Below are 125,627 nucleotides of genomic sequence, written 5' to 3' on the forward strand. Positions count from 1 at the left end.
AATCCTGCTGGTTAAATATGAGTTTCTTGGAAGCAATATCTTGGTATAAAACAATATTACCAAGGGGTCACATCTTAAAGACCAGATTATGAACATTCGCTGACATTCAAAACGATGAAAGGCGATGCAAATAACAAACCTCCAACTGACTACAAGGAAAACATTTTTTGGCATTCAATTAACGACGAGTGGTTGTCGGAAGACGGTCGTAGTTAGTATGCAGCTTTATCGTGTATTTCTTTGCTCTTTTTTTCTTTTAGTGTATTAAAAATATATTTCGTTTGCTTGTTCTTAAATTTCTTTATTAATGAGCACATCATCATCTGTTACATAGTTGTCTTTACGGCTTCAATAATGTGGTTTTATAATGTTGGCCCCGGATATGCCATTTAAGTATTTGAATGACTGACATTCGTTTCAGTTTTTCTCTAAAACGTTTCTCAATAAAGTATATTGCAATAACAATGTTCTAAATTTCGCCTTAGATCCTCAGACGAACGGTGGATAGGTCTCAACGACATAGAGGTTGAAGGGATCCACAAATGGATCGACAACAACGAAGTGCTGAGACAGAAGACGTTTTCCGGTGGGTTATCAGAGCTGTACTGCTACATACCAATTGTTCATGCTCTAAAAAAGCGTACTGTTTGTATACCTGATATTCATTTTTTAATGAAATTGTAATTAATTTGATATACTAAGAAACGGTCGATAAAGAGGAATTTCAAGTTGAGATTTTTATGAAATTATTGTCGACGTACGACGGTCTATGGTTGGCCATAATACGTGCTGTTCATCTTAATGCATCGTGCTTGAATTAAAAAAGGTAACAAATCTAATTTCTAGGATAATGCAGCACATACTTTTACCTTACTATATAGCTACGTATTCATCGTAAAGATTAAGACCTAAAATAAAAATAATAAAAATTGATGTTTCGCAACTGTTCCCTTCTGATTGAGAATTGTTTGACAGCGAATCATTGAACATTGTTGATGCTCCTAAAACCTTTATTTCATGGACGTTTGGGGAGCAGTTTAAACGTTTATAATTTTCTTTGTGTCACTTTGAAATGTTTGTCGTAGTGATATCCGTTGCACTCAAAAATCCCACTCAAAAGCATATGTATACGCAAGCCTTGTCTTTGAAAGGATTAAATAAGTAAAGTAATAAATTGATATCTTAACGTTTTCTTTATCACTGACATCATTGCATTTATCCGTTAGACTGGATCCCTGGCAAGCCCGACGATAGTGCTCATGGGGAAGATTTTCGCTGGAACGACACTCCGTGTAGAAACATTTGTGCATTTATTTGCAAAGTCAGGTTTGTTACAGATATTCTTAATGATTTTTTTCTATTGATATGTTAACAATATTAATGTTTTTTGACTTTCAAAAATACAATAAAAACTACAGGGACAATTATAGTTTGACATGTTGGTTTTAGGTATCTGACCAAAAATGCTTAAAGTTTGTATAAGTAGTGACATAATACTTTTGTGTCATTTAAGGGCGTTTTCTGTGCAAAAATCCGAATATATAAGACATACCGACAGTAATATAACAACAATACTTCCGATATTGCAAAATTGGTCTATTTAGTCCGATTTTAGTTCGAATATTGCACAAGTGAAAAAACACTTTAGTAATGTTCTTGCCTGCTCAGTATGAAGTTGATTTCTTGTTAATATGCCGAAAGTAAAAAGATAACGACCACTCAGATGATATTGTAAGTACAAAAACAGTGCATTGTATTTGGGTTGACTTAAGGATCTGTGTTTTTGTTCTTTTGTGAGACTTACCAGAAAACAAAAGTAGAGTTTGATCGAAATGTGCACATTCGATGTAGCCAGTCGATTGTAAGCTTGAATGGGTGTGAGTTTTTTTTATACATATTTGAAGTTTGAGTACGCATTCAAAGACAGCTTTAACTATTTAGCACTGGTAGACATATTATGACCTCAATATGAGTTTGTTTTGGCTCAACTATTCACAGTTAAACGGTTCCATGTAGAGCCTTTATATTTTAGAATAGAAGACTAACATTTATAAACTTCAAAATAATTTAGAATAGCCCTAAACCTAGTTTATGGGCCATACTTAAGAGGAGTATCATGTGTGAGTCTAAACTCAAACTCAGAAAAAGCAAGGAGCAAAATGAATCTTAATATAGTAAAACATTAAAAAAGAACTTAAATTTAGCAAAGCGCACCCTCAATGCAAAGAAAAATATTTGAGTCTTGAGTCTGAACTTGAACTTGAGACTGTTTGCAAACACTGCCCCAGAACAACCCAAAAGTCGGTTCTAATGTTTTGTCAGACGCACTTGATAACCTATAGTTTGGCAACTTGTCCTTTATCTATATAGGATATTTTTAAAAAAAGTTCAGGCCGGATGAGAGTGGACCTATCGTTGTTGGATAAAACAAGAAGATCATTGAATTATAAATGAAATGACAAAAAACACAACAAATAAAAAGCGAACTTTCCTTCTATGCATATGGTTAAAGTAGTATAAACTATATCATAGTATTTGTTATCATGTGGTCATTTCATTCATTCCATAGTGGGCAATAGCTGGACAAGTGACTATCTCTTTAAAAGGGTTAACTTGACGTGACCTTGCAAGCAATCTGAATTATGTAAAAGTAGTTTGGGTTAGCTTGAGACTAATTCTGGTCAGCAGTGGTAGGTCACTGTATTTTCCAACACCACTTGATGCTGATTTAAGACGTATCATATTTTTGTAAGCCAGTTAGCCACAGCAACTGGTCCGTTAAAAAATAACTTTAAGTTGAATTGCAGACGAAATGCAAAAGGTCAATGGAACTATGATCTACATTATTTCAGGTATGGCACATCAGAAGTCATTTGATATACCATAATGTTTGGGTAACGACAGCAATTGATTGGTCAAGCTTTCACAGGTTAATGACGCGGCATATATAGATATTGAAAACCTTTCTGAAGTTTTTCATATAAATGTCTTAAAGACTTCATTTAATGTGTATTTTTTTTCAAAATTAAATTACCTATCGAGAACATTCCAATACATTGAAGGGACATATTTGAACTGTTAAACTCTCATTTTTAAAAAAATAAAATAGTAAGTTTTTTGGTACTTTAGCATAGTGCGTCCTATAGTAAAACATAAACATGTAGCATATTTGAAACGCTCACTTTGCACTGAATCCTATCTTTTTTGCAAAGGTACCAGAGTTGAATTATTATTAATTCAGATTATCGCTTCCAATGGGACTAAGAACACGCCATAATAAATATCATTGCGTATTGTATTGGCAACATGACGGTATTAAAGAAATAAATGCGAAAATAAAATAGCTGCACTATTTCAAAAAAGATTAATGATACCTGGATACCTTTCGAAGTTTAAAAATGCAATATCATCTGTTACATTACTGACCAGTGTCGTTTTAACGTAGGTAGTGCTGAGTAATTGACTGTTAGTATGCATAGTCTTCTCCCACCTCTGCAGTAGTCCTTGAATCAAGCGTTTATAGGTGTGTTCGATTTCTTTGCCAATAATCTAAATGTAGAGTTGCACACAATAATCAACAAATGGAATGTGCATTCGAGCCATATGGTTTTGAAACGCACAACCAACTGATAAGAAGAATATTAAGTCCATGATTAACGTTAAATGATATGCATAAACACAATTATTATTACAACACGATAGAACAACAAGTATATGATTGCAAAGCTAGAAAGACAATATCATATATGAAAATGTGTGTAAAGGTCAGACGTTATAACATTGTATGTACTTAGAGAACATACATGCATATCATTCATAAGGATTTAAGGTTTTAGTATTGCGGTTAAAAACAACATAGGGCCAATGATAAAGGAACATAAAAGGACTTTAATTTTGTTCGTGCGCTGACCAAATGTATGCATGCACAGATGAACGCAAATCCAAAATATGCAATGTTTATACTCATCCATGTTTGGGACTATCCAACTACAACGATGAATAAAACACTTCTAATGTAATATATCGTACCAGTTTAAATTTAGCTGTTTAAAGAATGGCATCGTTAACCTGGTCCCCTGTGACGAGTGATAATAGAAACACAAACATATCCAAGCTATTACTACATTCCATGTTCAATTACTTAACCTCAGGTAGGTACTAGTGATAACTGCGTTCCATGCTTATGTATTTAACCTCAGGTAAGTACTAGTAGATACTACATTCCATGCTTGTTTAATTTAACTTCAGGCAGGTACTTGTGGATACTGCATTCCATGCTTGTTTTTAAACCTCAGGTAGGTACTAGTGGATACTGCCTTCCATGTTTGTATATTTAATCTCAGATAGGCACAAGAGGATACTGCATTCCATGCTTATTTGTTTAACCTCATGCTTGTATTAGTGGATACTGCATTCCATGCTTGTTTACTTAACCTCAGGTAGGTACTAGTGAAAACTGCATTCCATGCTTATGTATTAAACCGCAGCTAGGTACTAGTAGATACTACATTCCATGCTTGTTAAATTTGACATCAGCTGGGTACTAGTGGGTACTGCCTTCCATGCTTGTATATTTAACCTCAGGTAAGAAATATTAGATACTACATGCCATGCTTGTTTATTTAACCCCAGGTAGGTACTTGTGGATACTACATTCTATGCTTGTTTTTTTAGTCCCAGGTACTAATGGATACTGGGTTCCATGCTTGTTAATCTAAACTCAAGTAGCTACTAGTGGTTAGTGTGTTCCATGCTTGTTGTGGGTTCTCTATTCAATTAGTTTATGTTTACAATTTGGTAGGTACTAGTGGATATTACATTCCATGGTCGTGATTTTCACAATAGACTCCATTTCCTTTTAAAAAATTTTGATTGGATTATTGCTATAAACAAGGCTTTTCTTAAAAATTATTCTACTTATTTATTGGTTAACGATTTTAGTAAGATTAAATAAAATTTTGATAGTTAACATTGGAAAATACAATGAACCAATTAAACTATGTATTGTATTCTTTGTGTAACCGAACCGTCTTATTTAACGAGTGATGATAGCCGCAAAGGCTGTTACATGAACCCTCAGGTTCGACACAGGGCAAAGGCAGGGAGCTTGGAAGTGAAAAATGACTGAGATGTGCTCATTTTCATACAATCTATTCAAAATTCAAGTCATTCAAATGGCAATAATACTGTATCAAAGGTTACTATATAAATAGGAAACATAGCTGCTCAGGCAAGCTATAATGTAAACGTTTAGACTGTCAATTCGAAATAATCTCGCTGAGTGTCACAAATCGACAATCAACAGTACAATATCTTAATATGAAACAAAACAAATAAAGTGAAAAGTAATAAGATCTGTTTCAATAATTTTAGATAATTTTACAAAACAATAATGGTATTGTCCCTCCATCGCCTTGATAAAGCAATCAGGAAGAACTGCATTATACGCATGTTACGGTTTCGTTTTTCCTGGAAGATTGTATGGTTATATGTTATGTTAACGTACGTTAAAATGGATATTATAATAAACGATAACGACGAGTGTCTGTTCAGGATTATTAATGGTCTTGTGGCCATTAGATATATTATATATTCCGAATTATTGCTGGAGGAAATTAATGAAAACACAATTTTCAGGTGTTACCGGTGTGATTCTCTATACTTATTTCGTTCTTGAATAACAGAAGGGTATGTTAAACTTTCGCCTGTAAACATCTGTATTTAAATTTCATGAAGTAAGGCTTTCAGAAACGGTCAGAAGTTCAAAAGGATTAGACACCAGATGGTACAGCTGCAAGAAAAATATAAAATTGTGAAAAACATAAAATTGACATCGTTGTTAAGCGTTGAAAATGCATTGAATCCTACTGTATACTGATGTTTCACATCGCTTACGACACATGCTTATTTCGCAGTTTTTGTGCATTTTTCCAATTACATGTATAAATCTACATGGTTTGTCTACCACGTAATTCCTAGTAAGAATAAAAAGGGGGTTCTAGCTAGGGTGCATATTATTAAGAACTTGCAATTGAGCTTTTAACCATATCTATTATCTAATATGCTAATAAATTGATTGGAACAGAATGTAATATTCTAGAAAATGACATGCCTAACTAAATCATTACCATTACATATCTTCGATAAAACATTAAAACTGTATATTGCCTTCGAAATCTTATAGTGGATATTCGTTGCATATTCATATGTTGTTGTTTCTTTGTTCATCTTGACCTAAATTTGAAAGAAATGTTCGGTTTGTATGTTGCCCCTTGAACAAATATTGTTTGCGATTTCCACTTATACCAGCTAAAACATTCCGATTATAATTTATGTTTAGCTTATAGCCCAAAGGCTACAAATACCCCAATATCGGCGAATATATATATACATCAGTTTATCATAATCATGTTTGGTTTTGTTGGTGTAAATTAGCCAAACTAGATTTTTGTGGAACGTATTCAGTTTCTGTCGTCAACTTCCGATCGCTTGCAAATACTATATAACTAATTTATTTTTCATTGCCTTAAAATGCACTTAACTACAACTCTCTTCTTCCTGGTTCAATATTACGTGATTTAAACACACGTATATCTAACATTTACTAATTTCCCAGTGAAGCTTTTGGACGAGCATCTGAAGATTTTAAATGGATTTAATGTAATAAAAAACTCTAGTAGACGTACTCAATTTAAAGAATTTCAGTGAATTTTCATTTGCAAGATGATTGGAGCTATTGCATTCGGAGTTATGTTTGGACTGCTTTTTTCAGGTAAAGTGAAAACTGAGTTAAGTTAACATATCTTTAAGATGCATCGTTTGTCTGCTTTGATATTCAGATTGAGTGATAAAATATGTTTCCAGTTTGCTTGATACGTTAGGCTTGAACGTTGCATAACAATTCATCTAATATTCTTGCCAATACATCTTGAAAATAGACGTCGATGATATATAAAATTCACATCCCCTTCCCCTCTCCATTTGTTAATTGATTAAAAACTAATGATACACCATGTGATGAATCAAATAAGCAATTAAGCATTTATATCAAATATTGACACAGCATGGAACGGTTTGTACACTGATTTAAGGTTTTAATGTTAGTTTAATACTATTTCACCTGGGCGGGCGTTATACGGGTCTATGGCGACATTCGCTCTTTATCTCAAATAAGGCACTTACAAGTAGGGCATCTTTGGCTTTAAATACATCACATTTCTATTTCTTACGGCGAGTACACATATCAGGAAAACAATTAAACAAAAGTTTTGTACTGTTTTTTAATAGCCATTGTATAATTTTGTTTTATTTATTTCAGGTCAGGGCGACACATGTCAACCTGGATATTTTAAGTCATTGTTTAATGGATGTAAACCTTGTAAACCTCCTGGATGTACCTGCACGCTTACTACGTCCTGTGATGCGTGTTTAGAAGGTTATTATATGAACGATGATAGATGCTTCGGATGTCCATCAAACTGCAAGACATGTGCAAATTCAAGCAGTTGCTTATCATGCGAACCAGGTTATTATGGATCTGTGTGTCAACAGACTTGTGGTAGAGGATGTCTAGATTCTAAGTGTGTAAAAGAAACTGGAACATGTTTATGACGGAGTGGTTTGTTTAGTGAAGTATATTGCAATACTTGTGTCCTAGGCAAATTTGGAAACGACTGTGACTATAAATGTTTGGACTCGTGTTTTTCCTGTTCAGACGCGACTAACTGTGAATATTGTAAGCCTGGTTTTTTTGGACACATATGTGAACATAATTGTTCTGAAAATTGTTACAATTGCTCGCAATCAGGACAATGTTTGACTTGCTTCCCAGGACACACTCATCCGAGAGAAACCTGTGTTTGCACACAAAGTAAATGCGCCACATCTGACAACTGTGATAAATGTGTCAGCGACGAATATTTTCCAGACAATGGGTCTTGCTGTCCCTGCTCATTACTACATAATTGTAAATCATGCGAAGTGTCTTCAAATGGTACTAAGTGTGTTGCATGTAAAGAAGGATACTATCCGAATGAATATGGTGATTGTTTTAATTGTAGCGTTACGTGCGTTGAAGGACAATGCGATTCAGTTTCGGGTAAATGCAAAAAAGGTTGCACTGACGGTTACTTTGGTAAGCGTTGTAAACAGAGATGCCAAGACTCTTGTCATACATGCAATCGATATAATGGTGAGTGTTTAGAATGTGCTTCCAACCTAAAATATGGACCTAATTGTACCAAACATTGCAGTAAGAAATGCGGTGGCAAAGTGTGTGACATACGTGGAATATGTACCAAAGGATGCTCAGAAAACTACTTTGGAGAAATGTGCGAAAATGAGTGTGACAAACATTGTATCCAAAGTGGAACTGGCTCAAGTTGTTCTTCTGCAATTGGACAGTGCCTCCACGGTTGCACTGCTGGCTACATAGCAGCTGTTTGTCCTAACGTTCCACAAGGTATTGAATATGTCAATTAATCTTGCAGTATTTAAAATAGCCAATAACCGCATAATAAGTATAGATAGTATTTTGGTTTTTTTTGGTTACATTCTTCATAATGTTGATCTCAACTCAATATACAATTAAGAATAATTGTGAGTGTTAAAATACCATTGTTTCAATGTGAGTTACACTATCCCAACGCTCTTGAATAAGATCATGTCTAAGCACCCTTTTAAGTTTTTTTCACAATTACTTGATAGTTACCGGGATGTCAACGCTTTTCCTCCCGTAAACTTTTTTTTCTTTATTGTTTTTGCATTGTGAGCACAATATTTATGCAAAAAGTTGTCAAATTAGTGCGAAACAAGTTGTCTTTATAACACTTGGTTACCGCCACTTGTGTATATACCTCTGTTTTTTCGTCCCGATATATAATAAAGTACAATATATTATGATATAATTGTATTGGCTGATTTTCTTGAAGTAGTGCAAATGCATCCAAACTACACGTACTGGACACAATAACAACTTAAGTACTGGAAAGGTTTTAAGGCAATATTGTAAACAATGACTACAATATAATATTATGTATTCAGTACTGTTTTGGCCGTGTAAGAGCAACCACAATCATTTTATCCCGGCTAATTTACCGATGTTTGCATTTAGGACAAAACTAATAGAATCAATGGTTTAAAAATACCATGGCTCATATCTTCATTTGATTGATGTACTTTGATGAAGGCCCTATCTCTAAACATAACAAAATTCAACTTAATAAGTTAATATTCGGTGGTGGGATACGCTGCTCCGTCAAAATTGACGTTCAAATAAAACATTTCTTTTGATAATTTGACGGACTGATGTGTGAGTTATGTTTTATTCATTGTTGTTTAAAATAACTTACATCGGCGTCGTCGGTTTGTGCAAAAAGACGCTATCTATCACAATTATATTTTTTCTCAATGTTAATACATTCGCAGTCACTCGATTGCCGTTTTTCATCATAATATTGAGGAAATTGCTGTTAAGATGCGTTAACAACTAATTCATTTTGAAATGATGTGTCAATTATTTAATGTACGAAAGATTAGCTGCGTGTCTATAGATAACTGTGCATGTTCGTTTCTTCACGTTCACCGACTGGCATTGAACTGAAAATAAGATCTTTAAATGCCTGTCACTTTCTATATTTTCTACCATTGTTTAGTCTCATATTTAGCTTTTTATAAATAAATATGGATTTTAGGCCTAATTAAGCAACCAAGTTAAAACAATTCGTTCAAAAACGTTTATGTATACGTTGCTGACGGAAGCGGTGTGTTGATATACGGAGTCGTAATGCTGGCGTTGAATTGTGATAGTTTTAAAGAATTGAATGCAAAGAGAATGGCATGTATTCAAATAGCAAAAAAGTTAAAATAACATTACACAATGAAACGGAAAGATGAGTTTCTATAACAAAAAGTGTTTTTGATGGATTTGCATTGATGATTGATAAACTTATCGGTTTCATGTACGATGGGGAGTAAGCATACTCGTACATGTTTTCAATTTACATAATTCAGAAGGGATGAAAGATACTTTTCTGTTGTGTGCTTTTGGGTAATGCTTTGACTTTTGAATACAAACCAATAAAAATAAAGGGAGTCATAACATTGTTACTATTTGTTTTATTTGCATTTTTGAAATGGATGCATAAGAGTTATTTTAAATAACACTTAACGCAACGTGTCTTAAATATTGAAATAAGGTTTTAAATAATAATGCGTAGGTTTGTTAAACTTGCAACTTCTATTATTCACTATACATTTTAGATTCACCAGAGAAAAGCAGGAAGTCAGTGTCATTGGGGGCTATTATAGGACTTGGAATCGGAGTTCCAGTACTTGCAGTTATTGCCGTTGTCATATTCGTCTTTGTAAAGAAACGGTAAGACCAAGTCTGTGATACAACGCGAAAAGAAAACTAAGTGTGATTAGATAGTTATGTTTTTTGTTTAGTGGCTGCGAAAAGATTTGTTTGAATAAACTTTCAACGAATGTAACAATCTTATACACTGAATAACGGCGTCGAAGTTCATAATTGTATACCATCTGGTTGTATTGTATACACATGTTTGATTGTTCTTTTCTGATAGTTCGAAGGTATTCACTGGTTAGTACAGGTAATGCCTTGTAGTATGCTAGTCCATTTTGTCATCGAACTGCATGAAGATATATACTTCATTAAGATAATTCACAACTATTAAAATGGACAACATATCTCATAGATTGTAATTATGTTCTTTATAATAAGATATGAAAATAACAGTGACAATTCCAGTAGCCTAACGTTTATACGAAGACACTGTTAAAAGGCACTAGACCTTACCGACACTTAATGTTCTAAAACCTGAATGTTATATTTAAGGTCCATTGCCAAACCAACGGAAGCCTTTAACATCGAATATGTTAATCAAACTGTTGGATCTTCAAAAAGGACGAACAGAGGTAATCATGAAGTAATGTACTTGAAAAAAGCTTTTTTTACCAATGATCGCTCAGATAAATATATATATTGGACTTGCACAGATGACATTGAAGTATAAGCTTTTATACTGAATAATTCTTTCTAAAATTCGATAAATGTTTATCTAATAAGCAAACAATGGCACTCCAATGGGTGCTTTCTATGCACCTTTACTTGCAGACCTCTTTTTATACTGCTATGAAAGTGGATATATGTTGGAAATAACTAAGTCTGGAGATCTTGTCCTTGTTGATAAATTCAATAACACTTTTATATATATTGAATATATTCTAATATTGGATAATTCGGTATTTACCGATAATATTAAATCGATATACCCTTCCCAATTTCATCCTAATGAATTTAATACATACAATTTAAAAGCATCCTATTTATATCTGCAACTCGAAGTAAGGGAAGATAAATTGAATAACAATCTTTATGATAAACGTGATGAGTTTAATTTCAAAATATTTAATAACCCTTCTTCGCTAGACTATGTACAGATGTCAACAATTATCAGCTCTCACAGTAAACTTATGACGGGAAAAAACGTGTCAAACAGGGTCTCGGATATCATAAATTAAGGAAAACTTTCTCAAATTTTGTTAATGGTCATTATTATATTATATCAAAGTACAATAGTAGTCTAAAATCGCTTATTGCAAATAGTGTTGCTCATGACGATTTTTACGGTGATGTTTTAAATACATTTCGTAAAATTGAAATGTTTTCAGCAGCTAGCTGGGCAGATAGACTCAATGAATTGCTTGGATTTTATTTAAAACGCGGATATAACGGCACTACTTAGAAGAGTACTTGCCTTCTTGTTTTTGATGATGAATGCAAACTATAAGGTTAAATATAGCGTGCTTACATAACTAAACTTTAAGTACTTTGATTTTATGAAGATTTTGCAGATTCGTGTAATCTTTAAAGCCGTTTTTGGATTGGCAGGAATATTCCTGCCTGTAACGTCTCTTTCTTTTAAAATTTTACTTACTAGGTAATCATTTTGAAAAAAAGTTTTGCAAATACATGTCGTGTTTTCTTTAATAGTAATACATGAAAGTCTATGATCACTCAGTTTTAAACCTTTTATTAACTAAGGCAGACTGTGTGTGATGTTCAATGTTTCAAACAATAACTGCATCATATTTTTAAAAAGGTTTTGCATTAGGTACTTTGAATTGTATTCCTTCGTCTGCAGATAAAGTTGGGATCCCCAATCATTGAAGTACTTGGGGTTCACCGATTAGTTTATTATTATTTGTTTTATTATTAAGATTCCTCAAGTTAATGCGTACTTTGACAAGATTTACCTTTCAGGTTTTTATTTTATTATTGATTGTTGGGAGCTTGTGCACGCAAACTGGTTTAAAACCCCAGTTAATTTGCATTTTACTGACCGATTGTTTTGTTTTTATGTTCTATGTCTTTGGCGTTAATCCTGTGCCATTAATTGGGGTTTATGTTTAAACCTTTGGCTTCTGAGCTTGTTTCTGTAGTTATCATATAAATATTGAAGTAGATTCATTTTAATATATCCGTATTACAAGATCACTACAGGGACAAGCCTTATCTTATAACATTGCCTCCGATTGTTTAAGCTCCCTTAAAACGATAAAAACTATCAGCGTCACTTCGTCCTTTCGTCATTCTGTCCGACGTTTTTTGTTCGTGTTTCCTCTTTGATTACAGTCTTTAATATACAAAAGGTTCAACTAGTGTGCCCTTCTTGTTTTAAAGTTATTCGCAGCAACTAATCAAAACAACTGCAAGATCAACTATTCAAAGCAATTTACTTGTTAAATGTCTTATACGAACGCTACCATTTAATATGTTTGTTAACAATACGCTTAAGTAACATTGAAAGTGAAAAGGTGTAAAGTACAAATGTTGTTTTTTTTTCAACTATTTATCGCTCTTATTTTATTTTATTACGAATGGTCGGAACATTGTATAAGCATTCAAATGTAGCGATTCAACCTTCTTTCGATTGTTACAGAAAGTAAGTTTTTGCCCAAAAAGGTTTGATTCTCATTTCAAAGTGTTCTTCAGACTTAACTTTTTTGTCAAATTGTAGACGGGTGTTTTGAATGTTTATATCTGCATACTATGGAAATTTGAACCAAAATAATGTTGACTTCCTGTTGTTTTTTTGCCCAAAATACACAAAATATAGCTTCTTGTACAGACACTTATACACACCAATTCACTACAATGATTCTGAAGATTTCATTTAATAGTAAACGGTACATTAATCTAGGAAGACGGGGTTTTAATTTTTATAATATTGCCTTGCTTTGACGAAATTATTAATGAAATATTTGCTCAGTATAATATACTAAGGTCTTTCACCTCGATTGTGACGACCGTTGTTATAGAATCGCTCTTGCAACCGTCCTGAAGTATTTCCTAGTATAAGATATTGTATATGGCTTCATCATCTTCCAACATGTAATTTACTCATCGCACAAGTTAAAGGATCAGCGATCTTCTCTGTAATATTATACCATAACGCTTAAGCTACGCTTGTATTTATAACTTTACGTATCAACGTGGTACGTGAAATCCCTAATCTCATTGTATAACTGCTATTGTTCAGTAGGTATGTATATTTATTATAGGTTTTCTGATTAATGTTATAATGCATATCTAATTTTAGACATTGAACGCAACATTGAGAATTCATACGAAACGCTTGATGCCAGAACGACAGCAGATGCTAAGGATGACTATGAGCAATTGCCAGCGGGACAACAATTAACAAGTAACTCTGCAGAATACGGGAATGTTGAAGATGATCTCGTACATTATCAGAACATTTAAACTTCGAAAACTGACAAGCAAACAAAATAAATTCTAAGAAATATTTCAACTTGTCCGAAGGGACATAAATGCCTTCAAAACTGCGTAGGGAATGGGTTCCTTACTTTCCTCGCTCAGTGTAGTGAACTTATTTTAAACGGCGTGAATAAACTGGTCAGAAGATACACCTGTGAATCTTACTATGATAGATTTTAACCTGCCCGATATACTAGATCTACGATTCACAGTATGTTAAAACAGTGAACATTATTATGCCTCAAGACTTGTCACTAAGTTAAGAATTTATCTTGACCTGCCCTTTAAGAAATCGTTGATATAATAGGCAGGACATTTCAAGACATCGGCGTCAAACAAAATGTTTAAAATTGAACAATATGTTTAGAATTATGTAGACATGACTTTTAGTAACTCCTGGATATAAAATGCAATAGTTAAGATAACCATGTCACTTAATTTCGTTGTATTGTTTTATTTTTCTTTAGAAATGAACACTTTGTTTACACTTTCGTCGACTTACTAATAGTCTCTTTCTCTCTCTCTCTCTCTCTCTCTCTCTCTCTCTCTCTCTCTCTCTCTCTCTCTCTCTCTCTCTCTCTCTCTCTCTCTCTCTCTCTCTCTATATATATATATATATATATATATATATATATATATATATATATATATATATATATATATATAATGCACTGTAGCTCAAATTGTGTTCTGCTCTTGAACGCTATGTTAAAAAGTATGTACATTTGGTATTTAGCAATGACTTAATACAATAGACGGTAAATCTAATATTCGGTGTTACATATTCATGTTGTATTGTGTCATTCTTTTGGAATGTCTACACTATGTTTAGAATTATGTATCTTGATATAATACAGTATTGAAGATATAAGCGTAAAAAAATCATGTAGTAATGATTTATTCTCTTGATATAACTCAGTATTTAAGGTATTGGTGTCAAACATCAATGTTATATTGTTTCATTCTCTTGATATAAAATGCATTTCATATACGGCATTGCCGTAAAACATTTATGTTTTGGCGTCACACTTTAATGTTGTTATGTTTTATTCTCTTTACATAAATTGCAGTATATTTAAGGTATCGGCATCTCACATTCATGTTGTATTGTCCTAAGATTGTGTTATCTCTGCGATAACAATGTTGACATTTACTCCTTAATGTTTTGTATTGCTATTTACTCACATACATACACGCATACATGTACATATGTATGAGAATATGTGATATGGTACAAATAAATGCTTATGTATGATATTTTATAAAGTATGAAATAATTAAATTAATTATCTCTATTTGTTAGAAATTTAATAAACATATTTTAAACAGGAAACAATACTTCACTTAGCTACGGCACATAGAAATTAAATAATAAACATGGCTCTTACCTTGAACAAGTGACCTATTATTGCATACCTATTTCAATCAACGTATTTTCACATATTAGCATTTTGCCATTTATATTTACAGTAAGAACCACCTTGTGTTTCTATCTACAAAAAATGGAAGTTAAGACTCCCAATTGTTTTATATTAGATAATAAAATTGGGTTCCACTTCAGCTCTGTGTAGCCTATCACTTAGTTATGGCTTTACACTCATTTTGAATAAAGCTTTACTTATAGCTAGAAAAATCTTATTGCATATCTCGCCAAACCTACTGGTGACATAATCAATTTATTTAATGAGGTCAGAATGCATTAAATAATATCATTTCGTTTTTTTCCCCTGTCGAGGCATTATGAAACTTGCATAAATGCCCAAGTTGTACTCTTAAAACCATTAACCATATGTTAACATCCTCATTTATAAAATCAAAAAACATACAATAACAGCCAAGACTTTTCTTCATTAAATTGGTAGTAGAAATGAAGTTTATCATAATGTACCTAATTACTACACAAGGGTGTTCTCTAACATATTCGATTATCTTCTAGTCATAAAAGTGATAATTCTTGAAAATTAATCGTGGATCTGACGCAGTTGTATCTAATGTCACTGTTTTAGATTGCACACAAGTGGAACGCCGATGGAATACGCGAGTTTAGGTTACAACTGACAGGTTACAAAAAGTTACATTTGTTCTAGTCGAAGAAGACTGAATCATTCAAATTATTATCAACATTATATTGACATAACAACATTATTTCCCCCAACTTAATTCACTACCAGCAGCTGTTATACTGTGGAAATCTTGAACTGCTGTTTTCTCCAACTTCTGTGATCTCCAACTTCCGTAATCTCCAATTGGTGTCTATTATCTGTATAAATTGACTGTAAATTCTCCATTAGAGAATTCTCGATTGGAGAGCCAAAAATAAAATAAAAATATTAGATGTGTTCTTAGAATTTAATAATATGAAAACATCTAGTATCGAAAACAGAAATATACAATGTCGTATTAATTTCTTTTCCAATTTCAAATATGTTCCAAATATTGAAATCTCCCCTAATCTTGGCTCATATGGAAATTTCTAAAAGCCACCGGAAGAAAGCATTTTTTGAAATAATGTTCATACTTCTAAAAACATTTTTTTTTTATTTTTACTGATCAGAATATATATTTATTATTTACCGTGCAAAGTTACTTTGTGCCAATTTTTTGATGTTTCAAATAATAATTAAAAAAGGTTTGGAAATAAACCGTAAGTGCAAACTTATAATGAATGTTGTTGTATGTAAACATGTATAGCGAACAGAAAATAATGATTGTTTGTAATGATACAGATTGAAAACTTTGAAAACTTATATTCAAAGAATAGTTTTGTCTTTGTTCAACATCAATAACAATGCAGAAATGATATCTCAAATGTATACATGACATTCATGATTCTTATCTGATCAAATTTATTTGGAAATAAACAGAATATGCAAAAATAGCTTAATACATTATTGATATAAATTCTACCTTTTTTATTTAAGCCATCCAATTCTTTATTCTTTATTCATTATTTTGTCAGTTTATGTTTATTTTCAGTTCATTTATTCATTTTGTTGTCAGTTTATCTGAATGTATAGTACATTTACTCATTATTTTGTCAGTTTATCTTTAAGTAAAATACATTTACTCATTATTTTGTCAGTTTATCTGAATGTTTATTACATTTACTCAATTTTGTCAGTTAATCTGATTGTACAGTACATGTATTCATTATTTTGCCGGTTTATCCGAATGAACAGAACATTTACTCATTATTTTGTCAGTTTATCTGATTGTATTTTGCATTTATTCACATTTTGTCAGTTTATCTTTATGAACAGTACATTTACTAATTATTTTGTAAGTTTGTCTGAATGTACAGAACATTTACTCATTATTTTGTCCATTTATCTAATTGTATAGTTCGTTTAAGCATTATTTTGTCAGTTTATCAGAATGTACAGAACATTTACTCATTTTTTTTTTCAGTTTATCTGAATGTTCAGTACATTTACTCATTATTTTGTATCTTTATCTGATTGTATAGTACGTTTACTCAATATTTTGTCAGTTTTTTTCTGAATGTACAGAACATTTACTCATTACTTTGTCAGTTGATCTGATTGTATAGTACGATTACTCATTATGTTGTCAGTTGATCTGCATGTACAGTACATGTATTTATATTTTTGTCAGTTTACCTTAATGTACAGTACATTTCCTCATTATTTTGTCAGTTGATCTGAATGTTAAGTACATTAGCTCATTATTGTGTCAGTTTATCTGCATGTACAGTACATTTATTCATTATTTTGTCAGTTTACCTGAATGAACAGTACATTTATTCATAATTTTGAAAGTTTATCTAAATAAAAAAGTACATTCACTCATTATTTTGCCAGTTTTATCTGAGTGTACAGAACATTTACTCATTATTTTGTCAGTTACTTGAATATACAGTACATTTATTCATAATCTTGTCAGTTAATCTGAATGAAAAGTATTCAATCATTATTTTGCCAGTTTATCTGAGTGTACAGAACATTTACTTATTATTTTGTCAGTTTATCTGAATGTACAGTACATTTATTCATTATTATGTCAGTCTATCTGATTATACAGTACATTTATTCATTAATTTACATGTAATCTTAATATACAGTTCATTTCTTCATTGATTTATCAAATAATCTTAATAAAATGTCCGCTACTCAGTTTTTTGTCAATTTGTAAATGTACAGTACATTTACTCAATTTTTTTTCAATTCATCTAAATATCAAGTAGATTTACTAAATTATTGTCATCTCGTTTAAATTGTATAGTACATTTACACTGTTTTTGTCAATTAATATTAAAGGCGCACTCATGTTTAACTGAATTGACTATTGATAAAAACAAAGAAACATTAATTGTGTACAGAAACAAAACTATAAGCGATATTTTGGCCTTTTTACAACTATGGAAGTTGTGGCCACGTAGGTTTTATATTTATGAAGCCAAATATATTCTCATATGTACACAAATCATATTTTCCTTTTTGTGTTGATCATTTAAGTAAATGTGTTAAACATGATAATGCATTAAAATTACATAAACAAACTTGCATCAACTTAGTTTATTTTGCACCTTTATTGTATACCTTATAGACAATAGTCACGGCACATTTGTTTGAATGATTCCATATTTAAACAATAAGGTAATTTATATAATAAACTTATTAATATATAGCTGTCGCCTTTTGTATGATGTTTGGCCTCGTTGGTCTTAAACTGTCTGGTTCGTGAATATTCTGTTTTGTTTAGCTATTGAGGTGAACTGATAAATACACATGGAGTTATATTTTTATCCAGAATTTGGTTGACCTCGGTATATTTACTTCTTCTGGTGAATAAACCGGGTTATATTTCCAATCCAGATTTAACACGGATCGAATGTGTGATGTTGGGTCATATTCCAATAAATAGTTCATGTCGAACTCTATGGAGTTGATTTATTCCCTTATTTCTGTTCTCACTAAATTGAGTAAGGTCATTCTGAAATAAACAGTTTACACCGAACTGTTTAAGGTTTGGCCATTCTAAAATAAATATATTATACCGAACTTTATTAGGTAGGGTCATTCTCCAACCTTCAAGGCATTTCCTTATTCAGCGCTCCCATTCCTTTGATTACCGTCAGCATAGGACAGAGTCAAATCCTGAAAGTAAAGCTCACAAACTACTGTACATAATTTGTCAGTACAAGCAACATAAAAGAAGATCAAGTAAATAGCGGTGATCAATTTCCCCGTGATTTTATGGGCTGATAACCCTATCCTCAAAATGATTAGCCTGTTCAGATAAACATTTATGCAATTGTAGTTACTTATCAAACACTTGAAACACCATCCTAGTTATACTGAACAGTAGGAGAGACACAAGATATGATGCGATATGATCAACTGGGAGTACAGTTAATAGCCAAGTAGGATGGCCTTCCAAGTGTTGATTAATTGTATGGTTTAATTTCCTGATGATTTCATGAACTGATACGCCCTATTCTCTCACGAAACATATAATGGGCAATTTCCTTACACTCATCACTTCAAAAGATAACAATATGTTTATATATTTATAGCAATAACTAGATTAATCCCATTGTAAATTTATCAACATGATATCAATTAATGTGTTTGCAATGTTCATTCAGATTGGGCTTCAAATCTAATCCACATCGATCGAACTCTTAGTGCACTCAGGTTTCCTTTTATATTGTTATTGAATTAGCATTTGTTTAAATAAACTGATAATATAACCCTTTTATGTGTCGGCCGGGACACAAGTTTTTTTAACTTGAACACAATTATCATGCAAAGTGAAAAGGGAGAACATTCTGTTTCGTGCCAACTACCTTAGAAAATGCATTGATTAAAGTCAGATCAGAATGATTTCTTAATTTGATAAATTTGTTCGGTTTTGCGAAGGAATAGGTATCAAAATATGTTCTTTTTTTTGTTTTTTCAGCATACTTTGTGACATTTTAACAAACTTCATGGTTTTTATTTTTCTGTACGCAAAAACATTTCTACCGAAAAGTTATACCCTAACTCCATTATGATTCAAGTGCAAATATTTCTCCGACCTGTATCAGCTGCAAGGGTAAGTGTTTATCAGTAATTTAAAACCTATTTTTACCAAAATGCCTGACGGATTTTAAATTAGGTGCCTCATAGTGTTTTCGTGAAAGTTCATTCGAAAACTTTCACTAGTTCTCAAGTTATTTCAAGAAAAATCTTCCATTAAAAAAATATTGACGTTAAAAACAATTACTTCAGACCAATAATACGTACAGTACTACGTGTCTATCATGAGTGATGAATTTGTCGAACAGCTTCTTTAAAATGTAAAAAAAAATATTGATGGACAAAGAGTAAGGTTTTTCGAAAATCGTACAATATTTTAAACATGGGTTTTCATTAAAAAGTGTATACAATGTCTTAAAGAGACAGTCGTGCGAGATGATCTTGGATATATTCTCACCATACCAATAGTCCTTTTTTCAATTCCCAGTACAACTATCCGGAATTGAAAGTCTTTATAACGATGTTTGTGCACAGTTCGGCAACAAATGGTTTTACGAAAAAATGGATTAACGCCAAAGATTTTGAACAACAATCTCCTCTCTCTGCAATAGAGAGTTTCGTCAATGCCCTTTCTCTCGAACTGATACCGAGTTTTAAGAACTGTTCAATAATATATAAAGGTTTTTAAATCCTGTGAATATATATGTTATCCTTAATTTTAAGTTTTGAAGCTTGACAGCCCTCTGTGTAAAATTTACTCTTTCTTTTGTTCTACCCAAAATCTGCGAAAATACAAAAAATATTTATTCATTTGTGAGACAGCATAATTGATAATGCCAAGCTTTGCAGCTTACTGCGTACCAGCATCTTGGGTTCGGAGCACTTTTTTAACGGGCCACTGACTAGTACTTACAAAAAGGGGGCGTTATGCCTCTGTAATGGATTTAAAAGAAGTATCAATTTTGATTATATATATGACAGACAGTGCCTTGAAACTTAAAACTATTAAAATATTGTTTTGCACAGACTGTCAAGTTTGTTAAATGTACTTAGCTTGCAGGATTGAATACAAATATATTGGCATTCGTTACTTGACGGTTACAGTTGAGGTAGTTGGCGTATATCAACTCGTCTAGGAGGTGCGATGATTCTTGAATTCACAATCAATACCTATGCTTTAAAACAAACGTGGATGTTATCGGGATTTTTATAATACATGGCGAAAATGTTAAACATGATGTCATGAAATATCAAGGTCGTGTCAACAGTCAAAGGCCAACAATTTGTATAAAGCACGTTGTCTGTATAAGCGGATGTTGATTAAAAACCATACACGCCTCAAGATACAAAATGAGCACTTCTTATTTTGATTAAGTTCTTCGATCTTAGATATTGTTTCCGATATATTTGAAAAACACTGGAAATCAAACTTAAGGTAATATGTTATGTACTTCTCTGTTCAAGTTGTGCTGTGCATTTATAGGCACAATAGGGCAATACCAAACTGAATAATGTTCTGATGTGAGCACACATACATCAGATTGTAATCCATTTATATTGGGGGTCCGGTCAACGCAAAGACCGTTAAATTGTTTGGGGTTTAAACTAGTTTTCCAGTTCATCAACCCGTCAATTATTATTGTTAACTGTTGACGGCGCAATTGACGATTGTGAAAACAGTTATGCTTATAATATTCATTATTTAGTCCTAAATTCACCTTATCAAGTTTTAATGCATTTGCATTGATCAATCTCTAATTGCTCTTTTTTTGTTATGACTTGAAATGACGTATACAATATGGGAGACAAGTCGAACATTTTTTTAACCTTATGGAAAAGATCATTGGTATTCTAAAATTTAGATTTGTTCATAATAAATATTCACTTTGTAACATCTAAAGTTAGGTCTTCCCTTATGGGTTTGAACTTGTTTGTACAGATGGTAACTAATCAATGCTGAGTCAACTGTATGCTGATTTTTATTCTAATCCAGGTGCATTACTATCAAGATTGTTTTTTTTCTGTGAAAGTAAAACATTTTTTACTAATAAGTATAGATAATTATACTGGCATACACATACAAAAATAAACATAAACTTTTAAATATTTCTCAACTTTACTTTGATAACAATGCAGATACGTAAACAATTATAATGTTTATTAAAACCTTGCGCCTGATGAAATATATCATCATTAGCAACAGCAGCTGCACTGCCACCACTTAATAATTGAATACATTAATGCAGGCTGCTGGAATTTGTGATAACCTGTTGTTGACTTAGAAATGGTCAGTCATTTTCATGCCTGAAGGAAATTACAGACGAGTGTCTCCCAGCAAAAACATTTTACAATTTTTAACCAAGGGGGCAGAGTAGACATAGCTATATAGTTTTAAAATACCGTTGTTTTCAGGCAGTCTAGGGTTTTAAAGGTATTGGCGAGACAAACCTCAAACAGTGTCCTTGCGTCGTCGGTTCGAGCTCAAAAAACAGGCACAACTTTTCCTCACAGGTTAACTTCTGGTTAAAATCTGCATTTCCTAAAATCCCCTACGGTGTGATATGATATGTTAGAAATACTATTTATATGAAAAATTACAGAAACAAGCTCAGTAGCCAAACGTTTAAACATTAACCCTATTGAATGGCACAGGGTAAACGCCAAAGACATAAGTCGTGTACCAAAACACATTAACAAGTTTCAAACAATTATATTGAGTTTCATATTTTTCTTATTAAAATATAATCAAGTAACAATATACATAGTCGTTTACATAAGTACATATCAAAGTTTACATGCTGTTTTAACATTTAGTAAATAAAATATTATTTCTGTATTCCAAAGATAAATTAAAACACGAACGATTTTAATCCCATAAACGTACCAACTTGCTCAAGATCTACTTTCATTTATAAACATTTTAACACAAATAACTGTCTATTTCAGTATCAGTTAGATTGTTGTTTTCTTTAGACAGAAAATCTTGTCCAACGCGTATATTTTACTTATAATCAATGTTATTTTCGGTAATAGTTAAAATTTATACATGAATCGTTATCGACTATAAGCGTGTCTTTTAGTTTTGTTTTTTTCTAAACGGATATTCGTGAGAAAACACCTTCGAGTTTCCAAATACTACTAATTGGAAATTCCATTATTGACCTATGAATAGCGGGGAAATACTTTCCATTACTAAAAATAGCAACATCCCGTACAAGCCGAATACTTGCGATGCTCGTCACGATCTGTAATGGTGAGTGGCTATATATGTCGATGTTGCCCGATATAACTCGAATTTTATTTCATGGCTAATACCTTTATCATAAGATTTGAAAAGTTCTTTTAATGCATTAAACCAATCCTTTATTAATAAATAAAAAATAAGTTAATAATAAAACAAGTTTTCAAGTACATCCATCCATCAAAATGCAATTGATAATAAAATTAAACTTATTCCAAAATGTATAGTATATAACTGGGGAATAATCTGTTTTGCAGGAAGTAATATATTTCAGTAGGGAATTATTTCGAAAGTATTTAAATATTGATTTGTGTTTCAATTAAAGAAAAATGCAATAAACCATCAATGTGATTGATTAATGATGTCAATACTTATGTGAAAAACTACAGAAACAAGCTCATTAGCAAAATGTTTAAACATAAAGCCCGTTTAATGGCACAGGGTAAATGCCAATGACATAAAACACACAAAAAAGGCACAAACAAGAAACATGGAACAACAGAACAAAACTCCACAAACAGCACAAACGTCCTGAATTGAAATTTCGGGAAGATTAAATTGAGTTCAGTTAACGTTGAAGTGCAGCATTGTTAGTTTAAAACAGAAGGCAGTGTGTTTAAACATAGGATTTATCAAACGAGATATATAGTTAATGGAAAATTACAATAGGACGCTTTCCGGATGAAGTGTTCGGTGTATTGACATGCATCCGCATCGACCGTTTCGCAGCCTCGACACATACACGTTTACACACTTATCTCGACGTTATACAGGACGTCAGAAAAGCGACCTTTCATAATATTCCGTATTTATTATACATCTCTTTTTTCGCCGCTGTCGTATAACTTAAAAAAATACACATGCTACTATAAATAGTAACATTTTACTATAGAAATTCATTCCCGCAATAATGATTATCGTCTCCGCCTGTGAGATTATCACGGCACGTCAGGGCGATTATGGCATACTTGCCTGACAAAGACGAAAACGTGCACACTGAAGTCATTTTCACGAAAATAAAAATGGCCGCCGCATACTTGGTAGGCAAACATTTCACCATTATTAAAAGCTTTAAACAGATTAAAATGGAACTATCGGTGCAATAATAGTGAAATTAGTTTACCAATAATGACACATTCCGTGTTTCGGTAACGAGTACTACCTGAAACCGTACCGGATGTTTACATTCGATAAAGGTCATAAAGCAGTGAGACAAGGAAGTGTTTTGTTGAAACGTTTTCTTTTACTTTATTCGCTGAGAAATGTTCATTATTCCAGCGACATGGCTCGGGTCAATCAAGCCGAGATTCTAATAAAAATGCTCCTATGCTTGATCGACCTTAGCTGTGCTCACCTATTGAAATGAACATCACAATTAGCCGATGTAAAACAGGAAATATTTGAAGAATGGAAAAATTGCAGGCTTCTTCTAAAAACACGTACGAAAAGGTTTGCTATTTTGATTTCAAGTCACTCGTTATTTTTCGCAGCTATTGTCATTCAAAACCATTTTGTTATATTTCATTTTAACGACTTTCAGACTACATGCTAATTATATGACATATCACTCATTATTCGAAAAAATCACGTTTTTAAATCCATTTGAAATCATTGACAATTGACAAAGCATATGTATTATACAGGATAATACATGGTTGACCATGGCTTTTGGTTAATAATTGCCCCAGTGAAAATAATTGCCCTCGGGCTAAAGCCCTCGGGGCAATTATTCCTGCCACTGGGGAAATTATCAACCGAAAGCCATGGTCAACCATGTATTATTCTATAAGTCATCGGCTAATGCCTCGGCCGACATTATTTGCCGTGTTGCAATTGTTCACTATTACCAGCACTAAGATGAAGCATAAATAAACGGATATTATTCACGATTATCATAATTATACTCAGACAATTAAAATATTGATAATAAACACAGGATACTGATTGGCATCTTGCAGTAGTTATAGTAGTTTTAACGTGTAAAAATATGATAGTTAATTTCCACCTTTATAATTGATATTATTATAAAAAGTTTTTTCGACAATTACCCCATCACCTCTATAAACTAAATATGATAACAAACTGTAAATATTTCGGTATAGACCGGAACGTTGCTTTCCCAGGGAACCTCAAAGTGTTTTTGGCATATATTACCGACTCCGTGTTTACAGCTATAAATAAAAGGAAAACATCGCAATTTAAGGGTTTGCTTCAAGACAACAGTGGATTCCAACATACAAATTTCGAAAAAAAATCAAAGGGTCTTAGGAATATGTGTCAATTAATCGACGCTATCCGACCAGCAATCATCTTTGTCATTTTAAGTAATGATGCGATGGGATTTCAATCGAAACCGTCAATGCATCTTCATCGTCCATAAAGTTTGATCAGTCGCTTGTTGTCAAACAATCGACCAGTAGTATGATTCGGTGTTATGAATAAACAAAAGTTGCATCTACCAATGAATTTACTTAAAATACATTTGCCAAAAAAATTCGACAGGATGCAACATTTACTTTGGCGATTGGTAAAAACGAGCAACCTAATTATGGTGATTTTTCAATGTGTTTTACATTTCGAAATGAGCCTTTTTGTTGTTTGCACATTTTTGATCCACTACCTCCGCCCTTTCGTCTTAGTCGCTTCCTAGATTGGAATGCTTTGGCGTAAAACTTTATTAAATGTTTGACAATAATGTCGTAAAGTCGCGGATTTATATGAAAGACTGATGAATAATGGGTTCATATTGATAAATACAAATATTACGAAAAACAAGAAGACAAAAATAAGAACCTAAGCGTTATTGACATGTGGATTTTTCAAGCTATTAAGGTATGTCTGTATATTAAATAGCATTTATGTTGTGGTTGTTTTCCCTAAGATAAACATATATTTACAATATTCTTACTTCAGGCTTTACTTCTTTATTGTGTGTGTATAATTATTCCACAGATTTGATAGTACATTAATGTAAACTTAAGCATATTACATAAGAATAAACAATCAAGTCACTATATTATATAATACTTTGACATACACTATTTTTTCATAATGACTATTCAAGTAACCGTAATGTTACATAATATGTTCCTATTGAAATAATATTAACATCTTATACAAAACAGATGAAAACACTTTTCGTATCACATTTCAGATATAAACTCCTCCACTGTAAGCCAAACTGCCTATAGAACATCACTGACAGACTCTGACTTTCACAATCAATGGAGCGTTTAAACCAGCTGAAATATTCAAATACAACTGGTGCTAAAAAATTCAGTGATAGTACAATTTAATCATGCAGGGTTTAATCACCATTTTAACTTTTAGACATACCTCAACTATAAAATGCAAAACTTACTTAAATACAACTGCTCAAATGTAGTTATAACAATTACACATTTAGGAAACTTATTATCATACTAAAAATACTAGAAATAATAGATTAAAGAACTAACTTACTAACCTTCAAATAATTTTCTCGCCAATTCCAAAATCACAAATCTCTCATATATGATGTTTTCACCTTGAAACCAAAAATATAAATTAAGGAAATATATCAAAGATGATCACACAGAAAATATATTATAAATATACCAAGAAAGACAACTCCGTCAATTAAGTCAAAGCTGATTTGCTTGTGTTCTCCCTTACATTAAACATAGAACTTAATTAAACGTAACATAAAATGTAATAATCGTGAAACTCTGACTTTGTTACATAAGCAAAATCAAACCTGGTAAACCGATCGAAATTTAAGCGATGTATCCTGTAAAGATTAGGCTGCGATATACACTTAAATCATCTCTTAGCCAAGAACGTGCATACATAAATTACATGATTAGTCGGATGTATAGTTTTAACATATACCTCACAAGTAACGATAATATAACAAGGAAAGACAGGAAACTATAAACTTTTGTTATGGCCCAGTTAGAAAATTGGCCAGTAATGTGTGCATATTACAATCGATTTTGTAAAAATATTCCTAAATTCTTGCGATTGACCGTCGTATTTGAAAGTTCATGTATTCATCAACATCGCGGAAATAAATGATAATATATCTCTGTCGCCTTGATATATCAACCAGGAAGGACTGCATAATACGCATGTAACGGTTCAGTTGTTTCTGGCAGATTGTATAGTTATATGTTAATATGTAAACGTACTTTAAAATGTATATAGTAATAATAAACAATATATATATATATATATATATATATATATATATATATATATATATATATATATATATATATATATATATATATATGTTTTAATTGCTCATTAATAAAACTTTTGTTTAAGTAATAGGCTTGTAAAACAAATACTTTGAACAATTTGCAATCAACTCTGCAATTTACTCGCTCAATAATGAAACTTTTCTTTAAGTACGATTCTTATAGAATGAATCACCTTGAAAATCTGCAGTGAACTTTCCAATCGACTCGCTCAATGATGAAACTTTTGTTTAAGTAATATTCTTGTAGAAGGAATCACCTTGAACAATCTGCAGTGAACTTTCCAATCGACTCGCTCAATGATGAAACTTTTGTTTAAGTAATACTCTTGTAGAAGGAATCACCTTGAACAATCTGCAGTGAACTTTCCAATCGACTCGCTCAATGATGAAACTTTTGTTTAAGTAATACTCTTGAAGAAGGAATCACCTTAAACAATCTGAAGAGAAAATTCCAAACGACTCGCTCAATAATGAAACTTTTGTTTAAGTAATACTCTTGTAGAAGGAATCACCTTGAACAATCTGCAGTGAACTTTCCAATCGACTCGCTCAATGATGAAACTTTTGTTTAAGTAATATTCTTGTAGAAGGAATCACCTTGAACAATCTGCAGTGAACTTTCCAATCGACTCGCTCAATGATGAAACTTTTGTTTAAGTAATATTCTTGTAGAAGGAATCACCTTGAACAATCTGCAGTGAACTTTCCAATCGACTCGCTCAATGATGAAACTTTTGTTTAAGTAATACTCTGCAGTGAACTTTCCAATCAACTCGCTCAATGATGAAACTTTTGTTTAAGTAATACTCTTGTAGAAGGAATCACCTTTAACAATCTGCAGTGAACTTTCCAATCGACTCGCTCAATGATGAAACTTTTGTTTAAGTAATATTCTTGTAGAAGGAAACACCTTGAACAATCTGCAGTGAACTTTCCAGTCGACTCGCTCAATGATAGAACTTTTGTTTAACTAATACTTTTGAAGAAGGAATCACCTTGAACAATCTGCAGTGAACTTACCAAACGACTCGCTCAATGATGGAACTTTTGTTTAAGTAATAGTCTTTTAGAAGGAATCACTTTTAACAATCTGCAATGAACTTTCCAAACGACTCGCTCAATGATGGAACTTTTGTTTAAGTAATACTCTTAAAGAAGGAATCACTTTGAACAATCTGAAGTGAACTTTCCAAACGACTCGCTCATTGATGGAACTTTTGTTTATGTAATACTATTGTAGAAGGAATCACCTTGAACAATCTGAAGTGAACTTTCCAATCGACGCGCTCAATGATGGAACTTTTGTTTAAGTAATAGTCTTGTAGAAGGAATCACCCTGAACAATCTACAGTGAACTTTCCAAACGACTCGCTTAATGATGGAACTTTTGTTTACGTAATATTCTTGTAGAAGGAATCAACTTGAACAATCTACAGTGAACTTTCCAATCGACTTATTCAATGATGAAACTTTTGTTTATGTAATACTCTTGCAGAATGAATCATCTTGAACAATCTGCAGTGAACTTTCCAATCGACTCGCTCAATGATGAAACTTTTGTTTAAGTAATATTCTTGTAGAAGGAATCACCTTGAACAATCTGCAGTGAACTTTCCAAACGACTCTCTCAATGATGAAACTTTTGTTTAAGTAATATTCTTGTAGAAGGAATCACCTTGAACAATCTGCAGTGAACTTTCCAATCGACTCGCTCAATGATGGAACTTTTGTTTAAGTAATACTCTTGTAGAAGGAATCACCTTGAACAATCTGCAGTGAACTTTCCAACCGACTCGCTCAATGATGAAACTTTTGTTTAAGTAATATTCTTGTAGAAGGAATCACCTTTAACAATCTGCAGTGAACTTTCCAATCGACTCGCTCAATGATGGAACTTTTGTTTAAGTTATAGTCTTTTAGAAGGAATCACTTTGAACAATCTGAAGTGAATTTTCCAAACGACTCGCTCAATGATGGAACTTTTGTTTAAGTAATACTCTTGTAGAAGGAATCACTTTGAACAATCTGCAGTGAACTTTCCAATCAACTCGCTCAATGATGGAACTTTTGTTTAAGTAATACTCTTGTAGAATGAATCACTTTGAACAATCTGAAGTGAACTTTCCAAACGACTCGCTCAATGATGGAACTTTTGTTTAAGTTATAGTCTTTTAAAAGGAATAACTTTGACCAATCTGAAGTGAATTTTCCAAACGACTCGCTCAATGATGGAACTTTTTTTAAGTAATACTCTTGTAGAAGGAATCACTTTGAACAATCTGAAGTGAACTTTCCAATCGACTCGCTCAATGATGGAACTTTTGTTTAAGTAATATTCTTGTAGAAGGAATCACCTTGAACAATCTGCAGTGAACTTTCCAACCGACTCGCTCAATGATGAAACTTTTGTTTAAGTAATATTCTTGTAGAAGGAATCACCTTGAACAATCTGCAGTGAACTTTCCAATCGACTCGCTCAATAATTAATCTTTTGTTTAAGTAATACTCTCGAAGAAGGAATCACTTTGCACAATCTGCAGTGAACATTCCAATCGACTCGCTCAATGATGAAACTTTTGTTTAAGTAATACTTTTGTAGAAGGAATCACCCTGAACAATCTGCAGTGAACTTTCCAAACGACTCGCTCAATGATGAAACTTTTGTTTAAGTAATACTCTTGTAGAAGGAATCACCTTGAACAATCTGCAGTGAACTTTCCAATCGACTCGCTCAATGATGAAACTTTTGTTTAAGTAATACTCTTGTAGAAGGAATCACCTTGAACAATCTGCAGTGAACTTTCCAATCGACTCGCTCAATGATGAAACTTTTGTTTAAGTAATATTCTTGTAGAAGGAATCACCTTGAACAATCTGCAGTGAACTTTCCAACCGACTCGCTCAATGATGAAACTTTTGTTTAAGTAATATTCTTGTAGAAGGAATCACCTTGAACAATCTGCAGTGAACTTTCCAATCGACTCGCTCAATGATGGAACTTTTGTTTAAGTTATAATCTTTCAGAAGGAATCACTTTGAACAATCTGCAGTGAACTTTCCAAACGACTCGCTCAATGATGAAACTTTTGTTTAAGTAATACTCTTGTAGAAGTATCTCATTGAACAATCTGCAGTGAACTTTCCAATCGACTCGCTCAATGATAGAACTTTTGTTTAAGTAATGCTCTTGTAGAAGGAATCACTTTGAACAATCTGCATTAAACTTTCCAATCGACTCGCTCAATGATGGAACTTTTGTTTAAGTAATACTTTTGAAGAAGGTATCATCTTGAACAATCTGCAGTGAACTTACCAAACGACTCGCTCAATGATGGAACTTTTGTTTAAGTAATAGTCTTTTAGAAGGAATCACTTTGAACAATCTGAAGTGAACTTTCCAAACGACCCGCTCAATGATGGAACTTTTGTTTAAGTAATACTCTTGAAGAAGGAATCACTTTGAACAATCTGCAGTGAACTTTTCAAACGACTCGCTCAATGATGGAAATTTTGTTTAAGTAATACTCTTGAAGAAGGAATCACTTTGAACAATCTGAAGTGAACTTTCCAAACGACTCGCTTATTGATGGAACTTTTGTTTAAGTAATACTCTTGTAAAAGGAATCATCTTGAACAATCTGAAGTGAACTTTCCAATCGACTCGCTCAATGATGGAACTTTTGTTTAAGTAATAGTCTTGTAGAAGGATTCACCTTGAACAATCTGCAGTGAACTTTCCAATCGACTCGTTCAATGATGGAACTTTTGTCGAAGTAATACTCTTGTAGATGGAATCACTTTGAACAATCTGCAGTGAACTTTCCAATCGAATCTCTCAATGATGAAACTTTTGTTTAAGTAATATTCTTGTAGAAGTATCACCTTTAACAATTTGCAGTAAACTTTCCAAACGACTCGCTAAATGATGGAACTTTTGTTTAAGTTATAGTCTTTCAGAAGGAATCACTTTGAACAATCTGAAGTGAACTTTCCAAACGACTCGCTCAATGATGAAACTTTTGTTTAAGTAATACTCTTGTAAAAGGAATCACCTTGAACAATCTGCAGTTAACTTTCCAATCGACTCGCTCAATGATGAAACTTTTGTTTAAGTAATATTCTTGTAGAAGGATTCACCTTGAACAATCTGCAGTGAACTTTCCAATCGACTCGTTCAATGATGGAACTTTTGTTGAAGTAATACTCTTGTAGATGGAATCACTTTGAACAATCTGAAGTGAACTTTCCAATCGACTCGCTCAATGATGAAACTTTTGTTTAAGTAATAGTCTTGTAGAAGGAATCACCTTTAACAATCTGCAGTGAACTTTCCAATCGACTCGCTCAGTGATGGAACTTTTTTTTAAGTAAAACTCTTGAAAAAGGAATCACCTTGAACAATTTGCAGTAAACTTTCCAAACGACTCGCTCAATGATGAAACTTTTGTTTAAGTAATACTCTTGTAGAAGGAATCACCTTGAACAATCTGCAGTGAACTTTCCAATCGACTCGCTCAATGATGAAACTTTTGTTTAAGTAATATTCTTGTAGAAGGAATCACCTTGAACAATCTGCAGTGAACTTTCCAATCGACTCGCTCAATGATGAAACTTTTGTTTAAGTAATACTCTTGTAGAAGGAATCACCTTGAACAATCTGCAGTGAACTTTCCAAACGACTCTCTCAATGATGAAACTTTTGTTTAAGTAATATTATTGTAGAAGGAATCACCTTGAACAATCTGCAGTGAACTTTCCAATCGACTCGCTCAATGATGAAACTTTTGTTTAAGTTATAGTCTTTCAGAAGGAATCACTTTGAACAATCTGCAGTGAACTTTCCAAACGACTCGCTCAATGATGAAACTTTTGTTTAAGTAATATTCTTGTAGAAGTATCTCATTGAACAATCTGCAGTGAACTTTCCAATCGACTCGCTCAATGATGAAACTTTTGTTTAAGTAATATTCTTGTAGAAGTATCTCTTTGAACAATCTGCAGTGAACTTTCCAATCGACTCGCTCAATGATGGAACTTTTGTTAAGTAATATTCTTGTAGAAGGAATCACCTTTAACAATCTGCAGTGAACTTTCCAATCGACTCGCTCAGTGATGGAACTTTTGTTTAAGTAAAACTCTTGAAGAAGGAATCACCCTGAACAATCTGCAGTGAACTTTCCAACCGACTCGCTCAATGATGAAACTTTTGTTTAAGTAATACTCTTGTAGAAGTAATCTCATTGAACAATCTGCAGTGAACTTTCCAAACGACTCGCTCATTGATGGAACTTTTGTTTAAGTAATACTCTTGTAGAAGGAATCACTTTGAACAATCTGCAGTGAACTTTCCAAGCGACTCGTTCTATGATGGAACTTTTGTTTAAGTAAAAGTCTTTTAGAAGGAATCACTTTGAACAATCTGCAGTGAACTTTCCAAACGACTCGCTCAATGATGGAACTTTTGTTTAAGTAATATTCTTGTAGAAGGAATCACCTTGAACAATCTGCAGTGAACTTTCCAATCGACTCGCTCAATGATGAAACTTTTGTTTAAGTAATACTCTTGTAGAAGTATCTCATTGAACAATCTGCAGTGAACTTTCCAATCGACTCGCTCAATGATGAAACTTTTGTTTAAGTAATATTCTTGTAGAAGTATCACCTTTAACAATTTGCAGTAAACTTTCCAAACGACTCGCTAAATGATGGAACTTTTGTTTAAGTTATAGTCTTTCAGAAGGAATCACTTTGAACAATCTGCAGTGAACTTTCCAAACGACTCGCTCAATGATGGAACTTTTGTTTAAGTAATACTCTTGTAGAATGAATCACTTTGAACAATCTGCAGTGAACTTTCCAAACGACTCGCTCAATGATGAAACTTTTGTTTAAGTAATATTCTTGTAGAAGGAATCACCTTTAACAATCTGCAGTGAACTTTCCAATCGACTCGCTCAATGATGAAACTTTTGTTTAAGTAATACTCTTGTAGAAGTATTCACCTTGAACAATCTGCAGTGAAATTTCCAATCGACTCGCTCAGTGATGGAACTTTTGTTTAAGTAAAACTCTTGAAAAAGGAATCACCCTGAACAATCTGCAGTGAACTTTCCAACCGACTCGCTCAATGATGAAACTTTTGTTTAAGTAATACTCTTGTAGAAGGAATCACCTTGAACAATCTGCAGTGAACTTTCCAAACGACTCGCTCGTTGATGGAACTTTTGTTTAAGTAATACTCTTGTAGAAGGAATCACCTTGAACAATCTGCAGTGAACTTTCCAATCGACTCGCTCAATGATGAAACTTTTGTTTAAGTAATATTCTTGTAGAAGGAATCACCTTGAACAATCTGCAGTGAACTTTCCAATCGACTCGCTCAATGATGGAACTTTTGTTTAAGTAATACTCTTGTAGAAGGAATCACCTTGAACAATCTGCAGTGAACTTTCCAATCGACTCGCTCAATTATGGAACTTTTGTTTAAGTAATAGTCTTGTAGAAGGAATCACCTTGAACAATCTGCAGTGAACTTTCCAATCGACTAGCTCAATGATGAAACTTTTGTTTAAGTAATACTCTTGTAGAAGGAATCACTTTGAACAATCTGCAGTGAACTTTCCAATCGACTCGCTCAATGATGGAACTTTTGTTTAAGTAATATTCTTGTAGAAGGAAACACCTTGAACAATCTGCAGTGAACTTTCCAATCGACTCGCTCAATGATGAAACTTTTGTTTAAATAATATTCTTGTAGAAGGAATCACCTTTAACAATCTGCAGTGAACTTTCCAATCGACTCGCTCAGTGATGGAACTTTTGTTTAAGTAAAACTCTTGAAGAAGGAATCACCCTGAACAATCTGCAGTGAACTTTCCAACCGACTCGCTCAATGATGAAACTTTTGTTTAAGTAATACTCTTGTAGAAGTATCTCATTGAACAATCTGCAGTGAACTTTCCAATCGACTCGCTCAATGATGAAACTTTTGTTTAAGTAATATTCTTGTAGAAGGAATCACTTTGAACAATCTGAAATGAACTTTCCAATCGACTCGCTCAATGATGGAACTTTTGTTGAAGTAATACTCTTGTAGAAGGAATCACTTTGAACAATCTGCAGTGAACTTTCCAAACGACTCGCTCAATGATGGAACTTTTGTTGTAGTAATAATCTTGAAGAAGGAATCACTTTGAACAATCTGCAGTGAACTTTCCAAACGACTCGCTCAATGATGGAACTTTTGATTAAATAATAGTCTTGTAGAAGGAATCACTTTGAACAATCTGCAGTGAACTTTCCAACCGACTCGCTCAATGATGAAACTTTTGTTTAAGTAATAGTCTTGTAGAAGGAATCACCTTGAACAATCTGCAGTGAACTTTCCAAACGACTCGCTCAATGATTAAACTTTTGTTTAAGTAATAGTCTTTAAGAAGGAATCACTTTGAACAATCTGAAGTGAACTTTCCAAACGACTCGCTCAATGATTAAACTTTTGATTAAATAATACTCTTGTAGAAGAATCACCTTGAACAATCTGCAGTGAACTTTTTAAACGACTCGCTCAATAATAATAATAATGTAACTTTTAAAATGTTACACCCTCATCACTTAGTCACAGTCACTGGTGTATTTCTGGTGCTAAGGTCTAGTCAATATTAAATGAATAATAATATAACAATTAAGAATGTTTTTTTTTTAATCCAACCGTTATGCGTGAAGGTATTAATAACATATTTAATGTCAAGGCCATAATTTTTATCACAACAACAAAACTTGGGGGAGCATTATTTGAGAATAGATAACACTGTAATATTAACGTTGACTGAATTACTTACCCCTTACTTGGATATTAGTTGAGCTATTAAAAGCTGCATCCTTACAGTTGGACCTCTTTTGACAACCAACAGTTTTTGTCCTTTAATGAGCCATTTTTTGCGTAAATGTCTGGAAACCAGTGATATTTCATCTTTATTTGAAAGAAATGTTCCGTGTGTATGTCACCCTTGGACGAAATAGAAGTTAATGCGTTGTATCCTGTTGTCAAGAGTGTTTGCCGATAATAAAAATTACTTTCCATAGCCTTAAAATGATTCATTAAATGCAAATATCTTTTTCCTTGTTTAAACTTGCGTGACTTAAACACACTTTTATTTAACATTTACTTCTTTTCCCATGAAGCTTCCGGACGAGCATTTGAAGAGTTTAAACGTATTTGATGTTATTAAAAAATTAAACTCTAGATGATGCACTCAATTTAAGGAATTTCAGTGTGTTTTTTTTTTCATTTGCAAGATGATCGGAGCTATAGGATTCGGAGTTCTGTTTGGATTACTTCTTTCAGGTAAAGTGTAAAATGACTTAAGTAAATATACCATCAGGATAAATTGTTTGTCTGCTTTAATATTCAGATCGAGAGAAAGTATTATATATTTCCAAGTTGTTTAATGCGTAAGGCTTACAGCAATTATAAAACATGAACGTCAAGAACGTTGCTTAATATTACTTCTAGAATTCTTAGCAATACTCTTTGAAAACAGACGTCGATGATATATTACAAATTCACATCCCTCTCCGCCTCCCCCATCCCTTAATGAAACATCATGGTACTAAGCTTACATTTATTAATTATTGACACATGTTGGAACGGTTTGTATACTGATTTAATGAGTTAATGTTTAAGTTAGTATTATACTTTTTCACCTGGGCGGGCGGTATACGGCTCTAGGACGACATTCGCTCTCTACCTCAAACACGGCACTTTATAGTAATAAAACATGGGCATTAATTACATCACATTTCTATTATTTCATTGTGAGTACATGTTATGTTTAGTATTGCCTTTTAACTGCATTGTATATTTTTGTTTTTGATATTTCAGTTCAAGGCGACGAATGTCAACCTGGATACTTTTTTTGGTTTGGATGTGAAAAGTGTAAACATCCTGGATGTACCTGCACGCTTTCAACAGATTGTGATGCATGTCTAGAAGGCTTCTATATGAACGGTGATATATGCTCAAGATGTCCATTAAACTGCAAGACATGTGCGAGCTCGAGCAGTTGCTCATCATGCGATCCAGGTTATTATGGATATATATGTCAACAGGATTGTGGTAGAGGATGTCTAGATTCTAAGTGTGCAAAAATAAATGGAACATGTTTATGTCGGAGTGGTTTGTTTAGTGACGTTTATTGCAATACTTGTGTTCTAGGCAAATTTGGACATAACTGTGACCATGAATGTTTGGACTCGTGTAATTCTTGTTCAAAATCGTCTAACTGTGAATCATGCAAGCCTGGTTTGTTTGGACATATATGTGAACATAATTGTTCTGAAAATTGTTACAATTGCTTGCAATCAGGACAATGTTTGACTTGCAACACAGGACACACTCACCCAAGCCAATCATGTGTTTGCGAACAAAGCAAGTGCGCCTCATCTGACAACTGTAATAAATGTGTCAGCGACGAATATTTTCCAGACAATGGGTCTTGCTGTCCCTGCTCATTACTACATCATTGTATATCATGCACAGTGTCATTAAATGGTACTAAGTGTGTTGCATGTGAAGAAGGATACTATCCGAACGAACATGGTTATTGTTTTAATTGTAGCGTTACGTGTATTGAAGGAGAATGCGATTCAGTTTCGGGTAAATGCAAAAAAGGATGCACTGACGGCTACTTCGGTAAGCTTTGCAAACAGAGATGCCAAGACTCATGTTACAAGTGCAATCGATATAGTGGAGAGTGTTTAGAGTGTGTTTCAAATCTAAACTATGGACCGAACTGTAACAAACATTGCAGTGAGACTTGCGTTGACAAGGTGTGTGACATACTTGGAGTATGTACCAAAGGATGTTCAGAAAACTACTTTGGAGTAATGTGCGAAAATGAATGTGACAAACATTGTATCCAAATTACAATAGGCACAATGTGTTCATCTGAAAATGGAGAGTGTCTCCACGGTTGCACTGCTGGCTACATAGCAGCTGTTTGTCCTAAAGCTCCACAAGGTAATGAGTATGTCAATTAGTCTTGCAGCATTGAAAATAGAAAATAGCAGATAATTGCAAAATAAATATAAACAGCATTCTAAAAACATATTGTTTGGTTTTGTTTTTGTAACTTTCTTACATACTTTTAATTTCAACTGAATAAATACATTTAAAAATAATTGTTAGTGTTTAAAGAGCTGTGTTACAATGTGAACTACATTTTAATAAGATCATATTTTCAGCATCCTTCTTAGGTCCTTCACATCGCAATGACTTAAAAATTGAGACAATGCTTACCCCCTAGTATGTATACCTTTCATGAAAATACCATTTTTTATTGTTTCTGCATTTAAGGCAGAAGTTGTCTATATAACACTTTAAGATTGCCGCTACTTGTGTATATACCTCGGTGTCTGGTCACATTGTCCTGCCGATATATGATCAAGTGCAATGCATAACAATATAATAATATTAGCTTCTTTTCTTGAACTATAGCAAATGCATCCAAACTGAACAGTACTGGACAAAATAAACACTTAAGTTCAGAAAAGGTTTTAAAGTTATATTGTAAACATTGACTAGAATATATTTGCTTGCAAACAGTACTAAATAGGCGATGTAAGAGCCACCATAATCATTTTCTCCCAGCTACTTTTCAATTTTACCGATTTTTGCATTTAGACTAAACTAAAAGAATCAATGGTTTAACGTCATCACTAATATCTTCATTGACTTATAAACATTGATTAAAGCTCTTCCTCTTAACAAACCACAATTCAACTTCATAAATTAATTTTCGTAGGTGATTACGTTGCTCCGTCAAAATTGAACTACAAAATAAAAATAAATCGAATTCTTTCAAAACTGGCCACAATGATATGTCAGGTTTCAGCGTAGTCAGTTAGTGCAAAAAACCGCTTTCGAACACTGTTAATGTTAACGTTGCTGCTGTTTTGATGTTAGTAGCCGTTATGTTGGCGTTAAGTTGTGATATTTTGAAGAATTGAATGCAAAGAGAACGGCGTTAAGCAAATGAAACGGAAAGATGTGTTTCTATAACGAAATGTGTTTAGATGTATTTTGATAAATGATTTATAAACTTATCGGATCCGTGTACAATTGCGTTTATGCGTATTCTCTTTCATGCGTATAAGAACAAGTAAGATTTGTTTACGTCGCGATGATAATCTATACCTACACATGTTACATAACAGTTTTAAGAAAGGTTATAAACATTTACTTAAGAACCATATATCATTCCTAGATGCACAACTAATTGAATGTTTTAATGTTCCGGTGCCAACTGAAAAGAAAGCATATATATTAACATGTTTACACTGATTGTTCACATACATGAATCTTTTCAGTATGCATCTGCCGCTTTTACAATTGATGTAGAGTGTGGTGTAAACATTGTTTCAGCGGTCAATGCAAGATTTCGGTGTAGCTTGGAAACACTGCCAGGCCATCCCTTGAGACTCACTCAAAAACATGTGAGCACATACTCGCACATCTCGCGCGCCGACATGCACGCAAGAAATACGAACATTCCCTCGACTTATTTATGCTTTGAAAGTGAATATAAGAGTTAGTTGTAAAGGGGCTTTATATATAAAATGGTGCATGGTTTTGCATGAAATATAATAAACTGATGTTCCGGAAACATTTTACTTTTCAAGTTTAAAGTGACACTCTTATTCAAAATCAATACATATACATGTATAACAAACATTCAATTAGAGTGAATAACCTTTAACTAAATCCTAAATAATACATTTATGGAAAATAATAATTACTGATAACAAGATTGTAGCTGCGTATTGAATAGCTGAATACGCAAAAATATTAAATGATTGGTGAGTGCTAAAATATTTACTGGGATCTACTATCGTCTCATAAGGTAGAAATACAGTGTTTTCTGCACCCTTCTTTCAAATTAAACTCAGTACTCTTCCTAAAAACCATTGATTACGACATGTAGTCATCATTTATTTTGTGTATTAAAACAATTGTATTAATTATGATAAATCAATTCGGGAGTAAGAGTGCATCTTTAAATATAGCCATCACGAACTATTTGTCTATGTTGTAATAAGATGGCATTACGTAAATTCATAATGATAACGACTGGTCGGAGCGAGCGTTAGCGTTGAGCCATTCTCAATAATTTAGATTTTACTTCATGTTATTAATCTGACTTAGAATTTAACAGCATTCGCTTACGCATATTCAAAATACAATCTTAATTAGCATGTCAGCAAGTTTCGGTTTTGTCGAAACCGTGCACGTGCTTAATAAAACCCGAAACAGCTTCATATAAATTACAAATGCATAAGTCCGATGCAATGAAGCATACAACATGAATTTTCTCATGAAAAATCGAAAGTTCACCGAAGAAAGCAGCAAGAAATGGATGCAGAACTTGTACCGATTAAAATGAAAAGTGAGTGTGACCTCCTGAAAGAAACACTTGTCATAGAGTTAATGATACTGATAGACAAAAATGCTGCAAGTGCAACAGTTGTCGCTTAGTAATATAACATCAGAAACAAAATACGGTCTTGGGAGTATTCTCTTTATAGAATGCGCGTCATGTCTTGCTGACAACTTAATGCCGAATGGAAATCGATACAAGGCTTATCTTTCACAGATTTTGTCTCGTGTCGCGTAATGCTACTGTTCACTTAACTTGTTGGAAGTCTTTAAGTTATTAAACAACAACCGTTCGAATGTCATTTCTTTGTTGTTCAACGTTCTTTCTAAGTATAATAATCAGTATATAATACAGCATGACATTTAAGGTAATCCCACATCCTAACTGCCGTCCATTAAGGACCCAAGGCCGCGTTCCTTGCCTTGCCTAACCCAACTGTCTCTAACATTATAATCATGCGTTCATATATACCACTTTTTTGTCTAGCTCGTGACAGTTGTGCATATTTAATTTCTTGTTAAATACAAAAAGAACGTATTATACAGTCATGAACTGTCAAGCTAATTGGACTAATAGCCAGCAGCTATCACGACTGTCACCAGCTAAGTACATCTACATTTAATAATTATGATGAAGTATTTGCTTTTTGTTATAAATAAACTTTGAATTCTACTATTGATTTTTGTTACTACTTTAAAGTGTTTCATACATAACTTTTATGTTACGTGACACTTTAAAGTGTTTATACGTAACTACGTTCGCGACACTCAGTGCACATCTTTTTCCATGTGATATAATTATCAAATTGATTTGCACTTGTTTTATATTGTGGGTGCTGGACATAAACTGGAATACAAGGACCAATGAACGAAATGATAGTATTATGTTTTTATGACAAGATGTTATGTATGATTTTTAGTTTCAATATTGATATGAAAAACTATAGAAAAAAGCACAGTAGTCGAAATATCAAATATAATCTCCGTTTAATAGCACAGGGTCAACGCCAAAGACATAGAACACGAAAACAAACAATCACAAACCAGAAACGTGGAACAACAACACAAAACTTCACAAACAACACAGTACATATATACTGCATAAAAAATAGAGTTGTTTATCAAGGATTGTCAGGTACCGTCTTGGAACGGTCTGTAAACTGCAAATTTACGGGGGGTTTAAACTAGTCTGTGTGCACAACCTCACTCCTGACAGTACAATCTTGCGACAATACGTTGTCTTCGCTGACATTCAAAATAAATGTATCGCTTTTTAGTCAATTATTGAGTTACATCAATATCTATTGAAGTTATTTTGAGTATTATCAACTTTGCATATCTTCAAGACTAGCATTTTTGACAATTTGAATTCAAACCCGAGACAAAATTTGTCACCGGATTTTTATTTTCTTGTTTGTCATCACCATATCCATGCAGTACCAAAAAAATGTTTGCTGTTCCCATCATGACAGTTCTCTTTTTCCTGAATTGAATAACAGTAAGGTCCTATCAATATGAAAAGTAAATGAATACGCTTTAACTATTCACATATTTCGACACATGTGCGGAACATGTATCAAACAGCAACATTAGACACAGTGTGTCATCTGATGGGCAAATTGTGCCCCAATAGAAGGACCCATTTATTTATGCTAAATGTAAGAATTCCCGCTTGGCTCGTAGTTTCTGTGACTCGAGGTATTTTCGCCGATCCATGGGAGTTGAACCCAACGCGGTTCGACTGTTTATGTATTTTGTACACACTGTCATGAATTAAGCTAGTTATGTCCCTGTAACTCCCATGGTCGTTATCCATAAAAGGGTACCACATAGCTATGTACATATTCAAAAGAGAAATGATTTATATTTCTTTTTGTTACTAGATGAAAAACAGATTACCAGTAGCTCGAGAGTAGTCGCTCTTGGTGGAGGTGTTGGTGGTGGTGTGTTAGCAATGCTAGCAACCTTTGCCGTAATCGCATTCATTTTTAAAAGGAAAAGGTACATTTCAAGCCTAAATCTATAATATTATCATGCTTGTAATTTTTTATTGTATTTTCAATAAAGAATGTAAAAACTATTTAAAGAAATGTTCTTATCACTTTCGTTGGCCTGATGCTAGAAATAAACAACCAAGAGAAAATACAAGCGATGACGTAATCGCTAATCGCATTTACATGCGGCCGATTTGGGCAGCTTGGTACGAAGCAAAACATGTCTGTTACCTTCTTAATTTAAAATGGTACATGTATAACACTTTTCAGGCGTGCTCAAAATAGTAACGATGAAACAAAAGCGTTTACTACTGATCAAAATGACGAACAGCAGGTGGATTCATCATCGGTCTATACGACTGTGAATAAAACCAGTAAGCACAATAAGAGACTTTTCGTTTACTAACCTAAATTTATTGCGATATATGAAAGACATATTTATGCTTTTACATAGTTTTCGTAATAGATCAGTATATGTCTATAGACAAAATGAATGTTTTGTTTATTGTACGTGTAACGTATTCATATATTTTAGCAGTTGTTCAACCCGATGTTATTTATGTGAATACTGCTGAGGGTCTCCCACATGTTACCGTTATTTCCAATCAAACTCCGCCAGAGAAGAAAATTAGCGCCGAAAGTATTATCACTGACGACAATCTTGAAATGGGTAAGGTTTATTGCATGTTTAGTATTATGCTCATGAGTTATATACTGAGGAAAATCTTAAACTATGTAAGGTTTATTGCATGTTAAGTGTTATGTCATGAATTAAAGAGTGAGGACAATCTTAAACTGTGTTAGGTTTATTGCATGTTAAGTGTTATGCTCATAAATGATATACTGAGGACAATCTAAAACTGTGTAAGGTTTATTGCATGTTAAGTTTTATGCTCATAAATTATATACTGAGGACAATTTTGAACTGGGTAAGGCTTTTGCATGTTAAGTGTTATGCTGATATGTTATATACTGATGGCAATCTCGAACTTGGTCAGGTTTATTGCATGTGTTATGCACAAAAGTTATATTCTGGGGACTATTTTGAACTTGGTTATTTCATGTTAAGTATTATTCTTATATTCTGACAACCATCTTGAACTTGGTAAGGTTTATTGCATGTTTAGTGTTATGCTCATAAGTTTTATTCTGAGGACAATATTAAACATGCTACGGTTTGTAGCATGTTTACAGTTATGCTCATAAGTTATATTCTAAGGGCGATCTTTCTGTTGAAAAATTGCTTCGAAATATGCGTACTGTTATATCTTACGTTATACTCCTGTTAAACTAACCATGGGTCCTGTGTCATAATACGGCTGCATTCATAAGACTGCTTTGACGTTAGGCGAATTGGTATGATTTATGTTCATTCCATATAAAACGCATTCCGCTGCACGTTTTCCTACTTATTATACATTAATCGTACAACCAATCGGACTCCGGTTGACAATGACTTGTTTTACAGATCAAGATGAATGTTTGAAAATGAATATTAGATCAGCATTTGATTTAGATAGGCCATAAGACTTCCGCTAATATGAAGCATTGAGTTATTTTCAGATGACGAGGACGCTATTGCACGGGAAAATGCTATTAGGTTTGAAGAAAATGGAGGAGCGTATTACAACAATGCGAATGAGGTTAACAAAATCAAAGTTAAAGTTGAGGAGTTACCTGCGTATGTTACAGCAAAAACGAAATGCTCGTATGTGGATGAATTTGAGGTAATTTGGTAAAGACAAACGTTTTGAAAAAGAATTAAATTGAATGAGTTTTAAACATTCTTGAGGGCTATTTATTGAAACAACAACAAAAATACGGATTTACAAAGCAAAAACATGACTTCATTAGAGGGTTGACACAAATTTAAATGTTTTTTTCTGATAACTTTTAAATGCGTTGCCCGAGATAACTCATAGTTTACATGCTCAATAATACAATGATCAACTAGCGTTGAAATCATCAAGATAGGGAAAGAGATTTAACCAAATTGAACGTACACGAAATGTCTCCTATCCGAAGACAGTAATGTTGCATTATTTGTTCTTTTTTACGAAGGTTTATTATATACATGTGTTTCTTTTGTTACAGAGATTCCCATACGGTCTTACTAAACCGTTTGAAGATTCTCAAAAGGCCAGCAATATGTCACGAAACAGATATAAAGGAATTTACCCGTGTGAGTGAAATTTGTTGTTTGATGCGTATGACAAACTTTAAAAGGACATATAGTTATTATTCAGCATGGCATACTTATTGAACGCAAACATATAGATTCTGTTGTTACAATATAGTCTCATAGTTGTATTGTCAGACGTGTGATATAGGGATATTATCCTTTCAAATTTATCAGTAAGTGTTCGGTTGCGCGCTTGAAACTTTGTTTACCCCCATTCTCTATTTAGTAATTATGTACATGGTGGTTCTAATATAAATATGATCATTGTTAAATGAGTTGTCTGAACCTGTACATTTGGCTCTAATTTGAATATGCTTAATGTAAAAATGAAGTTTGGCAATGTACATGGTGATTCTTATCCAAAGAATATCATTGTCAAAAAAGGATTCTGGCATTGTACATGGTGGAACTAATCTAAAGAAGGTCATTGATAAAAAAAGTATTCTGACCTTGCACTCTATGGGTGTAATCTAAACAAGCAAATTGGAACAAACGTAGTCTAGCATTGTACACGGTGGCTCTAATCTAATCGGGGTCATTGTTAAATAAGTAGTTTGACCATACTCAAGGCACTACTCAAAACAAAGTCATTGTTCAGTAGGATCTTGGCATAGTACATGGTGGCTCTTATGTAAAGAAGGTCATTGTTGAATAAGTAGTCTGGTCTTGTACTTGTTAGATGTAATCTATCAAGGTCATTGTTGAATAAGTAGTCTGGTCTTGTACTTGTTAGATGTAATCTATCAAGGTCATTGTTGAATAAGTAGTCTGGCCTTCTTGGCTGTGGTCTACCAAGGTCATCGTTGAATAAGAAGTCTGGCCTTGTACATGGTGGCTCTAATCTAAAGAAGCTAAATGTTATATAAGTAGTCTGGCCTTGTATTCGGTGGCTCTTATCTAAAGAAGCTAATTGTGAAATAAGTAGTTTGGCTTCTGGTAATGTCTCCTTAGTTTTCATTCTTATAGTCCAAAACAGATTTTTAATACGAAACTATCATTTGAATATTTGCAGATGACGACTCACGGGTGAAGGTTTGGTACAGTGAATCTGATTACATAAACGCAAGCTTTATTGATGTATGTTTTACTTATTGATCACTTTGATTTAAATTCATATGTTTTAGTTTTCATTACTTTCAGTCGTATTTCGTTTTGTTTTATCAGTTAAGTACGTATTATTCTTATAAGTAATCGAAATTAGAGTTTTAGTTGTCCGTTTTAAACAATTGGTATATTTTATTTAAGGGTTTCAAGAAAAGAAATGAATATATTGCAACTCTAGGTAAGTGGCGTTTGGTAAAAGAGGGCCCATATTCATTTAGTTTGATACTCAGACATGTGAACCTATTAATGTGATGAAAACTATTTGATCATTTCGATTAGGATATAATATTAATAATATATGGTTAAACCTGTCATTTGGAATATGTTCACGAATTTTAACCAACACTGCTCTAAAAATAAAAAAATACGATTGAAAGAAAATTTGTACTTTAATAAGTCTTGTGTCTCTCAAGAGAAGGTGTGTTTTTCTAATTTCGATAACCGGGCTTGTTGCTATAGTTTTTTTTTGTTTTGTGTTGTCGAGTCTGAAACTCAGACGCAGGAACTTAGTGAGTATGGACCCAACGAAGTCACGTTTGGATGATATTGAAGCTGTCATATAAAAACATGACACATACAGAACAAAGAAATTGCTATTGTTCAGAGATTATATCGTTTCAATTTTATTCACTCATTGGCATGATGTTACGCTAAAGTGTGTACTTGTGTTGTGGGGTAACCGGAGTACCCGGATATTTTTTTAGTCCGACTTGTGACTACAAACCAAACTCAAATACAAGCAGGTCGGGAATTGAAACCGTCCTGGAACGCCATAATGAGAAGCAAGTGTGCTTAGCATTGCGCTTACCAGTCGACATTGAATTTCTTTCCTTTGGACGTGATGTTTGAACTGTCATGAACTCATGTGTTTCTTATAATAAAACATTCTAAATAGTATTTGTTTATTCAAAGGTCCGATGTCAAAGCAACTTGGAGACTTTGGATTGTTTTGGGAAATGATCTGGCAGCAGAAAGTTGAAAAGGTCGTCATGGTTACAAATTTAATTGAAGAAAAGGTATCCTTCGATTCATGTCTAAACATAATGAACAAAATGCGACACATGTTGTACAAGTTTTTCACGGAATTCATCAGTGTAATTGGTAAAGAAAGGTGTACATGTTTAAAGACACAAATTATCAATGTTATTGGAATGTTTCATCATACATTACAAAAATAAAAAAAGTAACCTCCATTATTAAAGGCGATGTATATCCTAAAGTGGCATAGTTAAATATGTTTGTAATTAAATTTACAGAAAGAAAAATGTGACCAATATTGGCCGAATGTTCGTTCGTCTTCTCGTTACGGAAACTTTACTGTTACTTGTCTGTCAGAGGATTCGTATGCTGAATTTACAAGACGAACATTTCAAATATCTCAGGTTTGCGGTATTAAAGGTTTTCATAAGTGTTTTTTGGTCTAGCTAGAACTTAGTATAATACTTTTTATTAACTAAAAGGATCAACTACATTAAAACAATTCAAATAATATAAGCAAGAATAAAATACAATAAATACTACAAGGCCAAGCTCTGTGATTGTCGTTATCTTTAAGCGAAAACTAGGCCAGAATTTATAAACCATCCACAATATTCAGGAAACTTTGAACCCGTGGTACGAGAGACAATACCCACATGTACAGAAAAGTCCATAATTCAGAATTACTATTTGTGGTTTTATGCCCCTCTTTGAGTGTATAAAAGCAGACAAGCGCTTGCCCTGCGGCGCTTCCTAGTTTAGCTTGTCATCAAGAGTTTTTATATACATTTAGGCCACTGATTTCCTTTAAAAATGTGAGTTATTCTTATGATTTATTAATATTTCATCACAACTTAGAAACATCTTTAACAGGTTAAGCCGGCATGAAATTAATTTATATACTTATACACTTATAAAATCTACATTGAAGATAAGATCCGGGTTTCTATCCTGCTCAGGTGAGTTGAAACGGACGCTTGTTGGGATTGTATGCGATATATTCAAATGATTTCTATATCAATATCCGTTTCAAACTTGATTTGATAATTGTGAAATACAACAGAAGTATACGTTAATCAGATCAGCAACCTTGAATCAACCGGATCCGTTTATATTGCTGCAATTTAATACAACTAACAGTTTATATTGCCTCATAATTTTGCTATCAATTTAAATTAAAGTATATCATGATGTAAAGCCACAAGCTCAATATCCCAAAACCTGCTGTTAGTTGCACACGGAGCATTGAGCAAATGCATACATATCGGTACAAACAAAAACAACTATCAACTATCCAATACCATTAAATGCCAGGTTGTCGTCATGTTAACTCAAATACACGCTAAATTTTAATCATTGTAACCAAATCGACACAGTCAGTACCTGCAAGCTCATAAACATAATCAGGGTAGCAATGCCAAAACACTGTTGCGCAAAGGCAGCCTAAAACAGCGTCAGTAATAATTGAATACTGTTGAAAACGGTCAAAAATGTCGACAAAACGAATTTTGTTTCTTGGTATTGATTATCGAAACCACCAATTATCTTTCGTTGTTTTGTTTCTTGGTATTCATGTTAGCTTCCCATGCTAACAAACATGTAAACGATTGAAGTCAGGTGCATTATTGCAAGCTTTGCATATGATGATAAAAGGATATATGTGATAATGACATTCTCATACGTTTTTCTAGAAATCCGAGGAGAGAATGCTTCACCATTTTCATTTCACGTGCTGGCCTGACAGAGGTGTCCCGGAAGATGTTACCTCTTTGATAGAGTTCCGGCAGTTGGTCCTAAACTGTTCGACAAAGCTGAGTGGTCCGACAGTGGTACACTGCAGGTACTAAAGTCTGAAGAACTAATTCATAAGCATAATGCAATGTCCTAAACTGTTCGACAAAGCTGAATGGTCCGACAGTGATCCATTGCATGTACTAGAAATTCAAGAAATAAACCATGAGTATAGTTGTATTTAATGTTTCAATTTCATTATGGGTTTTAATTATTCCAGATAATGGCTGGTGAGAGCGTTAATGTTTTTCTCTCACAAACCTAATTGGCAATTTTTCTTCAGGTTCAGGATTTTGCCGTTTATGACATGATAAAGTGTGATTGACATATGAAGAGGAACACCATTATTGAAGATTTATTTTATCAAAACATATTAACCTGACACACATATTTAACACGCCTAACTGATGACACGGTTTGTGTTGTTCAATCAATATAAAATCTGCCAACCTTTTTTAATGCTTTTTTGTCTCCAGTGCGGGCGTTGGACGAACCGGCACATATATTGCTCTCGACATTTTGACAAAGGAAGGAGAAGCGGAAGGAAGCATTGACGTCCCCGGATGTGTGCTCAACATGCGCCAAAACAGGCCAAACATGATCCAAACTCTGGTAAATATCGTAGTAGAGTGTTGACGTAACTAAGCATATGCACTGAACAGGCAACAGAACAGGTCCAACATGGTCCAGACACACATGGGCATGTGTATTCAACATGCGACATAACAGCCCCAACATGATCCAGTCACTGGTATCGATTCTAGTATATTGTGTCCAAGGCGGTACCTAACAATCCTTGATAAACATACCTAGTTTTTACATATGTAGTATGTATGCACTGTGCTGTTTGTGGAGTTTTGGGCTGTTCTTCCATGTTTCTTGTTTGCGATTTTATGTTCTATGTCTTTGGCGTTTACCCAGTGCCATTAAACCGGGTTTATGTTTATACGTTTTGCTCCTGAGGTTGTTTCTGTAGCTTTTCGCATAAAAATCAATCAGTATGTGTACTCAACATGCGTCAGAATTGACCCGTTATGATTCAAACACTGTTATTTATCGCAGTCAACGTTAATCAACATTTGTGGTGTCTATCGCAGTATAGTGTTGACGCTAATCAGCATGTGTGTTCAACACGCGCCAGAATAGACGCAGCATGACTCAAAAAAACGGTGTCTATCGTAGTATAGTGTTGACACCAATCAGCATGTCTGTTCAACACACGCCAGAATAGACGCAGCATGACTCAAAAACTGGTGTCTATCACAGTATAGTGTTGACGCTAATCAGCATGTCTGTTCAACACGCGCCAGAGTAGACGCAGCATGACTCAAAAACTGGTATCTATCGCAGTATAGTGTTGACGCTAATCAGCATGTCTGGTCACCACGCGCCAGAATAGACGCAGCATGTCTCAAAAACTGGAATATATCGCAGTATAGTTTTGGCGCAAATTAGTTTTTGTAATCTATATGCTTCAGAACAGGCACAATATTATCCAAGCTCTGGTATCAATCGCATTATATTGTTGATATGAATCAGTATATCCAGCATGATTCAAACACTGTTAGCTGTCGTAGTAAAATGTTGACGTTAATCAACATGTGTGTTTAACATGCGCCAGAATAGACTTAACAATAATTCAAAACCTGGCATCTTTCGCAGTAAAGTACTTGCGTAAAACATTTAACATGCGTCAGAACAGACCCAATAAGACTCAAACACCCGTATCTATCGTAGTAAAGTACTTGCGTAAATCAGTATGTGTATTTAACATGCGTCAGAACAGACTCAATAAGACTCAAACACTCGTATCTATCGTAGTAAAGTATTGGAGTAAATCAGTATGTGTATTTAACATGCGTCAGAACAGACCCAATAAGACTCAAACACTCGTATCTATCGTAGTAAAGTATTGGCGTAAATCAGTATGTGTATTTAACATGCATCAGAACAGACCCAACAAGACTCAAACACTCGTATCTATCGTAGTAAAGTATTGGCGTAAATCAGTATGTGAACTCTGACTTTATGTTTAAACTTTTGGCTACTGAGCTTGTAGTTTGTCCTGTAGTTTTTTTATATACATATTGACGTTATCAGTAAGTATGCTCAGCATGCACCAGAACAGGTCCAGCATAGTCCAAACACTGGAATCTATCGTCGAATACCGTAATCACCATATCATATTTTCATATGGAACAACGGAAACACTAAATTTGTCTAAAATATATTATTTTCCAGTGGTCTGCATGCGCACGTTACGAATAAAACAAAATCTCGAAACAGTATAGTTTTTGAAATAATTGACTTAATTATTGAAAAGATCATTTTTATTCGCAGGGACAGTAACAGTTTCTGCATAGAGCTCTTGTTTATTCACTGACGTTGGACTGTAACCCGGTGAAAGGGGAGCGTTATCAGCAATTCGTGGACAGTCTAAGTGACACTGTTAAGGCGAAAATGTTTCAGGTACAAGTAATGAAATGTAAAGGAACATATAGCAAGAAACCTAGTAACCAACCGAACCACTATAATAATATTGTTTATTGGCATAAAACATGTTTCAAATCGATCTCCTCTCCGCTTCCTTATTCAACTCTTTTTAGCTGACTTCTACAATATTTGTAACCGTTTTTTTATACTAAAGTTAACTCAGTCATGTGTCAATATTACCATGTTCGGCTGTTACATTTGTCCCTGAGTAATTGAGATTTTAAAAACTTATTTTTGCTGCATTACAGCAAATCCAGTTCACTGCAGGACAATATTCAGAGGAAGAATCTGAAGCAATTGAAAGAAACAAAAAAACTCAAGGGCAAAAACAGAGCAAATGCTGACATTCCAGGTAGAAGGTTTTGTGGTATATTTGATCATTATATAGAGGAAAATTGTTTGTTTCCAAAGGAATGTTTACACGTTGCTATTTACTCTTGGATTATCTTGGGGTGAACTGTTGTGCCATCTTACATTGAAACAGATATGGTTTTGGTATTTGTTCATAAAAGGACTTAAAGGGATATAAAAATAACGGCTAATTATAGTTTTCTGAGCAAATCACGAGACAATGGAAACGAGAACGTAGCGGCATTTTGGAATTGACGCCGAAGAAATGTTCCAGCGTTGTGAACGCTGGCGTAATATTCAAACGTCAAACTGGATAAAATTTAACACAGTGACAAATATCAAGCTGTTATTTTCTGCGTAAGAAACAGTGAAATATAATTGTAAGTTCACGGATGAATCTGTATACACCATCCCAAAGCATATAAAAACACTATTGACATGTTGCAAACTTAAAATCTGTGCAGAATTTTCAGTTTTATATCATAAAGGACGTCGCCATCAAGAACTTAGGTCCTTATATATATATAAATTATTTCATATAAATATTTTATTTTATTTTAATAAGCAACTAATGTAATAACATTTTACGGGATGTCATAAACAATAAGCGTTGAAATATACGCGTTGAAAGACGTTGTATGTATTAAATGTTGTTTATCATTAAAATGTATCGTCTTAAAGACATAAGTTGTAACATAGTAATCCTACACATACAAAAGCTGGAATAATATCAAAGCAAACATAATGATAGCAGTGTTGTTTAATACAATATAGGTGACGAGAACAGATCCCGGCTGAATAAATGCAGCAAAGAGGGCGGATCTGATTACATTAATGCTGTTTTTATAAACGTGAGTAACAGAAGTTTGAACGCTGGGAAAATATTTGCAAACACAGTCGTGGTAAACCAGCGACCGGTTTCACGAACAATCTAATCTAATCTATTTTATTTGTAGTCAGGTAAAAACATGTCTGTTTCCAATTGCCAATTTGTTTTGTTTTTTTGTCTTTTAGAATACAACCTCCATTTTAAGCCAATAAAATTGGCAATAATTAAGTACTAGACTTAATCATTAAGAATTTCACCTTTCGCGGGTGTTTTAAAGGTCCACATACTCCCAATCATCCGATACACACTCCCTGCGTCAGATTTGCGTTGCCAATGTATCAGCCAATAAGGTTGCATGCTAAGACAGTTAAGCTCACTCCGCGCATTCTTATTCAATAAGAATCAAAGTAAGGTAATATATGATAAGTATTCGCTGAATCATTCCGTGCACATTATCTACTCAACAGGGTCATAGGACGAAAAACCGCTTCTTAGTTGCACAAACACCTTTACCAGAGACAGTCGATGATTTCTTGACGCTTATTTATCAACAGTCTTGCTCGTGTATTGCCAGCTTTGAAACGGACATTGGAAATAATAAGGTAATGTCAACCTTATTTCCACATTAATTTTTCAATGAGGCAGAAAGTGTACGTATATGCCATCTTTAATCATACCCAAGAACAATAATTCTTGGATTGAGGGTTAGTTTGAATAATGTGGGCTAATGGCAGTTGGTGAAGACTCACAAATGTATTTCAGAGCGTGGGCTCATATTTTACTGCTGACAAACAAGTGTTAAAGAAGGGAGCGTTCAGCGTAAAATGTTTACTGCAACACGCGCATGTCTGTTACTTTGTTAGAACGCTGATGTTTGGATACACGGGCCAAAATAAGGTAGGGACTTCTCATGTATAACATAGTAATCAATTCTTAATTCGGGAATCATTTAATCCTTTTATAATATTTTACATTTTTATCCATTTTATATTGTTTAACTGTTGGCCGATTCCTAATGACATAGTAAATTTCATTTAAGGAGACGATCGAAATAAGCATTCCTCTACTAGTGTTCACTGCCTGGGACAGTTCGAAAAATACTCTAAGATCCGCGTCAGAGTTTCTGGACTTCATTAACTATGTTGAGGAGGCATCACGAACATCAACAACTGGGGGACCAATTCTTATTCACTGCATGTAAATAATTCATTCATTTGCATTTTGAACATATCAAGCAAGATGTACTACTTTTTTATTGTTTTATCTAAATAAACGCTTCCAAGTTTGTTCTTTACATTCTTAAGATCTATAAGAGGCATTTTAAACTATGTATGAGAAAATGCATTTAAAATGTATTTAGAAACGTTATTAATTTGGTTAATGAGGTGCAATATCATTACCAGGGACGGAGCCAGGAAGAGCGGTTTGTTCTGTGTTATTGCCCTACTCTTGCAAACGATGGCCGTAGAACACGAGGTCAGTGTTGTAAATGCTGTCAGTAAAGGCCAGACGAAGGCTCGCTATCCCAACCCAGGTGATTACAACCATCATACGTTCAAGTATATCTCAGTAGTTCTTCAAATAGTGTCCCTGAAGTTCACAAAATAAGAATCAATGCTTCAGAAAAGTTCACTGTGAATTCAAATGATGTCCCCGTACTTCCACACGAGTGTTCCTGTAGTCTCACTCAAATTGTATACATGTAGTTGTAATGAGGCGCCCGGACCTTATAAATAGTCCCATAGTTCCAAAGAGTATCCAAGATGTTTCTTAAAATATGTTTCATGTAGTCTCAAAAAGTGTCTCTTTACTTTCGGGAAGTTTCCCTACATTTTCAAATAGTTTCCATGTAGTTACAGTTACAAACAGTACATGTGTATTTTTCAATAGTGTCATTATGGATTAAATACATGACGTGTCTTTGTGTCTTGTTGAATTTGACTATAGTAAAGATAATTGTGTTTACGTTTAACGTCTGTAGACCTCTAAGACTGACAACTGTTCTGCAATACTTGAATTGAATATACTTTAATGTTCATTTACATTTCATGTTTTAATCGTGTTTATTTTTTCAGTCACAGTTCGAGTTCTGCAAAGAGTGTGTTCTAGCGTATATACAACATGTACCCAAACTTCAGAGAAACACATACGGATACTATTAGTGTGTTCTAGCGTATATCAAATCTTTTGAATACAACATGTATTCGAACATCGTGGGAATACATTGAAATAGCATCAGTGTGTCCAACCGTACATCAAATCGCTGAAATATAAAATTCACTCACACAGTGGAGAACGATTTTAAGATATGTGTTCATATTGTCTACTCCAATATTTCGAGGGAAGACACTCAGATTATATTCTAGCGTACATCAAAACAAAATTGTTCTAAGCAATTTATATTCCATTTGTTTTTACTGGTGTGTTCATATCGTACCCACAAATATATTTATATATTCAACACAATACTTATCTTGTATAAATAGTGTATACACATTTAAATGTACAGCATTAACATTATACACTGATCAACTTTGCTGCAAAGAATATAAATATTCACAACATTGAGAATTAAGTACAGCTGTTATCGAAATATCACTTTTGCATCTGATAAATATTTCGTTCTGTGACAAGGACCAATACATTTACTATTCATCTACGGTTTGAACATTTATATCTTTAGACCATTATAATATTTATTTTATAATATTAGGGATAATAAATCTTTATATTACAATTCAAACCACATAGACAAAATTTCAAGTTTTCTTCGAATGTAAAAGATATAAAGAGTCAAGAAAGTGCTTGTATCCTTACAACTTTGAATGTGATATGTGCAATGCTAAACTGTCTGCTTATAGTAACATTGAACGAATCATCGCATTTAAGCACAAACTCCTACTTAGTAAAAAAGGCTGTTCGTAAAACCCCATATTTGTCATGATATGTATATATAGTATAAAATAAAAGACCAGTCTTACAATTGTTCTTGTTTCCCCTCCCTATACCGCTATATTTATATAAATAATCGTTTAAAAATTGTCTTAATTGTTATTGACCATACATAGTAAGGCCTAACTCGTGACCTGGTTTACCCAGTCCCTGGGGAACAAATTCTTAATAACTGCATGTCAGTCATTCAGTTATTTGTATATTGAATATATCAATTAAATTTTAGATGTCAAATGAATTATTGTATCGCAACAGCAACCTTTGCCTTTTGCCCTTTAACAGGGTTTATTTTTAAAACTCGACTACTGGGCTAGTCCTGTAAGTTTTCATTTTAATAAATAGACAAAAGTCCCTGCATGTTTCGGCAAATGTCAATAGTCCAACAGTGATCTACTGTAAGTACTGATAATTTAAATACAATAGAATACACTGATATCACTGTGAATAAAAAATGAAAAACTAAATACGAAGGCACTATGTATAATCGATTATTTGTTATTTAACATAATCATTTTTACGAACGTTAATTATTCAACGGTTTAAGAACACAAAGCTTTAATTTGGAGCGCTAGCTTAGAAAAAAACATATAACACATCACAGCATTTCTTTCTTAAACATGTAGTAAAATAATCTAAATAATCTGCACTAGTTTAAATTACAAGCTTCCTTGTCCCATCTTAAGAAGTAATAAGAGGCGTATGGGATAATCGACGCCCCCAGATGTGTGCTTAATGTACGTGTAAACAGGCCCAAAATGACATAGACGCTGGTACATACTGCATGTTAGTTTGGTGTTATATCGAAACTTGACCATGTGTGTTCGAATATTGATGACTATGCATGACGGTAATAGCAATCAAGTACACACTTAATATCGTACCAATGATTTTGACCTTGACCTTGGACCTACATACATTGTTCTTACATGTGACACGTCGATTTCTCATTGTGAACATATGAGCTTCTAGTTTTAAATATCATAAAACAAGGCAATGTTAAATTCCTGACATGCCAAACGAAATTTACCTTTTTACATGGGACACGCCGACGACTCAATAGGAATTTAGGACCCGTTATTATATTCACTCAATTTTATAGCCTTATATTTATTTGAGTAAATTATTTACCGAGTTATTAGTTAGGTTATGAAACGTCAGGTAATTACAAGTGACGCATAAAATTTATCGGAGAATGGCCTAGCTCCATACCGTTCGGTATAGATGATGTATGGGAGAAACATTCCGTTCCATACATTTAGGCATAAGGATTTTATTTGAGAATGATCCAAGCTCTTTCATTTTGAGATTAGTTATTAGTTCGAGAATGATCTGACCCCGTACAGTTCGGTATAAACTATCATTGTAGAATGATCAAACTCCATCCAGTTCTTATGCACTATTTATTGAGGATAACCCGACCCCCATACAGTTTGGTAAAAACTATGTATTGGAAAATGATCCGACCCCATCCAGTTTGGTATCAAGCATTTATTGGAAAATGTTCCGACCCTTTCCAGTTTGGTATATTGTGTCTAATTTGGAAAATACGCTTATTTTACACGGTTGTACTGGAGTCAAACATATATTCCTCAAATCTGTGTAAAATGTAATTTTTATTGTCACACATGATGTGGTTAAATATCTGGGGAAAAAGATACCGTATGTATTCCCAAGAAAGTCAATGACCTATGACACAAAATGTTTGGATAAAACAAATATGTATATCTAATCACAAGATAAGAGACTTTGTATATATTGTCTGAATCAAAATTTGACAGTTATTGATTGTGAATATCATGCATTTTTTCAATGTCCTAAATTCGATATTATTCGTAGACAATATCTTTTTAATGGTATTTATCTGGGAATAGTTTAAATGATTTCTACTCTTTAATGTCTACTGAAAATGATAATACAATATTGAAGTTAACAATCCATTTATACCATCTGTTAGACATGATAAATGTGTAAATCGTATGTTACAACTACTATACTATGTTTGTTTTTTGTACATTTTGTATATTTTAGGCCGGTGGCTTTTGTTTATTTGAATTGAAGTGAATTGAATTGAAGTACAAACGTATTTACTTTAAAGAATAACAGGATTATTACAATCTGACTAACATAAAAGTTTGCAACATTCATTAAAGACACAGTGTTTAGTTACATGAAAAAATCATGTCGAAAATAATGAAAAATAATAACCTGCTTAAGTATCACCTGTTGGCAATACAATATTAGACATTTTTGCACAGGTTATGCTTTCTGGTTACATGTAAGTATTGTAAATTTCATTTAAATTGACACTTGTATCAGTCTAGATTTTCTTAATGTTAAAGAAACATACAGTCGAAACCCGTTGGCTCAATATCACAGGGGCCGGACAGAATACTTAAAGCCTCGCAAATATCGAGCCAAGCGGTGGTGCTTACATAGAGTAAAATAAATCGGTCCTTTGCCACACATTACGAGCTTACAAGAAAATCGAGCCAAGCGATATCGAGCCAAAGAGTTTCGACTGTTTACTGTGACAAAATCAATACAAAACTATCTTAACCATTCACATAAATTTGAATATTTACAAATTTGAATGTCATATGGTACGGTAATTAATCTGAAATATTCATATATTTATTTATTTCCTCCAATTATGAAGAGCAAAACGTATTTACAATTGATAAACATATACAGTGATATCACATAATATATATGTAAAGTACATGTTTCATCTGTTCACATTTACAAAATGTGGTTGATAATCAAGCAATTCATAACAATAAATAATACAAAATACAGTAATGCATAATTAATATCGGATATAGTACATCACATACTAGTTTACATGTACACGAGCAGTACATTTAGATAAGGTGCTATAGTTTAAGCATAACACCTAACACATGCAACCATTACATCATAATAAGTTAAGCAATCGTTACTACTTGCCGAAGCAACACTTAACAAATACTGGCACTGATCAGCATCGGGCATTGACATAAACAAGCTAAACTTGCGAATACCATACGCTTTAATGATAGAGTTCCATACTTCGTTCTGCCATTTGTCTCTTATATGACAAAAACCAAGAACATGTTCAGTCATGTTTTCAGTCAATAAACTGCACAAGTTACATCGCTGTGGATATGGGCGTGAAACAACGTTTCCGATAGCATTTAGAATTTTTACACATAGTGGACGATCTTTTGGACTGTTTCTGGCGATTCTCCAAAGAGGGGAGCATTTATTTTCTTGCACAACATTTTCAAGTGCTAGGTTACCCCCTACGCTCGTTATATCCACAAACAATTTATGTTTTACCGGTCGAGTTACGTTAATGTCAAGTAGCTTCTTCCATGCAAATTTCGATGGAAATATGGCATCATTTACATATGTATTTAAATAGTACAACAGGTTATATTTTGTTAATAGTCTGTAAACGTCGGGTATAAATCCAAACTGTTTATCTAATTTCAGAAATCGCACAAGCCTATTCACAAATAACTCCTTGGCTAAAAACTTGCATGGGAGCCGACATAACTGGCCAAATAGTTGAAGTTTCCGATAGTCTATCATTGTTTCGATATCTGTCATATTCAATGTACACAGTGAAAAGTTTGATGACATACTTTTGCGGAAACCTTGCATGTGCTTAATACAATGACGATGAGCAACTTCTAACTTTCTCATGTCATTTGCCGAGTACTGATTCCACATTTCACATCCATATAATGCCTTTGGAAGGATTTCACACTGGTAAATTGTCCTCAATGTTATAGCACTGATCTTTTCAGGACATATGCCACTACTACAAATGCTAAAGTAAGCCCCTCTTAGTTTAATACACGCTTCGCGCATTGATTCGGTGGCAGATAAATGTTCATCACATACAACACCCAGGTGCATGTATTTACCAACGGTGGCAACTAAATTCTGACCAAGTGAAAATGTTTGCTGTGGTCTGGTAATGCTACTTGAAAAATTACACACAACGACTGAGCATTTACCTGGGTTGTAAAAATACCGCCACCGTCTAGAATAATCCCAACAGATGTCTAGCATGTTATCTAGTCCCGTTTTAGAAAAAGACACCAATACCATGTCGTCCGCCACTGTCGGGGAGCACATCCTCAGGTCATGGATACAAAGACCATTGCCACTATTTTCCAGTTCTTTGATTAATCCGTCTATGAAAAGGAGGTACATTAACGGTGAACTTTTCCCGCCCTGTCTGGTGCCTTGTAAAACTGGAAATTCCTTCGAGTGATGTCTTACACGGCTAGTCACATTTAAATACATATTTTGAAACGCAACCAAGGTATTACTGTCAATAACTGTGGATGAGGTTTCTTTGTCACGCTCCTTGTTTAGCTGAATAAGCTTGAATAAAAGACCGTCGGTCCAGACACGGTCAAAGGCCTGTCTACTGTCCAAAAAACAAAGGTACACTGTTGACATGTTTTCTTTAGCAAAGTGCAGACATTCCCGGAGTGAAAATGACGTCATGATACAACCAAGATGATCCTGAAATCCACCTTGCTGTCTGTTCAGCTTATGAGTAATAGAGTCCTTACATCGACTTAGCAGTACTAATTCGTAAAGTTTGAGCAGTGTAGAAGACAACGTGATAGCGCGAAAGTTATTGGGGTCGTCTTTTGACTTTTTCCCGCCCTTATGGAGTGTAATTATTTCACCACGCTTCATCAAATCAGGAATATATCCTAGACGCAACATACTAGTGTACAAGTTTGCAAGAGTATTGGACAAACCGTTTCGCCCATAAATCAAATGTTCATACCTAACACTATCTGGCCCACACGCCTTTCCCTTTGGTAATGTCTTTATCGCGTTTTTCACAACTTCAGGTGACACGACAACTTTTGGATCAAGGGTAATTTCCGCAAATGACTGCTCCACCGCCTCTGTTATATGTTCTCTCCAATTCTCGTCGAACTCGGGTGATTCTGATGGGGAATAAAGTGACTGAAAATACAAGCCCCACTGCTCTGTAATTTTCTCCCGGCCTCTGCACATCTCCCCGTTAAACTTAATTCCATCACCAATCTTATTCACAGAGCTATTCTTTCGCGCTTTCACTGATTTCCAGAAATAATCGGAATCTGTTTCAGCCGCCCTTTCAATCGTATGGTCCAGATTTTGCAGAAATTCTTTAACTGTTCTTCTGTGTTTACGTCTAAATGCACACTTCGCTTTTTTGTACTCAACATATTCAGAATAATTTTCGCCTCTTGGCCTACCAGCCCGGCACCAGCTATCACGTAGCACTTTCATATTAATCTGTAGAATAGAGAGCTCTTCCGACCAATATGGTTTAAGGTGTCTCTTGAAGATCCGTTCTGGAAATGATTTACTCGAATATTCTAACAGTTTATCACATACACTTTCATACAGTTTGTCAATGCCCCTTTCGTCACATGGGTCTATAGTAAACTGGTTAAACTCATAATGCAATAAAGATTCATAGCAATGAATGTGATTTACCTTGACTTTTTTCCAGTTAGTACAATTAGGAATATTATTGGCATTAAATTCATTTTCAATACAGTCAACAATTTTAATCGCTAAGCAACAAATAATAGGTCTATGTCGAGAAACGTTTAAACAACAGTCATCCGCAACTTCACAATGTGTCACAAAGTCAATATTCTCCTGTGGTATACATATATAGTCTATAAGTGACGTATAACAACCGTCATATGATACGTAAGTATTTTGTCAGAACGTACACACGATGACAATGTATTTATAGAACACATGTTACGATCATTTAAAAATTCTATCAAACACTTATCTCGGCTGTTTAACGACGGCGCACGCACCTTGACGTTAAAGTCACCCATGAAAATCGTTAGACCCATTTCACTGTAGGTATGATGAAAATCATACAATATGGAAATATAATCATAATATATCTCAAGAGAGTGGTTTACACAAGGCAGGTTTACTTGAAAAATATACATATATTGTCCAGGTACAATTTGGAATTGAATACGTACAATACGATCATCATTTATATTCAATGGTGAAATAAAATGGTCAAACCGTTGTTGCCACAATATAGAGACACCGCCCTTTCCTACCCCACATTGCTTCAGAGTTTTATCACAACATGTATAATGATTGTAATCACTTGATATCGAGTTCATGAAATGCGAGTTGGATGGCAGCAACCAATGTTCTGATATACCACAAATGTCTATATTTCCCTGAGTTAATACATCACAAAGATAAGATGCACTAGACATAATTCCCGTAACATTCCATGTAAATAGATTAAGATTGCACAGACTCATAAATATAGTTAAAAAGATAAGTATGGTTCGCATAATCATAATTACAATCACAATGCTAACTATAAATGACTTATGAACGTCCGTTTTATTAGTCCACTAACTCAGCCAATGTACTGAATGGGTTTTTCCACTCGCACTCTCTCCACTGTGTGACTCCATTCGCTCGCCGTCCCTCCGCCATCTGTTGCATTGCTGCTCTAAACCTTGGAGGAATATCACGATGAGTCCCCGACGGCCGACTCGTTTGGCGCTCGCTTGGTTCCCTGAGGGTTCCGTAGAGCCCTTTCGCTCTAGATGAGGTAATCCGATTGCCCCACTCCCGGCGGACGCCGGTACGCCCATCCGGTCTTGAAGTTGCCGACCAATTCCTTGGTTCCAGGAGCGACCCTTGTGACCGCCACGGCTCACATGTAACGTAGCTCGGCCAGAAGTCATCCTCCAGCACATAAAAAGTTTGTTCATCTGACGCGAGAGTTAGCTTTACCAGTACCCGCTTTGCGTTTTTCCTTAAAGGGAAAACACGGATGCCTTTTACAGAAGGCCCCTTCGTCGATATGACAGTTGATAAAAGTTCCGTATTTACCTCACTACTAAGTCCAAGTACACAGAAATGTTTATTACCGCGCTTGCGTTGCACAACATGAAAGTCTTCACGCTCGGTGACCCTAACCGGAATAGGGTGCGATTCCGTTTCAATGTACGTGGTGTTGTTGTTGCCGCCGCTCACAGGGGGGTCTGGCCCCGCCTCCCATACACGTCTATCACGTTGTTCGCCGTCATCATGTGGTAACGTTTCAGATGCTGCCATCTGAAACCCCACAGTAGAGTCTCCATTTTCAAAGGTCCCAAAACTGTCAGACGGCACCGCCGCTAAAGTAACAATATGCTCCGTGTCAAGAAAACTCTCAAGGCTCCGTACCCTGTCTTCCATCTCTGTTATTCTTGCTACACATGAGCTAGTAAGTTCAGTCATTTTATCTACAGACGAGCTTGCAGAAGTTTTTATTGCACTTTTACACTCTAGTATATCCAATCTTATACTTTGCAAAACGTTTCTGGTGAGACTCAATTGTTCAGATCTAAGTTTGTCATTTATGTTTAACGACTGTTTAAGCAATATAAAACCTGCCTGTAACGATGAAACAGTGTCCTTTAGCATGCTTAACTCAATAGCACAGATACATTTCTCTGGCTGTTGCCCTGTATTTTGAATTTTCAATGCCTTTTGGTAAACGACTGAGCTTTTACGGCCCTTGCCGGTGCTTATCATGTTTTTCAGTACACTAGGATCACCGCCCTTTGTTACCTCTATAATGTTGTAAATGTCCCTTGCTAACCGAATTGGTAACGGTTCTCCACTCCTAGTAAACACCCGCCGCTTCAGTTCAGCAGTTTGGCCGAATGGAAATGTTTCATCAATGTGTTTAAGATGCTTAAAATAATGGCAACGCAGTCTTTCAAGATCACTTTCGCTCGACGCATAATCACGCATGATCTGTTGTACACACATTTCCTTCGGGAGTTCTCTGTAATGCTTAACTAGAGTCCGATATTCTTCAATTACCCGGAAGTCCTCGTCGTCCACGTCACTCAAATCATCTTCGGTTCCATGGCAACTGTCCTCATCACATGACAAGTCACATGCTATATCACCTGGCCGATCACCTGACAAATCATCTGACCGAGTTCTTTGCGTCACTGATTCTTGATTGTACACGCCGTTGCTAGGCAACATAATGTCTCTTAAGCGTCCTACATCTTGACATTCGGCAACAGGTACTTTAACATCCGTGTTGTCATTCCCCATGCATGGCTCGTATTCTATACGGTATTTCACACCGCCCTCGGTCATCGTCAGTAGTCACTCAGTGCATATGGTTCAGAGTTCACGAATTCTGAAGAGCTCCCTGTACATTGCTGTCACGCTGGTAAAAGCTTCTTATTGCGCAAAGTTTAAATGTTATGATACGCTACGGTATTTTATTTGTAACATTCACTAATTCTGTCGAGCTGCTTGATACTTGATGTCACGCAGCAAACATAGTCTTTCTCAGCTGCTGCTGTAGTATCAAATTCTCAATTTCTCAAAAGTTGCTTTCGAATCCTAAAATTCGATGTGAATTTTTCCACCAATTAGAAAACATGTAATAATATTTAGAAGTTATCTTCTTAATGTAAGCTTATAAATAAAATCATTTAATCAACCACCAAAGTAAACACCTTTCGTATACTAACAGCTATAGTTTAATCGTCATAGTAGAGTGATCGAGTATAGATCGTTGATCTTTTCAATTTTGATATACGTAAATTACAACATATATGAAAACCATTGAACTAAACAAGTTCATAATCGATAATGTTTCATTCAACCATACAATTATTAGAATAATAAAACAATAACAAATACGTGGACTAGCCACAAATTCAAACATAATTCAATAAACAAAAACAAAATGTCTGGTTTTTCAATCTGTTAACAAATGTATATACGAGTAAACAAAAGGGATGAAACCTAAAATAATATAATGTTTTAGGTAAAATGATTTCCTCCTCACCCTAAGATTCGCCCCTACGTCTGTCTAATGAAGGGCAGACACATCTTACCGATAATTAAGTCGTGTTTATTAAAGAGTGATGTCTTCTTGACCAGTTGAATATGATATTTGAACAGCACATGTCCTGTCAGTCTTGCACTGGTGATTATTGCATTATATAAATCAACGTGTGGTCGACATAGTAGTTAGGCTTTACTGACTGTTCCCGGGCGGCACCTAACAATCCTTGATAAACATACCTACTTTTTATATATAGTATGTATGCACTGTGCTGCTTGTGAAGTTTTGTGCTGTTCTTCCATGTTTCTTGTTTGTGATTTTATGTTCTATGTATTTGTCTTTTACCCAGTGCCATTAAACCGGGTTTTGCTACTAAGCTTGTTTCTGTAATTTTTCGCATAAATATGGATGAGGGTAGGAATCACTCTGTGATGTTTTGCACCTTAACCAGTTTTTGTATTGGAAGGGCCCTTGGGAAGGACAAGACTCATTTTGTAAAATGTGTTGGTCCTTTGCGGGATATATGTAAAATCATTTTAATGGTATGATTGTTTGTAAGTTAAATAAATGAAAATTGCCGTATAACGATATTGTTCTTTTTAGTATAAGGTAAACAACTATTACATTACACGATGTGGAATACGGAGAAGCGTTATTCTTCTGAACCATGGTCGCTGGGTTGCGAGAGTACTTTAATTCGAATTTAAACATGAGTCGATTGTTCTTTATATAAATGTATAGTGCTCATAATTAAATTAAAATCGAAGGTATGTGTTTACCTATTATGTATTGCATAACCTATTGTCTTAACTCGTATTGAAATAACGTTTCTTCTAGTGCACTTGTTCAAATTAACGATAAATGTGTACAATTGCATTTAACATGTTTCAGGTGGCAACCTTGGATCAAACCAGAAGTAAACATAAATTTGCCTCCAATTTCCGCATATTGCAAACCTAAATAAACCATACTACCATTCTACCTCTGTAAAAGACAGAACCATCTTTTGACAATTTTTTGACACTGAAATGAGAAACAGACGTTTTGGGGAAAACTGTTTTTACTACACAAACCATCGAAAAAGGTCTAAATGGAACTGCATACACAATGTGTTGACTATACGTAATGTTTTGATGTACTTTTGTATTAATAGACCCACTAGAAGTTAAATAAATTGTTTGGATGTCCTTTATACAATTTCACTTACAATGTCATTTCAGCGTATCGTTGATGTTTTTTGCACAACAAGGTGGCGTTCGAGCTAGTTGCTGCTTTAAAATACCATTTACAAATGGTCTTACATACTTGAGAGTCAATGGGCCAAACAAAAAAGGTACATTTTTTATTGTTGATTTGTTGCAAGTGGTTGTTGAACCATGTGAGATTTAAGACTGCTATAATAGAAGAAGATACAGAAAAAGTCGAACAGACAGAAGAATAATAGAACAAAGACTACAGTAAAAAAATTCATGGACCTTAAAAACCTTCAATAATTGCCATATATCCGTAGTGACATTTCACCATAGACAATAGTTAGGTCGTATACTAAATGTGTTTCATAACAATATGCGTTGCATATTTGGCATAACTGGAAATTGATCAGTTTGATTAACATATTCGATATTTTAATTCTTCCCCTGGCTTGACGATGGAGCTTAAGTTAAACACAAACGTTTCATAACATTAAATATCTGTTGGACCTTAGCGTTGTACCTTTATACAGGGTCGTTCTTTAAATAATAGGCTACTGGGATTATCCCCGTAATTCGTTTTGTATTATATATACTTTTACCTCATAACTACGACTGTACACATTTACATATAACTCTGCGGGGTACACGTTTACAAAGTAAATATATTCATTTAGTCCAAAGACAAAATACAGTTCCTTTCAAAATAGACTTATAACATTACCTTTCCTGTGTGTGCATTAAAAACGTCAGTCAGAGATGAACAAGCAAACATGGCTTTTCCTTACAACCAAGTAATAGTTCTGACACGATGTAAGATTTTAATAACTAGGAAAGGGCGGAGTGAGCCTCATTGGCTGAAAACTGTAAACGCAAAATCTGACGCAGGTATCGGATGAGTGGAAGTATGCGGACCTTTAAACACCAGCGAGAGTTGGAATTCTGCATGATCAAGCCTAGTACTTAATGAAAGCCTATCTGCATAACAATAAGCCAAAAATGTAAGTTGTATTCTAAATGGCATTTAATCATAACTCAAATGTCATATTCGGTGTACAAACGTGATAAAAGTACTATGGTTACATTCGATTGACGGCTTTTCAAATACTTCGATCACCTTACTTCACAACAATAATGACACGTCTTTCACACAATTTCAAATCAACCTTGTTTGCGCGATTATTCTCAAACTATTTTTTTCTGACAAAGAGAAATATGACAATGGCAAGGAGTGCGAGTACTACAACCCCAAATCCGAGTCAACCTCCTATACAGGCCCCTGGTGACTCTGATTGCTTTCCATCCTGTTATGAATATGAGAGTACAAAATATTGTCACCAGACTGTTAATTAATGTTAAACTGACGTAAACATGTATGCAGGTGAAACATTGTCCTGACAGTGAGCAAATAAAACAATTATTCTCTTGACACTTGTGCTCATTTATAACCCAAGCGAAGCCAATTGTCATAATGAACAGTGGCTGCTGAACACGAGTAGCAATTCAAGGACACATATTGCAATTCTCTTGTACACATCTTCCTGTATCACAAGAGTCACATTGTTTTCCTTCGTACAGATTGCTTCGGCAGCGACACTGTTCATAGGATTTGTCGCACTCGTTATCACCACAACCTTTACCACAGCCATACTGACAATTTGACCCATTTATACCCAAAACATATGACTGACAACAAGTATAGCAGTCAGAAGTTGTACATTTTGAACTGCTGTTTGACATAGGCATCGGGTGCACATTTGTTACATCTACCACAAATCCAACCAGTTATGCAAGAACATGTTCCATTTGCTCTTTCACATTTTCTCTCTTCGCTAGGATACGAACGTTCTTATTGACACTTTGGACCATTTCTTCCAATGACACAAACTTCACATTGAGTACTTTCATAGCATGTTACAGTCTCAAGCAGCTCCATCAAAGTCGCATATGCAATTTATACAGTCAGTTCCACATTGTTACTATCAGTAAGATCCATTATAACCTTGATCGCATGATTAGCCACTGCTTGAGCTGGTGCATTTAACGCAGTTTGTTGGACGTTTATGGCGGCATTCACGACAAGCATCATAATTACCCTGTAATTTCCCAAAGCAACTATAATTAGAGGAACAGATACAGCTAGAATAACGGCATTTATCGCACTCACTAATATATTATACATACGAGTTTACATTCCTAACAAGGGTTGCCACGATATCTTCCAAATGTGCACGCGCAATCTCATTAAAAGCAAATTCCCAATACGCGTTTCACGACGTTACGCTATGTAACAGTATGTGAACGTCACGATATGAGTTCTTGAGATTGGTGCTAGTTTGTCGCATTTACTACCCGTTTTTAAATCCCATTACGCACGTTTCATCAGCATTAGTGTATCCATTGTTCGTACAGCAACGTAATTACTTCCATTACACTGTGTTGTAATTGCTAACCAGATAAAAACAATAAATATGAATATACTGTCCTAAATAAAAAAGTCCCTTTAATTGTTTTACCTGTTACAGTAAAATATTAAATGTAACTGATGCCCATGTTTCAAATGCATACCGTTCGAGGGCGACCAACATCACAGAATCACCTCACTCCGCCTTACTCAGCTGTCTATTCAATGTACTAAACGCAAGCATTTGAAACTGAATATATCTTTTAATAATTTTTTATAATGGGTTTGAGTTTAAATATTTTGCATTTCGAAATATCGTGATAAAAATGCGAATAGTTTTTTTCTCAATTACCTGGCAGTAACAGATAAACAGAAGTATATTATGAATATAATAACGACGTCTAATTTATAATTAAAAAAAGCTATTTCTTCTAAAACTATTTTAACATTTTTCCAACAAAATAAATATATAGTCATATATAGCCACACATTGCATACACTATGATTATCGCAGTTTTCTCTATACATGAAAGGAGTAAGCGAAATATGATTTAGATAGCTCTATTAATCTCACAAAGTAAATGATCCCTCAATGCTATTCTATTAGTTTTAGCAAAAACAATATGTCTAAATTGATTGCTTCGAGAATGAGAATGACATTAATACGGAAACGACTCAGAGATTTCAGGTCTTTACACATAATAACGATAATCTTATTTACCGCAGGGACTCTGAAAATTGCTTCACGCTGTTGGGTACTCGTGTAAAATGACATAATTCTCGTGTAAAATGACATAGAACCGTTTAGATGTAACACGGTCTACACTTTTGTTATAAATTAACACCGCTATGTGAGGAAACTAAGCTAACCCCTTTCCAATATTTTAGCTATCACCTAAACAAGGATTATTCCGATATGTTTAAGGCATAACATGTATTATGTTCTTGTGTATTGTATAGGATGTTTAAATTAAACTAATTCATTGCAACTCAAGCCATGGTTCAAGCTAGGTTTCACTTTATTCCAAATAATTAGTCACCATTCGCGTAAATTCACAAGTTTTATTGTCAAAACCTTACTAATTTAGGTCAGAAGAACGCTACTGGACAGTATTAGACTCGTTTAACATCAGGTTATCCTATATAATGATTCGACAACGTTTTCAACAGTTTATTCAACAAGATATAGCTTTTATATTTTTGGTCACTTCGAACGCCAAATTTTTGAAGCAGTCAACACTTTCTTTTGGGGCTATAGAAACGGGTTTAAGAATAATTAGGAAGTGCTGTGTTATAGTTTAATCTATGCTGCATGATTTATATTATCTTTAATGGAACCATTTTGCATAAACAGCAATAAACAGTTAAACATAAAAAGTGTGTGTTAAGACGTCTACATTTACCGGGTTTGAGTTATGTTTAAACGGTACGAGCTGCACTGGCAATGAGAATACATGCTAAGAAAGTAATTAAGGGGATGACAGGGTATAACCTTTAACAGCGCTAGAATTCCAGGTGTTGCTTCGTGATACACCATTTGCCAAGAAGAGCGCAGAATCCCGGGTGCTGCTTCGTGATACACCATTTTCCAAGGGAGATCATGGGTGACCAGAGGCGCTCCTCTTCATTGAAACCAGGGAGATCCTGAGTAACAATGAATTCTCAATCAACACATACACTAGAAAACAGAAGTCGAAGGCAGGCCGTCCCTGGACGCAAGCGAGCGCATAACATTTATGGTGGCAGCGATGACTTTCTGGTATTTTGAACATTTAATTAAAAAATTTACGTCATTATTCCTTTTTTCTAAACATCTTGAATACTCATTCCAAAGTCATTGATTTTAGCGATTGTTTTACCCTATGTTTAACTTAAGTAATTGTTTCGAAAATATCTTCAAGAATGCAGTATCAAAAAACATCCCAACGTCAACAGATTCGAATCACGAGGACGTAATATCAAGCTATTTTTGTCTAAAATATTGGTTTACTGCTACCGTAATAGCTGCCGCGAAAGTGCTTTCCAGATACGAAGGGTACCCTCATTTGGTTTACGTTACTCTTTAGTGTAGCAGTCGCAGGGTACCAGTAATTAGTGGTTCCCTTTAAAATATATCTATTCAGTTGCGTTCGTCTAGCTGCCTTTGTCGAGATGCTGATTGCTAATGCATAATGTTAATTATATATAAATAAGTAAACTTTCAATTGTCTTATTATTTTTATGAATATTATTATAACTAGAAGAATAAGTTGTAGTTGATTTTGATGATTCAAAGTTAACTCTTGACATATGACACTTATTATCAAGACATTATACTAAGCAATGAATTGAAGGTAACTAAAAGTTGTAAACATAGATAAATGCGGTAGTCAACCACAAATAGGACCAAAGCAATTGAATGTGGTGTCTTATCTTTAAGACGAATGCACATGCAAACAAAGATAAAATGTCATAAAGAAGCATCCATTAACTGGCAGATAACCCCTTTGATTTATCCGGTGTTTGAACAAAAGCGTGTGAAAATGATTATGCCATGCGTTTCTCAATGGTAATAATATTTTGGTAAAAGTCTATAATACATTACATTACACAAATTAAAATATAAGTAGTTTGAAAATAATATCGACCTTTGAACCTGTTGATTTGGAGTTTTATCGTGCAATACAATGCCAAAAAACGGCTTTTTTCACGAGGTCGTGCTCTGGATATTGTCTAATTTTTAAATCACTGTAAATTGTGTACGTTGCGCTAATATAGATATTGGTTGAGGATGAATTTTCTACAAAGCGTAGTCAAAGTTCAAAAGAAATAATACAATATATACAAATGGAAAAGGCATGTAGCCATAAAATTAACACAGACCTTGTTTAAGGTTTAACAGACAAACTAGACACATACATCTTAAAAGACACGTATGTCACACTTACATCGACAAGATAAAAAACGTTTATTGTGTATCATAACTAAGTGCTGAAATAAGTTTATGTTGCATAGCAATCTTTAGAAAAATGTAGAGCACTTAACCGATTATATTCCGAGCGAATCAGGAAGAACAAAACGTATATGCAATAATTTAAACCAAGATCTTCTTCCTTTTATCAATTTTCACACAGATTATATTTAAGATGTTCTGGTTGGTAAAGTTTTATAATAATTATTGAACGATTTTAAATATCATTTATTTGATATCAATTGATGTAGACACGATTCTTTTAGGAGTTTATTATTTTTTCAAGCAGGATGGTTCGATCTTTTGGAATTGGAATTATCTTCGGATTGCTCTTTTCAGGTTAAGTTAAATATTTTTTTGAAAGTGTTAATATTATTACATGAGAAAGGTATGGAAGTAATGTATGGAAGAAAGGTATGGAAGTAATGTATGGAAGAAAGGTATGGAAGTAATGTATGGAAGAAAGGTATGGAAGTAATGTATGGAAGAAAGGTATGGAAGTAATGTATGGAAGAAAGGTATGGAAGTAATGTATGGAAGAAAGGTATGGAAGTAATGTATGGAAGAAAGGTATGGAAGTAATGTATGGAAGAAAGGTATGGAAGTAATGTATGGAAGTAATGTATGGCAACGTCTTAATTTCTTAAAAACATTTACTGAATATGTTGTTGTAATCAAACGATACATTTATTACAATTAGAAATTAAATTATTTTTACAAACGTTAAAATAAAAGAGAAAAAAGAGAAAACAATGTTACCAACAATTGCACTATTCTCACTCGGTACCCATGTTTCTGCAGTTAGCGATCTTATCGACAGGAGACATACTCACAACTCGGTTTTAATGGAATAGCATCATAAACATAATAAAGCATCATAAATCATAAACAAGTTCACAAAGCTATCAATTTGGCCAACAGCTGGTTTTATTAAACTTGGGTGAAAGACTCAATCTGTTTTTTATTTTTTTATTTTCCATAACTGAATAAACAAAGTATAAACACACATTACGTAGAATTTCCCTTTAATACTACAACATACTTCATGAATAATGAAATAAAAGACATACTTACTCTTAATCGAACAGTGTTTGTAATTTATCTTTCAACAAATGTAGACAAACTAGTACGAGTATATCTGATCGTGTATTAGCGTGTATTATCATACCTCATATGACTTTCCCACGTAAAGTTTTCATAACCCAATCCATTGCCAATCATTGGCTATTTCATATTATTATACCTCACGTGACCTGCCCATGTTAATTTCTCAGATACCCATCATGGGCAATTTCGTACTGTCACACACTGACAGTACCGTTTTGACCGGTTGACATGGTGCTGTCACATAGCACGCGCGTCTAGAAATAGGCATTTTTTTGGCTTCCCAAGTCTGAGGTGGTAAGCGCTTATCAAAATGTGTTGTAAATCTGGTTACCGGTGTTTGCATTATGCTAATCGACATTTGCAACAAAATGACAGCTAATGTAAACTAACAAGAATTACAGAATAAATTGATTAAACTTGAAAGTTGTGTAATGGTAAAAATAAATTATATATGCATATAAATGTAACTGTGTTCGGAATATTAAGATAAATATTGCATGGCTTCCAGTGTGACAGTACATATTGTTAACATGAGGGGAATACTGTTACCCGAGGCGAAGCCGAGGGTAACAGGATGTACCCGAATGTTGACAATATGTACTCTCACACTGGAAGCCATGCAATATTTATATACTGCCACACACACAGACAGTATAGTTTTGACCAGTTGATATGGTACTGGCACATAGCATATGCGTTAAAAACACATTTTTGGTTTCCAAAGTCTGAGGTGGAAAGAACTAATTAAAATGAGTATTTTCCGGTGTATGTAACTTCTTGTGTATCAATACTGTATTTGTAACATTTTTAGACTTAAATTAATTGTTACCGAAAACAATACAGAATAATCTGATCCAACTTGAAAATTCTATAATGATGAAAGGATTATGTGTAATCGTGTAATTGTATTCGGTATAATAAAATAAATATCGCATGTCAACCAGGATGTCAATTTGCGGGTAAATACTGTTATCTTGCTTCGCTTCGGATGACAGAATTTCCCTTATATTGACAATATGTACTATCACACTGGAAGAAATGCGATATTAATATACTATTGAACGCTTTAACACTTAAATATTATGAGATTATTTCTAATGATAACCTTTACCTAATTTCGTTTTAGATATAATCGCACAGAATGAGTGCACCAATTGCAAGTGTTGTAACCACAATAGATGCTTTTGGGATGGCTCATGCACATGGGGATGCAAAGACGGGTACTGGGGCAATAAATGCTACAAGGAGTGCCATAACAACATGTGTGTTCAATGCGACAGTAACACGGGATTGATATGTAGCAAATGTGTTGAAGGATATTACGGATCAAACTGTGAACACAGTTGTCAACCAGGACACTATGTATATAAAAACGAATGCCGTATGTGTGGATTACCTGGATGTACATGCAACTCTCACTGGGACTGTAATAGTTGCGTAGAAGGTTATTATGCCAATCAGAAATACCCTAACTGTCTAGAATGTCCAACAAACTGTAAACAGTGTACAGCATGGTGTGTGGCATGTGAAGACGGATACTATCCGAACGAAAATGGTGAGTGTATCAATTGCAGCGTTAGGTGCTTGGAAGGGCACTGCGATTCAGTTTCGGGCAAATGCAAAGAAGGTTGCACTCAGGGGTTTTGGGGTAAACTTTGCAACCAAAAATGCAACGCGTCCTGTAACAAATGCAACCGATTTAATGGTGAGTGTTTGGAATGTGCATCCAACCGGAAATATGGACCGAATTGTGACATGAATTGCAGTGAGACCTGCGTTGACAAAGAATGCTATATATCAGGAAGGTGTACCAAAGGATGTTTAGAAAATTACTTTGGAGAAATGTGTGAACATGAGTGCGATCAAAATTGTATCAAAAGTGGCCATGGAACAAGATGTTCTGCTAAAAGTGGAAAATGCCTTCACGGTTGCACTTCTGGCTACACTGCAGCTGTGTGTCTTAAAGATCCACAAGGTAATGCTCATTAGTCTCACAACATTAAACGCATAGGCACTTGCTAACTGCCGCAGGAGGAATTGATCATAGGCCACCACATTAAAACAAAGGATAGTCATGATTGATTTAGGTTTCATGTTTAAATACGGTTGATACGGGCTTTAAACCGAGCGATGCTCGGCAGAGCCCTATTACGGCTACATGTATGCGCGTATACACTTAGTACTACTTTCTTTCAAAAGTGCAATCACTATGAGCCTGAACGAAATAGGTAAAGGTGATGGAACCAGTATTTTTCTGCTCATAAACCATATTCAGCGCGTGAATGCCGACACCAAAATTTCACCAGAGCGTGACGACACTGCGTTCGGTAGATCGTTATCGCCAAATTGGCCGTTTCCGTGAATATGCAAATTGAAACTACCTGATGCAAAATAGCGCCCCAGTATTTATCAAATTAGTTCAAACTATGCTTATAAACAATTTCTATGAATGCCCTAGGTAAAAAACAAAGACGAATAAATCATATTTCTTTAGGTTGTCGGAGATATATATTTTGTATTCAACTTTTCATAAAAGATATACAAAGGCATTGTTTACCATTCTAAACGAATGTCACTATCCAGTAGTTGTTATTATCAATGATTACGGATTTTACAATACTACTTAAATGTTTGACAATTGTTGATCGAATGGAAATGACCAAGAATGTATCCCTGTTTGATTACCGATTTCATTACGACTATGGACTACACCGGTACGCATAGCAGACCTTGTGCAAGGTATTATTATTAAAAAAAAAAATAATCAGTAAATAAAAGTATCAGTTTATTAAACTTATGGCATGCAGTTTACCAGTTCAGAAATCTCTTTGGCTGAGTGAGTTATTGTCACTGAAAAGATGGATGGGTTGTCTGTGAGCAACGACCATGAGATTATGACTTAGATCAAAGGATGGGAACACCTTTCAATCATCAACACGGCTGATTGAGCGATTGAGACTAAAAAGATATACAGGAATAGTGTGTGGCAGGGGAACTCTTCTTTGTGTGACAGATTGTTATTAAATTAAGAAGTTGGACGGAGATGTTGCGGGAGGGTTACCCCCACCTGCCAAGCGAAACCGTGGCAAAGTGCGAGATTATGACTAAAAAGATAAATGGACGGTTGCGGTCCGACACCATGGCTTTGTGGGTGAATGTGACTATAAAGATGAATTTTGTTTTCATCCAAAGATTGTGTGAAACATTGTAAATAAATAGTGTTGGAGGGCTGACCCCTCGTGCCAAACAACACTATGGAGGATGAGAGATTGTGACTTAATATGTTGATAGGGAGCTAGCGCGCTGACACCATAGATGTGTGAGGGATTGTACAAAGAAGATGGATGTGAACACTATGGCTGAGTGAAAAATTGTGACTGCAAAAAGTGATAGGGTGGGTGCGGACTATCATCATGTCATTTCAGATATTCTAATTATAACGATAGACAAGAAGGTGCCAACATCTGTAAACAAACAGCAGGGTTGAGGGATTAAAATTAAAAACATTGATTGGGATGGTGTGATAGGGTTTTCCTGCCAAGCAACACCATGTCAGTGTAACAGAGAGTAACTTAATGTTTGGACGGGGTGGGTCGCGGGGGGTCTCCCTTCCTGTCAAGCAAAACCATGCTGGAGTGCGAGATTGTGATTGAAAGATGAATAGGCGGTTGCAAGACGATTGTGTTTCTGTGGGCCACTTTGTGTGAAATATTGAAACTAAAAAGTCTGTCCAGGGTGTGGGAGAGGCGATCCATCCCGCCAAACACCACCATGGCTGAGTGAGAGTTTTTCGACTAACGCCATGGATGGGAAGGACACTAGAGTTTTACCTTTTCCATGAAACAATATGGCTGGATGAGAGAATGTTACAAAACTCCGCTTAATTTACAGGTGCACCTGTATCTTATTAAGATGTGCAGCTCCATAGTCATACGTGCTGGTATAAATAAAGTCGCAACTTTCTTTTAAAACTTTAAATTGGAGCAGCACCTCTTTCATAAATACAACTGTACCTCTATATCATAAATGAAGGTGCACCTTTATTTTTAGACCGGTATGCCTTTTCTTAGACCTGCGCCTTAAAACATTATGTGCAACTCTATTTTTTCAACTTAAATCGTCGTTTAGTGACTTTTTACGAAATTGGGAAGTCAAACTGTACTGGCTTGCTCACACTCAATGTTATGGTCAAATTTGTTAAAAATAGCCATTGTTTCAAAATTCCTGCTCGTTAATATGGTAGAAAAGTCTAAATGAGACTACACCATTGCCGACTAAAAGAATGTAAATGTTATTCAAATTATGTAATCTGATGTGTCCTTTTTTCTTAAAAACGTTCACTTCGACAATTTCAGGAAGGGAGTGTGGTGGGTGAGTGGTGTTAAGGGGGTTGCGTCATTGACTGTTTAGACCCTCTGCCCCATTTATTAAAATATGCTTGCAATAAGGCACCAGTTTCTCGAAAAATCGTAAGCGTAACGGGCTTAAAAGTCTTTGTTCAAATAATAAAATTTCATTCTGAAACTTGATTTTTCAAGACAAGAAACAATTTATACTGATAGTGTTAAACATAGTTTCATTGTATAGTCTAGAAATTCATTAAACCTTAATGAAGAAAGTTACATAATTAAACCAAATTGAAACTAGTGTGCTTAGCTTGAACCTGTTATGAAATATTTCCATAAAATTGGGCATAGATATATGACATACAGTGATACTATTGCTTAGTTATATGTTTGGTCATACAGAAGTTTTTGTACTATAGGACAATTAGATTTCTGTGTAAATGACGTGTAAACGGGATATGTCAGACAAGCACAAATTACAACTTTTTGTGTGTATTTCAGAACGCATCCATGCCACCTGGTTTTTGACATAACTTTGACCGATGTTCAGCAATGCAGGTATTGCCATGTTATGTTAAACTGGAGGCAATAAGTTTGGAAAAAACTGGACATTTGTCAAGTTTTCCCTGAAATAAAATTAGAGAAGCTTCTTAGCATAGACACGTGTAAGTATGTTACTTGCTCTTTGATATTTACATATCTATAATGACATCATTTTTTTATTTCAATATTGTGCTCCGATTTGATAAGCGTAACATCATTTAACCAATGATGTACGAGGATACAAATATCATCTATTCGTTTATACCAACGTTTGTTATCTGTTACATTTCTTTGAGAACAAATACTGAATTGTGAAGATACTGCCATTTTGAAATCGTAATGAATAATTATTTAAAATTTAAATTTACGTATTGATAGCACTTATTCTTGCATTTATGCTGTATGAACGCAGTTCTTCAAGCGAGCAAACTACCAAGAATGTCTAGCGCGCTTCATGGAAATTGCCCTACTGTGTTCATACAGCATAAACTCAAGCAAAAAAGCGATCAATCCTTAAATAAATTTAGGCGTAACAAAAACTGAGAAGCCTATTTTTTTAATCTTGCAGAGACCTTAAATGATTATTCCCAACCTTACACCGATATTCAACAATTATTCTCTATATATGGCTCAAGACCACAATTATATGCCCCTCCGTTGACCAAGATCCGGATGTTAATACAGCAAAAAAGTGCTTGTGTTCAATAATGAATATTTGAGTTGAAAAAAAACAAAAACAAAAACGGGTGGTCTTTTTGCAAAGAGCTTAACATAATTTGACACTGTTTTGCAAGAAAATGATAGATTTTAGTGTAAAAATTGAAAAAAAAATCAATGTCTGTGGAACTATGTAAATTGGTTGTTTGTAGCCTTATTCCGGCTTGACCTCAGGGTCACGTTTTACTCAATTTTGTGAGACACCGCATTGGTCAACCCTATGTTTTCTTGTGATTAAACTTTGTGTTCTCGATTGTTCTACAGTAGGCAGTTACTTGTTTTTCAATTAAGACTGTTTTCAAGTGAAAAGCCAGGTCAGTGTCTATATGAAACTGTTTCTGATATAGAAGAAGCTTTTGGAGGGGTGGCCTGCAATAAATTGTTATTAATTCTTAATTTATACAGATATTTGGTTGAAATTTGACCAGTTGACAGTGCTTAACCATAGAATATTGGTGTTTGAGTATGAACTTTGAAAATATAATATTACATAACATAAATCAATAAAATTTCATTTTTCTCTCCCTTTTTTCACTATCAAATTAATGTCTCGAAGAAGTTCCAACGGTTTTTACCTAATAAAAGAAGCCTCACTTTCAATTCGAAAGTATAAATGGAATGATTTTTAAAATATCAACAACATAAATTTGCTCAATGAAAAAGCACGGCCAAATGCATGCAGGCAAATGGCCGCGGCATATGGTAAGGTACTTTCACGCACAGTCCAATAAGGTATGGCGTTGTCAATTCCAGGTTTCCTGATAGCAAGTCACATGGCGTGAGACCACAGTTATTTTTACTATATGTTTCATATAGACACTAACCTGGCTTTTGACTTTATACACACCCCAATTGAAAAACAAGGACATGGCACCTCTAGAACAATTCAAGATACAAAATATAATCACAAGAAAACACCATGTTGACCATTGACCCGACTGTCAAAATTGAGTTCAAATACATAACCCTTCCGCCAGGGAGTCAATCGGCTACAAACAACTAATTTTCAGACTTCCACAAGCTATAATTTTTGCAATATTTACATTGAAAACTATCAATTTCTGCAATAGAGTGTCAATTTCAGTCAAGTTCTCTGCAAAAAGAACATTTTTTGCTTCTTTTTCATTCAATTTTAATAAAATATTGATACTTGAACACAAGCACTCTTTGTTTCTGTATTCACATCCGGATCTTGGTCAACGGGGGGCAGATAACTGTGGTCTTGAGCCACATAGGCAACATGTTCACAGGTTGCGATACCGGGTTTATCGCCAAGTGTTGTCTTAATCGCACCTGTCTTGGGCCACTTCTGGTCGCGGTGAAGCACTTAAGGTGGAACGCGACTATGAATATTTTTTCGAGTTACTGTCTGAAAATTGGTATTACGAATAGAAGAGCATATGCCCAGTTAGGGACTGTTTTTACTTTTTCAATATTCGGAACAGTTTTGAATCTACGAGTCTTCAAAATATACCACTGACGTCAATTTTGAGACGTCTGTCATATTTTTGCGTTCCAGCTACAATAACCGATATTTTCATCAATTCTTCGTTTACAGCTATGAAATTTCAACATCAAGTGCGTCTTATGAAAACGTGCACGCACATATATTTTTCGTTCTCTTGTTTTACGTTATTTATTTAAAATTCGTCTTTAACGTCATTTTTCGCGGGAAAAACCGCGTCGTGTTTCGCTGAAAAAAGTGCGCCTTTCTTTAATTCTTGAAAAAACTGCTCGTTTAATTTTTGATTTTTTTAAATACATGTATTCAATGTTTAATTACAAATCGCCTGATATCAAGAAAAGGGTACCTCACCGACTTCGTTTTTGCGCAATATCAAATAATCTAACCTCTATACCTGTTTCTTTTTCAATACGTAGTGTATTTAAACGTTTAGCATGACGTGAATCGAATTGGGGCTATTTTAATGAGAGGCTTTCTTAATTATTAAGCAATCTCATTTGCCAAATTATAATATTTTGATAATACACATCAATAATCGTTCCAGTCACTATGCTATGAGCTGTGACTATGCTGATTAGTGCTTTGTTTTTTTTATATAATTATACATCTACAGTAATAACACAACAATAAACGGTTCTACTACTTTATTAGTTACCAATTTCTTTAATAAGTATCAGTAGAGATCTGCAGTTATAATGCTCTAAACTAAGCAAAAGTATAGTAAATCCAGTGTGTGACACTCATTTCATACACAAAATATAACTAACAAACCAAAAAAATGGTAATCGACAGAAATCTGTATTGTAATAAGCACAAACGGATCCCGGCAGTAGAGGGGGTGCAGCCCCCCCCCCCCCCTTAAAATCATCCAAGTTTTCTTCTGTATGTCACTATCGGAGAAAAATGTAATAGTATACAGATCTATAAAATACGCAAATATAGAGTTCAGTGTCTTGAATCTAAGTTTGATGTAGTCAATCGGTTATCGCTGAATAAAAACATATACAATTAATAAATTCCACTTATATTGGTAACCATATTATTGACTAAGTTTGGTAGTGAATATAACTCTTGAACATTTTTAACGAGGGTCATTTGTTACGCAACGGTTTGGGGAGGGGTGGGGGATGGTCAGTTCTTGACGTTAAAAAATGATCGGTCATTCTTTGAACAGAAAGAACATGACTCATGTGGTCAATATATAACGGGGTCAATCGGCGTTATTTTAAAACACATTAAAGTTTTAAAGTGAAACTCTTATTCAAATCAATTTCCACATGTATAACATACATTTATTTTGACTGATAAACCCTTACTTCTTACTTAATAATAAACTCATACAAAATATTATTCACTGATTACAAGATTGTAACTGTTTATTTAATAGTAGAAAGCGCAAAAATGAATCATTTTTTTGGTGAATGCTAAAGAATTTACTATGGTCTCATATTTCTTTCAAATTAAACTCGGTATTCTTCATAAGAACCATCGTTTTCGATATGTATTTATTTTAAAAGGCATATTAAAACAATAGTATAAGTTGTGGTAAATCGTATTTGTGTTTAATACTTGTGTTTGCACTGATTGTAAATGATCACATTGAATTGTTTCTATTATCTCATCTTATTAAGGGTTGTTATAGTTCACACAAATGCACTCACATGAACGCACGTATACGCCCACATACTCGTACATGCACGCACGCCCATACACACGAACACGCACACACACACACACACACACACACACACCCACACACGCACACACACACACACACACACGCACACACACACACACACACACACACACACACACACACACACTATGATAAAATATATGTTCCAAATGGCTCAAATGATGATCTTAAAGTTAATGTTTTAGTGCAGTAAAATGTTTAATTTTGTTAATCAATGCATTGTTTGTTTTAATCCATAACGAGTTATTTTGTTTTCCTGACTTTACCACGCAATCAAAGATTCTCGTGCGTTCAAGCAAATTCATGAGACAACTTTCAGCGATGCATTCAATGCCCATGATACAGAAGCCAACATAGCTACCTTATCCCGCACTCAATGTCCCTGCCGTGCGTATTGTACACGCGTGCGTGCGGGCGTGCGTGTGTGTGTGCGCGCGCGCGCGAGCGTGTGTACATACATGCCTGCGTGTGAGAGCGTACATGTGTGTGACAGCGTGTGTGTGTGTGTGTGCGTGCGTGTGTGCGTGCGTGCGTGCGTGTGCGGGAGCGCGAGCGCGTGCTCGTGCGCATATATGTATGCGTGTGCACGCGTGCTTGAGTGTGGTATGGTGTGTGGGGTGCGTTTTTACGCGTGCGTACGTGTACGTTTTGTGCGTGTGTATGTAAGCTATAACAACCCTTAACAAAATGAGCTTATAGTAACTATTTAAAGATGCACACTTACTCTCCCATCTCAACTCAACTCAATATCTTAATTTTCCCCATGGCTTGACATATTCATAATATATCCAAACATTGATAGACATAGAACATAAATAATATTATATACAATAATAGTACAGTTTAAAATTATAGCATATTGTTGTCAAAATATTTATATAGGTAGGATATAGCTATATATATAAGTATAAATAAAAAGCTTACATTCTACATGCAAATAAAATAAGTCTATTTGACTTCCATGATAGTAAGGTCGTGTGTGATCTGACGCTTGGATGCAGAAATCTTGTCGAAAACTAAGGTTCTTATGAGAAATACCGAGTTGATTTGAAAGAAATGAGCATAAAACATGGTATTTTTACATTAGGCCAAATAAAAAAATAGGTGTGTTTCAGGTAACACTGCTAAAAAAATAGGGTGGGTAGGTCGGAATATTTTTTATATTTTTTTATTATTTTTTTGGATATATTATTGATTTCAGTAACTGTTGACTCAGAAAGTAAACAAAAATAAAAGTCATCAATTTTCAGGTTTATAAGTAGTTTTTAAACATGTTACATGCTTCAAATGAAACATTCTTTATTTGTCTGGTTAAATACTTTTGACAATGATTGTTGGATTTCAACTAAGTTATGGTACACCACTCTGCTATTATTTGAGACTTTCCAGGAACAGTTTTACTTTTCTTTATGCACCCGTTTGCTTTCAATCACCCTCTGTAGAATACTAACCTCCCTGAAACATAATTACATGAAGAGTAGGACAGCAAATTTACCATATAAGCCATCAGCCAAGGAAACCTCAATGCTGTCAAGAGGACCTGGGGGTTCAGGTTTGAAGAACAAGTAACATGCAGGTCTTATTGCCAAAATTGCACACTTAAGTCTGACATATCAATCCGAAAGTCAGTATCTGACACATTTGTATCTGACAAGAAAATATAGTTCAAGAATTGAAATATACCTGCCACAAAAGCACAAACGTAATTCACCTTAAGAGTTCGGACATTCTATAAATTCGGACATCCATTATTATTTTCAAAAATAATTTATTTTAGGTACCTAATTTTCGGACACCCAAAGGACATCGACTGAACTTTTACAGTTACTAAGTCTCACAGACAAAAAATTATTGATCTTTATCGTTACAATGCCTGGCTAGATTACCTAACCGTATACATCACTGTGATAAGTTAGTTGGTTACTACCCATCCTAAACGATTTATTGCCTGGTGAAAAGGATGTGTGATATATTCAATGGAGGATTAAAGAAACAACAAGGGCAATGCAGAGATTAAGAAAACACAGACATGACATGTTTGTAAAACGATCCGCCAATTAACTTTGAAACTTGTATCACACTTTAAATATAGACTTTATGAAGCAATAATCGTACAGTAATACTCATTGAAACATCAATCATGCCAAGAAATACCAGCCAATTTTTCCACTTTTCATTTCTACACAAGAGCCAATTTCAGCTACACATTAACCCCTAATTGACCGAGAATCTGACCATGTGTTTAATCATGTTTTCATATCTAGGGAGTTGTTGTAGTTTGGGTCAAGATTTGGAAGAATGTATTTAATTTTGCCCAGAAAGACGTGAAGAAGTATCAAGTGTTAACTACAATTAATTAAAATTACAGAGTACTTAATTTAGTAAAACTTATTATTTACTTATTCTTAAACAAAAATATGATGTTTTTAATGAGTAAAATTATCGTTTTAGACATATGACAGAAGTTAATGAAAATGGTATGCTTAACCAACCGTTTTATTTGGAATGAAAATGTAACCTATATTACATTATATATGAATCTGGCCGTCTCGTAGGTCGAATTATATTTAAGGGTATGCTTTATAAGCGTATGGATATTGATTTTAAAATGTCAGATTTATTGGGTTCACATTTTTTAACAAAAACACACACTCTTATTGTTCATTTTTAAAGCTTTGTTGTTGTTTTTTCACTGTAAAAAATATTGAGTTCGTAAGTATATACGTATACACCATGGAAAATGGGAAATACAAACGAAACTTGAAATATATCACATTGGCGAAACTGAATCTCCGAATGTTAAATTTACTTCAATTTTGTTCATATTATCATGAACACATGAGGCGGTTAAAATGCATTTTCGTATAACTGATTGGGATTTGTTTTTGCAATGTTTCAATCTAAAAAAATGCTTAGTTTTGTGTTCATCTGGCATTGTCTTCAAACCGTGACCTGTGAAAGAACATGTTTTGACCGACATAAACTCACAACAATGGTCGCTGTCCTTGAGTGACTCCTTTTCTGTAAAATATTGACCCACCCCCACCCCAAATAATAACATGACTCAGAACGATCGTTACTGTAAATAGGTATTTAACCCCACCGAACAGAACCGACTATGTTGGTCATTTAATATGTGTGCTCTTAAGTCTTAGTAATACAGGTGGTAATGCTGCAGCTAATGTTGTTGATACTACCACTACTGCTTCTGCCAATGTCAACACCACCGCCACAACACCACCGTCAGCACCACCACAACCACCACCACCACCACCGATGATGATGATGATGATGATGATGATGATGATGATGATGAGGATAATGATGATGATGATGATGATGATGATGATGATGATGATGATGATGATACCCCTAAAACTACTGCCGCTCCTGCTGAATTGTTGTTGTTGCCACTTCTACAACAACAGCTACTACTATTCCTTCTACTAACTATCATATAACTTCTACTGATGCTGCTAATCTTGCGTTAATCAATTATATGTTGCTGTGAATGAAGGAACTAAGCTTTTTGTATCAATGCGAAGACCCTTCATTTATCTATTTATAATGAGCGCAAAGTACAATGAACCCTTAAAGGGACTGTACACCAGATTCGCACCAAAAAAGTTTTCTTCTGTAACGAATCTCAGGACAATTATCTAATGGACTGTGTTACGCGTTATCATAATTGTAAAAAAAAGTAACAAAATGTAAAAAAAAAACTGTGTCGGAGACCGGGTTCTTCAGTTAGTAAGTTTCAATGCATTGTACACATCGATGCCAAGTTTATGTCAGTTTTCGAAAATTTTCTCTTTTTTCCCGCTATTTTATCATACGGAGTATAGCCTCTTTAAGCAGATTTTCAACATCCACAGATAAACAACTCCCCGGTATCATTTTATTAAATATACATGAGTCATAACATTTTGAGCCGGAAGTTGATAAGTTCGACTGGGGTTTGTGATTCTATTTGTTTCCAAAAACTTCCTCACGCCGGCCAAATCCTAAGAGCCTCTTATAGAACAATACCGTACTCAAGTTGTTAAATTAAACGACTTGATTACGGTATTGTTTTATAAGAGGCTATTAGGATTTGGCCGGCGTGAGGAAAATATTTAGCTGTCGGGGAACTAAGAAATACAGTTAGTACATTTGTACTTGATGTTTCCAATCTTTAAACATAATTAAACATAATAACAAGAGTGTGGTTTAGATAGTTAAATATTGTTATCAAGGAGATTGTTCATAAACAATATCAAAGATGTAATGCTTAGCTTAGTTAATTAATAATTATACTTTTTATAGTTAAGAAAATCATGTCAATACTTAATAATAAACTATTATTGAATTTTTATTTTTATTTTTGACAAGTGTCGTAATAAACACAATGAGAAGAAGCGTTCAATCTAAGAACCATGCACTATAGAAAGATTTTTCCGAAAAATGACCAAAATTATTGCTCCCCTGAATTTCATGCTGGTCGTAATGGCCATTAAATGAAATGAATAAGCTGTAATAGCAGATAACTGATAAAAATTTCATGGAGAACCAAGTCAGTCCTTTAGCCCTTAGCACAAAACCACTGAATGGAACATAATGCATATGCTGCTAAAATCCAGGTATATGCTGGCATACAGGGGTTTCCTTCTTAATCGAAAATTGGATAGGATTTCTTGGCATGAAAACAATAAAGTCAACACATTCAACGATACAGGTAACTATTAAATGTGATGAATTAAAGTTATAAATGCAATACTCAAGTTACAATAAAAAAACACCAGACACATTAATCCTGAATAACAATATCCATGCTCTCCATGAGATCCTCGTGGGTATAACTGAGTTATGTGACGTCACACAATGGGACTGTTTGATCTGAAGCCGATAAAAGGTGTTTATTCATTTCAATGCATGTATAAAATGGTGTTGAATGGGATTTTAACTATCTTGATAAAGGAGCTACAGTGACTTATAGGCGTAATAACCATTGATAACTACGGATAAATTAATAAGTGGTAAAATGCAGACATGAAGAAAAAAGGCAGGTTTACCATACATGTAAATAAAATGTAAAAATGGTTATTTTCTATGAATTCGTAGAGCGAAAAATTAATTATTTTAAGGTGTCCGAACTCTAAGGTGAAGTACGGTAAATACATTCAAAAAATCCAACTCTAATATTGTCAACTTTACGTACATACATTTCGTAACAAATGCTTTTCGTACCCAAATCACATTCTTTTCAGGGAAAAAAAGGTTAGGGTCGGCGGGAAAAAATAGGGTCGGTCGGGTAACCTGAAACAGACCTATTTTTTTATTTGGCCTTATGAGATTAGAGTAGACCACAGTAAATATTTTAGCATTCACCAATAATTTATTGTTTTTGTGCATTATGATATTAAACACGCGGTTAAAATCTTGTAACCAGTATTTAATATTTGCCATAAATGCATAATTGAGTAATAAGTTAAAGTTTTATTAGACAAAATTGATCTTGTTATAAATGTTTATGCATGGATTTTGGATAAATGGATATATGTTATTGATCAGTGGTTTATTCAAAACTAAGCTTTTATTAGCGTAAATAATAGTACGATTTACGTCATGCTAAACGTTTTATAACAATACGTAATGAAAAAGAAACAGGTATAGGGGTTAGATTATTTGATACTGCGCAAAAACGAAGTCGGTGAGGTACCCTTTTTTTATATCAGGCGATTTGTAATAAATCATTGAATACATGTATTTAAAAAAATCAAAAATTAAACGAGCAGTTTCTTCAGGAATTAAAGAAAGGCGCACTTTTTTCAGCGAAACACGACGCCGTTTTTCCCGCGAAAAATGACGTTAAAGACGAATTTTAAATAAATAACGTAAAACAAGAGAACGAAAAATATATGTGCGTGTACGTTTTCATAAGACGCACTTGATGTTGAAATTTCATAGCTGTAAACGAAGAATTGATGAAAATATCGGTTATTGTAGCTGGAACGCAAAAATATGACAGAAGTCTCAAAATTGACGTCAGTGGCATATTTTGAAGACTCGTAGATTCAAAATTGTTCCGAATATTGAAAATGTAAAAACAGTTCCTAACTGGGCATATGCTCTTCTATTCGTATACCAATTTTCAGACAGTAACTCGAAAAAAAATTCATAGTCGCGTTCCACCTTAAATGTTGAACCCGTCAATTCAAACTGGTATGCCAAAGATGTGTTAATCAAGTCGAATAAGTTATAAATGCATCAATGATTGTATGTTTGGGTAGGTGTAGTGCATTTATTTGTTTTCCTTTCTTATTATTTTTAACAGGCCCGGGAGGAAATGATGAAGAACCAGCCAGCCAAGCTCCCCACCCGGCTGAGCTGTACTTGGTGTACGCCAACATGCGGTAATTTGTTAGTACTTCGAGATCATGTGATGGAAAATTGTATCCAAACTGAAGCATAACGTGAGCTTGGTCATATAAACTCATTGATTCTGTTTGTTTCATTCCTAAATAAATGTCTTGCTGTTTGTCAAACGTTTCTAGTGCGGCCTTGAGATAATATCATTTTCTAATGAAACTGCTGACTTGTATTGGTCTTTGGTCTGTATTGTGCATCTATTCGCACATTTTGTTTGCTCTTTTTAGCAAACATTACATTAATTGCAAATTCTGGCTTGGAAACACTAGGTAGTATCATATTACCGCAGCGAATATACTACAAAAACAATGTTTTTAACTTTTAAATCTGCGTTAGTTATTCGCACATATTTAGTTCTTTTGGTATTGTACAGCGTAATTTAACGTATCACTTAGTTAGTATTTTAACAACATCTAACAATGGCATGCGTTTCCCACCCGTGATTACAGTAACAGTGTCTTCAGTCAAGTGTGATCTTATCGCCTATTGATAAATCTAATTCACGTGACGCTTTGTTTACATACTGTTTGGTTCTCGCAATAAATTTATATTCTATATATATATTACAGTCCTTCCCGGTGATAGAACCCGTAACGCCCATCTTGAGACATTTGGCGCCCCACATTTTGGAATCAACGGAGAAGGCAAGGAGCTGAAGAATGTTAGATTGGACCAGCTTATACGCAGTGCCGTTGTAGAACCCACTATATGGTATCGGTAGTGGACCAGTACTTTCTGCTGGAATTCATAGTGAGCTAGCTGGAAATATATATAAGTGCACCTGTGAGGCCTTTTACTGCCCGGGAACATATTTTTGGCCAGTAAGTACTCCTCGCCGTCTGTGGACTCCACAACCAGGATCGTCGCTCAGGATTGCGTAGGAGGATGACCCGCTACTCAGATTTTACATGTATTTGTACATGTGTTGCCTTTTTGTAAGGACCCATTCTCTGATCAGTGTTTACTAATGAATAGTTACTCTTTGTGTGTGTGTTGTTTGTGTTAATTGGCTATTATTCTGTCGACGGATTCGATAGTATTTGTTTAATACTATTGTAAGGGTATACATTGTCCGCTAGATTGGATAATTGCTGGCTGCATTAGTAAAGGGGAGGAAGGATTAAGGGATCAAAATTGATTTGATGCAGTTATATAGGACAGGTGTATATTTTTCGCTGATTGTAATAATTATGTTCACATTATTGTATTTTTTTATGTAATAAAAACTCTAATATTAGCGTACATAAATATCATTTGTTCAACTATTATATGTATGCTCTTTTTGTGGACCCGAACATACATATACATTATACATCACTACAGAATGTTCTAATGACATGCATGCCTGGTGCTGGGTATATCTACTTAACATCTTATAGCTTGTATCTGTAAAGGAGATTTACGAATCATTAGTTTAATTATACAAGAAGCCAATTATATACCATGCCAATAACATTTTCAGATATGCTAATACATATTTATATTTGGTTAAATCACCAGAACAAAAGGATCCTTTCGCACCGAATAAAAATCCCGCGAATCGCTTATATAAGGCGTCGCATATAACGCTTTAGTACGCACGGGAAAATGTTATGATGTGAAATTCATTATGAGTTTAGTTAAGTTGTAATGGAAATAGTTATTTGAAAAGTAGAGTGGAGTTTGTTTATCTAGTGTCAGTAAGCAGGTTTCTGACTGGTTAAATAAGTGGAGATTGTATACATAGGGGAAACAACTGATTGTATTGTTTAATTCATATTGGGTTGAATTAGCGACACTCGTGTAACAAAGAGAAGTAATAAGAGTAGGAGCTGTTGGTATGCTGGTGAAGTCTCAACAATATTGTGATGGCTGTAGACATTAATATTAGGAACAAGATTGAAAATTGTTTGCTTGTGACTGTGAATTGTGATATTTTGATTTGATACTGCTGTTGTTGTTTTATGGATTTATGGTGAATGTTATTATAAAAAGTGTAATCATTTTTGATTAACTGTGTTTTATGTTGATGAAGAACAGCCAAAGTATGAACCAGTTGTGTTTACGTTCCATTTTGACGGTGGTAGATAAGATAAAATAAAGACAATTGACATCTCTTATGAAACTCAGCTTTTAGAGGGATAACTTCAAGAATTAAGAAATAGTACTAGATTAGGCCAGGATGATATTGATGAGACGGAAAGAAAGTCAACATATTTTGAGAAGTTGCGAAGTGATTTGGAGAGATTGGAAAAAGAAGTGATTCCAAAGGTGTCTGAATATGACCTAGTTATAGAAGCCCTGACATTAAGAAGGAGACAGAAATTGATAGCGGTCAACGTAACAAGTTAACTTTGATTATCGCATCCAGATACTTGAACAGGGACTTAAAGAAAAGAATTTACAGATTAGAAGGTTGCATGAGTTACTGAGAGAAAAGGATGTTGAAACAGAAAGAGTAGTGAATAAAATAGAAAGTTCGAGAGGGGGAGAGAAAAGTACTTGGTTGAGATGGAGGAGAAAATGACTACATATTTAGATATGACTTAAGGGGGATTGAATGAACGGAACGGAGGACTTTCGCTATGAAAGAAAGAATGAATAGTGGTTAAGATAGAAAGATAAAGCAGATTGAACAAAAGATAAAAGAGCTTGAAATTTAAATTTGAATTTGAATGAAGACAGTCAGGCCTGTGGTATTACTGCAAAGTATGATCCTAACACAGCGATCATGTTCAACTGTACCCCATTCTCTGGTACTGAACCTGTTCCGAAGAATGAAGCTTCTTTTGACGGGTACAAGCTTGAAAGTGAAAGTATAATGTCGTTATATTCTTATCAGGTATTAGTTCAAGAGTAAGGAAATAATTAAAAGGTAATGGCATAAGAACTATGCTGCAAATAGAACCAAACGCCACCCTTGACGGCAGCTTAAGGAAATTAGATATCTCTTTTGCAAATATTGCTAGCAAGGATTCCATTCTTTCTAGATTGTTCATGGCAGAGCATAAAAGTGATGAAAACTTTGTAGAATTCGTCTGGAAGAAATGCTATGACAGATAGCGAAACTACACAATGACGACTTGCGGAATGCTACAAGATTACCATATGAAAGTGGCATGTCCTATGAAGAACAAGGCCAGGGAGGAGGAATATGAAATGCAGTTGACAAGAGAAAGATCGGGCCAGAGAAGAGTGAAGGTACAGAAACAAATTGCGGAAACTGATGAATCGAGGCTGATGCTAGATAAACTGATGACGAAGCTGACAGATCTTGATCACAAGTTTGAAGAGTTAAAGAAAGACAATGAGAAGATAAAAGCAGCATAGAGTGGCCAAAGTGAGCATAAATATGATAATAACCCACACACCTATATGGGCGGATACTTTTCAAGAGGAGGTCGAGGAAGAGGCAATAACTCCGGAATCAAGAAGCAGGTGGAGTCAGAGAAAACACAGAAAGAAGCTTTAAACCAGTAGATGTCTGGGTTGCTACTTAAACACAAGACAATGATTCTTAAAGCCCTAAAAGGAAAGTATCTCTCTTTGATAGGCTGGTAGGGTCGTAGCAATGAATCTGAGATCTTGATTGATGGCAAAGCTACTAATGCATTGATATACTCTGGTTCTATGGTAACAACTGTAAGTGAGCAATTTTATTTGGATATTGGGCCATATTGAGTAACCCAAACTTGCATAAAATATTTATGGAGCTTGAGGTACCAATGTGCCTTATTGCAGTTACATAGACGTTTCAATACCGCGGATTTCGAATGAAATTTACACAGTCCCGGTACTTGTTGTCACAACAACGAAATATACGAGGGTTGTCCGGAAAGTTTTGAGACTGTGTGTATATTTCAAAACTTTTTTAATATTAATAAAAAAAACAATAAACAGCTGTGTATGTAGACTATTCACTAGTTTCATTTTGAAAAATATAATTAAATAATCTTATAATAAGGAAGGAAAAGGTTGTCAAGACAACCCATCTAGCGCTTCACGGAGCACCTTGAAATTGACGTTTTCTGAAAATTGTTCACAATTCATATATACTAATCTGTCTCAATGACTTCAGTTGCATCACTGCGCAAATTATTGACGCAATCTAACTGTAGCCATGGTTGTAACAATCAGCGGAAGTAGAGAGGTATCTCGAAGATGTCGGAAAAAAATCCAACGTTGACGTCACGCACGGAGCAGTGCGCTATGATCAAACACTTGTGTTCGCAGCAGGGAAACTCCTACAAATACTTATACATTTCTAACACGGGATAAATCAAAGCCAACATGTTCAATGGCTTTAGTATTGCGCTGGCATGGACGTATAATGACTGGCATGGAAATGTGTGTGATTTAAAGCGGAGCGGCAGGGCGTCAGTCGTGAGTGAAAGTGACGTATATTCAATGCGGGACATGTTACAAGAAGACCGGCGGAGGACAGTGGGGGGAAATTGGCGAATCCGTTCAGATAAAAAGGACAGTTGTTCATAATGTCATTAAAGAGTGGTATGGACAGATATTCAAGTATTCAACGTAAGTGTGCACGTGCAGAAAGAGCGTATTTTGAAAAACTGTAAATGACGTGACGCAATGAGACAACGAAGTGCTCCGTGGCTTGTAACCTGTACTTTTTGTAATGTTTATTGTATATGTTCACTTCGTAGTATATTGTTGAAACTTTCAGGATTTGTTTATATTAGATACAATTGACAGCTGATAAAATTTTAAAAGCATCCTATGAGTGGTAAGGTTATTATGAATGCAGTCTCAAAACTTTACGGACAACCCTCGTAATCTAAAAGTACCAGCTATATAAGAAACAAATATTCTGCGAGTCCTTTCTAAAGGTGACTCCAATGATCTTCTGGACGAATGGAGAAATGTTGTTATAGCAATACACTATGGTCGAGTTGGTGTGGTGTAGTCCACTAATCCTAGGCCAGTTGAATTACAGCCATATGAGACAAAAATATTGTCTGGATTAGTCAGGAAAACTTGCCACGTTACCTCTGCAGTTACTGAAGGTACTAGTGGAGCTTCTAGTTGATTAGGTTTTTGTCCGAGGGTGGTAGGTTTAGACAAACAAGATGTCACTAGATTACCGGTGAGAGTATTTAACATGTCAGCAAAGCCAATGTTAATTCAACCAAAGAGCGTAATGTGCGCATTACAGGATGTTAAAGTTTTGAGATCATTGCATTCAACTCAGAAACAGTATCGCGATGGAGGAGCATGGATTCGACTCGGGTTTAAAAAAAACAAAAGTTCATTGAAAATATCAAAGTCAATTTGAGCCATCTTAACGTTAAAAACAGAGCACACTGGAAGAGTTCTTCTGGAAATGGAAACATGTTTCATCTCAAGGGCCACTAGATATAGGTAATACTGACCTCGTCAAACACAAGATTGTTCTTGACAACCCAGATCCTTATAAAGAACCATACAGACGGGTTCCCCCTGGTCATATTAACGAAGTAAGAGAACACCTGCGTGCAATGATTGACATGGAAGCTATAAACAATCCCATAGCCCTTTTAGCTCGAGCGTCGTTATAGTCAGGAAGAAGGATGGGTCAATACGTTTCTGTATTGACTAAAGAAAAGTCAACTCACGCACACACAAGAATGCTTACCCTCAACCACGTATTGATGATACTCACAATCTCATTGCAGGCGCCAAGTTCTTTAGTAAACTTGATCTAGAGAGTGGCTACTGGCAAGTTGAGATGAGTGAATCAGACAAGGAAAAGACGGCGTTCCAGGTTGGTTCTCTCGGGTTGTTTGAGGCGAATCGTTTGCCATTTGGGCTCTATAACGTCTCAACTACCTTTAAGAGATTGATGAAAAGCATGGTTAAATAGATCAATCATTGCATGGGATAGTTGAATTTGAAAGAATGTTTGATATATCTTGACGATATAATCATATTTTCTTTAAGTTTTCATGAACATCTCGAAAGGTTGGGATCCGTTTTTGAAAGATTAGAAAGGAATTATCTAAATTTTAAATCAACAAAATGTGAATTTCTGTTAGATAAGGTTACTTACCTTAGTCATGTTGTGTCGAAGTCTGAAATAATACTGATCCCGCGAAGATGGAGGCAATCAAGAAGTGGCCGATTCCTAAGAAAGTGAAGGAGGTGAGAAGTTTCCTCGGTTTTGGCGGCTATTACCGGAAGCTTATCCAGAATTTTGCCAGTATTGCTCGACCACTGAATGACCTCTTGATTGGGTAATCGGATGACAAGTCTTTAAAGACCAAAAACAAGACCTACTACCGATTGCCTGGGGCGAGAAACAGCAGCGTGCCATACTCGAAGCCATTTCGCTTGCACACTGATGCATCTTCTAGTGGTCTTGGAGCTGTGCTCTACCAAAAGCTGGACGGCTGTGATCGAGTTGTTGCCTATGCATCACGAAGTTTACGTCCCCTGGAGAAGAACAACCATGCAAGTAAACTGGAATTTCTCGCTCTAAAATGGGCAATAACTGAGAAGTTCCATGATTACTTGTATGGAGTTCAATTCAAGGTCCACACAGACAACAATCCGCTCACGTATATCCACTCCACGGCAAAGCTCGACGCATGTGGACAACGTTGGGTCGCTGCTCTGGCTAGTTTCGACTTTGCTATTAATTACAGGCCAGCCAGGAAAGCTGAATACCGATGCCGACAGCCTATTACGACAGATGCTCACCGCACGAAATGAACAATAAGATGGACATGCATGTCCGGTGGCTAAAGTCGACTCAGAGGTTGTTCAAGCTGTTCTTTGTCAGCATTCATTGACGCCTGCTAGTTCTTTCGATTGTGGCGACACGATACCACAGGTGACAACAGTACTGAAGACCGGTGTAAGGGTCAGGAATCGGACCCTATGCTCTTTGAAGCTCGACATATACTTACCATAGCACCACACACCACTGATGTTAAGGCAAGACTTGAACCGGAGGTACGCAAGATCTTTAACAGTAAAGACAAATTAATCCTTATTGATGGTGTTTTATATCAGCAGGCATCAACTCGAGGCAAAAGTGTCGATTAGATTGTTCCTCCCAAATCTGTCCGTGAACAGGTTTTTAGGACACTGCATGATGACTCTGCCACCAGGGTCGGTACAGGACCGTTTCCTTAAACAAAGAACGTTTCTATTGGCCAGGTAGGGACTCTGACATTGACAATTTGATTCGACAATATGATCGGTGCCTACGGCGTAAGACTATTGCCACTACTGCAACTGGATTAGTCACCATCAACTCTTCGGCGCCTATGGAATTGGTGTGCATGGACTACCTGTCGCTGAAAATGTCGATGGGCGGTTTTGAACATGTTCTGTCCATAACCGACCTCTTCACGTGTTACGCACAAGCCATACCAACGAAATACCAAACTGCCAACACTACAGCGAGGGTTTTATTTGAAAGGCTTTTCGTCCACTACGGGTTTCCAAAAAAACTTCAAAGTGACCGTTGCCAAAACTTCCTATCTTAAGTCATTTCTCGCTTGTGTCGCATTACAGGAGTTCGAAATACTGGGACCACTCCATACCATCCGCAAGGAAATTGTCAGTGTGAACGCTTCAACCAAACGCTTTTCAAATGTTTGGAACACTACCCATGGAGAGAAAGGCGAACCGGAAAGAAGCCGTTCCAAGCCTAGTTCACGCATACAACACCACTTTACATGTGTCAACGGGATACTCGCCGTACCAACTTATGTTCGGTCGCCGTCCAAGATTAGCCATCGACGCAATTCTAGGGCTAGAGCGCCAACACATTACAGGTGCATATCCATCTGAGTATCTTTGAAAACTGGAGAATAATAATAAGAAGTTTTCTATAAAATAGCAGACAACACGGCTGCTCGAAGTGCAGCAAAAGCGAATAAGTATTATGATCGGCGAGTTAACGAACACAAATTATATGCAACCGACCGTGTACTTTTTAAAAATGTTAGTCTGAAGCGCAAACATAAGCTGGCTAACCTATGGATTGAACAGGTCTACGTAGTTTAAGATCAGCCAGGTTCTAACATTCCTGTGTTCCGGGTTCGAAGAGAGGACGACGTATCACTTAGTTAGTATTTTAACAACTTCTAACAATGGCATGCGTTTCCCATCCGTGATCACAGTAACAGTGTTTTTAGTCAAGTGTGATCTTATGGCCTATTGATTAATCTTATTCACTTCAACTTTGCTAACACACTGTTTGGTTCTCGCAATAAATTATATATACATTACAGGTATATTATTCACACAAAGGTTTTGTCATTGCTAATTTTCTAACCATTCTTCATTTGTTTTGCATCTGTCAATTATTTTGCTATTCATACTTACTTAGTTGCTTAATGTACATGTTAATTCCGTCGACAGATGCTTGCTAATTCACTTGACGCTTTGCTTACATACTGTTTGGTTCTCGCAATAAATTTATATTCTATATATGTATTAAAGTCCTTCCCGTTGATAGAACCCGTAACGCCCATCCGGTGACACAATAACCCTGTTAGATTAAAACATTTTAAAAACAATGTCCACATGAATATGATTTGGCAAAGTCAGCAAATTTATATCTCTATAGGAGCACCGCGGCGATTTCCCAGTAGCAAAAGAGTAGGCTCTGTTGTTAGATTCAGATACAATGTCGCTAGTTTATTTATGTTTGTATTTGTTGTGGAAGTTTCAGACATGTAGTAGATTACCAGGATAATCGTCCATGATATATGTCATTCAGGTAAGAGTAGCCACATCTTATGTGCATTTTTATGGTATCTACACACTAACGGGGAAAGCGTGAGTCATACCAGACAGCCTACTGGCACACGTAGAAAGAAATATTGAATTACAGTGTAAAGTGAGTTCATGTAGAAAGTTAGAATAAAGCACTGGTGTGACCTTAAGATTTCCCTCAAACACTGTCACTGTGCATCGGTATCTCTGGGTCTTAATTCAGTTATTTAATCGATGGTCGTCATCGCCGCAGACATACCAAATTCGGCTGTATATAGTATTTAAATAAAATTAATAATTGCAGCTGAAATTGTCGTGACTGATGTCATTCTAAAGAAAAAGAAAATCTAAAAAATGACAGTTCATGATATCAGCTACACGAAAGCGTTAATTCAGTCTATTGTCTAAATAAATTCTGAATAAGATTAAATGAAATTTAATCTGCCACCTAAGTAGTGCCATTAACTTAACTAATAATTTGCCGAATAACACGTATACAGAACAGCAAATATTAAATTGATTTTGATGCTTTGATACTTTGATTGAAAACGGCTTTTATATTACATGTAGACTCGTGACCTTTAAAAGCCAGGACCATTTATTTCGTATAAAATATATATCGACTGCAAAATATATTCACTTTTTCAGGAGGTTAATATTATTATTAATTTTTTTGACACTTGTACAAACATATTTTAATAAAGTTAAAGATCATCTACGAAACAAAATTAAATTAAAGCGATATATCCTGTTGTAAAGATTGCGTTTGTGATATAAGCTTCATTCGGCACATGAAAAGGACATGCAAATTTGAATATATGTTTAACATCTATTCATCCTCCCTAGTAGCGAAACAATAACAAGGAAACGCTAAACAATGTTAACTTTTGTTTTCAGTCCAAGTAGCAGATTGTCTTTTGTTTGGTCAATATCACACAAATTAACCTTTTTGTAAAAAAAGCAAAACAAATGCTTCCGAACTTCTCTTTCTTTTTTCATATAACGATTTTATATTATTATTGAATAAACTCAGCATTGCCTCAAAGTTTAAACGCGTTTATGAGTCATTGAACTATCACACTATTACCGCATGCGTCGCTAATAATGCGAAAATATATTAAATATACAATGTACAACTCTTAAAGCCTCATTAGGGAAGTTTTATTTTACTTCGTATGAACACTATTTTTAACGGTGTGCATCACCATCTAGTCTTTATGTAACTATTTCGGACACCATTCATCGAAAGTATTAAAGAAACTGTTTGTATTGTTGCATTGTTCATTAATAAAAAAAATCTCACTAGTACGTGATAAGTATTAAAAGTTATTCAAATTTATAACTGAACAAATACAGATATATAATAATACGAAAAGTGTATACTATATTAACATTAAATTTTCGATGTGGTTTAAAAGTAAAACATCGACACATCATGTCTCTTATAATGTTAACACTCTTTTATCTAACATTTACGAATAGAGATATCGGATTCGGAATTATATTTGGACTGCTGTCTTCAGGTAAAGTGATAATTAAATAAAATATTAAGTAGTATTCTAGCAAGTCTCTTAAGATATTCAGTTTCATTTAGACTATTTCACAAATTCAAGCAAACATTTCGCTCTTCTTTGATACATAGAAATGTGTTAAGGCAATTATAAAACATCAATTTTATTGACAATTCCTCTTATACATAGGCCCTCCATTGATTACAAACAACACACATCAATATTCGACCATATGAAGCAAGTCAAGTCAAGTCTGAGTTTAATAAGCATGAACATAAAAATGTCATTGCTGTTTAACAGAACACAATATAAATTCAGAATACAAAATAAATGACGGTAAACAAGTCATTAATATACAAACACAAATGTTACTATTAAAAATGAGAAAAGTATGTTGTTAATTATATATGCAATATGAACTAGATCAATTTAAAATATCCATGTACACACTTATAATTTTATTTTGTAGATAACATGCATGCTGAAAATATCTGGTTTAATTATTGTTATATATAGGAACAGAATTAACTAATGGGCCAGTTACATACAAGTAAGGCGTACTTGATAAATAAATATCGCATTGATAAGAACATGCATGAGGATTCCGTGTTTGACAAATCTCCAACTGTGTTAGTTTAACAGAATGAGACGTTTTAGTATCTAAACATGTGAGTTTCAAATTCTAGTTTGGATTTATATATTGATGGATTATCTATTTAAATGGTCATACTTAACTTTACATTCAGCATAACAAACTAATTATTGACAAAAGATGAATACTTTGAAACTATGATGTTTGAAAATGGGCGGATCGAGACTCCAGGACGACATTTACTTTATACTTAAATGAACATCTGTGTTTATGTATCACATTTGATACCCATTGTTTTATGGTTTTTAGACATCGCAGCTCAGGAGGAATGCAATAATTGCAGATGTTGTTTCAACAATGAATGCTTTACTGGTGGGACATGCAAAATGGGTGGCAAAGACGGTTGCTAGGGGAAATAAATGCGACAACCTGTGTACCAGTCACTGTGTAAAATGTGAAAGGTATTACGTCAAAACCTTGTTATGAATGTCAACCTGGATACTATGCATATAAAAATGAATGTCTTTAATGTGTATATACATGGTGTACCTGTTCTACTATTAATGCTTGTGAGGGGTGTTTAGATGGCTACTTTTACTATAGTCCCTATTGCTATGATTGCCCAGTTCATTGCAACAAGTGCACAAACACTTATCATTGTACTTCATGTAAAGAAGATCGGTATGGATCTTCGTGCCAGTATTAATGTGGAACTGACTGTAAGAATGGCGTCTGTGACTCAGAGAAAGCTATATGTAAATATAACACAGGCTATATATGCGGGGATTCAATGTACCGATTGCGGGAAAATTTGGATCTCAATGTCAAAACACGTGTTCGGCCGGATGCGTCAACAAAGAATGTTATGGAATGACGGAAACATGTTCCTGCAAAATGGGTTGGACTGGCAGTTATTGTAACAAATGTGCACCAAATTTCTATGGCAATCAATGCTCGAATCGCTGCAGATTAGAATGTACAACATGTGACTACTACAGTAGTTGTCAATCATGTGTAACAGGAAGATATGGTTCGTATTGTCAGTACCTGTGTGGGAAATGATGTCTTAATAATAAGTGTGAGAAATCGAACGGACAATGCTCATATGCAACCGATCTGTTCTATGGTCAATATTGTGTCTCATGTGTCCAAGGCAAATACGGACAAGACTGTGACAAAGACTGTCCCGGATCGTTTCATTCTGCTTAGAAGCGACAGCCTGCACCTCATGTAAACTTGGTTTCTTTGGGAGCGTATGTAAACGGAGCTGTTCTGAAAACTGCTACAATTGCTCACAATTGAGACAATGTTTGAAATACAATACAGGATACACAAACCCCACCAAACAATGTTTGTGTCAGGACAACATGTGTTCTACAACTGACAGTTGCGATCAATGTGTAAGTAACGAATATTTTTTCAGACAACGATCATGCTGTTCCTGTTCATTGTTACAGCATTGTAAATCATGCAAAGTGATTTCAGATATTACCAAGTGTATTGCATGTGATGAAGGATTCTATCCAAATGAGAGTGTTGAATGTTTCAACTGTAGTCTAACATGCTTAGAAGGTCAGTGTTATTCGCTTACAGGAGAATGTAAGACAGGTTGCGAAAGGGATTACTGGGGGTAAGCGTTGCGAACACAAGTGCAATGATTCCTGTTATTCATGCAACCGATATAATGGTGATTGTTTGGAGTGTGTATCAAAACTCAAATATGGACCGAAATGTAACATAAATTGCAGTGAGACCTGCGTTGACAAAGAATGCTTTATATCAGGAAAACGTTTCAACGGATGTTAAGAAAGTTGTTTGTCCTCAAGTTCCTGAAGGTATGAAATGCATTTTTAAAATAATATTTAAATATTAAATGCATGTACACAGAAAATGGCAAATTGCCACTGAAGGAATTTAGTTACTACTGCTGTCTTCGAATGATGCAAAACGAAAAAGATATATAGACAGGATATGTGTTGATGTCAGTCTTAAGTCATTTTTTATTTCACGAATGTTATAGAAAATACATATTTTCACGAGTGGTGAAGCAAAAGGCTGAAATTAATATGTTCTCTATATATGGCTACACTGCAGATGTTTGTCCTCAAGGTCATGCGTTTTTCAATAAATATTAATAAAAGAATTGAAACGGGTAGATACTCGCAAAAGTAGAAAGGGTCTTTTTTGGCTACATGTTTGCATACCCACTACTGCATTGGACCTGTGAGGGGCCCCGAATCATTTTCTCCCCTATCATTTCAACGTTACTGATTTTGATTTCGGACGAAAGTTATATAATGAACAGTTTAGTTTCATTAACAGATATCTGTTCATGACTGAGGCACTTTGATTTAGCTTTCATTTGTAGGCACACCCTCAATCAATTTACCAAATTATATTGTATTGGTGTACACACTGTTTATTTTATGTAAATACCATTTTGAATGCTTTTAAGCAGTATTTTAGAAGAGTTAACAATCCTTAAAGTGCATTTTCTACACCAGGTGATGATGTTGTTTACTTTTTGAAACGATGTGGAAGGGAATTAATTTTGTGTTATTTTCGGAGAATTGTAATAACCGATCATTGTAGAAAGTATTGAAAAAGCCATTACCTGGAGCTGGATACTTACATAAGTAGCTTTCCGTATCTATACTTAAATGATTTGTTTTGTTCATGGTAGAGACATACTCTGACGGAATTTACATATTACCCTTTTAATAAGGTTTTTGATTCGTAATTTCAAAGGTTTATAGTCTGAAGGTTTTGTCGTCCCATTACAAAGGTAGCAATAATAAACATAAGAAATAATAATGAAAATAAATATAGGAGAATAACACTACTAAGTACTTTGGAAAGACTTATCAAACAACAGCCTAACTGATTAGACCGAAAGTTATGCGATGAATATTGAAGCAGATGTTGGTTTTAGATCAAATATGGGTACTGCAGATAATATTTTTGTACTTTATAGTTTGTAAACGGGATATAACTGTATTGTGTTTTTGTTGACATAACCAAAACTTTTGGTTTAACCCGTATTTATTGCAGAATAAATTGAACAATTTAAATTTGCATTTGAGGTACAGATATGCATAACATACGTATAAAATGGAGAGTGGTGAAATGCATAAATAGTGAGTAAATCACAGAATTGAGAATTAACCATAATTGGTTTTACTAATTCTCTCTTCTGACCAAAGCTTTTGACTATCTTGTTTGAGATAACCTTTGGCGTAAACTTATTAAGTTTTGACTTAGAAACTCTGCTGTTGTTTTATGTTTCTGGTTTGTGATTGTTTGTTTTTGTGTTCTATGTCTTTGGTGTTTGCCCTGTGCCATTAAACGAAGTTTATGTTTCGGCTACTGATCTTTTGTATGTAGTTTTGTCTATAAAAATACATGTATCTGCACTTAAAATCGAAACTGAAAGATTTGGCGAAACCAAACCCTATACCTACTTATCAGAATATTGTTAACGAATGCGAAGTGTAAGTGGGCAAAGATGTCGTTTAAGAATGCAACTTTGGTGACGACATAAATATTTAAACGTAATAGAGTTTCGAGTTCTGGGCTTGTCACTGTACTATTTTTATTCATTGTATTATTATATAGAGTTTGTTTGATTTTTACCAACTTATTTCTCTTCATTAAACAATGTGGTCCATTTATCACTGAGTATGCTTTGTTAGAGCTTTCATGCGTTTCTTTTGCTTAGAATGGGCTTTATGGTCATCAAAAAATGAGTAGGCTACGTAGGTATTAAACACATGTTATTTGGCTGTAAATTGGTTTTATTGTTGAAATAAAGGGATTTATATAGCATTAAGTAGTCCACACTAGAGTAGCATGAATTTGTTTGGCTTAAAATGGATTTGCATTAGTCAACATGTGGTCTTTTTTGGCACTAAGTAAGCTTAATTTGAACTGCTGATGGATTTGTTTGGTTCTGCATGTGACATTTTTCTGCCAAAGGGTAATCTATTTGCTTTTTTACTGAGTGCGCGTAATGAGAGTTGTTCAATGATTTGTTTTGTACTGGGTTGGGTGTTGATAGGAAATTTAGTGGTACGTTTAACACAAGGTCAGCTTCAAGTTGATGGTAGTTGCAATGAGATTTACTTAGCCCCTATACTGGCTTGCGTTATGAGTCAAATCTAGTTGGGACTAGTTGTCCGCAAAATTGTCTCTAATATAGTCAAAACGAAGTTTATCAGATACTGTGCTGGCTTTATGGATCCTTTACATTGTGTGTGCATAACAACGGGTGTGACAGTTTTTTGAATACGAAATAAAACACACAAATATTAAACATAAATCTTGTTAAATACTGGATGGTCTTAGGCAGGTACATTTGTGGTAAAGTTGAGTCTTCTAAAGTTTCCATATGCCAAAAGGGATGAAATATGGTTATATGAAACATGATATAAAAACTGTTGTGTAAATCTAGTTATGCTATGACTTTTTTAAATACCAACTCATCAAACTTAAAAAAGTAACAACACGGCCGATAATTGTTGTATTTGTAAAAAAGTGGGTACCTGTGAGTTCTTAAAATAACACTTAACGCAACGTGTCTTAATTATTGACTAACAATTTTAAATATGTATGCGTATGTTTGTTTAATCTTATTACTTGTTTAAATGTTATTATTCACTACACGCTTCAGATTTATCAGAGAAAAGCAGGAAGTCAGAGCCAATTGGCGCAATAATAGGAGGTGGAATCGGAGGGGGTGTTGCAGTACTTGCAGTAATTGCCGTTGTCGTATACGTTTTTTTCAGGAAACGGTAAGACTAAGTCAAATAACTTGCAAAGAAGTATATTTAGACAGTGATATGATCTTTTTTATTGGCTGTAAACTAGTAAGTTATAAGTGTATGAATGAACTTCAAACGTATGTTACAATCTTATACAATCTTATACACTGAATAAAGCCATCGAAGTTTATAATTGTGTGCCATTTGGTTGTATTATATAAGCCATGTTTGATTAATTTCTGATAATTCGAAGGTATTCAGTGGATAATACATGCAATGCTTTGTAATAAGTCTAATTTGAAAGCTAGTGAGTTTTGTGTTCGAACTATATGGTGAGATATATTTCATATAAGATTACATAACTATCATAATTTGACAATATTAGGTATACATATGTATTTATACAGTCTTAATTTATTTGAAATCAATAGATAGTAACTATGCTCTTTAAAATATAATGAACATAACAGTGACACTTCAAGTAGTCAAACGGTTATACGAAGACACTTTTCTAAAATGCACGCACTAAACCTAATGTTATATTTAAGGTCCATTGGAAAACCAACGGAAGACTTAAACATCGAATATGTTAATCAAACTGATGGATCTTTACAACGAAAGAACAAAGGTAATCATAAAGTAATGCTTAAAACGCCTATTTGAATGATGCACATAAAGTAAATTTACCAACTTATTGCAATATGACTGTTTTACATAACACAACAGGAAAAAGCCCAAACTGTTAACATTGCTTCAAATTTATAGTGTTTACGTTCCCTGAAACAATTTATACCATCATTACCCCTTAGTTCTTCCGTCTGTTTGTACGAGTTTTCTTGAACGTTCCTATTCTTTGACTACAGTCTTGAATCTCACAAATGATTCAACTTGTGTGCCCTTCTTCGTTTAATGGTTATCTTAGCAAAACAATACAACAAGTAAAATACTTTTAATAATTGATCTTGCAGATATGTGGCTTAATATGTCTTATACCTAAAGTACGATGGATGTTCGGAGAGAAAGTAGGGTCATTTGTACAGGCAATTTCCTTACAACCACTAACTCGAACGCCACCCTTAAATCTGCTTATCAAACATTCGCTTAAGTGACATTGATAGTAAAAAAGATTAAAGCAGAAATGTTGTTGTTTATTTTCAACAATTAGTGGCTCTTATCTTAAAACATTTCATCAATACATTTCGTATGGTCAGCATTCTGGTAAGGCATTTCAATTTAGCGATTTATCCTTCTTTCGATTGTTTACAGAATGTAAGTTTTTGCCCCCCAAATTTTGATTCTCATTTCAAAGTGTTCATCAGACTTAACTTTTTTGTCAGGTTGACAGGGTTTTTTATTGAATATATCTGCATACTACGGCAATTTTATGCAAAATGCTGTTTACTTCCTGGGTTCTTTTGGTTTAAACAATATTAATTTCGATATAATATTTACAATAAGTTTAGTTTGACAAATTTGAGCATAATCAACGTTAACAAAGACATAATATGTAATGCATATACATAAAGAACATGTTAATTATGCACAAAACCATAGTGTAAACAGAATTGAGAAGAAAGCCTTAAGGCTTATACTATGTCTCGCTTCTGTAGGTCATTCACGCTGCTTAGGCTAGTGCACAAGTTGTGGTGACTCGAATAAATATATTCATGAAGTCGTATTGTGTAAACTATGGTATGTAAAGACAAGTTGTTTTAGTCTGAAATCATTTAGTTAGATTGAAAAAAAGACAACGATAGAATAAAAGGAAGCTAAAATGAGAAGGATGGTACAGGCACTGGTCAGATCGGGATCGGGATAAGGTTTGTTTGTATGTGTGCTCAAAAACGTTTAGATTGACGTTTATAGGTCTGGACGCTGTCAAAGATAAGTTTGTTCGTTTGATATGAGGCCTCCTTCGGATCAAAGAGTAACAGTTGAAGAGACATTTGTCCAACGGTGGATAACTGAACAATCAGAAGATTTCTTTGGACGCTATATAATGGACAGGTGAAGAAAAAGTGAAAGGTGTCCTCAATTTCAACACATTGACAATTAGGACTGTTGACAATATTTTTTGAGGATAGATGTTCATTAAGATTGCTACAGTGCATACGTAACCTCGCATGATTGACTCAGGATTTGCGGTCACCGTCGTAATAGAAGTCAGGAACTTGTTTTTTGTTCTTATTAAGTCTGTATTTGAAAGAAGGCACGGATGGCGATGAACGAATTTCTTCCGGGAGTGCGTTCCATGCGGATATAGTTGATGGCAGGAATGAACTCGTCAACAACTGTGATTTGCATGAAATGTTCCGAAGGTTATTTGCAGTTCTAGTGTTATACGAAGTAGTATCGCCAACTCTTGTTGGAATTAGTGAAGTTAGATATGCTGGTGCAAGGGAGTGAAACATCTTGTAAAATAGGATAAGTTTGTGTTTACGTCGCCTTTCTTTGAGTGGTTCGATTCCAGTTTCAACATAAAGATGAGTAAGAGATACAAGTCGAGTTGCACCTGATATAATTCAAGCCGCCTCATGTTGTACTTTTTCTAAGTCATCCTCATCAGCTTACATCAGATTATTCCAGACAACATCGGCATATTCCAACAAAGGCATAATGAATGTGAAATACAGAACCTCAAGCGATGTACGATTAAGAACGTATTTGAATGATCGCATGAAGTGAATTCGCTGCCAAGCCTTCTGTTTGACGGATTGAATATGAGCGTGCCAGGAGCATGTGCTAGAAAGAGTGACGCCCAAAAGTGTTTAAAAGTTGTAACTTCGGATAGTTGGGTATTATTCATGAATATTGACGGGTGCACTTGTCTATTAGACTTCCTAGTGAATAGTAGTGATTTGGTTTTCGCAGGATTAAATGTAACAAGCCATCTTTCAGCCCACGTGTGAATTTTGTCTAGGTCATCAGTAAGTTGTTGCGCGGCAAGCACGGGGTCTTCGACTATTAAATACAAGGTTGTATCATCTGCGAATAGTCGTTTATGTGATTGTATATCGCAGACATGTAGATAAGAAAGAGCAGAGGCCCAAGAATGGAGCCTTGAGGGACTCCAGCTGATATTGATACCGTATCAGACATAGAACCAGAAAGAACAACACGTTGTTCACGTTCGCTGAGATAATCACATAGCCATAACAATAAGGAACCGGTGATGCCACTTTCACAAAGTTTATGGATTAGACCGTCATGTCATACTCGATCAAAGTCTTTCGAAATATCACAAAATACTGCTCTTACTTCTTTACCTTCATCTAGAGCGAGACAAAAAGAATGATAGATCGATACTAGCTGGTTGACAGTGGAATATTTAGGAACAAAACCAGATTGAAATGTTGTTAGATAGTCGTTTTGACGCAATAAATTGAACATATACTTATGCAAAATTCTTTCAAGAACCTTACTGACAACACTTAGGCGATAATTTCCAACATCTTCGGGGTCAGACTTCTTATAAATATCACAGACATGAGCTAGCTTCCACTTACATGGTACTTTACCAAGACGAAGTGAGGTATTAAAAAGGTCGCGAAGTGGGTAAGAAATTTCAATTGCTACTTCTCTCAGCACAAAGCTATTTATTAAGTCTGGTCATATTGCTTTGCCTGTTTTAACAACCATTATTTAATCAAATACATCTTGAAGTGAAATGACAAAGTCTTGTAGTTTTGGATTATCAGTGTCAGTGGAGGAAGGAAGTGGCCTGTTTGGTATATTTAATTGAGTCTGAGATTGAAAGAAAGTGTTTAGTAGGTTCGCTTTGTCTGTATCTGATTCGTTGATAATACCGTTATTGCTAAGTGTGTGGGATTACTTTGGAAGATATTGTTGGTGTAGCGAAGTTCTTTATGGTTTCCAAAAGTCGGAGGTTGGAATGTTTTTTTCCTTGAGTCGTGTAGCTAGTTTTTCATAATGTGACTGCTTGGCAGTTCGAACAAGGTTGGTAACACGATTTCGTATTTGATTATATATACACCATTGGTGTTTGGAATTTCGAATTACTAATCGCACGAGTTAAAGGTTCAACGATCTACTCTCTCGTTTATTTCACCATCACGCTTGTAATCATACCTTTTGGTATCTACGCGGTACGTGAAATCCCTAATCTCATTGTGTATATCTTCTAATTGTTCAGAAGGTGGATATATATATTCATTGTAGGTATTTTAATTAATGTTATGATGCATATCTAATTTTAGACATTGAAAGCAACATCGAGAATTCATACGAAAAGCTTGATTCCAGAACTACAGCAGATGCTAAGGATGACTATGAGCAACTACCAGCGGGACAACAATTAACAAGCAACTCTGAATAATTCGGGAATGTTAAAGATGATATCGTACATTATCATAACATTTAATCTTCAAAATCTTAGAAGCAACCAAAGAACATTTTAAGAAATGATTCATCTTGTACACATGTACATAAATACCTTTAAAGGTGAGGAGGGAATGGTTGGCTAACTTTCGTCGCTAAGTATTGTGCACTTTCTTTAAACGGCGTGAGTACACTGGTCAGAATATACAACTGTTCATCTATGATATTTTTATACCTGCCGGGTATACTAGATATTCGTTTTACATTGTGTTCAACCAGTGAACATTAATATGCCTCAGGACTTGTCACTAAATTTGGAATTTATGTTGACTTGCTTTTTTATCGTTGATATAAAAGGCAGGATATTTCAAGGCATCGGCGTCACACAAACAAATTTTATTGTTTTGTTTCCTTAAATATTGAACAGTATGTTTAGAACGATGTATACTTGATTTTTTGAAACTTAATAATTTAAAAAAAAACTCCTACATATAATATTCAATATTCACCATGCTGTATTGTTCATTTTTTTTAAGAAATGCACACTATGATTATAATTACGTCGATTTACTTATTATAATACTTCATTTATATAAAATGCACTGTAGCTCCAATTTTGTTCTTGCCATGTACGCTATATTAAAACTTATGTACATTTGGTATTTAATAATGACTTAATACAAAAGACGGTAAATTTAAGGCGTCGGTGTTACAAATTGATGTTGTATTGTGGCATTCTCTTAAATTATCTGCACTTTGTTTAGAATTATGTAAATTTAACGTAAAATAGTTCATTCATTTTATAACTTGTTGATATAAATACAGTATTTATTTAACTGATATAAATCCAGTTAATTGTGCATGCGTCATTAAATTAGATTGCTTTGTTTGTTTCTCTATATGTTGAACATTATGTTAAGACTTAAGTAGACTTACTATTTAATAACACATTGATATGAAATGCAGTTTATTTACAGTAACGGCGTCACAAAATCTAGCTGTATTGCTTACCTAGTTATTACAGGTACACTGTGTTCAAAGTACATAAACTTACTATTTTAAATGGCATTGATATAAAGTGCAGTGTATTGAAAATGCTGTTGTCCCGTACTATGTTAATCTTTATGTTCATTTGCAATGTAACACTTGCTCGATTCCAAATGCGGTATATTTAAGGTACTGACCTTGTACCGTAGCTAGGAATATGTTTATAAATTCATAAGCTTTGCAGTTGGCTAGCGAGTATTATTCATTGTAAGAATGGAAGCAGAAATTAATCAGACCCATTGTTTCGATAATATGCCCGGGATATGCAAGATATGTATACGAAATATATTAAGCATGATTTTTATGAGCTTGTTTTGGGTTTTGATTGGCTGGCAGCTATGAGGGCTCAAGGCGAAAGTATATTTGGTCAGTAAGTGTGGTGCGAGAGAAAAGACATGAATGAATGTGTGTGTGATTTTTTGTTAACTAAATCGGAAAACGTACCAATATTTAGTTAAGTTACATTTTTTCCTTTTATAAATGAAGTTAATTTACATTAAATACTGAAAGGTTAGTTAAGGCAATTGTTGATGTTTAGATAATTTCTGAGCATTGTTTATAATTTGAAGTATTTTTGAATATCATGAAAATACTCTGTGTGTTATTTTAATTACATTAGTTTGATTGTTGTTGTATATATGATGTACATTTCTTGATTATTGTGTTTGGGGTTTATTTTAGATAGCCGTTCCTTCACGTTTCTTTACGTTACTATACGTACATAAGCGTTATGTTGTGTTCCATTTCGTTCTGTTATGCTGACTAATTGACTATTTGATTGTATAGAACAAATTCGATCGAGTATTTTTAACACGAGTTCCGTTTTATTTTGTGAACACAACACTTCCTTGGTTTAGTGACTTGTTGTCAACAAGTATGTTGTCTTGTATAGGTAGGTGTCTCTTATTTTTCAATGAGGCGGATATACTGCGATATTTGTGTAATGTTTGTTGTCATGTATAGGTATGTGTCACTTTTTTCAAGGCCTTAATGATGTTGTTGCCCTGCGATATTTTGATAGTTGTGTAATGTATGTTGATTTGTATAAATATGTGTCACTTGGTTTTCAATGACCTTAATGAGGCGGTTGCGCTGCGATATTTGGATAGTTGTGTAATGTTTTTTGTCTTGAAAAGGTATATGTCACTTGGTTTTTAATGACCTTGATGATGATGAGACGGTTGCCCTCCGATACTTGGAGTGTTGTGCAATGTATGTTGTCTTTGATAGATATGTGTCTCTTTGTTTTCAATGACCTTGATGAGGCGGTTGCCCTCCGATATTTGGATAGTTGTATAATGTATGTCGTCTTGAATAGATATAAATCTATTAAATGGTGTTTGTGTTACCTTGTTCCTTGTGTCTTTAAACGGGATCTTGGTTAAAGTTTCGTCTTCTGGGCTTTTATTATATTATTAAAATACAATGAAATAAACACTGTGACAATCCCATTAATCATAAAGTCAGATATTAACCCCGCGAAAAGGCACAAAGCAAGGGCCTAAATACAAGGATGGTTTGAATTAGGGATACCGCACTCAAACCCTCTAAGACTGGGACAAATTTTCGTTTTGATTTTGTTCAACAAGCATGATTTAGTTTGCAGATGACCATGCAAGTGTGAAGATTTGGTACAATGGATCCGATTACATATACACAAGCTTTATTGATGTATGTAATATTGCTGGATAAAAACATTACCTTGGATTTGATTCAAATCATATCTTTTTTTATTTTTATTTTTAATTTACATTTGTCTTTTATTAATGATTAACTGGTTTGATTAATGAATGAAATACGTTTGTAAAATATGTGTCTTCAATTCATACTGTCAGTTGTCAAATTTAAACCACGTAATATATCTTTATTTAAAGAAGTCTAGAAGATGTTATTTTGTCTGAACGTTATGTTTGAACTCTTATTTACAAAATATTATATGACAAAGCAGTTTGATAGAAATCGTTTAATCAAAGGTCCGATGTCTAAACAACTTGGAGACTTTCGATAGTTTTGGGAAATAGTCCGGCAGCAGGTACATGAAAAAAGACGTCATTGTCACCAATTTAATTGAGATTGACATAACTAAAACATTATTAATCGAACGATTAAATTGTTTGACATGCTTTGAACGATTAAAGTGTTTTGAGTGCTTTAAATGTTTAAAGGCTTCTGAATACTTTCAAATATTGAAGGGTTTTGAATGCTTCGAAAGATTAAAGGGTTTGAATGATTTGAATTATTAAAGGGTTTTGAATGCTTTGAATGATTAAAGGTTTTAAATACTTTTATTGATTAAGGGTTTGAATACTTTGAAAGATTAAAAGGTTTGAATACTTTGAATGATTAAAAGGTTTGAATGCTTTGAATGATTAAAGGGTTTTGAATGCTTTGAATGATTAAAGAGTTGGAATGCTTTGAATGATTAAAGGGTTTGAATGCTTTGCATGATTAAAAGCTTTTGAATGCTTTGAATGATTAAATGGTTTGAATGCTTTGAATGGTTTAAGGGTTTGAATGCTTTGAATGATTTAAGGATTTGAAAGCTTTGAATGTTAAAAGGGTTTGAATGCATTGAAATGATTAAAAGCGTTTGAATGCTTATAATGATTAAAGGGTTTTGAATGCTTTGAATGTCTAAAGAATTTGGCAGGCTTTGAATACTATAAGGGTCTTTAATTCACTGAAATAATAAAATACATTGCATGCTTTGAATACTTAAAGATTAATGAATGTTTTAAATGATTTAATAATTTTGCAAGCTTTGAATTATTAAAGCGTTTTGCATGCATTGCATAATTAAAGAGTTTTGGTTGATAAATGAGGTTTGCATGATTTGAGTAAATAGCATTGACTTGTCCTTTCATAACATAACCTTAAATGTTTAACACTTATTATGTAAAAAATCCAACGAAAAGGTATATGTTACATGTCTGTCAGAAGATGAGTACGCTGAATTGACTGAAATTTTCACATATCTCAGGTATGATTTTTTAATGATGTTTAATAGTATTGACTGTTTGTTTACATTTGTTAATTCTTCTCTCGTTAAAACCAAGTATTATATTTTTTCTCTTTTGTTTGAAGAACAAAAATGAAAAGTTATTTATCTTATATTATATGAATTGTAAAACTCATTTTTAAGTAGGTTTGCTTCATCATAAAAGTGTTAGAATAATTCATTGTCATTCGTAAAGGGAAGTATTAATATTCTTACATAGAAAGCTTTATGTTTACAACTACTTAAGGCTGAGTGAATCCTTTAAGTTTTCAGTGAAATATAACTTCCTAGATTTTGCTCTAACTCTCTTTTTTTAATCAACATCAGAGGGAATATCCGGGGCGTATTTATTCTGCTCGATTAGATGAAATGAACATCTGTAGGGACTTTTTTGTAATGGGTGTGAATGCTTGATATATGTATTATCCATTTTTAATTTTCAATTTGAACGGGGGTATCGTAGAAAAAAAGTAATTTATTAAATAAGCAATTGTTAACCATTGCCGCGAATATAATGCTATTAAATTCAAATGAATAAGTTTATTGCAGATTTATGAGACAAACGAAAGAACAACAAAACATAGGCAATAAAAACAGTATGTGCTATTCCTACCAAATCCAAAATGTGACAGAAGGTAGAAGGACATTTCAATATTTAAATACCTTTTTTGATTAATTGCATACGTATCGTAGACTAAGTACACAAGAAATTAGAACACACGACAACGTAAAACCGACTCAAGTGTCACTTATCTTTTTTAAATAATTATGGTGAAAGGATCATTATTATTTCGAAATTGCAAAGGAAACAAGTAGATATGACTGGAATAAGTGAAGTTATATTCAAACTAAAAGGGCTACCATCATTGTTGGCGTTTGTGTTTTTAACTCTTCCGTACCGAAAACTGAGTTTCGAACGTCGGAACTTCAGTTTGATACGGCATCTAACGTAACCATGCCGACAGTGTTCTATACCCAGAGCACCCCGGAATAGTGTTGGGAAGAGTGTACAGCAATGGTGGCCTGTCCGGCCTTTATCTATTAAAATCTTTAAAAACTCTGTGAGCTTGACATCCTTGGGCATTTGACGAATGCATCTACAAATAAACCTGTATTTGGCAAAAGCGACGTTTGCACTGGGCAAAGCAGGAGTTCCCGGTACGTCTTCCGAGAGAATAAGACAAGTATTTGATTATTGTATAAAGATACGTTTATGGTATCTGGTTGCTATGTGCGGTTCACTTCTAGTTGCTGTGGTAATATCAAAATTGCACAATACGGCTGGTCGAATGTAGCGGTGTAAACTTACAAACGCATAGTTAAATAATATAATACATCTAATTCCAACGAATAGAGTGTACCTCTTTATTTTGAGGAAGTTGAAAATAACTTGCTTTACAATAAAACTTTGAAAATGACAAACATTTGACCAGACCAGCTGTGTAAGTTAACCGGATGGCGGCGTATAGAAAGCATCTGGCAACATGACGGCGTAAATTTAGTAGCCTTACAGTCTGGAGGCGTAACATAAACAACTATGAACATAGTTCATATGTTCATAGTTACATAGCATAACGATAACAACTGGCAACATGACGTCGCAAAGTAAGCAATCAAACTGAGTAACGTTTGCGATGTAAACGTCAAGCGGCATAAAAAAGCAGCTTCAAAGACTGGTGGCATAAAGATAGCAGCCTAGCAACCTGGTAGCGTAAAGTTAGCAGCCTAACAGACTGCTGGCATGAAGATGGCAGCCTGACAGCAAGGTTGCGAAATGTTAGCAGCCAAAAAGACTGGTGGCATAAAGATGGCAGCCTGGAAACATGGTAGCCTAGCAGACCGACAGTGTACTGTTACCAGCCAAACCGTCTGGTGGCGTAAGGTTAGCGGCCTACCAGATAGCGGTGTAATGTAAGCAGCCTAGCAGACTAGCAGTGTAATGTTAGCAGCTTAAATCTGGTGGCGTTAGGTTAGCAGCCTAGCAGACAGGCGCGGTAATGCTAGCAGCTTTACAGTCTGGTCGCGTTTGGCTAACAGCTTGACAGTCTGGCGGCGTTAAATCAACAACAGGTCATACTGGGCGCCGTAAAGAACGATGTCATAGCATTTTAATTAATCAGCGGATACCGCGAAGGGAAATAACTACTGCGTTGAGCTCGCTCAGATTTAACGAGTTATATTTTACTGCATAATACCAGTGCACGCATACTAACAAAGCCTTTGAATTTTGGACTCTCATAAATTATGTTCGACATGTTAACAATGTTGTTCTCCTGTTGATGTCTTGAATATGAACATGTTTATATGCTTTGTATGTTATATTGCCTATCCGATGTCCCTCCCTTAAAGAGTTTTTGATGCTGAAAATATTTAATTAACTAGTTCTATAGAGGGATTTGGTTAGCGCCTCGAAAAATAATTCGTTACAGGGGACCAATTTGATAAAGTCTGTTTATTCATATTTGTTTTATTATTTTTATTTCCAGGACACTATTCCCTGTGGATCTAAGACGTGCGACTTGGATACAGGAACATGCGAAAAAAGGTGTACATCAGTTAAAAATGGGTCGTGGTATCACTTTATCTCATGCTTCCCATTCACTACGCAATACTTTTAGAAATACTTTTTGAACAATTGTTGAACTCCTCATTGGAAACCAGCGTTGAAACATATTGCTCTCATTTATTTACGGTTATATAGAATCTCAAATTAGATCCAGTCAACAGATTAATAGATGAATGTACATTACGACAGTCTGCGTCTTCCTATTTTAGAAAGTCACTTTTGTTAACTAAACAATTATTTTTACACGGTTTTATGAAACTGAATGTAAATATATATCCTATATTATAGTTTGACTGTTGGGCTTGTACTTTGTGTCAATTATAGTTTGACTGCTGGGCCTGTACTTTGTGTCATTGTAGTTTGAATGCTGGGCCTGTACTTTGTGTCAATTGTAGTTCGACTGCCTGGCTTGTACTTTGTGTCAATTATAGTTTGACTGCTGGGACTGTACTTTGTGTGAATTGTAGTTTGACTGTTGTGACTGTACTTTGTGTGAATTGTAGTTTGACTGTTGGGACTGTACTTTTTGTCAATTGTAGTTCGACTGCCTGGCTTGTACTTTGTGTCAATCATAGTTTGACTGTTGTGACTGTACTTTGTGTCAATTGTAGTTTGACTGTTGGGACTGTACTTTGTGTCAATTGTAGTTTGACTGTTGGGTCTGTACTTTGTGTCAATCATAGTATGACTGTTGGGACTGTACTTTGTGTCAATTGTAGTTTGACTGTTGGGACTGTACTTTGTGTCAATCATAGTTTGACTGTTGGGACTGTACTTTGTATCAATTGTAGTTTGACTGTTGGGTCTGTACTTTGTGTCAATCATAGTTTGACTGTTGGGACTGTACTTTGTGTCAATTGTAGTTTGACTGTTGGGACTGTACTTTGTGTCAATCATAGTTTGTCTGTTGGGACTGTACTTTGTGTCAATTGTAGTTTGACTGTTGGGAATGTACTTTGTGTCAATCCTAGTTTGACTGTTGGGCCTATACTTTGTGTCAATCATAGTTTGTCTGTTGGGACTGTACTTTGTGTCAATCCTAGTTTGACTGTTGAGTCTGTACTTTGTGTCAATTGTAGTTTGACTGTTGGGACTGTACTTTGTGTCAATCATAGTTTGACTTTTGGGCCTGTACTTTGTGTAAATTGTAGTTAGACTGTTGGGACTGTACTTTGTGTCAATCATAGTTTGACTGTTGGGACTGTACTTTGTGTCAATCATAGTTTGACTGTTGGGGCTGTACTTTGTGTCAATCATAGTTTGTCTGTTGGGACTGTACTTTGTGTCAATCCTAGTTTGACTGTTGGGTCTGTCCTTGTGTCAATTGTAGTTTGACTGTTGGGACTGTACTTTGTGTCAATTATAGTTTGACTGTTGGGCCTGTACTTTGTGTCAATCATATTTTGACTGTTGGGACTGTACTTTGTGTCAATCCTAGTTTGATTGTTAGGCCTGTACTTTGTGTAAATTGTAGTTTGACTGTTGGGTCTGTACTTTGTGTCAATTGTAGTTTGACTGTTGGGACTGTACTTTGTGTCAATCATAGTTTGACTGTAGGGGCTGTACTTTGTGTCAATCATAGTTTGTCTGTTGGGGCTGTACTTTGTGTCAATTGTAGTTTGACTGTTAGGGCTGTACTTTGTGTCAATCATAGTTTGTCTGTTGGGGCTGTACTTTGTGTCAATTGTAGTTTGACAGCTGTGTCTGTACTTTGTGTCAATTTTAGTTTGACTGCTGGGCCTGTGCTTAGTGTAAATTATAATTAGAATGCTGGGACTGTCATTTGCGTCAATTGTAGTGTGACTGCTGGGCCTGTTCTTTGTATCAATTGTAGTTTGACAGCTGGCCCTGTACTTTATGTTAATTGTAGTTTTACATCTGAGACTGTTATTTGTGTCATTTATAGTTTGACGGCTGGGACTGTACTTTGTTTCAATTGTTGTTTGAATGCTTGGCCTGTACTTTGTGTCACTTGAAGTGTGACTGTTTGGCCTGTTCATTGTATCAATTGTAGTTTGACAGCTGGGCCTGTACTTTATGTCAAGTGAAGTTTCGAGGAAGTAATATGAACGGGGTCGGCAGCAAGGTTTGTATCGTATGTAAAGAAGGCTACGCCCCATCTATCACCAACAACATTGCAAATTGTGAGGTCACGGGCAAATGGACCGATAACGACATGATTTGCGAGGTTGGGGTATGCAATGTATCACAAATGATACAATCCTTTTTACTCGAGTCAAAGGTTGTCATATTAAGGGATCAAATTTTCAGAAAAGATTTCCGTCTTGTCATGTCATGTGCCTGATGTTAAATTTGATTCCTGACCCATGAAATTCTGGTATCAATTGAACTTTTTTTTTCTAATATGTGATATGTCAAACAAATACCAGAAAAAAAAACGTCCAACATAAGGTTTTAGCAGTTTCTAGTTTTTTTATTGTTTTTTTTTTATTTTAATTGACATAAGATGTGAAAAGAGCGACATTTCAATATTGGTTATTTACCTTTTTTACAGTCCTCAACTACTATTCCTTAAATGAACAAAAAATCCGGCATTTGCGACTAGTTTCCGATGAAAGCATTTTTTTCGGATATGCTTAGATTGTATCGCAAAACTACGGCCACGTTCGTTTGAAACCTTTGTATCGGTATATTGTCTATATAGTCTACTTTCAAACATTTAACCCTTGCAAATGATACCCAAGTGCTATGGAGTCACCAGGTATAATCAATTATCATTGTATATTTGACACATAAAAGCTGCACTTATCCACTTTCAAAGATTTACCACTTTGCCACTTGTTCTTTTTGTTGTTGAATGAGCCAATTTTGTCGTAGATATCTGCAATGTAAACAACTGTCGAAATATCAGGCCGTAGATTCTCATATTTACGTTCAAAACAATTTTTTTGCTAGAAGGAACCTTACGTTTTTAGACAAATGCATAAAACACCATTTTTAACATAAATATGAAAACCTGCGATCTGGGTTTTTGTAAGCAGTGTTAGATCACTTGTTCCCACGCATGTTCGAAAAATTGGCTCGTTCCAAAACAAAAAAATGAAATAGTTGTCAAAACGTTTAATCGCTGAGATGTCAGCTTTAAGTTTGTAACATAGATATGCATATATACCAGTGCTCGATATTGCCAAAGCATGTACGCTCGGCGATCTTAAGGTTATTTTTTTGAATCACTATTTTTATAATTTAATGTGCACAATTCAATTGACATTAAAATAAAATAAAGTATATATACGAAAGAAAAGAAAGAGATTTCAAAACTAAAAGCATTTACCTCGGTCAGATTAGGATAAGGTCTAGGTGTAAACAATTCGTTAGATCAAAACTACAAAACGTATATGATATAGATCTCTAAATTCCGACAGAAAGGGCATTCCCAAAATAGATATAATGTGCACTTCATGGAGGTTCAAAACTTAAGATCATGTACAATATTAACGGAAAAATCAGTCCACATGTAATTATTTCATTGTTTTGTTTCTAAAAGTGTAAAGCCGGCTGGACCAAGTTCCAAACGTCTTGTTATTAGAACTTCGCTATCGAGCGTTCCTGGGACGATGCAATGAGCGAGTGCGAGCAGGGCAACACAGCAACTGGTTTCGATAACAAGCAAGCAGGAGTACGATTTCGTTCGCGGATATATTCAGGATGCAAATGTTGGTGTAATCTGGCTTCGGAATTAACAATAGAGGAGTTGAAAGGCCGTGGACATGGATATCTGGAGAAAAATGGGATTATGAGCGCTTTGCTGTAGGAGAGCCGAATGGAGGCAGGAATGAAAATTGCCTTAGAATGGGGAATAGCAATGGATGGGAGGACTATGGTGGCAAAACACACAGCTTTCCTTATATGTGTGAAAAGGAAGTATGATATGCATCGAAGTATATTGCACACATTCCGAATGTAATCTGCTATACTACAATATACAATATAAATATAATTATACATTATAAAATGCCGCGGACTATATACTAATTTAAGGTATTTCCAAATCTACTTTCCAGTACTTTATTCTGAAATGAAAATGATTCCATTTTGTAATGATTATCGTTAAATGATTAAGGTTCCAAACCTTACAACGATTCTTAATTTGTGTCCACATCGTATAAATATGACTCTTCTTCTATAGTTGATTCCTCTCAGTGAGGAGTTAAAGGGAATATGTTCTCTCTGATTCTATAGTTAATGCCAGTAAGTGATGAGCTCGAGCGAATATGTTTTCTTGCTTCTATAGTTGATGACACTTAGTGAGGAGTTCAAGCTAATATGTTCTCTCTGCTTTAAAGTTAATGCCAGTAAGCGAGGAGATAAAGCGAATATGTTCTATCTGCTTCTATAGTTGATGCCTCTTTGCGAGGTGTTAAAGCGAATATGTTCTGTCTGCTTCTATAGTTGATGCCACTTAGCAAGGGGTTAAAGCGAATATGTTCTGTCTTCTTCTATAATTGATTCCACTTAGCAAGGAGTTCAAGCGAATATGTTCTATCTGCCTCTATAGTTGACTCCTTTTAGTGAGGAGTTAAAGGGAATATGTTCTCTCTGCTTCTAAAGTTGATGCCAGTAAATAAGGAGTTAAAGGGAATATGTTCTCTCTGCTTCTATAGTTGATGCCACGTAGCAAGGAGTTAAAGCGAATATGTTCTCTCTGCTTCTATGGTTAATGCCACTTAGCGAGGAGTTAAAGCGAATATGTTCTCACTGCTTCTATAGCTATGCCACTTAGCGAGGAGTTAAAGCGAATATGTTCCCTCTGCTTCTATAGTTGTTGCCACTAAGCGAGGAGATAAAGCAAATATGTTCTCACTGCTTCTATAGTTTTGCCACTTAGCGAAGAGTTAAAGCGAATTTCTTCTCCCTGCTTCTATAGTTGCTATCTGCTTTTTTAATTAATGCCACTTTGTGAGTAGTTAAAGCACATTTGTTTTCTCTGCGTCTATAGTTGATGCCCATTAGTTGTGAGTTAAAGCGAAACTGTTCTTTAATGTTTTAATACAATTAGAGTATTCACATTGCATAAACTACTTTCACTCACTCGGAATTTAAACAAGTCCCTGCGAGAAAAGATCTGATAATTAGTTTTAGAAGTCTTTTAGAACTTAAACCTATTTCCAATAACTTTAATATTTCTCGAAATATCGTTCAAGAAAATTATGTTTCCCGAAGTTAAGTCATTCCTGGGAAAAGCTGGACAAATTTGTGTAGTTAAAGACTTTTTTCGCGTTCGTTATAGGATCCAAATTGTTAAACAAAACTTAAAGGCGAAACAATAAAAATGAATTATTTAGACTCAAAAAGTCTAGTTGAGGTTAAGTCTTGTCCCATTTTGGTGTTCTGGAACATTAAAATTAGCCTAAAAAGTAAAATAAAAAACAGAGAAAGAAGGTTAACTGGTTGGCCATAGAACAACAAGATTTAAAGACTTCGAAATTTAGAACTTTTGTTCTTAACACGTTATAAAATATTTAGTGGTCTTGCTCTGTTCTAGAACCTAATTATTAAACTTTGAAAGAACCGCTCTCTTTATTCTCACAGGGGCAATTACAGTTACAGTTTAGTAATGTGTGTGTTCGAATTTGTTTATATTCAATAGCATTTTAGTTGTTTAGCAATTTTCTGTTGAATAAATATTCTTTTCTGTGTTATGTTATGCTATGTTATGTTCTTTTGAGTGTATGTAAACACTGTCATATACGTGGACATACTAGGTCATGTTGACTTATTGTTGCCAATTTGGTTTAGTTTAATTAGATTGTCTAGTCTTATGAGGATAGGTTAAAGAAGTCAATTTTTTACTGTTTGTTAAAAAGTTATATAAACACTATTCATTATTCGAAACGAATCTCAGTATTCTCGCACTCGGATTATATGGCAAAATAAAACGGTTAACGGGAGCATAAAATGTGTGCTTTTAAGTCAAAGGTCAAGGTCCCATTTGGAGGTCAACGATATATTATATGGATTCAATAACAATACTTTATATCTCAGCCATTACTGTTAACAATTATTTGGAATTCAAAAGGGCTTCGATCAAGCAGTACATAACGTAGATATCCATAGACATGTGTTTCACTTAAATGTGTGCCCTTACTCAAATGTCAAGGTAACTCTTGGTGGTTAGTCATATCTCATAAAAAATTGTACTATTAGCTGTTTTGTGTTGTTAAAGTTCCCATTCCCACAATTCAATGCATCCTAATCTCAACTAGTGTTGTAATTGATAAGAGGATACTATTAGCATAAATACCAAATGGGCTATTACTGTTACAAGGCCAATTCGGGATTATTTGTAACATTCCTCTGGCCGCTCTTGTTTCTTTTGCCTTTTCTAATTAAATAAATATATCTGGTAAATAAATAAAGTTACACATTCGTTACACAAATCATCAGGATCTTCTGAGACTGGTAAAGTCACAGTACCCGTCTTTGAATGTGCATTCAAGCAATGGTAATTTAAATCAAACTTTACAGATGTGAAGAGATCCATGGGGAGGTCAATGTCAAATTAGGACGTGTTTCTAGTTTAGCTTTATACTCATTGAAATAATAACGGAAACCACTAACATTCAAAATAACAAGAAATATCTATACTCTAAAATCATCATCATGGTAAGAGGTTGAACGTGGTTAAGGAGTTAAGGCTTCTGTCTGTCACAAAATTATCGGCACCATGCTCTTGGCTTCTTAAAAGGATACCAGTTTTTGTACCGATAGTAATTCATACAAGAAATTATAGAAAATAATGTAGACTTTTTCAATAGAACATAACATAACATATTATAAGAACTTATACAATAGAACATCATTATTTTTATACATATATGCACGTCACGTAACTTAACATATCAGCTAATTTGTAAGTCAATTATTAAAATAACTGGCATGATCTTAAGAAATATACAACAGCTAAGTAACATAATTATCATAGGTGTGCAAATAAAAGGCAGTCATACAGATTGGAATAATTTGTCTTCGTTTCATCTCGACATTTTTTTTTAAACATTTCCTTTTCAGTTATGCGCTTAGCCGAACTAGGGATAATTCTTACAACACCGATGGATGCTAGATATTCCTGAGCAGCAAAGTTATCACAATAAGAGCTAGGGAGTGAAATATTCCTTTATCTTCATTGAGTCATTATTCCTTTTACTCTACGTTATAACAGTTGATTGTAATGAACAGCTTTAATGGTGAGTATGAACCTCGTGATGAGTGAACAGAGATACTTCCTACAGCCGGAACATTACAACTAATATCCGCGATGGTGAAGTAGTATGAACGAATATAATGGAGAAAATGCATTTCATCGTATGAATAAAAGCGGAAACTAAAAATGTGTAACATGATCAAATCAACATCGATCCTTGACAGCCATTCATTTTCCTAAAATCCAGTTTAATCCCACGCAAGAAACTTCACTCACATTCAAGTTGAACACCTTTAACGAATTCATGTTGCGTCCGTCCGTAAAGAAGCCAATGTATGTCGCGTTCCGTCTTAAAAAATTGACTCACTTTGAAGTTAAGCACCGTTAATTTTCAAGGAATCCAGGCCGACATAAAGCCAAATTCCGGTTAAGCAAAAATATAAAATATCTTAGAGAACTTTCTTTCTATGGGAACATAGCTAAACGTTACACGTTGTTTGTGATGTCCTGTTTTATATTGGAACTGTCTATTAAAATGTCGGAACCCTCCCGCTAATTTTTGTTTAACAAAAATATCTAAGAACGTTTAGAACTTATTATAATGAACCATAATGAAAAAGAAATGACAATATGTACAATAACAGAAACAAGCCCAGTAGCCGAAAGATAAACTGCGTTTAATGGAACAGGGTAAACGCCAAAGACATAACTTCGATGTTGTGACTCTCCGCTGCAGCGAATATTTTTACTGATATAATTGGCAATCGAAGCTTCAGATCCTATCACATATTACATAACTTATGTTTTCATATGTTTTTATATCATAATTCAGTATTTTCCAATTGTTTTTGCAGGTAATACAATTCTTTAAGAATATCGAATAAATGCAGATATAAGCATTTTTTTTTTTTTTTAAAAATGTGCTCACCATCGGTAAAATACGGATCTACAGCTTGTTAAAAAGAATTTAGATCGTCAGGTTCTATTTCAATCATGAAATAACATTCGTGTATATTTTATTGGTGATACAATATAATCCATTTCGCTCAACAATGGCAGTAATGTGCGACATGAATACCATTTGTTTTTCTGTATTCGTGTTTGTTTAGGCAGATTAACATTTAATATTTGGTCTTTGTCAGAAACGCGTGTATTAAAGCGCTTTTGATTAAAGCGTGCCATTGCAGAAGTATTTTATAATAAAACTTGCACAGACTGATACTTCCATTTAAATGAATAGAATATATAAATTCTAAAGTTGAAAACGCAAATGCGCATTATCATTTATAAAACAAACTATTTTAAAGAGCATACAAAGCAACTTTTAAATTTATAATTTTGATTAGCATAATAATGAACGTCACTTAAGATACCGACCCAAAACGTGATAAAGCAACTGCGCAATTGCGGGCAATGGAATATTCCGTAATTCAGTTGTTCTATCCGTTTCTAAAGTAAACAGAAACATCGTGTTGAGGCGTTGAATTTGCTTAAACCTCATCATTATTACATCCAAACTGCAAAGGAAAAGGAGAAAATATGATTGGAATTTATGAACTTGCAATCGAACTGAGACGACTGCAACGGTTGGTGGCGTTTGTGTTATTTAATTCAACAGTAGCGAAAACGGGGGTTCGGACGTCGGAACTACAATTCAGTACACAATCCAACGTAAGCGTGCCAACAGTGATCTTCACCATGGTTAGCCCAGAACAGTGTTGAGAAGAGTGTGGAGCAAGGGTGGCGTGTCGGGCGTTTGACTATTACAATCTTTATAAACTATGTGAGCTTGACATTCTTGGGGATTTGACGAATGCATCTACTAGTAGACCTGCTTTTGCCCAAAATGGCGATGTGCATTGGACAAAGCAAGAATTTCCGGTAAGTCATCCTTAAGAATAAGATTTTTTATTTAAACTGTTTTGCTAGTCAGTTGCTATGCGCGGTTGTTAAACTTGCTTGCGTAATAACAACTATATCACACGATAAAACCGGGCTAGAGAAGCACCATAACCTTACAAATAATAATAATAATATCTTTATTTAGAGAAGGTATAAACACATTATGACATAATTACAGGTTCAACCATAACAACATCATATTTACAATGTGGCCTTCTATGAAGAAAAACAAACAAACAAAAACAAAATGCATTTGGTAAATCATAAAACGTCTGCATCGCACTTATACATTCCTATACAAGAACTTTTGATGTTTTGAATATCATTATTCTATACAAATCGTGTTTAATTAACATAACATTTATTTCAATATACATCATGTTCACGCCGACAGACACTGAATAAAACACAACAATTTATAAAACAACAGTTATTTCAATCTTTAAGATAATGAAAAGATGATATACCTTTTTGAAACTAACCCTATGCACATTTCAAGAGGAAAAAAAGGCAAGTTTGTGTCACAAGGCAGCTTATCAGTCGGACCTTTCGGAGGCCACTCTCGCTAGTAGGTGAGGACTACATTCAAACACAGTCTTACAGGAAAATGAGTTTGCCTACTTTAGTTTTTCAACACATAGACTAGTTCAAGTTTTCCAATCTTTTATTTTGTGAATGATGTTCCTTTCTAATTAGAGATAACAAATACCAAATAAAATCAATCCAATGGCAAGTCCAGTGTGTTTTATGTTTATTTCAAGTTTACTCAAATGAAGTCTTTATATGTGGTCTGACTATATATAAGTATTTTGTCATGTCAATTTGGCTATGGTTATTCCACTTAACAGAAATCAGGTGTTTCCTCTATGAAAGCCAAAAGTCGAGTCCCGAATCTCTCCAAATATCCTCTATTAAGACTCCTTTATAAAAAATCCTCTTCCAAAAAGGAAATAGAAGGAGCGGACATATTTTATCTTAACAAATTAAAAGTTTTTAAACACTGTATTAAAACGCCATGACTTTTTTATAATTGCAAATTAACACTTAGGATATAATCATGCAAATAAGGCAAGTATATTTAAGACTTGTTTTTTTTATTCTAAAAACTTTAATGCATTTGTGTCAAACGGCCTTCTGCATCATACAAAATAGGCGATAAAACATTGATCAAACAGGACGCCAAAACCTGATTAAACAATTGCGAGTAACTAATAGTATCATCTAGCTTTTTACACGCTAAAAGAAACTAATATCTAAATCAAACAAAGTACATTAGTACTGCAACTCCAGAATATTTTTGAATTAATATCAATATGCCATTTTATTCAAAAATCTATATTAATAAACAATTAGCGATATTAGCAAAATCATGAAGTTCGCATTTCAAATAATCATACAAAATTTGACCTCGTATTTGCCTTACTACACATGAATGATATAGCACCGTAAAGAATGCGACTAACGAATATATTCTGGTGATATATTTTGGATAATAACAATAGTCTGTTCTTTAAAATCAGAAACTTCTGAAAGGACCAAGTTTTGTCCTTATCTTTAACCAGCAATAGAAACAACGACACCAACAATAACAACAACAACAACATAACAACATCCACACCAACAACATGTGGTGTATCAATAACACACTTAATTTCTAAAAACAATATTCAATTATGCGTGTCAAAAGCGACTTCTCAAAAGATCAACTGACCTTAGTTAAATGTATTTTTAAATCGCGTACGACTCCTGCGACTTTGTGTGTCTGTAAAATGGCAATCAAGCAACATAATGTTAGCAGACCGGCAGCGTATAGTTTGCATCCTGACATATTAGCGGCGTTATGTAATCAGCTAGGCTGACTACCACATATAGAAGCCTGACAGCGATGCGGAGTAAATTGATCAGCCTGAAGCACAGGTGGCGTGAAGTTAGCACGCTGACACGCTCGAGATTTGCGACCGAGTAATTAGGCAGCGTGTACTTGGCAGCCGAGCAGTATGATAGATAGATAATTGCATAATGGAAGCCTCATACATATAGGGTTCTAGCTGTAAACAATACTACCATAATGTTATGCGTCATCAATAGTTATTTCCTATGTCCATTTGGGGTGTCCGTGCCGACATCCCTTCTGATACGCTTCAAATGCGGCGACATGCTTAATCCCGGCACATAAGAAGTAATAAAACCAGTCACTTGCAGCTTGAATTTAAACAGTCAAGTTTTATGACATGAATGCCGCGTGCCAGTTTAAGACAATGGTGGCAAGCTATCAGTGAGTTATGAATAAATGATATTGAATTTAAGGCACCAATTTCAAAATTTGTTAGAAATACGACTTCGTTACTTCAACACCGAGTGAAAGGTTTAATATTAATGACAATAATAACAGTTTATAAATAATTGCAAAGATTAAGGGTACGATGTTTATGAACAATTGTATTTTATATCAAGGAGAAAGGCTTACACGTGAAATCATGCAGTAATAAACATAATATTTAATAATTTTCAGATTGTCTTAAATCATGTTCTTCACGTAAGCTATCAAACTTTTAAAACGTTCTTCTCATGTTCATAGACATGTAAAACGTATACGGTTGGGGTCTCGCAAACTGTTGTGATTCCATAAACGTTGTCATTCAACAAACAGTCGTGATTTCTCAAACGAATGTCATTCAACAAACAGTCGTAATCCCACAAACATTTGTGATTAACAAACAGTCGTGATTCCACAAACAGTCGTGATTCCACAAACAGTCGTGATTCCACAAACAGTTGTCATTCAGCAAAACAGTCGTGATTAAACAAACAGTTGTCATTCAACAAACAGTCGTGATTCCACAAACAGTTGTGATTAACAAAGAGTCGTGATTCCACAAACAGTCGTGATTCCACAAACAGTTGTCATTCAACAGACAGTCGTGATTCCACAAACAGTTGTCATTCAACAAACAGTCGTAATTCCACAAACAGTTGTCATTCAAAAAACGGTCGTGATTCCACAAACAGTTGTGATGGATGGATGAATGGATGGATGGATGGATGACATGTTTGTAGAATCTCGCCTGTTTCTGAGACCCTTCCCGCTTATTATTTCTAAATAAATTCCCTTTATATAATATTGTTAATGTAATGTAAATGCCTATAATCGACATTTCTAATAAGTTCTGAAATTGGACTGATTGTTCAGAAATCTGTTAAAGTTAACAACGCTGCGAACGTCATTGTTGTTTACATTAAACCATTATTTCTCTGGAAGATTGATAGAAACACGATCTGCAGCTCGATGTTTTCAACATTTTCTAAAAACAAGATCTGAATAATCGGCCCGACAGAGACATCATTTGGTGTTGATTTAGGCCTCAAGATCATATCAAGCGGGGTAACTATGGAATTCTGGGTCATGCAGTAAAAACGTTATTGTCAGATCATACTGTAACATCATCCTGGATTATTCAAAAAGCAGTGTTAAAAATAAACGCTTTGGACTATGTGCAAGTTCTCATCAAGGGAGATTACTTAAGGACATATGTATTTCCAAGGCATGATTTTTCAAATAAATGTATAAATATTTTGATATAAAATGACAACATTATCATGGGAGGCAATTTGAAAACGAAATTGAAGTTGCGAATCTATAAATGTGCAAACACCCATGGTATATTTCAATTAAGCAGCATAATATTGGTAGTATTACTTTGTTTAAACTACTTTTAAATTCAGTTCAATGCGATACCAAATTGATTGCGTTATATGAAAATAACTTATATCTAAGCTGTTTCTGAATGTATCGGAAGAGAAGCGTTCTGAAAGGTTTTTGAATGTTAGTTCCATGTTGGAGTTTACTTGTTCTGGATAACAAAGAATTTGGTAATATATGCCAGTTATATTACTTGAAATGTGTATGAGTTACACCCGTTCGATCTTATCAATCGTTTATGGCTATTTACCCTTTAAAATATTATCATCGG

At 34.6% G+C, this 125,627-nt stretch overlaps 4 protein-coding genes and 1 long non-coding RNA gene across 6 annotated transcripts; 3 read left to right on the forward strand and 2 right to left on the reverse strand.

Moving 5' to 3' along the window:
* Nucleotides 1–10,284: 10,284 nt before the first annotated feature.
* Nucleotides 10,285–14,339, forward strand: LOC128205417 (uncharacterized). Its single transcript, XR_008256244.1, has 3 exons — nt 10,285–10,375; nt 10,856–10,935; nt 13,623–14,339. It is a non-coding gene; the product is annotated as an uncharacterized LOC128205417 (long non-coding RNA).
* A 21,054-nt stretch (nt 14,340–35,393) lies between these two features.
* LOC128205414 (receptor-type tyrosine-protein phosphatase mu-like) lies at nt 35,394–52,233 on the forward strand. The gene is made up of 18 exons (XM_052907019.1): nt 35,394–35,613; nt 36,151–37,287; nt 41,586–41,703; nt 41,967–42,070; nt 42,232–42,366; nt 43,260–43,423; nt 43,791–43,878; nt 44,891–44,955; nt 45,124–45,160; nt 45,895–45,998; nt 46,239–46,364; nt 47,652–47,800; nt 48,228–48,363; nt 50,092–50,220; nt 50,493–50,596; nt 51,370–51,446; nt 51,979–52,026; nt 52,187–52,233. The coding sequence occupies exons 1-14, from the start codon at nt 35,565–35,567 to the stop codon at nt 50,098–50,100; spliced, it is 2,421 nt and encodes an 806-aa protein (XP_052762979.1). The 5' UTR covers nt 35,394–35,564; the 3' UTR covers nt 50,101–50,220; nt 50,493–50,596; nt 51,370–51,446; nt 51,979–52,026; nt 52,187–52,233.
* Nucleotides 52,234–72,020: 19,787 nt separating this feature from the next.
* Nucleotides 72,021–108,339, forward strand: LOC128205415 (cell death abnormality protein 1-like). 2 transcript variants are annotated; one of them, XM_052907020.1, is made up of 4 exons: nt 72,021–72,868; nt 101,550–101,670; nt 102,189–102,268; nt 105,858–108,339. In XM_052907020.1, exons 1-4 carry the CDS (start codon nt 72,154–72,156, stop codon nt 105,974–105,976), a joined length of 1,035 nt encoding a protein of 344 aa, XP_052762980.1. In that variant the 5' UTR covers nt 72,021–72,153; the 3' UTR covers nt 105,977–108,339. The 2 variants fall into 2 exon arrangements, with proteins under 2 accessions (XP_052762980.1, XP_052762981.1); XM_052907021.1 differs by lacking the exon at nt 72,021–72,868 and adding an exon at nt 97,983–98,280.
* A 4,568-nt stretch (nt 108,340–112,907) lies between these two features.
* Nucleotides 112,908–113,846, reverse strand: LOC128204944 (DNA-directed RNA polymerase II subunit RPB1-like). The gene has a single exon (XM_052906344.1). The coding sequence runs from the start codon at nt 113,844–113,846 to the stop codon at nt 112,908–112,910; it is 939 nt and encodes a 312-aa protein (XP_052762304.1).
* On the reverse strand, nt 113,843–114,589 carry LOC128204945 (uncharacterized). The gene has a single exon (XM_052906345.1). It carries the CDS (start codon nt 114,587–114,589, stop codon nt 113,843–113,845), a length of 747 nt encoding a protein of 248 aa, XP_052762305.1.
* Between the last annotated feature and the right edge of the window lie 11,038 nt (nt 114,590–125,627).

The sequence above is a fragment of the Mya arenaria genome, chromosome 10, assembly GCF_026914265.1.
Source record: "Mya arenaria isolate MELC-2E11 chromosome 10, ASM2691426v1".
In the NCBI taxonomy this organism is placed as follows: domain Eukaryota; kingdom Metazoa; phylum Mollusca; class Bivalvia; order Myida; family Myidae; genus Mya; species Mya arenaria.

Bases quoted from the DNA above. Each gene is read 5' to 3' on its own strand.
- LOC128205415 (XM_052907020.1), top strand. From the start codon at position 72,154: ATGTGTGTTCAATGCGACAGTAACACGGGATTGATATGTAGCAAATGT. The intron at 72,869-101,549 runs GTAATGCTCATT...TACACGCTTCAG, and splicing joins GTGTCTTAAAGATCCACAAG to ATTTATCAGAGAAAAGCAGG. The intron at 101,671-102,188 runs GTAAGACTAAGT...GTTATATTTAAG, and splicing joins TACGTTTTTTTCAGGAAACG to GTCCATTGGAAAACCAACGG.
- LOC128204945 (XM_052906345.1), bottom strand. From the start codon at position 114,589: ATGAACAGGCCAAACAGTCACACTTCAAGTGACACAAAGTACAGGCCA.
- LOC128205414 (XM_052907019.1), top strand. From the start codon at position 35,565: ATGATCGGAGCTATAGGATTCGGAGTTCTGTTTGGATTACTTCTTTCA. The intron at 45,161-45,894 runs GTAAGTGGCGTT...GTTTATTCAAAG, and splicing joins TGAATATATTGCAACTCTAG to GTCCGATGTCAAAGCAACTT. The intron at 45,999-46,238 runs GTATCCTTCGAT...TTAAATTTACAG, and splicing joins CAAATTTAATTGAAGAAAAG to AAAGAAAAATGTGACCAATA.
- LOC128204944 (XM_052906344.1), bottom strand. From the start codon at position 113,846: ATGATTGACACAAAGTACAGCCCCAACAGTCAAACTATGATTGACACA.